General features: G+C 41.7%; 2 protein-coding genes and 1 pseudogene across 3 annotated transcripts; 1 reads left to right on the top strand and 2 right to left on the bottom strand.

Annotated features, from left to right (window-relative positions):
* Positions 1 to 15,136: 15,136 nt before the first annotated feature.
* On the bottom strand, positions 15,137 to 80,958 carry RAB2A (RAB2A, member RAS oncogene family). Of its 2 annotated transcripts, XM_061123364.1 has the most exons (9): positions 80,624 to 80,958; positions 66,708 to 66,763; positions 54,224 to 54,295; positions 44,614 to 44,681; positions 38,299 to 38,381; positions 37,795 to 37,887; positions 32,488 to 32,599; positions 18,481 to 18,549; positions 15,137 to 16,461 (listed from the first exon to the last, which is right to left on the bottom strand). In XM_061123364.1, the coding sequence occupies exons 2-9, from the start codon at positions 66,724 to 66,726 to the stop codon at positions 16,366 to 16,368; spliced, it is 612 nt and encodes a 203-aa protein (XP_060979347.1). In that variant the 5' UTR covers positions 66,727 to 66,763; positions 80,624 to 80,958; the 3' UTR covers positions 15,137 to 16,365. The 2 variants fall into 2 exon arrangements, with proteins under 2 accessions (XP_060979347.1, XP_060979346.1); XM_061123363.1 differs by lacking the exon at positions 66,708 to 66,763 and having other exon boundaries at positions 80,624 to 80,955.
* LOC133042610 (splicing factor 45-like) lies at positions 74,554 to 77,202 on the top strand. Its single transcript, XM_061123362.1, has one exon. The coding sequence runs from the start codon at positions 74,641 to 74,643 to the stop codon at positions 75,784 to 75,786; it is 1,146 nt and encodes a 381-aa protein (XP_060979345.1). The 5' UTR covers positions 74,554 to 74,640; the 3' UTR covers positions 75,787 to 77,202.
* A 6,291-nt stretch (positions 80,959 to 87,249) lies between the features above and the next one.
* On the bottom strand, positions 87,250 to 90,001 carry LOC133042198 (elongation factor 2-like; annotated as a pseudogene).
* Between the last annotated feature and the right edge of the window lie 46,473 nt (positions 90,002 to 136,474).

Raw genomic sequence — 136,474 nt, 5'->3', positions numbered from 1 at the left:
GCTACTCTCTAGTTGCGGTGACTTCTCTTGTTGCAGAGTGTGGGGTCTAGACAGTGTGGGTACAACAGTTCTGGTGCACAGGCTTAGTTGCTCTGTGACATGAAGGGTCTTCCCAGACCAGGGATCAAACCTATGTCCCTTGCATTGCAAGGTGGCTTCTTAACTGTTGGACTACCAGGGAAGCCCCCTGCCCACACTTCTTAAAAGTCTTTCCAAAAAGCCCAAATGAGCGCGCCTCTTCTTTCCTCCATTCTCTCCCACCTCCCACATCCATCAGGACCTGGCCCCGACCCACTCCTCCCGTGTAGCCTGTCCCTGGCCCTTTCTGTATCCTGTCTCTCTTCCACAGCAAACTCCTCCTCTTCCCCACATACTTGGACCCTCGAGTCTACTACTCTTTCTGTCCCAAAGACACTATGAACACATCCTTGGTGCCTTCCACATAAGCTGTCTCTCCTGTTCACTGACCACATCATGCTTGAATTGATGTCCTACCATTCCAAGATGTCGGTTCCCTGAAGTCAAGAGGCCACGTTTTATTCACCTGTATACCTTGGAGCTTAGCACAGTGCAGAACGCATGAAGAACATCAAGAAACCACTGCTAGACCCCAGCTGAAAAGGTTTTGTCTCCTTGATTGATCCATTCAGGAGATCAGCTTTCTAGCTCTTCAAATTTTAATCAACTCAAAATTGAGGAGTCATTTATTTCAAGTATAAGTATGTGTGCATCCGTACTAAGTCGCTTCAGTCGCGTCTGACTCTGTGTGACCCCATGGGCTGTAGCCTGCCAGATTCCTCTCTGTCTGTGAGATTCTCCAGGCAAGAATACTGGAGTGGGTTGCCATGTCTTCCTCCAGGGGATCTTCCCCACCCAGGGACTGATCCCGCATCTCTTTTGTCTCCTACATTGGCAGGTGGGTTCTTTACCACTAGCACCACCTGGGAAGCCCAATTATATCTTGCAATTAATATTCACATGATAACATGCTCACGTGATGGTGTGAACATACAAGCCCACACTGTATACAACAGACATGCTTTCAAAACTTGAGTAAATTAATATTCCTAATTCAAACATTTAAAATTTAAAGATAATTTGATTTCTTTATTAGTGGTGAGGCCTTTTAGTTTTCTTTTGTAGAGCAAATAGTCATACTCTAGGTTATTTATTTTGGAAATACTACTTCTCTTACATCAGATTTACCTTAAGAAAAGTAACTGTATGTTGTACTCTACAACACTACAAGTAGATTAAACTGGGAAGTGTCATTTTACTGTCTTTTGCCTGTAAATGTAAAAGTAAAGGCAACGACGTTAAGAGTTGTATTTTCTCTCAAGACAGCACATCATCTGTGTGTGTTCAGCAGTTGGAGAAGGGCGGGGGCACGTGTTCTTCTGTCCCTCCCAGTGCTTCTCAATCTCCAGCAGAGACGTTTTCTGTAATTGGTTTTCCACATTTGCCAAGAGTCTGTTTCCTCTTAACATTTAACATGTTTAACAGAAGTCTTGTAATAGTTCCAAAAACAATAAAACTGGTCCCAGCCATACAAATGATACACATACACAACACATTGGGTTGTTTTTTTTTTTTTTTTCATCATGGCTTTGGTTTTGTTCTTTTCAATAATTTTCAGTATCAAATCATGCAACAGAAGTAAAAAGGCTTCCTTCACAGTAACAAAAGCCCCGAAAAAAATGCCATCCGAGGGCTGTCTGCACAGAGGCCATCCGGGACAGAAGGGCCTCTCACTGTTCTGCCCTTCTTCGTAATGATGAAGTAGGGTTACGGTTCAATTTAATGCTGTGTCATCAGAAGGAACTAAAACTTATTTGAGATGCATGCTTCTGAGGCATTGGTAAGGCAGTCCTTAATTTGACAAAGTCCATTTCTCACACTGTCAAATGTTAACATAAAAAAGCAACACTGTCTTATATTTGATCCCACCCACCATCACTCCTAAGAAGGGGGTTAAAACATCCCTACAACAAGTAGACGTTGGACAGGTGAAAAGAATGTAGATTTCTTTTTCAATTATGACTTGATTGAAATATTACAAGTTGTATTATTATTAAAGCATCTTTAAGTGCTCCAAGGAGCTGGATTTAGGAAGGACTTTGAAATTCCAGAGAGGAATCAGAGGTACTGACAAGCTGGAAACTGTGGTGCTGATAACAAAATCTTCTCCATCTCGTGCAAGGCATTCTAACCCTGTCTTCATCAGTAAACTAGAATCTAAAAGATAAGACTTTGGCAATAAAAATAAATAACCCAGGAGAAGGGATGTCCCTGTCACTGCAGCAGGGAACGTCCCAGAGCTGGCAGGGTTCTGTATCCTCTGACCCAATGCATGTCAGGGAAGCCTGTTCATACATTCTCCCATCCAGCCTGGCTGTTCTCTCAAGGAGCCCAAAGTTTTCTACCTGACCCCAATGGGCCCTGAACTAAAAGCCCTCTGGTACTTCAAGCCTGTTGGGAATGACCAACAGTGCAGCATCGGGGTGACCAATGACCTCATCGGAAATGCAGAGGCTCAGGTGAACCCCGACCTGTGGAGTCCGAGCCTGCATCTGAACCTGGTCTGTGGGGTACCCCCCACCTCCCAGTTGAAGATCAAGCAAGAGTGTCCAGAGCTGGTGAATTGGGAACCACCCCTTCCCCGCCACCCCCCCCCCCCCCCGCCCCCTTGCCTTGGATCCTGTGGGTGTCATGTGAGCAGCCGTGTCCCAGGAGTGGGAGATTTGAGGGGGAATAATAAAGGGGTACTTACCTCACAGCGCCCCATCAATACATGGAGTTCAAATTATGTCATCACCTGTAAGGTCAAAAACAAGACAAAACAAAGAATTGGTGGGCGTGCTTGTCAGCCAGTGGAGAAATCTTACATTTCAAACCTGCACCCATTTCTTAAGGTTGCTGTTTTAGCAGAGAATTGGGTGACCCTGCAAACCCAGCTTCTTTCATGAAGACAAGGCGCTGGTGGGCGGGGCCGCTCAGCCCTGGGCGCTGGGCGCATGCGCGCGGCCTGGTCCAGCACAGTGGTACCTGCGGTCCTTGGCTCGCTGCCCCAGCGCTCACCGCTCTGTCCTGGGTGGCACGTGGCCTCTCCTGGGGGTGTGCTTCTTCACAGGGTGTTTCCTTCCTCTGGAAAAAAACAGTCGTGTTGGATTAAGCTCCCCTCCCGACCCCCCAACCCTAATGTGACCTCACATGAAAAGATATCATTTCTAAATAAGGTCACGCTCTGCCAGCCTCGGGGATGCGGAGGTGAGAATACAGGGGAGCGGGATGTGGGGGAGAGGGCAGAGCAGCCTGAAAGTCTCGCAGGATGTCTTTCCAGCCGGACTCTATGACACCCTCGCCACCCCCTTTTCAATCCCGTGGCCCTGGCACAAGCCCCAAGCGACCCTGACGCAGACACAGCCTCACTTGCCACCCAGCGCCATGGGCTCCAGGATCCTGGCCGGGGGCCCACCTTGCCAGCCCGCACTGCCCCCCAGCTGGGGAGGTCCCAAGGATGCAGGGGCACCGCCTCGTGGGGAATCATTAGAGTACAGCGACAGCGACAAGGTCCCTTTACCACATCACGACGCACACTTTTATTGTTCTGAGGTCCCTACACCAACCTCAGGAGTTTCAAGCTAGAGGCTGTTCACTCACTCATCAAATATTTTTTTCTTTTTCTTGGCCTCGCCATGTCACATGTGGGCTGTATTTCCCCGACCAGAGATGGAACCCGTGACCCTGCATTGGGATTGCACAGTTTTAACCACTGAACCGCCAGGGAATTCCCACACGTATCTAACATTTGATGCCGAGTTGGTACAAAGCCTTGTATTCAGCGCTGTGGGATTTGAGGGTTTTGCTATTAAAAACAAATATCAAATTAAATAAATTTGGGAAATTAATCCAAGGTTGCAATTTTTAAATCTTGCCAATTATATTTAAAAATTGCCATCATAAAAGCAAGGACTTCAATTACTTTGTTTTTATTTAAAATTTGCATTTCTTTGAACAGGTGATAGGAAAAAGTACTAAGGATGATCATGAAAAATAAATGTACCTCCCACAGGGGCAAACACTATTTCTTGAAAAAAGCCATTTCAACAGCGAAGAGGTAGGAAGAAAATAATCTTAGAGAAAAAGAGATTTTTCAAAAAAAGAAACAGTTGGAAAAAATATATGGATGAATAAAAATATAAGTGGATGAATAAAAAGGAAAAAATATATTTTCAATATATATTTATTTTTGCAATATATTTGTGAATTATTATTTTTACGATATACTTGTATATATACAAAATATATATTTCAATACATGTTTTTACAATATGTATATGTATACATATATATTTTTTTCCTTTTTTCCTTCATCCATTTTTTTTTTACAAATATTTTTTACACGCCTCTTATGAATGAGGCATTGTTTTAGATGCAGGAGATACATCAGTGATCAAAACAGTTAAAATAGCATTCCCTGCCCTCTTGGGCTTTATGTTTTGGTGAAAACTGAATCTGAAATTGAGACACAGGAGTCCAGGTAGGTGAGGCTATAGGAAGAGTGTGCCTCTGTGGCCAAGAGCCACCTGGTGTCCTGCGGGGCACACGTGACACGAGGAGGGTGTGAGTTTAGAAGTAGCCCACCTGCCTTGCCCAGGACTGGTCAGAGCCAGGCCTGGCGGGCCAGCTGAGGGTCTTCATGTGTGGTGCTGAACAGACTCGAGAAAAAGTGTCTGACAATAGAATTGGTCCAGGTGTGAGTGAAGATGCAGGAGATGGGTGTCGAGGTGGAGGTTGGAGTGATATTATGGGGCCAAGAAGAGAGTGATGTTTAATGTTTTGATGGGGTTTCTGCTCATGCAAAGAAACCAGCTAAATCTGTCTGCCATTTGCATGCTTCCTTCTTCCTTCTTCAAGCATCTGGGTGGGGCTCTAACCTAGGGAGCACAGTTCAACAACTGTGATGATTACCAGGCCCTACCTGTGATTCTCCCATGAGATCTGGTGAGAAGCATGCACCTCACTCTCCATGTTTTAAAAAAATTAATAGACTTTAAAAAAATTAATTTACTTTAATTGGAGGCTAATTACTTTACAATATTGTAGTGGTTTTTGCCATACATTCACATGAATCAGCCATGGGTGTACATGTGTTCCCCATCCTGACCCCCCCTCCCACCTCCCTCCCCATCCCATCCCTCAGGGTCATCCCAGTGCTCCAGCCCTGAGCACCCTGTCTCATGCATCCAACCTGGACTGGTGATCTATTTCACATATGATAATATACATGTTTCAATGCTATTCTCTCAAATCATCCCATCCTTGCCTTCTCTCACAGAGTCCAAAAGTCTTTTCTTCACATTTGTGTCTCTTTTGCTGTCTCGCATATAGAGTCATCGTTACCATCTTTCTAAATTCCATATATATATATTAATATACTGTATTGGTGTTTTTCTTTCTGACTTACTTTGCTCTGTATAATGGGCTCCAGTTTCATCCACCTCATTAGAACTGATTCAAATGCATTCTTTTTAATAGCTGAGTAATATTCCATTGTGTGTATGTACCACAGCTTTCTTATCCATTCGTCTCCTGATGGACATCTAGGGTGCTTCCATGTCCTGGCTATTGTAAACAGTGCTGTGGTGAACATTGGGGTACACGTTTCTTTTTCAATTCTGGTTTCAATGGGATTGCTGGGTCGTATGGCAGTTCTATTTCCAGTTTTTTAAGGAAATAGACTTTTAAAAAAAAAATAGAAATTTTAGGTTTATAGAGAGGTTTCTATGTACTTCCTCAGCCATCCCCATATTCCCTATGAGCATCTTGCCTTAGTGTGATAAGTTGTTACAACTGATGAATGCATACTGATATATTTATCATTAACTAAAGTCAGTGTATTGGGGGCTTCCCTGGTGGCTCAGATAGTAAAGAGTCTGCCTGCAATGCGGGAGACACAGGTTCAATCCCTGGGTTGGGAAGATCCCCTGGAGAAGGGAATGGCAATCCACTTCAGTATTCTTGCCTGGAGAATTCCATGGACAGGAGTCTGGCAGGCATTTGTATTTATTTTAATTTCTGCCGCACCGTGCATCATTCAGGATCTTAGTTCCCTGACCAGGGATCGAACCTATGCCCCCTGCAGTGGGAGCATGGAGTCTTAACCACTGGACTGCCGGGGAAGTCCCGGGAGAACTCATCCGTACATTGTCTCTAAGGTAGAAGGGTGGGCTGTCGAGCCAATCAGGGCAATTTGTCTTGTGACGGAACTAAAAGAGCCCACCTGCTGGGCAGGACGCCATGTGGAAAACTCAATTAGGCCGTAAGCAGGGACTTCCATGGTCATTATTTTTCAATGATTTGGAGGCTAAATATGAAAGAATATCTCATTATATTATCTAGTAGCACATTCATATGATTCACTCTATTTACTTGGCAAATACCCAGTATTTGCTGCATGTTCATTTACATTGAATTGAATCAGGTACACACTGAGTGAATATCTGCTGTTTATTCCCGGATGACATTTCATAGCTAAAAAAAAAAATGAAAGGCTGTTTTTTAGGATCATGAACCAAAAGAAGTACAGAAGAGAAAACAAATAGATGAAAAATAAGCATAAATGAGAAATGATTAAAATAAGTGGAAATCATAAAATGCCTAAGATTTGGTCAAATAAAAAGCAAAATGAGCAGAAATTTCCTCCCTAAAATGCACTGAATTTAAAAATGCATAAATCAGATTAATTTTAGATTTTTTAAAACAAACTGAGCTCCTTAAACTTCTGTTTCTGGTATTAATGTCATTATCATAAAAGTCCTTGCTGCACAGACATATCTTCTTCCTAGATGACAGCATTTAATATCATAACAATGTGGATTTCTCCCCAAATTAAACTGTACATTTAAAACAATTAAAAAAAATTAAAAGCCCCCCACAGAATTTTGGAGGTTTTGAGAGATGGTGCAAACACAGAAATGTAGTCACCTGTGACACGATAAAAATGTCAGTAACAAGTCAAATACGCACATAAAAATGTTTGTCTGAAGTCAAAGCAGTTAAATGGAATGAGAGAAAGAAGAACTGCTTAATAAATGACACTGAAACTAGAGATTTTCAAGTTGCCAAAAGTGTATTTTTTAAATGAAAAATCCCACTGTCGGTAACTGAGTACAGGAAACAGAATGCTCTCGTGGTCTGGTGGGAATACGAACTGGTACATTTCTGGAGGGAAATTATTTATATAAAAGCTTTAACAAAATCTGTATTATCATTGAGTCAATGGGCATGAGTTTGAACAAACTCCCAGAGACAGTGAAGGACAAGGAAGTCTGGTGTGCTGCAGTCCATGGGGTCACAAATAGTCGGACACGACTGAGCAACTGAACAACAAGAATTTCTGCCTAAGGGCTAGTGTGCCTCGTCCAGGGCAGGCCTGGGGGCTGAGGTCCTGGGAGCAGTGCTCACCTGTGAAGGAGGGGCCCTGGGCTGGGGCGTATCCTTCTGTTTCTCAGAGGGTCCCCAGTGGGCAACGAGCCTGGGGCACCTGCAGCAGCAACACCTCTGCTAACGCTGCCCATCGCAGGCGTGGTGTCCTCTCCCCTCCGATTCTGCAGGTCTTCACTGTGCCCCTGACATCCTCTTCCTTAAAACTCACTTGTACCCAAATCTCTTCTTTGTGGGGAATCCAAACTTGGAGAACAGTTTCCCAATTTTCTTCTTTTGTTTACATTCTCTGCAGAAAACAGACTGCACTTTATAACAAGTTATAAAGAAAGGCAACATTTTTTGAAAAAAAGGAATTCACTGGGGACTTCCCTGGTGGTCCAGGGCTTAAGGACTTCACCTTCCGATGGAGGGGGTGTGGGTTCGACCCTGAGTTGGGAAGCTGAGATCCCACATACTTCAAGGTCAAAAAGCCAAAACACAACCAGAAGCATGTTGCAACACATTCAATAAAGACTTGGTCCACATCAAAAAAAAAAAAAAAAACTTAATTCAAAAGGAGTTCACTGGACTTCTAGTCAAATGAGATAAATTGAATACATGCATTTACCTCCTCCCCAAGGTCTCAGCAAATGGCATTAAAGAAATAAAATGGACAAGCACACAGGGCAATGAGGAAAGGAGAGGAAGTTGGCTGTGTACAGTACAAGGAATGCCCACAGTACTCTGACTGAGGAGAGGGAAAGCCTGTGAGCAGGGAGCCAGTCACTGGGGAAGGGGAGCTGGAGGCACGAGGCTGGCTCCCATCATCTCCCACAGATGCTGAGCCAGGGTGCCCATCTCCATCCCTCTGAGCACAGGGCCTGGAGATTGACAGGGATGCCAGGCACCACAGAAGCAGGCGAGGAGCAGGGCTGAGAGCTCCAGGGAGGGGATTATCAGAAGGGGACGAGTGGGATGAAGGATGGTTATTTTTACCTTATGCCTTCTAATACTATTCACCGTTCTTTTTAATTAGTTTATTTATTTCTGGCTGTGCTGCGTCTTCATTGCTGCACGGCCTTTTCTCTAGTGGCAGCAAGTGGGGGCTACTGTAGCTGCGGTGCTCAGGCTTCTCATTGCAGTGGCTTCTCTTTTTGCGAAGCACAAGTCCTAGGCACGTGGGCTTCGGTCGCTGCGGCAACATGAGCTCAGTAATTGTGGCTTGCCGGTTCTAGAGCACAGACTCAGTAGCTGTGGTTCACGGGCTTAGTTGCTCTGCAGCATATGGAATCTTCCCGGACCAGGGATCAAGTCGGTGTCCCCTGAATTGGCAGGCGGATTCTTACCCACTGAGCCACCAGGGAAGTCTGACTATTCATCTTTTAAAAAATCTATGTGCAAGCATCATTTTAATACTTAATAAAATGTTGAAGCCATGTTTTTGTTATTTAAATGCAGGAAAATCAGAACCAGGTTGGGCCCTAAGTACTATCAGATCATCAGACTGATTCACACACATACTTGTCCATCGTAGATGTTGTCACAATAGCCACAAGGTGGAAACCAGCCAAATGCCCATCAGTGACTGAATGGACAAGCAAACTGTGGTTGATCCACTCGATGGAACAGTATTCAATCACAACCAGGAATCAAGTACCGATGCATATTACAACATGTGTGAACCTCAAAAAACATGCTTAATGAAAAAATTGGACACAGATGGCCACATATTCATGTGATTCCATTTATGTGAAATGTTTAGAATAGGTAGATCCACAGCCACAGGACACAGATTAAACGGTCACCAGGGGATGGGTGGAGAGGTAAGGGAGAATAACAGATGAATAAGTATAGGGTATCCTTTGGGGATCGTACTGGCTTGTTCATGCCCCATGTGACCGCCAAAGCCTAGCTTCATCATAAACACAGACTAGGATGATTAAACGGCCGATTGGCTCCCTTTCTTACTGTCTAAATCCACAATCCAAAACCACATTGGTTATGGACTGAATAGTGTAGCTCCCCTCCCAAATTCGTGTTGAAATCTTAAACCCCAGTGTTTTAAGATTGAGTGTGACCTCACTGGGAGATACAGTCTTTACAGAAGCCATCCAGTTACAACGAGGTCATTAGGGCAGGCCTCAATCCATAAGACTGGTGTCCTTGTGCAAGCAGGAAGTTTGGATTTGAAGACAAACACAAAGCAATGATGATGCAAAGAGATACAGGGATGACAAGGCCATCTACAAGCCAGGCGAGAGGCCCAGAACAACCTTCCTTCACAATCCTCAAAAGGGGCTAGCCCTGCCGACACCTTGACCTTGGATTTTTAAGCCTCCAGAACTGTGAGATAATAAATTTCTGTCATTTAAGCCCCCCAGTTTATAATACTTTGTTATGGCAGCCCTAGCAAACTAATAAAACATTGTACATAATCCTTTTTACCTTAAAAGGCACATTGGTTGCATAAACATGTTACCTATCATGTAATGGCTGGTTGCATGGAATAAACTAGTGGTCCCCTGAGACAGTAAGTTTCCAGTGGACAGGTCCCATGAACAGGTAGCTTTTTGGCCAAAGCCCCTGACAGAACCATCTCTGACCACAGTCCTTAGCAAAGGCTTTCATAATTCTGATTGCAAAGAGGATGCTGAATTTCAGTGCTTTAACATAAATCAGCACCAGCTTGAAAGCCGGGTATGACATGAGGTCTGGATATTTGTATTGGCCACTCCCAACACACACACAGGTGCATGAAAAGACACAGCCGAGGGCTCACTCTGTGGCCAGTTTTCACGTTCTTATGTGAATTTGGTATAGCAGCTCCTGGGGACTGGAATGTGGCAATTTGAATGCAAAATCGATTGTCAAATATAAGACTGCAACAGTCTTCTCCCTAGTGACCATCTCACCCTCCAGCTAGTTGTCTTCACTCTTGTTCTGGATGCTCTGTACCTTGTTGGCAGTATTCAAATGATCATAAATGATTTCAGGATCTCAAACAACCCCTCTTGATTGGCTTGAGCCTCCCTTTTAATTTGTTCTCCCTTGCTTATTTTCACAACAAGAAGGATGTCATTGCTGAACTTGTTTTATCTCCACTTCCACCGTCAGCATCACAATCGTAAGATCACTCTTATACACATTTGACACCTATTTCAATTTTAAACTGAATTCTGCGCTTAAGTAACATTAAAAACTGTATCTTTAACATCACATCAAGGAAGTCCTGCGTTGTGTCTGGTTTTTCATGCAATCTCTAGGTACAAATGTTTCATATTTTGAATAGCAGCTGGATGCGTAAATTATTCCAAAGCAGGAAAATGTAAAAATAACATCCCTACAGATTAACTTTGCTTCTCTCAGGATGACTTGTACGCGTGCCACACAGTGAAGCAGGTGGTACATTTCCATGAATCCAAAGCTTCAATATGAACTTTCACCTAAGGGACACAGACAACCCGTCAAAAAATGTCTTCGTTCATCGGATATAAGGGACGTATTAATTTCCTAGGGCAGCCATAACAGAGTGCTGCTGAGTGACTTGAAACAGCAGGAACTTATTCCTTCACAATTGTGGAGGCTCAACCCCTGAAGTCAGGAGTTCGACAGGGCTGTAATCCCTCTGAATCCACAGGGGACTCATCTGGGCTGCCAGTGGCTTGGTGGCCATCTCTCGGGCTCCTGGGTTTGAGGCTGCCTCGTTACACGGCCTTCTCCCTGTGTCTTCACATGGCCACAGTCCTGCTTTAGTATGACTTCATGTTAACGCATCAGATCTGCAGCCATCATATTTCCAGAAAAGGACAAATTCTGAGGGACTAGGGGCTAGAACTTCAGCATGTATATTATGGGGGCAGGGACAGGGAGTACGATTCAACCCATTGAAAGGGGATAGGGTAAACTTCACATATGTAACTTTGAGGGCAACTCATAAGGCAGCATTTTTGTTTGATGGAGATAAATTCTTATTTACAAGAAAGTGCATACTGCACACCGTTGTTTAGTCGCTAAGTCGTGTCTGACTCCTTGTGACCCCATGGACTGTAGCCCACCAGGCTCTGTCCATGGGATTCTCCAGGCAAGAATACTGAGTGGGTTGCCATTTCCTTCTCCAGCAGGTCTTTCTGACCCAGGGATCAAACCTGTGTCTCCTTCATTGCAGGTGGATTCTTTACCACTGAGTTACCAGGTTAGCCCATACTGCACACAGGCACAAAGAATTATCAAGCAAGTACCCCTGTAACCCCCCCTTCAGGCTAAGAAACAACACTGCTACACCAGAGATGCCCTGCATACCCCTCCTTCATCAACACCCCGTCTAGGACCCATCCAGCACCCCACATTGCATCTAGTTGTCATGTTTGTCTCCTCCAATCTTTGACTGTTCCTTATCTTTCACAGCCTTGAATTTTTTCTTTGGCTATGCCATATGGCATGTGGGATCTTTCCAGACCAGGGATCGAACCTGCACCCCCTGCAGCAGAAGTATGGAGTCTTATAAATCATTGGACCACAAAGGAAGTCCACAGCCTTGATAGTTTTGAAGCGTACTGGCCACTTACTTTGTAAGGTTTTCCTCAATTTGGGTTTGTCTGAGGTTTCCCCACGGCTAGGTTGAGGTTATACATTTTGGGCAAGAATTCTACAGCATTGTGCCATGTGGTCATGTCACTTTTCCATACTATAGAGAGGTCCAATCATTAGTTTTTATTTCGAGTTCCTGGTACATTATGCTTGATTTTGGTTATTTTCAGAGTATGTAAAATATTACTATAGTTTTGAGTCAAACAAAAATGTATATTGAAAGGTGCTACTTGTCCCCAATACCCCATTCCTGTTCCTCCTTACTTTCTACTCTGAACTCAGCCATTCTCTGTATGTAACCAGTCTTTTGAGTGTCTAGTATTTCTTGTGTTTCTTCTGCACAGATGAGCAGGTACGTATGTATTTTCTTCTACTGCCTTTCTTATTAAATGAAGGATGGCAAACTGTAGACATGCTTGCACGTTGCTTTTCTCACTGAACAATATATCCTGGGAGTGACGACGTCAGCACACTTTATACAGCGGTGGAGGACTGTACCGCGTGATGTTCCAGTTCACTGAAGCATTCTTTGTGTAGACACTTAGGCCATTTTCAATTATCTTGCCATTACAGCCAATGCCGCAGTGAGCAACGTTGTGCACAGGGCTTTTGCACTGCTGGGAAGTATCATCGGGTCTCTTCCGAGAAGTGGGAAGGCCAGGTCAACGGCTAAGCATATCCTGGTTCCATAGGGATTGCAAGTTCCGTTCCAGAAAGGGAACATTAAGTCTGCACTTTCACCAGGAACAGGAGACATTTCACCGACAGAATGTGTTGTCACACTTGTATATTATAAACTTCTTCCAATCTCATAGGAGAGAAATGCTATGTGTTAATTTCCATTTCTCTGAAGTTTATTTTTTGGCAGCACTGTGCAGCATGTGGGACCTTAGTTCTCTGGCCAGGGGTTAAGCCTGTGTCCCCTGCAGTGGAAGCATGGTCTTTTTTCACTTTGGCTACAACACTTGAACACCATTGGTCTTCACTGAGGCATGTGGGATGTATAGTTCCCTGACCAGGGATCAAACCCGGGCCCCTTGTGTTGGGAGCAGAGAGTCTTAACCACCAATCACCAAGGAAGTTATGTTTTGTTTGAATTTTGAAATACTTAGGGACACTTCTGTTATCTTTTTTTGGTGAGCTTTTCTCCTAGCAGGTTTTTGCCTCTTGTCTTTCAGTTTTTAAGAGCTGAACCTGATGATTTTCCAAAGCTAACAAACACTAAGTATATACACTGGCACCTTGAAGTTTCTTATCCTGACTCCAACCAAGTGAGCCCTATTGTCTAGTATATACCAACACGACACGAGAAACTCTACTTCTGGGTTTGAACACCAAAGCGCGTGTGAACTCTTTCTAAGAAACACAGGGAGGTATAGTTCAATTACATATCATGGAAGAGGGTCATTTTTTCCATTATTATGGTTTCCTTTCTGCATTATTTTTTAGCTCACAGTCAAACCCTGGGCTGCCAACCTTAGTACTGTGCTTAGATGAGGTTTCACTAGCTACAAGAGAATGAATGTTTAATGTTTTCCAAAGCCAAACAGAATTTTTGGAGTGATTAGATGTTTTAGTATCATATATGTTCCTACTCTATTAGAAGAAAATTACAGACTATTTCCTGTGAATAGGCTACTTTTAAAAAGTATATATACACATGTATGTATAAGCAAATCATTCTGCTGCACACCTGAAACTAAAACAATATTCTAAATCAACTCTATGTCAATAAAAAATTACTAAGTGTATGAAGATAGAGTTTTGCTTTCACATGTTGTTTGAATTGTATATCTAAGTATATGCTACTCTTTCAAAAATTTGGTCTTAATTCAGTTTTGTTAAATCCAGAAGGCAAATTATAATGCTGTCTTTATGAAGATTACCACTTTGTGATGTTGCATGTTGAGACATTACAAGTTGTATTTTTTTTAGTGATTGATTTTCTAGCTCTTAAAACATGTCCATGGATGCTACAAAAACTGATCAAAGACCACTTAAAGACTCGAAGTTTTAAAAGGTTCGGTTCCAGGCATCACCATAACATTATTTGTGAAACAGGAGAGCAGAAACCAGAGAGTAATGCTGCTTTGTCGACTGAAGTCAAGGATTCACCACACGTTTCTTAATGGCAGGTGAGGTGTGCAGAGTACGGAGAAGCCCCTACATGCCCCTCCTGCCCAAGTCCCGAGGCAGGGAAGGCTGTGTATAGGGGTTGCATTTGAGGGCTCCAGCTCTTCTTAGGGCTTTCCTGGTGGCTCAGGTGGTAAAGAACTTGCATGTAATCCAGCAGACTCAGGGTAGATCCCTGGGTCAGGAAGATCCCCTGGAGAAGGGACTGGCAATCCACTCCAGTATTCTTGCCTGGAAAATCCCATGAACGGAGGAGTCTGGTGGGCTTGTCCATAGGGTCTCCCAGAGTCAGATGTGACTAAGCACACATGCACGCTTTTCTTAGGTTACTAAGATACATGTGTTTTGTTGTTTTTTTTACCATTACTTTCTGTTTTTATACTTGACTTACAGAAGAATTAGAGGAGACAGCATGGAAAAGGAATATGTTAAGCCTCTGGAAAAATTAATGGCAGCTGAAGAATCATCCTCTTCCTGGTTGAGTGGAACAAGTCTTCATTGTCTCACCTTGTCCTGCCCACCACTGATGAGTGAATGGGAAGATTGGGAATTTGGTAAGACCACTTCCAGGGAAAAACAAACATAGTAAAAATACTCAGGAACCTCAATTTCCCCTCACCTTTCCCTATGCCCACAAGGAGCTTGTGAAAACTAAGACAGCGTTAGGTGACTTCTCCCAAGAGCAATGTCAAAGCTTTGACAGAGCATAGCTGAATCTTCAGGGAAGACGGGCAGAAAGGTGAAGTCAGTGAGTAGATTGAAAGTAGTTGCTTTCATTCTTAAAAATACTTGCTTATATATATCATCAATAACAAAGAATTTTAATACTGTTGAAAAGATTACCACATTCTAGCAAAATTTTTAAAAAGGGTAGTGTTAAAACATTCTGACCCTTTTAAAAAATATGCTTAAATACACGCCAAAGCTGTGGATGGACTAAAAAAATTAACTTCTTAAAAAAGGATGTGGTCATAATAAAAAAAGAACATTTTTATACATAGGATTTTATTTTGCACTGCTGTAACAATTTCATTATAGACCAAGGGAGATAAAAGAAAAAGGGTAAAACCACCACACTGAGTAAATTACTAAAGCTTTTCTACTTTTAACAGGATTTTCCATCTGGTAGATTTATTGTCATATCCCCTTCAAAACAGACAAGATGCTTACCATATTTTAAAGATTATAGGTTGCCACTGAAAGAAAAATTTTACACAGTCACTGTACATCAAGGTTGAAAAACTGTCCTGCATGAAAAATATACTTAGAAATCATGTGAATAAAAGGAAAAGAAAACATTATTGTTGAAAGAAAGATTAAAGTCCTCGCAACGTGCCATCTACACATGGACACTCGATCCTCCTGGAGTTGCTCAGGTGGAAGGAGTCCTTGCTTCTGCCCAGTTCACTCATCATACTGTGTTTTTACCCAATGGGATACATTAAGGCAAACAAATCCTTCTCTGAAGAGGTCTTAAAGAAACTGTGGACAAATAGCAAACTTTTGGCATTAAAACAGGTTAACACATACACAGCCTTTAGTAATAATGTACATTTAAGCATATTTCTCTTGGACTAGTGACAAGGAAAAATGAACATGCTTGTTAACAATGTCAAAAAGTTTTAAAATTCAGTGTCCAAGCAATTCCTAATGATGCTTCTGTAGCTTTAAGCTCTAAACAGTATAGAATTTATGCAAATGCATTAAAGAATTCAAGCTTGGCAAATTACACCCAAGCAGGTTATTAAACTATATATACAGAAAGTAAATGATAAATACAGAATTAAGAGTCCTTCTGTTTTCCTTAGAGCCTTGAAAATTGACAAACTTTTGAGGACAGTTCTATAATATTAAACATTAGGTAACCACGCATGTGGGGAAACCTAACTCCACAAACTGATTTAAAATACTCAGGATGACTCTGTAGTGTTTCATACAATTCAGTTCGTAGGTAGGGGCACGAGACAACATTTAACAAAAATAATCACATCAATTGACCTAGAAATCAAATGCAAATAGATATGAATACAATCTCCAAAATCTGTCTTTTTAAGTGAACATTAACCATTTATTCAAAGTTATACAAGAATTTGAAGGATTAAAGTCTTCTGTGACATAAAGCCATTTCCAATAGTTTCATGTCTCAGCTGAGCGGGAGGAGAGGGTGAAAGGATAGGTGAGCAGCCCTTTTTGGGCAGCGAGACCGTACAAACAGACTCAACAGCAGCCTCCCCCGGCCTGCTGTCCTCCCTGACTGCCTGCGTGTGTGGCATTGGTAGCAGCATGCTGAGGGCCAATTTTAATGCCATTTGCCTGCAATAAAAGAGAAAAGGATAATATAAAGGTTGAGTTTAAGAAATCCTTTGGTTTCTTAATGGTACGATATTACCAAACAACTAAAATATATTTTTAAAACACATCTATTAAGCAAATTTTTGGCAACAATTAAGACAGTATCTCTCAGGGAATGTTTCTTCCTTTTAAAGTAATACTGTGGAAATATTCCTGAAGACAATTCCTTATCATGGCCAGGTACTAGGTTAACAGAAACTGGAGAGCTGCTTTTAAGGGAATTCTCACAATGGAGAGACTGTTTAAAACGAAAGCATTAGAGGAAAATGTGCAAATCTTATGCCGCTCTCACACAACAGACAACCTTTCCTCTAGACAGCGTTTCTGCTCCATGTTGAATCAGCTGTACAGGCTAAGGGCATATGAGTGTTCTGTGTCATCAATAATTTCTATGATCCCCAAAGACATGGCAGCTTGCCAGGAACCCACACACAGAGTGGTTCTTTCATTCATCAAACTCACACTTATGTCTTAACCCTCACTCCCTCAAGTGGATTTTACCTAAAAATACAACGCACGGAGAAAAGTAATACAGTAGCTTCAGAAATTAAGCTCTTAAGGAAACTTGACGTCACAGTAAATCTCAGATTTATAGTGCTTGGCAGTTGTTCTGCAACAGTAGTAGCCTTGGGGTTTCTGGCACTGGCTGAGTATTGACAGCAGCTGATGTGGTTTCTTTTCGCTCCTTTGACTCCTCTTTAATAAAAAGCATGCCCTATGGCTCATTGGTTTTGCCCCCTCTGGGTTGGTAGCAACTTCTTGAGGAATCAAGGAGTCAGACTTGGCAGTAGGCCAAATAAATCGCACGGCCTGTTGGCTCCTGACAGCACGTTACAATCAAAGCCACACCAGGCACAGTAAAGCAGTCAGCTACTATATGAAACCAGACAGACACAATGAACGCGCCCTTGTTCATAGAGGCCCAATTACTGTTCCATTGATACGGCATTAGTCTCTGAATGGTATTGCCGCGAAATTAACTCAAGATCTACTGCCATAGAAATTTTATCACTACAGATTACACTTTATCACTACAGATTACAAGAAATCGAAAAATCAAGTACTTTTTGGAAATCTTGGGTGAACTGTTGCTTGTTTTAGCAAAGAATACTGAGGCAAATAAAAAGAGCCTCTTGTGTCCTGGCCAAGAGACACACACACACACATAATGTCCTCCCAACACAGGGCCTTCCTCACTGCACCTCGGGGAGGTAGAAGGGCTTTTCTCTCGGAAGCAAAAAATCCTAACACGGACTGGCAAAAACATTTATGTAAAAGTAAATAATATACCCTGTTCACATAAAAATTCTAAAATAAATAAGGATAAATGCATGGTGGGGATTTAGGTCAAAATGATGGCCTTTGGTAAACACTCTGAATTATTTGCTTCAAATTTTCATATTTTATCCTAATCACGTTGATCAAATCTGGCTCAGAATAATTTTAGAAAAAGAGAGAAAAGAAAAGCTACCCACAAAAACCAAACAACCAGCGCCAACTGCCAATTACATGTATTAACTCGGTCTCCTGAAAACACGCTATGCTGAACTGGGAGTAATTTCCAAATTGGGCATTTCCCTCTTCCGCACCAGACAACAGAGAGAGCATCCTGCACGAGGAACACTTGTGCACACGCACATTTACACACTAGGAAATTATTCCCCAAAGCAGACGACGCCATATGGATGTGTGGATGAAAGTGGATTTTCTTCTCTTTGGAGGATTTCTATTATATTGCACTGCTTGCAATAAATGGATGGGGTCACTTACTTTAATCTGTTTTCATAGATAAACTGATGCTTTACAAAACATAAAGATTCAGCTATTAAACAACATATAACAAACTTTTAATTACATGATTATAAACTAACATTTAACTGACAGCATAGATCCATTTTAGGAATTTTTAAAAATATAAATTGACTCCAAGTAATTAAAATTCAATTCTAGATTAATTATTAGCCAATTGTATGTTTATACCTCATTATTAATGTCAAAGACTCCTTCTTGGATTTTTTCATAAATTTCTTTTGCTGTATTAATAAATGCCTGAAATATAAGATAGAGAAGTTAAATTATTTAAAGCCACATAGTAAAAGAACATTATATAAAAAGGTCTATAAAATATCACAATGTTCAAAGTAAGAAAATCAACCAATGTAACACATCACAATAATAGAATAAAGGACAAAAATTATATGGTTGTTTTAATAGATGCAGAAAAAGCATTTGACAAAATCCAACACCTTTTCACAATAAAAGCATTCAACAAACTAGATATTGAAGGGGACTTCCTCAACCCGATAAGCCACATCTAAGAAAACCCAGAGCCAATATCAGACCCAGTGGTGAAGTGGTTCAACAAGACGAGGATGTGTGGGAACTAACACAATCAGTCATAAAGTAGAAACAACACACCTGTTCACCAGCTGGTGAATGAAAACCAAAATGTGGTGCAACTCATACAATGGAATAATATTCAGCCCTAAAAATATAAAGTACTGATTCATGAGACAAGCTTGATGAACTCTGTGAAGTAAAGTAATACAGATATGAAAGGTCACAGAGTACGATTCCATTTACGTGAAATATGCAGAAGAGGTCAATCCACAAAAGGAAAATAATTATTGGCTGCCAGGGATTACGGGAAGGGAGGAACGGAGTGATGAAAATATTCTGGAAGACAGTGGAGATGGTCACATGACTCTGAACATACTAAAATCCACTGAATTGTACCCTTTAAAAAAGGGTAAATTTTATGATATGTGAATTATATTTCAAAAGAAAAAAAATCATGGCTGGGCAAAGGGGAGACCAAAACATAAGAAGAGCACACATAGAAAAACACATCAGCTAGATAAGCGGCACAGACACCGATGATGTAACCAGCTTATTCTTGGAGGTCACTGTTCCACACAGGATCCTGTCTGGCAGACAACGTGTTACTTAACATACAGTTCAGGGGGGAAAGGGTCAAAGGGTATTTATTATAAAGAGATAAAGGCAGTTCAACTTCTATGTCATGTTGAATCAAGTTTCACCCTTTTCCCACGTAGCATACTAACTGACAAAAAATTAGTTATAGAACATTGTAACCAAATGAAGTCTCCAAATATCAAAATTAATCCAGAAACAGCCTATATTTATGTTAAGATAATAAGATATTTTACACATTATTGCCAATGCTACAGAAGATGTATACAAACTCTGCTTTTAAACCACCAGGTTTGAGAGATAATAGTGTTAATATTATATTCAATTAGCATTTTATGAAAATTCATAAAAGAAGGTTGTTCTCCACTACTACTGATACAGACAATTCAAAATTTAAAAAGTAAACAGGTCCATGGAGCAGAACACATCTTACCTTCCGTCTTTTCTACACTAGAAACAACTGACTGCTGAACTTGCCACCAGAGCTTTTGTTTCCTAATTAACAGGACTGATATGTTTTCACCTTTAAAGGCCTTACAGCTCCCCAGAGTAATCAATCTCCTGCAGCTCAATTACTGCACCAAGAACACCCCAGCCGGTGCCGGGACGTGCGCGGCAGTGGCGGGGGCACAGAGGTATGAATATGCATCAGCTCTAAGTGGCTGATCGAATCATCAGAGAGGGTCATGAGAACTTGCAGCAAAATAATGAGAAGAATTAATCACTGCAGATTCACTAGGCACTCAGGAAGCCAATGTGCTTTTCATGTGTGCGCGTTGGAGTTAAAGTGAAGGAGAAATTGGCTTTCAGCCAACTATGAATTGATTCACATTCCTCAAAATGGAGGTTATCCTTAGAAGTAAGGGAAAACCTAACTCTATTTCCAATAACATGTCAATTACAGTGATGGCTGGGCTAACTAAACACTGAAGTCAACAGATTCATAAATTCACAGGGTTGGAATCCTTTTCAGGGGCACCCATACTGTGTATGTTTCACCAGAACATCAGACAGAACTACAAGGTCGCATAAATGAACTATAACTTCATATAAACAAGCATTTTTATTATGAAGATCATTACACGTGCCGATGGATGTAAAAAAATTGACTTTTTTGCCAATCTGTTGATGAATTAATTTAAAAACTGGCTTAAGAAAGCCACATTTTCTAAATCACTAATTTTATCACTTAAACAGTACTTAAAGCTTTGTTAAGCAAGCACCTTCAAGAATATTTGTACCCAATGGACGTAGGATGTATTTTATATCTGAAAGATATGCAATTAACTCAATTATAATTAAATATAACAGTTATCTTTTATAATTCCCATCATCTCAATGAAATACTATTTGGACATTACTACATTTACTTGTCATCCAACTCTGATTACATGTTAAAGACACTGAAATAAAAATATTTTCCACTTCTTTCAGCACATTATAGAGAGGATACTATATAAATGGATTGTTTCATTTATATCATAGCAAGGATTAATAGTTAATATATATTACTAAGTGATTAATGATCAATTTTAATGATACCTTAAGAGTTTAAAATCAATGTAACAGATGTAGGCAGCAGTATACCTCTTTTATGCACTGAAATTGAGTTCCTAAATATAGTGACACATTAACCAAATACTGTTAAGGTTTAGTAGAGGTAAAATAAAACTTCTAAGAGAAGAGCCTTGCCTGTCACAGATAATAACTGTCCACTAAAGCTTCAAAGCATTTCAAAACTCAGAAAGAGATACATATCTGTTATAATAATTGACTAGAATTTTCTTTCATTGCTCATTTCACTCCAGTCACTAAAAATCAGTCTGCATATATATTCTCCTTTTTGACTGGAGGATAATTGCTTTACACCGTTTCTGTTGTACAGATGTACACACATATCTTCTCCCTCTGGAACCTCTCTCCATCCCCCATCCCATCCCTTCACATATATATTTTAAGAAACAGATGTAATAGTCTGAAATACCTATAGAACACAGAAAAAAAAATCGAAGTAATTAACATTAATAATATTACAAAGCCTTTACACCAGGCTCATGTTTTGCCTTTCATTTTTTTTTTTTTCGGTTGCACTGCATAGCATGCATGATCTTAGTTTCCTGACCAGAGACTGAACCCGGGGCCCCGGCAGTGAACGCGCCAAGTCCTAACTACTGGTCCACCAGGGAATTCCCTAAAGCTTAGGCTTTAATAGGACAGTCTTAAATTGCAATTCCTTCCAATTTTAGACATCATTTTAACTAGTTTTACTTTTTCTATTCCCCAGGCTACCAACGCAAATTATGAAAAGGAGGGGAAAGAAGACGGGAAAGCGAGCGAGTGAGAAGGGTGTGTCTTGAGTGGCCGGTGGGGATGCGCATGCGCAGCATGGGGAACCAAGCCACTCTTCAGATTGGCTGCGGAGCCGTGGGCCAGTGCAGACCGGGCTCACGGCTCCTGATGGAAGAGGGCACATGTTGACCAAGATGGCCCAAGTCAAGAAGGAGAAAGAGGCTCAGGATTTGCTGTTTAGTGTAAAACAAAACACATTTTTGAAATGCCTTCATCATTCTTACAGATTTCAATGTTTACCAGGGAAAGACTGTGTAACAATTAACTTATCTGGAATAGTTATTTCCTTACTCTCAGAAAAGTGAAGCAAGATGACGGCAGAACTCCAGAAAATTTTCAGCACTGGTTAATTAACATAATACTTTGAAAACATGACATCCTAAAGATCCCTGCAGCTTTCTGCAACACATTAAGTCAGAACCACAAATGTTACATTCATCTCTATCCATGTTTCAAATAGTCAAATCTGAATAAATAGGTTATAGGACAGGAAAAAAAAACCTGCTGAGAAGCTGATGTGAAAGGATTTCATTAGGCCTGTGAGACAATCCAGGCACATCCATGGTTGAGAAGTATAAACAGATTTCCTTGTAGCCAACCTACCCTGGCGAGGCCTGACCTCCCATGCAGCGCCCACGCCGGCACCTGAAGCCCAACTCTCTCCATTTCCCATTAGCTCCCCGCTCTGCTCTCCTCTGATTAATTGCCGTGTCCAGTTCCTTACCTTTATTAGCCATTAACTGCCTTCCACTTCAGACACTAATCTTTCAACCCCTAGCAGTAGTTACCTGAGTGATGCTTGATAATACCTTGCCTTACTGAGGTTAAGTTTTCAGGGACTTCTATAGCACAAATTAAAATATACATAACCACAAAGAAATAGAGTGTATATCCCACCTACCACCTGGCCAGTATCCAAGGGCACCTACTCCATTGTTGACTGAACTGGTACTTCTTGGGGCATGGATGAAAGGTTTGTGGATAAGGACAACGTAGATAGATCCTACTGCTGCTGAAATGAACCAGTTTAGTCAAAAGGATCTCAGCACGAGTGCTGACATTTCAGCTGCAGATGCAGGAAACGTAAACCCTCTGCCCTGGCTGACAGAGGGAGGACGTGTGCAGGCCAAGACGGGGGCAGGGCCGACTGTGGACACTGAGCCCAGAGTGCCTGCTCAGCCAACAAGGGGGAGCACAAAGGGGAACATGAAGTCATGGTTTGTTTTTATTAAGGGCTTTACAGTTTTTAAGGCAAAATATTGAAAATAAATGGTCTAGAACAGAGTAACATTTAAATTACTTGTGTAACATGCTGCCACCTGGTGGCTAGATAGAAGTTACAGCATTTGTTAGGTGACAAAAATACATAGAAGTATCTCAGTTTTACTTAGACATCTAGAACAGATGTTAAAGAGCAAAGTGCCCTGTAGAATAAGCGACTCTTCGGTTCTCCCTGAGAACTGGGAAAAAGAGCTAGAATGTTGCTGAATTCTCTTTTCCATTGCTTAATCAATGCCATGGACAATACTGGTGTTCACTTGCCAAAGCTTCTATTAACCCATATTGACCAAGTATTTACTGTATGGGTCGGTCACTATGCTAAGTGATTTACACTGGTTTCATTATTTCTGAAAAGAAGTTCAAAATATGTGTAAAAATGAGGAAGTTACTTTTGTGAGTTGAAGCTGTACATGTAAGCTTGTTAGCAGAACAGAAGGTGGGGCTCTGAACCAGGCTTGGGAGGGGGGTCAAAGGTCAGTGTGGCCTCTTACCACATGCAACCTCTCTGTAAAATGGGGGCCACAATGATGCCCATGCCACAGACTTGTTGGAGGAAGAAGGTTAAGCACTAAGACCAGCGCTTGGCTCGTAGGTAGACCTTGGTGCAGCACCCACCACCAGGTATATGAGGGCAAGGGATAGCTATGGGAACCACAGGAGAAGCAGGTACACGCAAGCAGAACCCCCAGGGAATGAAAACAGCCTGATTAAATAAAACTAAGTATCAAAAGGTAAACTAGCAACACATAATGTGTACAGAGTGAGTTCTCAAGAAGAAAGTGCACTGAGATAAGACTTTGATATTATGCAGAGATAGGACAGTCCTGTGAAAAGGACATCAGACTAGAATTTAAGATGGGGCAGTTTACACATGAAGCTTCTTCAAATTCTGTGACTGACTGTATCTGCTTTAGCTTCAAGGGAGAGGCCTCCCACACACAATGACTTCTTACAGTGTTTCAGGGACACCCTGCAGGGGCCACCCCTGGGGGGATGAGTGAGGAAGGAGGGTGGCCAGTGGCAGGAGAACCAGGGCACAGCCCCTATTCCACAGTAGAGCTGTTCTGCTCTTCTTTCTTTCATCTAGTTTCCTGTGTTCTATTAGGAGAGAGAGCAGCTGCTGAATCTACTGACCTGTAATAATTCTCACTGTACAGGCAGCACAGACTGAGCTGCAAAAAGAGAAAAAACTTGCCCAAGAACAGGCAGGCAACACTGGAGCAGAAGCAGGATGAAGATCCTGCCCACATTTATCCTCTTTTTACTAGGATCTCTTATCTTCAATACAACTCAAAGGAATTTTCATTTATTTTGCTTACATGGCCATTAAAACTGAACATAAAAAGCACACACTTCTCATATCCTTTAAAAAAAACTTCTAGCTAGCTAGAAGTTGTTTTGGATGGCTAAGTTAGTTTTTGTGTTACTTATAACACAGAGATATATTTAATTCTGTGTTAATTTAGTTCTTCCATTCAACAAGCGTAATGAATACCTGATTCATACCAGGCACTGAGCATGCAGTTACATACTCAGGTACATGCATGTTTTGATCTCAAGGATGTGGTAACACAGGACAGATGTAAACCCAAGATTGGAACACAGCACAGAAACTTCCACAACAGTTGTTTAGAAGGGTAATGTGGCATGACTGCTTCTATTGGTAAAACAACCGCCCAGAGAGAAAGTCCTGTGAATGAAGGCCTGAAGGATAAGTAAGCTCCCACTCACTTATTAGGAAAATCAGGGGAGGAAAGACCACCCTGGACAGAGGGCCACATTTTAAGCTTAGTTAACATGGAAGCTGGGGACAGTGAGCCATGGGAGATGAGGATAGAGAGGTGCCCAGTGAACTCTGAAAAGGGAAGAAGTCTGGGGACAAAATCAGAGGGTAGCTTAGAGGAGTTAAGAGGAGGCAAGGCTGGTGACAGGAAGGCCAGTAAGGAGTTTAGGACAATAATCAAGCTAAGAGGTGAAGGCCTGACAAACTGTAACAGTGGCAACCAGAAGAGAAAGCAAAGATTAAACTTAATATTGCCTTTGGAGAAATTAACAGGACTTGATAAAGAACACGGAAAAGATGATAAGATGTTTAAGGATGACTCCATTTTTGGCTTAAGTGACTGAGATGGAAGGTTATGTCATGAATCAGGTTTTAAGGAGAGAATGCAAAGTTTATTTTACACACATGGGAACTCTCCCACCGATGGGAGCCTTGAGAGCTGGTGATCTATAGAGTTGTGTGAGTGTTTAAATGTGTGACATGCACATAGCAGCATTACAGTCTTCAGAAATGTCTAGCTTCCCTGGTTTAGAAGTAGAGAAATTGGATGTAACTTTGAAAAGTTAGTCTGGTTCTGATCATTCCTGAAGTTCCCTAGGATGATGGCCAAACGGGGGTGGGGGAAAGAGGAGAAGCATTCTGATCTTTGGAAGGGAGCAGTAAACATTTATTACACTAACCTCCCCTAGAGGGATGCTGGAAGCTTGCTAAGGTCAGGTCAGATTTACAGTGAAAAGCCCTGTGGAGAGTACATCATTCGAAATGCCAGGCTGGATGAAACACAAGCTGGAATCAAGATTGCTGGGAGAACTATCAATAACCTCAGATATGCAGATGACACCACCCTTATGGCAGAAAGTGAAGAAGAACTAAAGAGCCTCTTGATGAAACTGAAAGTGGAGAGTGAAAAAGTTGGCTTAAAGCTCAACATTCAGAAAACTAAAATCATGGCATCCGGTCCAATCACTTCATGGCAAATAGACGGGGAAACAATGGAAACAGTGAGAGACTTTATTTTGGGGGGCTCCAAAATCACTGCAGATGGTGACTGCAGCCATGAAATTAAAAGACACTTGCTCCTTGGAAGAAAAGCTATGACCAATCTAGACAGCATATTAAAAAGCAAAGATATTACTTTGCCGACAAAGGTCTGTCTAGTCAAAGCTATGGTTTTTCCAGTAGTCATGTATGGATGTGAGAGTTGGACCATAAAGAAAGCTGAGTGCCGAAGAATTGATGCTTTTGAACTGTGGTGTTGGAGAAGACTCTTGACAGTCCCTTGGACTGCAAGGAGATCAAATTTCCTTTAGTCAATCCTAAAGGAAATCAGTCCTGAATATGCACTGGAAGGACTGATGCTGAGCTGAAACTCCAATACTTTGGCTACCTGATATGAAGAGCCAACTCATCAGATAAGAGCTTGATGCTGGGAAAGATTGAGGCAAGAGGAGAAGAGCGCGGCAGAGAATGAGATGGTCAGATGGCATCACTGACTCAATGGACATGAGTCTGAGTAAACTCTGGGAGTTGGTGATGGACAGGGAAGCCTGGCGTGCTGCAGTCCATGGGGTCAAAAAGAGTCGAACATGACTGAGTGACTGAAATGAACTCAACGGCCCTGTGGAGCTCACAACGCTGAGTACAGGGCTAAGGGGACAGCAAACCCCTCAGTTTACACCCACATTCCAGCTCTATGAAACACCTGTTCTACCACTTACAACACAGCCCAAGGCAAGGAAGGTGTCATCTCACTTGGAATTCAGTCTGTAAATCTCCAAGTACCAGGAGAGGACACCAGTATTAACAAGAAGCCTTGAAACTGGTCTTCTTGGTTACTGAATTATCATCGTCACGTGCTTCCCCCCAAGACAGAAATCCATTGATCCTTCAGGTTAGATGGCTTGGCAGATTACTACAATCTGTCTCTGGGTTAGCACACTGTATTTTCAGTTATCATCTTGGCTCTTATCTTTAGTACATTAGCAGCTAAGTCAGGAATTTCCAGCCCTGATTTTTCAATAGTTTAAGATATTTTTAATTATTAAACTTTTCCCTCAATTTTTTTTTTCACATTTATGTATTTATCCTGGTTTCCCACAAATTTCCCATCTTAACTTTAAGCAAAACTGATGAATATAGGGAAAAATCACCCATCAAATGGCTAAGAAACTGGGAAGAATATCTGACACAGTGACAACAGTTTGACAAATAATATTTCATTGACACCACAATCACCTTTGGGTCCTAGAGGGAATGCAATAATGTCAAGTTTTGGTAATTACAACTTTGAGAAAAAGAAATTTTAATGTAGAGAGGAAATACAAAGAGAAAAACAAGGTAGGAATTATAGAAGCAAATATACCACTTTTAGAGTATTTGGACATCTTTAGAAAGTTGGCCTGCTGCTTCTGGGAAGGGGTACTTTCTGTCGCCTGCCATAATCTTTGAGGCAGTTATTCCTGGGTCTAAAAAACCCTTTCAAACCACAAAGACTCCAGGTAGCTACCAGAGAGAGCTCCCAATCAAAGGAGAAGCCAGTCTATTCATCAGTGTTTTCAAGAATCTCACAGGTTTTAGAACACTTAGGGCAAAGAAGGTTTTGGACAGAATTGTACCTACAGATTAACAAGTGGGACCAAAGCAGAAGGTGACTAAAGACTGCAGGGAGAGGAGAAGGGTTAAAGAAATTAAGTAAATACTTAACCATCCACACATTTATCTACTGTGTAGGGAAAAAACTGTGCTAGATATTTGGAGATGCCAAGATAAAAATATGGTCTAGGTTTCCAAGGAATTCTGTCCTTATGTTGAGCCAACGTGAAAACAAGAGTCATGACAGAGTCATGAGAGTGTGAAGATAAAGCCATGACCAGAATGACCCAGGAATGAGTAAGCACAGAGAAACAAGCACAGAAGGGGGACTGTGTGGGTGGTGGAGGGGGCGGTGTGTGTGTGTGTCCCACATCACAGCATTCCATGAGGAGGAAGGAGACTCAACGACATCCTTGAAGGCTCAGGAGGAAACAGGGCATTTCAAGTGCCGAGAACACATTCTGTGGATACACTCCCAGTTTAACATGAAGAGTGAGGAGGGGTGGGCTGGCAAGTGAAGGGCCTGTTTTCCAAGCCAAGGAGTTTGATTCTGAAGCGGTGAGGAACCACTGGAGGGTTTTAATAAAGCTGGAGAGTGACATTCAGTTTTCCTTTTTTAGAAAGGTGTTATAGGCAAGAGTGTGGAGGACTGAAAAATGAAGATGGGGAGTCCAGTTAGGAAGCGATCATAGAAGAGGACAGTGTGGAGAGATACTTAAATTAATAGGCAGAAATAGTAATACACATGTGGAGAGCAACAGATAGTAAATGAGTGTGAAGAGGCAGGGAAGGGGGGTGCCCTGGGATACAGGAAAGGGGACTTCGCAGACGAGGGGAGAGAAGGGCCAGCAGTGGTCAAAGTGGAGATGGACATACAGCCTAAGAAGGGTATTCCTGGATTCAGGTGATAATTTCAACATGGAAATAAAAGACAGTAAAGGAGTCTGGGAGGCACAGATAAAAAGAAGATTATGATATCATGGAGCTAAGAAAAAAGAAAGTTTATAGAAGAGTGAGTGGTCAGAAGTATCACATACCCCCCAGGGACTATTAAAGGTAAGAAGAGAAAAGATTTGTTAGGTGAGGCAACTAGGAGGTCCAGCAAGACCCTGGCTGTGATGGCCAAAGTCAGACTGGGAACCTAGCTCTGAAAAAGAATGAGGAAACAGAGTGTGGCGCGCCGGCTTCTCACTGCAGAGGCTTCTCGTGTAGCAGAGCACAGGGTCTAGGCCTATGGGCGTCGGGAGTTGCAGCTCTCGGGCTCCAGAACACAGGCTCAGTAGTTGGGGTAAACAGACTTAACTGCGCCATGGCATGTGCAATCTTCCCAGACCAGGGATCAAACCCGTGTCCCCTGCATTGGCAGGTGGATTCTTATCCACTGTGCCTCCAGAGAAGTCCCCTTTTTGTGTGATTATAGATGATACTGTATTTTAAATTTTGGTGTTCATTGTAGATACATAGAAATACAGTAGATTTTAAAAATATGCCTTGTATACTATCAACTTGCTGAACTAACTTATTAGCTCTAGTGTATTTTGTAAATCCCTTGGCCAGAGGACTGGAAAAGGTTAGTTTTCATTTCAATCCCAAAGAAGGGCAATGTCAAAGAATGTTCAAACTACCACACAAGTGTACTCATTTCACATGCTAGCAAGGTAGTGCTAAAAATCCTTCAAGCTAGACTTCAACAGTACATTAACTGAGAACTTCTAGATGTACAAGCTGGATTTAGAAAAAGTAGAGGAACCAGAGATACCAGAGATCAAACTGCCAACATCTGTTGGATCAGAGAAAGCAAGAGAATTACAGACAAACATGTATTTCTGCTTCATTGACTATGCTAAAGCCTTTGACTGTGGGAAACTGCTAAAGAGACAGGAATACCAGACCACCTTACCTGTTTCCTGAGAAACCTGTATGCAGGTCAAGAAACAACAGTTAGAACCAGACATGGAACAACAGACAGGTTTAAAATTGGGAAAGGAATATATATCAAGGCTGTATACTGTCACTCTGCTTATTTAACTTATATGCAGAGTACATCATGCAAAATGCTGGGCTGGATGAATCACAAGCTAGAATCAAGGCTGCCAGGAGAAATATCAACAACCTCAGATATACAGATGATATCACCCTAAAGGCAGAAAGCAAAGAGGAACTAAAGAGCCTCTTGAGGAAGGTGAAAGAGGAAAGTGAAAAAGCTGGCTTAAAATGCAACATTCAAAAAACGAAGATCATGGCATCAGGTCCCGTCATTTCATGGCAACTAGATGGGGAAACAATGACGGACTTTTATTTTCTTGGGCTCCAAAATCACTGTGGATGGTGACTGCAGCCATAAAATTAAAAGATGCTTGTTTCTTGGGAGAAAAGCTATGATAAACCCAGACAGCACGTTAAAAAAAAGCAGAGACAACACTCTGCCAACAAAAGTTTGCATAGTCAAAGCTATGGTTTTCCCAGTAGTTATGCACTATGGAAGAATTGGACCATCAAGAATGCTGAGTGCCAACGAATTGATGATTTTGAACTGTGGTGCTGGAGAAGACTGTTTAGAGTCCCTTGGACAGCAAAGAGATCAAACCAGTCAATCCTAAAGGAAATCAACCTTGAATATTCATTGGAAGGACTGATGCTGAAGCTGAAGCTGCAATACTTTGGCCACTTGATGCGAAGAGTCAACTCAATGGAACAGACCCTGATGCTGGAAAAGACTGAAGGCAGGAGAAGGGGATGAGGATGAGATAGTTGGATGGCATCAATGAGTTAATGGACATGAGTTTGAGTAAATTCAGGGAGATAGTGAAGGACAAGGGAGCCTGGCATGCTGTAGTCCAGGGGGTCACAAAGAATCGGACACGACTGAGAGACTGAACAAAAACAAATTCTTGGGATTTCTACAGAGATAATCATATCATCCACAAATACAAACAATTTATTCCTTCCTTTTTGAGCTGTATGCCTTTATTTCATGTCTTTATGCCATGTACTTAAATCTTCTGGAAGGAACAAAACAGAAGAACACAACTTTCTGGATTGCCACTTACTCCTGAACCCAATCTGAGGTAATATGAGGCAAAAATAAACCAAGGGGACCCCTGTTGCATCATTCCTCAGATCCCAGGGTCTCTAGCTGGTGGCCTTCTTCTTGCTCCTTTTCGGTCTTCTTATAACTGTTTTACATATAATGCTCAGAGTTTTAGTTGTACTCAGCAGGAAAAGTAGGTGGAAAGTCAGTCTACTCCATCTTCCCAGATGCAGAAGTCCTTTGGTTATTATTTTCATGTTCAATTAGTTTCTAAGTTGTGTAAAGATTCAAGTTTGATTTCCTTTGGATCATAGAATGGACTTCCATCTTCTTAAAATATTTTATCATGAAACATTTTTAGCCTTTAGGTAAGATCTCACATGTTATATTATGCAATGCTTATCTATGAATCCTTTAAAATGGAATCTAAAAAGATTATCTCCTAATATCCTTGGCTTCTGAGAGGTAAATTAATTTACATGATTAAGAAAAGTGCTGCTCTCTCAAGAGTATGGAAAATTCCTGCCCTGATCAAATTTAAACAATTATTTTCATTATTAACCACAGATACAGAATTTTTGTAATAACGCTGCCAAAACATTAATGAAATATACTTCATTTAAATGTTCAGTCAAATGACAATAGTAATTTTCTACTTATAAATAAACACCTACTGTGACTTGTTAAAAATTAGAAAATGAACACAAAGGCTTCAGAGTTAAAACCAGAAATTCAGAATTACTTTCCGGTAGTGGCTGTCTTGTCATCTGACTTCACAGGAAAGCTCTTTCATAAAATACAGATAGTTCTGGTTTTAAGGTTCTCAAAATCAACACGAAAATCCACTGTTAATAATCAAAGATATGTTTCCTATGTCTTGAAACGACCACAACATACTAGCCCCTCCAGTTTCAAATCCAACCTCTAGGAAAGGAATGCATCACTGAAACAGGCAGTTTTCTGTCTATTTTAAGTTAAACAAGAGGACAGAATGGATTTCTCTCTGGGTTTGCTGTGTAAAGTAAAACATTTTCATATGTCATCAAGTTGCAATTAATTGGCAACACAGGTAAAGCATTAGTTGGAACCTGTAAGAAACATTAAGAACAATCACAGAGCACCTCATTAAGTGGAGATGAACAGGATATCTTACCTAAGAATTCTTCAGTGAAAATACCAATGCTGCTGAACTACTGTAGTCAACTTCCGGGTTCAACAGGTAATTAGACGAGTATTATTCCTAATAAATATGTATTCACTGTTTACTATGTGGAAGGTCCTGCGGCCTAGGACCCTTATCCTTAAAGCAAGTGCTTCTCCAATCATTTCTGCAGCTTTTCTGCAGCTGCTTTTAAAATTCTTACCCAGAAGGTGGAAACTGCAGCATTACTGTGTGCAAACTACATATTTTCTTAAGTCTCATTTCTCCTTTTTATGAACTAGAGTGTAGTCATACATTTACCTTAGAGAGGATTTACTGCCTACTCCTGCATGTGTAGTAAATAAATCCCATATCCCACATACACAAAGCACAGAAAAATATGGTGTGTTCAGAAAACTTCCACAGTTCAGGTTGACAACAGAAATAATTAAGATACCACAAATCTTATTTATTAAATATGGCAGAATTCCCATGTTTAATATAATGTTACATAGCAATAATACTTCCTCTATTTAAGCAGAAGTGGATGCAAACAGCTACAAATGTTTAGCGTCTTGAAACATTTCCAAATTTCACTAGTGTTCTTTTTTTCCCCTCTTCAACCACATTAAAAAAGATTTTAGGCAAAGTATATACAAAGATCTGTTAAATCATTCTGACTTCAAGAGAAGGCTCAGAATGTAATTTAAGAATCTGATATAACATGAATGTTACAAGGTATTTCAAAGGAAAGAAATTTTCTACTTTCAACAACTATCTGTGTCTAAAAAGCCTATGGGGTATAACCAACAAATGATTAACAAATGATTGCTATTACGTAGAAAGATAAACATTTAAAAAAGGCCTTTTATTTACCTCTTCTACATTAGAAGCAGTCTTAGCAGAAGTTTCCATGAAGATAAGTCCGTGTTCTCGTGCAAAAGCTTCACCTTCTTCTTTTTTTACTTCTCTTCTAGATTCTAAATCACTGAACATGGGAAAGAAAGGGCTCAGCTATCAACCAACACAATACAATTAGATTCAAAGTTGTGCTGACCATTTTTCCAATTAATTTTTCACACATAATAATTAACTGCATTATCCTGTGTATTATGAGAGTCAAAGTGCACACTGCTTAGTTTCAAAGAACTAACAATCCAAGCAAAGAAAGATTCTAAGTTAGAGTCCTAGAATGCTAAAACCAGAGAAACTCAAAGGGAACATCAAGCCTCAAATCCCACCTTTGAGTACAGTGGGTTCCGAAAGAAGGGAACTATCTTACTCAACATGATGAGAGAGCAAAATTACACTAGACTCCTCATCCTTCAGCCAGACTCAGAGTCTGAATATGATTAAAAATAAGACACAATCCTCAGAAACTACAGGAAGTTGACTGATAAAATTCAAAGTACTACTGAAACATTAATTATTCATCCTAGTTGGTTTAATTCCCAATAAAACTGTTAATCAAAGAAGAGAGAGAAAAATAGAAGTCTAATTTAGAAATTTTGGACAAAAGTACGGTATCCATTTTTATCATACTGGAATCGTATTAGTTAAGGTAGGGGTAAAAAGTAGCTGTCTCTTCTTCAAGTGTGTTTTATTGTAAAAAAAAAAAAAAAAATTAAACTCAGTCTGCATAACTGGATGAAGATAATCTATCCAACTGAAATCTGGGGCCCTCCTGCGTGCCAAGCCATTTCCAGGATCTGGGGACAGATCACTCATCAAATTAGACATAAAACACCTCGCCGCACCCCCTACCCCCACCGCCCTGGCCATCTCATGGAGCTTATATTCTAGCAGGAATAAAAAAATAAGGGTTGGGGGACACCCTCAACAGTGATATGGCAGTGTGCTACTGAAATTCAGCTCCCTTATCTTATCTCATTCTTAAGAGTTTTGTTATCTGAAATTAGCCTTAAGTTACACAAAATCTTCAAGAAAATACTTTCCCTTAACTGCCCTTCATCCCATTTTATGTGTATGCCACGTTTTATTTAAATAATCCCTTATTTGGGGATATTTCAAGTTAGTCACAAGTTTTCCCTACCAGCACCGCTCATGATGTCTGCATTTGCAAATGTTGTATTAGCAGAGGGTTAAGGGTATGTATATATAAGGAGTTGTTTGAAAAAAAGAAAGTGGCACTTCAGTGTTCACTTCTTCTGTTTTAGCACTCATTTCTTCAGTTTTCCAGGCATAAAATCATATTGTGGTCTTTGACTTTTCACCCCATTAATCCCACTTAAATCACTTTTACTACTTAAGTATCTTTCTTTCCTAAACCATTTTCTTAACTTATGCTTTCTTGTTTAGGGTATTCTAATCCTTTACCTATTAAAAACTTTCATCTTTGTAGACTCTGCTTTCTAATTTCTTGTATAATCAATTCCAAATGCCACAGTTAAGAAAAATCTATGTCATCTGTCATTCTGACTAGGTCACTATCTTTCTCAAATGGTTCCACTGGCTCCCTACAGCTTAATCCACCTAACTCAAAAATGGCTTACTCTCTGTCTCCAGGTTTACCCCAACTCCCGTTATCTGATAATAATCCCATTTATCTCTGTTCATTGCCATTCACTCTTTGAATGTCATACATTTTTTTTTTTTTCTTAGTTTCTTCCCTAAAATGTCTTTCCACAGCTAGTGTATCCTAAAGAACTACCCTTCTACAATCATTAGAAACATGGTTGGTATACACTATAGTTTGCTCTTTCTTTTCACAACTGAATTACAGGCAGCAACCAAATTTAAGCCACCAGTAAGTAGCTTCTCCAGTGGCTCAGGGGTTAAAAACCTGGCGTGTCAATGCAGAGTTTGCTCCCTGGGTTGGGAAGATCCCCTGGAGAAGAAAATGGCAACCCACTCCAGTATTCTTGCCTGGCAAATACCATGGACAAAGTGGTGGGCTATAGTCCATGGGGTCGCAAAAGAGTCGGACATGACTTAGTGACTAAACAACAAGCTGCCCCCGTCTTGTTTTAAACACAAGGAAAACACTGCTAAGATAAAAGTGTGAACTTTTCCTTTATTACTCAAACATTCTCCTCTTACTATTTCACACATCACCACTGAATGGTAGTATGAATACTTCCATATTACTGAATACAAAGACCAAAGCTTCCCTCCAATAGCCTTAATCTTAAAAGAATTTTGGTATTTGAGGGGAATGACAGAATCAATCCCCCATGGATATGGAGGAACAACTGTATGTTCTCTTAACAGCAAACCTCAATTAAAATAACACTAAAAAAATTTAATTTATGCCATTATAATATTTACTTATTATGTTACTTTCTTTTTAACAGCTTTACAGCAATACAACTAACATAAAAATAAAATCACATTTAATAGAAAACTTGATGAGTTTGATATGTGTATACCCGGTAAAGCCACCAGTCTCCTCATTCCCCACTGTAATTCACCCTTTCCTTCCCCTGTGCCCTAGGCAACTAATGATCTGCTTTCTGCTACTAAAGAATAGTCTGCATTTGCTAGGGTTTTATATAAATGGAAAATAGCATGTCTCCTTTTTCATCCTTTTTTCTCGGGTAAATACTTAGGAGTGAAATGGATAAGTGGTATAGCAAATGTGTGTTTATTTTCTAAAGAAACTCCTAAATTGTTTTGCAAAATCATTGTATTATTTTATATTCCCACCAGCAGTATGAGAGTTTCAATTTCCTCTAAATCCTTACCAATATTTGTTAAGTTGATCATTCTCTATGTAAGTAATGTTTGACAAAATCAGAATCCCTAAAATTTTATATGGTTTCTTCTACAGTTTTTTTTTTTAATACCTTTAGCTCTTACGTTGAGGTCTATAATCCATTTCCAGTTAATTTTTGTATATGGTGTGAGGTAAGAATCAACGTTAATTTTTTGCACATGGTTATTCAATTGTTCCAGCACCATTTGAAGAAAAGATTACCCCTTCCCCTACTGAACCATGGCATCTTTATCAAAAAACAAACTACCTGGGTATAGATTGACTTCTTATTTCTCACTTTGTTTCAATGATCTATGTCTATCTATGCCAATATCAGACTTATTACAGTAGCTTTATAATAAATCTTGAAGTCACTTTACTGAAACCAGCAAATCCTCCAATATTAGCTATTCTATGACCTTTGCATTTTCAAATAAATTTTAAAATCAGCTTGTCAATTTCTACCTGCTTAAAAAAGACTGAAGCATTTTGATTGAGATTACAATGAATCTGCAGACCAATTTGTGAAAAGCTGACATCTTAAAAATATTTATTTTCCAATCCATGAACATGGTATATCTCTCCATTTATTTAGATTTATTTTTTGCACTAGAAGATTCTACAGATAAGAAAGCAGTCATCTAATAGAGGAAGTTTATGAAGACTATGGTAACTATAGTTTAGAACTGGTAAATCAAACAGCTGTGAAAAAAATGTTTTTTTAAAATTGTTTAGGGATTATTTATTTTTTGAGATACAGTTGACATGTAACACTGTAAGTTTAAGGAATACAACGTATTGACTTGAAGCATTTATATAACACAATATGACTACCACGGTCGCATCAGCTAGCACTTCCATCACATCATGTATCATTTGATTTCATGGTAAGAACGTTTAAGATCTTGTTTCACAGCACCTGGTACACGGTGCAGTCCTGCTAACTATAATCACAGCGCTGTACATGAGGTACCAGAACTTATTCATCTTCTAACTACAGGTCTGCACTCCTTTGACCAACATCTCCCCAATCCATTTGTTTACACTACTCTCTCATCATCCGCTTAATATCTAAAGGATCTGTGGTGATGTTACTCTTTTATTCCCAATAGTGATAATGTGTGTCTTCTTTTCTCAGTCTTCTCAAGAGCTAGCTTTTAGTTTTACTGGTTTTCTTTTCATTAACCTCCTTATTTATTTTTGTTTACCTTAGGTTTACATTGCTCTTACCTTTCTAGTTTTAATCTTAAGGTGAAAGTTTAGGTTACTGATTTGAAACTCTTCCCTAATAAAAGTGTTTTGTGTTATAATCTCCCTCTAAGCACTGCTTTAACTGCACCCCACAAGTTTTCAAGAATTGTAGATATATTAAAGAGAAACAAACTTATGAAAAACAGATACTAATGCAAGTAATTCTTGTCCATGGAAATGCAAGCTGAGCCCTGGTGGAATATAGCTATCAATCTATGAATTTTGTTCAGTTTTGTATCCATCTGTAAATTCATTTCAGCATTCCTTATTTGATTATAAACGTGTGGTATTCTGAGTTCTCTTTTGAACTAATTGTACCATCTTACTGGTTCCCTCATTAATGGATGAAATAAATAAAAGCTTTGTTATGTTTATTACCATATAAGAGTAATACTTTTACTTTTCTAAAAATATTATCTTTTAATACTATTTTATAAACCTGAAGGATGAATGAATTCTTTATCTAGCAATTTAAAAATACTAGTTTTAATTGTTACCACTGTAATTTTCTACTAAATTAGTGAAAACTTTCCTACACTCTTGAAAGTTTATAGAAACTATGGTCAAGAAACTGTTTTCCTATGTATTATACTATCATTTAAAACAAACACAAGGACATTCACTGCAATTAATATAAGGTAAAATAAGATTGTAAAAATAATATTAAGATGACACTAATATGTAAGTCCTAGAGGTAAGCTTAAAAGTACTAAATATGGTATCTATTAAACAATATTATTAATAAAAGTGCTTTGGCCTTCAAGTAGAAACACACATGATTAATCCATGCATTGCATTAACTCATGTAATACATATTAAATCACTGATAAAGGGAAAAAGTGTTTTTCTGAGTTCTGTATGGATCCTTATTTCTACTGCCAAGTATTTTGGATAATACTGAACAGTGACCTAGCCACCAAACAAATCAGTGGGTTTTATTTTAAATTACTAATCAGATAAAACTCCATAAAAATATTATTTAAAATACAGCTTCCAACAAAAACTATTTCAAATAATAATAAATCCCAATAAAGCTTATGATCTGTATTTTAAAAACCAAAAGAAACTTCTTAATATTAAAAAAATTTCTTAATTTAAGAAATCAATAACTTACATTTTGGACAATGTACAAGACAGGCACTTTAACAGTGACCACATAAACAGCTATCCAGTCTTCACCATTATGCAATAAAGATTTAAAGATATAGTCTTTTTACCTTTTATTTCCAATAAGCATAATGACCATGTTGGAATTGGAATGCTGGCGGGCATCTTCTAACCAGGTTGTCAGGTGGTTGAATGTGTCTCTCCTAAACATAAATGACAATCTGATGGCTATTTTCAAAGTATTTTCCCTAAGTGCTGCACAACGAACAGTACACACCCCATTAAAGGCTGTTTTCAGCCATGTGCAATGACGAGACAAGAAACATTTTAAGCACAGTATCTGGAGTCACACCTCAATGACTACAGTTCAGTTTAGGAATTAAATGTAACCTCACTTCAGGAAAGTCCAACGTGTAAATATCATTACCAAACTGATCAACTTGGGATGCTTATTTATATAAGAGAGCAACTCAGTTACAGATTTCTGTAGGAAATTTAAATTTAATTCAAGATACACAAATTTTAAAGGCAAGTAGTCAGGACATAACGGCAAAGCTATACTTTTACTACTGATACTTAGAAAACACTGAGCAGAACCATCTCCAAGTTCTCACCTTGTAATATCATACACTAGCAAAGCCCCTGCTGCTCCTCTGTAATACGACCGTGTGATGGAACGGAAGGACTCTTGACCTGCCTGTGAGGAGAGAAGAAAAGTTTGAGAGCTCCCTTTAGTAAACAGCCCTCTATGTTTCCTTATTATTCATATGTGGAATATATCGACAGGGAGATAATGAGTACATAAAAGGAAAAGAAGAAATCCTAACTTCACCAGTTTTAGGAAAAAGTCACGCAATACCACTACTGCTCAAGTCAACCAGACGCACATGCAATCCACACCCCGCCACCCCCCAAAACAAGACCTCGAAACCTTTTTTGGCAATCCCTGACAACCCAATTTACTGAATGGCTTCACAATACATGAATCATTATTAGAACACAGAATGGACTCCTAGCAACTAAGCTCTGAAGACAAATTTGAAAGGAAGCAAATAACCCAGAGCCTCACATTTGAATTCAATAACCCACTCCCTGGGGCAGCTGTTGACACTAGAATAAATAAAGTCCATTGTAAATAAATGATGAATGACATCTTTACGCCCACCATCTGCTGGTGTAAAGGTTGTTGGAAGGCCAAGGATGCAGATTTTATCAGTTATATCATAAACTGCAGTGAGCTTTCAACAGTGATCAGATGGAATTCTTTGAGCAATCATTTTATTATGAAAAACAGAAAATGGTTCTGAATTTATGTAATTCTTTTCTCTACACTTAATCAATTTTCTCTGTATTTGATATATAATGCTTGTCAAAAGGCAAGAGGACATAAAGTCATCTTAATACCCACTTGTGAAAACAGACTTCAGAGATACTAGTTAATTTCTCTCTTCTACTAGCGGCATTAATGTTCTGCTTTTTAAGAAAGGGTGGTGTGGGATGTCTTTTGCCTCTGAATTTAAAATTGGGGACAGTTCTTATCGAAAATAACTTTTCATTTTTAATCATTTCAACCTTTGAGAAAAAAAATGGCATGTAAATTAAGTACACAACAAAGTCTGCTTTCACAATTTTTTAATTAAAAATCTACTAGCTCCTTGCATTCTGAGTTCTGATCTTCCAGTGTAAATATTCAGTCCTTCCCACACTCAGAATGCACATGGACAGCTCGGGTTCTGCCCTGTTCTAGTAGTAATACTCAAGTGCTGTCACTGTGGTTCTTCCTATCCTCCGCCTAGCACTGGGTCTGGCAAACACCAGACATGCAGAGAAAGCCTGCTGAGTGAAAGAATGAATTCTAATGTCTCAGGCAAATGCACAAAACGATTATCACTCCATTCTGATGTCACATCCATACTGATGTCCGCCTAAATGAGTGGACATTAGTAGGTCCTGACATACTAAGATTCAGTAAAAAAGAACTTCTCCCAGTGGAAACTAAAGAATGAGACCTTCTTTTGGTAACTTAAAAATAATTCTGGCAGTATGTCTTGTGAAAAATTAGATACTGAGAAAGCCATCACATAAAAGGGCTGTAAAAACAGCCAACTCGTTTCACAGAATTTGAGGTTAAAACACTAGATACTAGCTGGAAGTACGAAACTACTTACAATTATTTTTATATAATTTATTGAGACACAGCTTTCAAAAAAAAATTCAATTCCAAGTTCAAAAGGCAAGCCTTATGGGAATTTCCTCTTCAACTGCTTAGTATGGGAAAACGAAGGACTAGATTTTTAAGAGCTTTATTTCACTGTGAATGATATATACCAAGGAAGGATTATGTGGTAAACAATACAAAAAAGGTAAGTATCTTATGTGTTCAAGACGAAAATCAAGTTTAGAGCTCTTCTATATCCCAAGTCTATACAAAGAGCAAACGTAAAAGTTCTTTAAATCGATCTTGGTGGGATCTTTTGTGGGATGAATTAAAATGAATATAGTTGACCCTTGAACAACATGGTTTTGAACTGTGTGGGTCCACTTATATGTGGAGTTTTTTCAATGGAAAATAGTCTGAGGTTAGTTGAATCCACGAACATGGAAGAACCGGGGATAGGAAGAACCATGGAGAAGAAGGGCCAACTATATAACCAGATTTTTGAGGGTGGAGGGTTGGCAACCCTAACCTCACACTGTTCAAGGGTTAACTGTACATTGCTACAGATCGTACAGAAGAACTATACTGAGATCTAAAACTTCAGGGTTTATAGTCCAAATAACAAATAGTAAAACGGAAACAAACTTAGGAAAAGCACATATTTGCATATCACTTCCAGTCCTCCTGAATTGTTTTACAAAGAAGAAACATATTGCAATATGGAAATAATGTATATTATGCATCAGTTTATACTAAATCCACTGGATCTGGATCCTGCCATAATTACAAAATCAAACAAAAATTCAACCAAAAAAATGACATTCCAAGTGATTGTCATGAATGCAGCTATGCATCTTAAAATCTATGATTACTCTGTAATAAGCAAAGATCAGTATTCAGAAGTTTCTTGAGACCGGACTTGTAGGAACAACATCCCATACTCTGGCCTACTGAACAACTAACTGCAGAAAGCTAGCCCAATGGTTAATTATCTTGATCATATTAAAGTAAAGTAATCTAGTCTTCAAAAAACACTTTAATGTAAACCTGTCCAAAGTGTGATCAACTGATACTATTTTAAGTGAAAAGAAAATCAATATAGGATATATAGATGTTTTTCATCCTCTTCACTATAAGATGGTGGCTTAAAGAGATCTTAGAAGTTTGAAACTGAACAAGATATAGAATTATTTGTAGAAAGGGATTCCTAATAGCAGCTAAGGATATAAAGATTCCCCCAAATTGGCTTCCCTATGTGTCTTTCTGTTGATAACAATTTCTGTAGTAACCAGTTTGGTAATTTAACAACTCCTCCTCTTCTGTTACCTCCATTAATATACAAGTCTACATGCATCAAACTAGTGTTCAAAAATCTTTACCCTGAATGTAAATCCTAACCTCTTGGGCATCTGATTTCTATTCATTTCTCTAGAATTTTATATTATTAGTCAATAAAAGTCTTATTCATACAGCCATTTTTTTCCTACTGGTATTCTATCCATATTCTGAATATTCCTGCTTCTGTGCCTCTATTTTAACTCTTTGTCTGAAAATTTTTCTCCTCTTTCTACTTCCCCAATATCTATTCCCTCTGAGGACCAGTTCAAGCTCTATAATCCTCTCACAAAGCTAGGAAGCTTGTCCACCACAGCCTATACTTAGCCTTTTCCCCTTCATGTGATCATTTGGGTCTAATACTACTGATTAGATAAAATGAACACACTATTAACATGCTTATCTTTTTTCCTCCTTAGATCTCCTTGAGGGATAGCCCAATTCAGAATACTGAAGTTTATTTATAGCAGACACTCAAATATGTCATCTTCAATGATCCCAAACAGCCAATAAAGTTAGAAAATTAAAAGTTGTGAGAATCAATACTACAGTAATACCTTTTAGTTTCATTGTTAGTCATTTATTTAACAACTCCAGTTACATGGAACACAGCTGAGAGCTAAAAAGAAAAAAGGATTTCTAAGTAGCCAACTAAGCTGTCCAGGGCCCAAACAAGGAATCTCAGGTACTTTTCTCAACTTAAAAATCTAGACCTGTGATCAAGGACTGCTGTTATCAAGGAAAAAGATTCTGAGGTTTACATGCAAGGGTAAGACTTCTGGTCTGGATGACTGCAAGATTAACAAGAATCACAGTAATTTTTAGGCTGTCTTAGTGTCAACAGCAAGGATGGAGAAAAAGTCAACCAGGACTATTTAATTCTAGGTTTTTTAAGGGAATTTCATATAGAAACTTAAGAAGATTCTGGGAAGAGAAATAAAGGTTGCAAAGATCTAAGAAAGAAGAGATGCTGAATGCTTTGACAAATTTAAGAATATTTACTTTGAAAAAAGACTTCAGAGGATGTAACTGCTGACTTCAGATTCTTTTAACGCTGTCATGTAAGAAAAGCAGAAGATCATGGGAGGTAGACATTAATGCAGAGCGACTTCAAGTAAAGTATGCAAGGCACAATGTATGAAAAACATATTAAAGAACAGTAAGTAGTTTAGTTCACACTACAGTGAAGGATTTGGGTTGCACAAGAATGTTTTATTAGCTAAGGAAGCAAACTGGTTTCTGTAAAACAATCACTTCTGGAAAAGAAGAGAAACTATTAATATAGAAGTAGAAAAGATTTCCTTTTGGTTAGAGATCATTAATTAAAATCTCTAGGAAAGAAGGGAGTTTGTGTATTTTATTTTTCTCTTTTCTGTGCAGTTTTGAAGTCACATTGTTTGAGAGAACATAAATCCAGAAAGTTATGAGATGCTACAGGTTGGGGGTGGGGGAAACACTAAGAAATGGTGAATGCATAAATTTGCACTGCAGAAAGAGGAAAAAGAAAGCATAAAAACAGAGTCCCATATATGATTCTCAAACAGAGCAAGACAGAGATTTAGGGTTTCCCATTTTGGGATGACTGTGTGGCATATAGGAAAGATGAGGAAACCGAGGTCTCACGACAGCCTTCAGAAATTCGCTCGGCGTTCTTAAGAATCCAGTCTGTGAGACTGAATATTCTTCAAGATAACTTCTTTCAGTAATGGCTATTAAAGGTGACAGGTGAGACACTAAGACTGTAAGATTAGAAAAAAAAAAAAAAGACCAGGGGCATGTGGCAGTAAAATTCCCTGTATTTTCCATTTCATTTACTAGTTTAGAGATATGCTGTTTGTCGTCCTCAACCTTTCGGATTTTCTCAATTGGGGTTCAGCGAAGACTTAAGTCCTAATTGCCCTAAGGCAGTGGTGCTTACAGTGGGATACCTGGACCTCTGGGAGTCCCCGAGACTCCTGAAGGGCCCATGAGGTCCTCCATTCTCCAACTACCTATTTGCGTGAGGCTGTATTCTCTTCATCAGTTCAGTTCGGTTGCTCAGTTGTGTCCGACTCTTTGTGACCCCATGGACTGCAGGATGCCAGGCCTCCCTGTCCATCACCAACTCCTGGAGTTTACTCAGACTCATGTCCATTGAGTCAGTGATGCTGTCCAGTAGCAAACTGGGCACCTATTGACCTGGGGAGTTCATATTTCAGCGTCCTATCTTTTTGCCTTTTCATACTGTTCATGGGGTTCTCAAGGCAAGAATACTGCAGTGGTTTCCATTTCCTTCTCCAGTGAACCATATTTTGCCAGAACTCTCCACCATGACCCATCCGTCTTGGGTGGCCCTACACAGCATGGCTCATAGTTTCCTCGAGTTAGACAAGGCTGTGGTCCATGTGATTAGATTGGTTAGTTTTCTGTGACTGTGGTTTTCAGTCTGTCTGCCCTCTGATGGAAAAGGATAAGAGGCTTATGGAAGCTTCCTGATGGGAGAGACTGACTGAGGAGGAAACTGGGTCTTGTTCTGATGGGCGGGGCCATTCTCTTCATAGACTTCAACAAAACAACACACAAAAGACTTGATGCAGAGGGCGACACAAGAATCCAGCTGTCTTCTACTAAGCAGAGTGTAAAGACAATTTTCAAAATGTAACAAAATGACACTCTTCACACTGGAAAATAGATTTTTGTCTTGGGAAAATGGTCAATTTCCATAAAAATTGCATTTTTTACTCTAATATACAATGAGTTTATCAGGGTTATTCTACAATCAATCAATAATGAACTGTTTAATAAGTTTCTCAGCCTTAAACTCTAGTGATAGTGATAGCTATAAGCCACATAAGCAAAGGCTCTTTGAGGTCTCTACATATCAATTGTATACAATAAAGTACTTCTCTTTTATGCAGAAGATGGGAAAATAAAGAAAATGCTCATGCAAATAACTTTCCGTGGTTCAGATGAGAAACTGCCATTAAAAACTATGTGACAGGATATTGAACTTGCATTCGATGAATGTAAACGACAGGATTGGGAGCAAGGTAGCATCAAGTGCTCAGGACTAAATCATATTTTTAGAATAAACCAATAAACTATCAGATCAAGTGACTCTAAGGTACTGACACTCATATATTTTAATTCACATGTATATTTTAGACAGTATACTGCTTGTTTTTCTTAAAAACACAGTTTCTGAAGCATTTCTATTTGGATCCCATAGCCTGAGCATTTGCTCAAATATGTTCCCCTACACCTGACACCTAGGGCTGTTGAAAATATTGCATGATAAAAATGAATCTTTTCTGTTACCACATTTTATGTCATGGTTGCAGGTATCTAACAAACCATAACAGTCATAAAATAACATTAAAACTGAACAAACACACAACAATGTACTTTTATAAAATGACTTTACTGAGGTCATACAAGGTATCTGCGCTATACTTACCGTATCCCATATCTGAAGTTTTATCTGTTTTCCATCAATAGTTATCATTCGAGCACCAAACTCAACACCTGAATAGAACAGAAAGTGTTTTGTTAGGCAAATTAGTGGGAATATATTTCACATTTAAGAATTTTTTTTTAAAAAGGGTATTTCTAGGACATGCTATGCCAAATGATACACAGATTAACAAATACATCTTCCATCCTTAGAAAATGTATAAGTTAAGGCAGAGGTATTCATAAGACATAGGCTAAGAATATAATTAAACACTAAGATATCTGAGTCTTGTGTAGTCAAGTCACCAACTGTGGCCTTCATGTTTTGCAGGCTCAATAATATTAAAAATAATTGGACATGAGATTCAAGAACCAATTTCTTAAAAGCTATTAATGTGGTTTAACAATCACTAAAATGGATAGATGAATTTCAACAGCATAGTCTTAGTTCCATCACGGGTTATCAACCAGGAAAGAAATCTCCAAGTTCATTCACTAGAGATGACACTGTTTAAACATATTTTCAGACATCGCACCATGAATAAATACACATAGAACCATACAGTTTTATATAATGGGAACACACAAATGCTGTCCTGAAATTTGCTTTTCAGTCACTATGTCATAAACATTATTCCATACCACGAAGTACTTTTACAATAAAAAAATTATATAAAACTATACCATTACTTTTAATGGCTACATAATAGTCCTGTGTGTTATGTATCTTTAGATATACATACATTTTATTAAGTTGGTACTCTATTGCTACAAATTTTGGTTGTTTTCAAATCTTCACTAAGTAGTTAATGCTGAAATGAATTTTTTGCATATATTTTTCAACTTATGATGATGAGTTTTGGCAAATTACAGGAGACAGGACTGCAGGTTAAGGGAATACAAACTTTACACTTATCAGCTTACTACTTTGGCTTTTTTCCTTGCATTTACCATCTTTTGAAAATACGCATTCAATCATCAAAATAGGAGGAGGAGAAAAAGAGGAGCTAATTTCAGAAGAGCAAACAGCTGTGAAGGAGACTCTGCAAGAAGTCTATCACTTACATTACACCAAATCATTACTGCTTGGAGTGTGTTCTTTCAGTATTTAGATCAGAGTCAGGGTGACGGGGAGACACACATGGTCCCCAGAAACCAGATGTCATCCTGGCAGAAAAGCAGCTTTTAGTTGCCCAGGGAAGGGCACGCTGCCCAGTGCCAGAATTTCATTTCAGCATCTCCTATAATTCCCCCAACTGTGATCAGGAAGGTGAGATAGAAAGGTGATTTACCCTTCCAGGATATGTAACTTGATTGAGTTTTTATTCTGTATTTTATTATTTATTCCATATTAAGTGCAAAGTCAATACAAAGAAACTAATGGTATGTTTCTCAGACTCAGAAATACAGGAAAAGCACAGAGAAAAGACCTAAGAGTCAGGATATACTAGAAAGAAAAATGCAAAACTGTACAATTAACCTCATATAAAACCACTACAGTGTTTACACATCTACCTATCTATATGCATATAGTCATATACCATCTATGCCACAGGATGGGGGGATACCCAAAACAACAATCCACCAGCTCACTCAGTGACATGAAAATGAGTGGCTGAGGAAAGAAACTAGTGGCTAAGGATGGTACAAATGCTCTTTGAAATGCCCACTATTTAAAAGGAATGTCCTAAAGCACAAAATTCTACAGATAGCAAGATAGTTGACAAAATGGAAGCCTTTTCATGATCTATTGTAGCCACAGAGAGAAATCCTGTTTTTCCTCCCACTGTCATATAAAGGCTTTTAACCACAATCCAAAAACATCTGCATTGCTCAATGGGATTCAAGATTTCTTAAATCCAATACATAATGTCAAATTTGACGAAAAAAACAATGGCAAATTTGAAACAGACCCTTGACTGACACCATGGATGGGTAGGCAAGGCAATCAAGGACCAGCACCCTGAGCAGAGGGATGAAGGTACTCAAACTGACTGGCAACCATTCTGTCCTTTGACGGGAGGATGGCTGTCATGGTTTCTGCTTTCCAGCCTCTTAGGATGCTTCACTCCTGCCCATTTCCAAGTCCACGTCCCCACCCTCTTGTGGATTCTATATAAAACTCCAGACACTCTAACACATCCCTTTGCTTAACTTAGCCCACAGTTGAGTTTTGGCATATTTAGCCCTTTATTCAAAGTATATATACACAGAGACTACTGACACTTAAAAAGTCTTCAAAGATTTTGCCTATAAAAACACACCTAATTTTATTTTATTTTTTTGCCATTTATTTTTATTAGTTGGAGGCTAATTACTTTACAACATTGTAGTGGTTTTTGTCATACATTGACATGAATCAGCCATGGATTTACATGTATTCCCCATCCTGATCCCCCCTCCCACCTCCCTCTCCACCTGATTCCTCTGGGTCTTCCCAGTGCACCAGGCTTGAGCACTTGTCTCATGCATCCAGCCTGGGCTGGTGATCTGTTTCACCCTAGATAATATACATGTTTCGATGCTGTTCTCTTGAAACATCCCACCCTCACCTTCTCCCACAGAGTCCAAAAGTCTGTTCTGTACATCTGTGTCTCTTTTTCTGTTTTGCATATCGGGTTATCGTTACCATCTTCCTAAATTCCATATATATGCGTTAGTATATTGTATTGGTCTTTATCTTTCTGGCTTACTTCACTCTGTATAATGGGCTCCAGTTTCATCCATCTCATTAGAACTGATTAAAATGAATTCTTTTTAACGGCTGAGTAATATTCCATGGTGTATATGTACCACAGCTTCCTTATCCATTTGTCTGCTGATGGGCATCTAGGTTGCTTCCATGTCCTGGCTATTATAAACAGTGCTGTGATGAACACTGGGGTGCACGTGTCTCTTTCAGATCTGGTTCTCTTGGTGTGTATGCCCAGAAGTGGGATTGCTGGGTCATATGGCAGTTCTAATTCCAGTTTTTTAAGAAATCTCCACACTGTTCTCCATAGCGGCTGTACTAGTCTGCACTCCCACCAACAGTGTAAGAGGGTTCTCTTTTCTCCACACCCTCTCCAGCATTTATTGCTTGTAGACTTCTGGATAGCAGCCATCCTAACTGGCGTGTAATGGTACCTCATTGTGGAAAAACACACCTAATTTTAAAACCATGTTATATGAAAATCATGACTGTTTCTAAAGCAGAAAAATACAGAAAGATTGCCATTTTAACTTCACTTATTAATAGAGTCAGGACAGAAAACAAAAACAAGAGGCCAAGAAACTAGTTTTAAAAGGCTACTACTATATTATCCAGAAATGAGATAAAAAACTGACAAGCACAGTTGATTACTGAAAAACTATGATTTCTGTTTTCCTATCAAGTGAAACAGAAACAAAGAAGTCAATTTTAGCTTCAAAAACATAACTCTTTCCAATTTACCTTCTCATAACTGGGTTCATTCAGTGCAGGCTTTACCTTTGTATTCTACGTGGTAAAAGAAAATGCTGAAAGCTGAAGTGTCCTAGAAGTTTTAGAAACAAGCAAAAACCCAAAACCTTACACATCTCCTCTGGACTGTAAAAATTTTAAATCGTTTTAGTTAAGCATATATTTGTACATGTGTATGGGTATGTATATGCTTAAGAAGCTTATTTAGAAAGTTTTATTTCTTTTTTATGAGATAAACCATCATCCCCTACGCCCCTGAGCCTCTCTTCCCAGATACATTTTCAATTAACAGCCAATTCTGGCTGCCAGAGAAATTATCTGTGGAGCCAAAGGCCAGGCCTCATTTACCTGACACTGTCAGGGAGTGATGCTTATTTTTTCAGATGTTACTCACTTCCAACCTTCCAGGACAAAACACTCTGAGCGTAAATACACACTTTCTAAATTACCTCTGGATCGTGATTATCCTTGTAGAGTAAGTGCTTGCATCCTTGCATAGTAAACATTTATTTAGTATTTAACAATTGATACCAACTAATTGTGTGACCCTGAGCAAGTTACTGTATCTCTTCTGTTTTAGTTTTTATTTGTAAATGGTATTAATGATACCATTAGTCATTAATACCCATCTCATAAAATTTCTTCAAGATTAAGAGTTATTACATATGTGGAATCCAAGAAATGATACAAATGAACTTATTTATAAAAATGAAAATATAGGCACAGAAAACAAACTTTCGGTCATCAAAGGGGATGGGGGCGTAGACATAAATTAGGAGTCTGGGATAAACACAGACACACTACTATATATAATATAGGTAAACAACAAAGACCTACTGTATAGCACAGTACTCAAGATCTTGTAATAACCTATAATGGAAAAGAATCTGAAAAAGAACATATATATGTATATATGTAAAACTGGTTCACTTTGCTGTACATTTGAAACGAACATAACACTGTAAATTAATTTACATCGTTACATTAATTTAATTAATGTTAATTAATTAATGTTAAATTAATTTACATTAATTACATTAATAAACATTGTAAACTTCAATTTAAAATAAAGTTACCACATGCCTTAGTTACCATATACTTATTGCCTGGCACACAGTAAGTATTTTGTATGGATCCATTATTATTTCATACTATACTCCAAGATTTCTAACTAATGATGACACGTCACTCATGAGGTGACTACTGATGACAGCCCCAATGAAACAGGACCCCCTGCCAGAGCCAGGGCACGTGCAGGTGTGGAGGCAGAGTGAGGCTCCTCCCCTGAGATGGTGCTGCCAACCAGACAGCAGGATGGTATCAAGTTAACAGCCATAAGGAGCCCTCCTTAGACCGTCTTGAGAAAAAAAAGGATCTAGATCTACTCCTGGAACTTAGAAACTGCAGAGGTTCAAAACAGAGACTGGTGGGGAAGAAGGCTGATACTCCTAGAAACAACACTATAGATACTAGCAAAAACAAAAGGTATAGATATTAGCTAAGAAAAAATTATGACTTACAGATAAGGCCAAAATGTCTACCTAGAACATGCAAAATAATTAAACAATAGTCATGGTGGGAAAAACCTGTTTGCAATAGCAACGAAATCCACAAAATACAAAAATAATGTAAAAGCACAAGACCTTATGTAAAACTTCACTGAAGAGCATTTTAAAAGCCGGAATAAAAGAAAACATCTTATGTGTATAAATAGCTAATTTTAATACAGTAAAAACATAAACTGTCTCCAAACTAGTCCATAAATTTAATATATTTCCTACCAAATTTTAAAAGCCTCACTAAAAATTTTGCAATTTGGCAAACAGACTAAAGTTCAACTGGAGAACAAATATACAAAAATAATTAAGAAAATTCAGAAAATTTTTTAGAAATTTAGAAAATGTTTAGAAAAGGAAAAACGTCAATCACACATTAAGTATCTAGAAAGTGACTGTAAATGCCAGTATGATACTGCCTCATAAAATAGAAAAAAAAAGGAAGAGAAAGTCTCCAAACAGGCTGACATACATACAGAGATTTAGCAGATAACAAAAGCTAAATCAAATAGGAAAGAAAGAATGGCTGATTTAATTAATGGTGTGGGGCCACAAGTTATGTAGGGATTAAAGAAAATAACCTACATGACCATATACCAGATGAAGTATAAATTTATAGTATGAGAATATTTTAAAGAACATGCATATAATTCATACACGTGAAAGGGCATCCCTTTCTTAGTAAGACTTGAAAGTCATAACAAAAAGCCATCAATGAACTTGACTAAAGAAAACTAGTAGTAGAGAGGGCAAAGATAAAAACACATGATTCAAAGACAAGACACAGAAGTGTTTCTCAAACATATTTTAAAAAGTTCAGCCGCACTAAAAACTAAAGAGTTGAAAAGTCAAATAGCAACTTTTCTCCCTCCAATTCACAAATATTAAAGCCATTCATAAGCTGCAGTCACAGCAAAGAACAGGTACTTTAGGACATCCGTGGAGGAAAAGCAAATGAGAACAGCTTTGTATGTGTGTTTATGATATATTTGAAAACTCTAGAAGGTGATACACATACCAAACTCTTCACAGTGGTTGTGGAGGGCCAAAGGCAAGCTTACATGGGGAATTTAACCTTCTTTGGATTTTTACAGTGTTTTCATAACAATCACAACCTGTCAGGAAAATATCTTTATGTTCTAAGATCAGGAAAATGGTCTTTGTTAGATCTGAACCAGATGTTCACAAGGTCTTTTAAGCTATCTTCCTAATTCTTGGCAATGACATTCTAAATAACTTCATCAGAAAATTGAACCCCAAATAAATGAGGCATAGTTTTAATTGGTCTCTTGTGGGGCACCTGATATGGGAAAGGATACCACCTTTTCCCCAAGAGTATACTTTCACTTTCAGTATTCACTTCTTAGAGGCTGACGGTTTAAAGTGAGGGAGAGAGGAAGCAAGGTGTAATGAACATGTAAATGGCCTAGCTTCTGGATCAGTATTTGTCAAACTGTCCACTAGTAGGTAGTAAAATAAACACAGTGGGAATGAGTGGGCTATAACTAAGAGGAGGGACAAAGCAGCAGAGGGTGTACACAGGAGTAATTATAATGACATAACTATAAGGCTTAGAATTAAAGCTGGGTAAGGGGAGAAGTAAGAAAGCAAGAGGGGTGAGAGTACAAAGATGGCGGAATCAATGGATTTTACATCTGATGGGGTAAATAAACTTTTAGCGTTAAGAACTAGAAGGTGTGTGAGCTGAAAGGACAGCAGGGGTGGTCAGATAGCCAGTCACAAGAATCCAAGACTCTGGAGTAGTTCCAGACGCTGTTGACAGAAAGGTCCTGGGCAAGACTGTGCGGGCAAGGAGCTCAGTGGAAGCAGGATCACAGAAGAAGCGCAAGTAAAGGAAGCGAGGGGCCAGGATGTGTGCGGGCGTGTGCACAGGGTCCACAATATGAAGCCTATTTCCACCTGGGGAACCCACACACATATTCACAAAAGCCATTGGTCCAGTGATTCTCAGCCTTTAATGCTCATGTGAATCACCTAGAGACCCTGTTGAGATGCAGAATGGGAGCCAGTAGATCCTGTAACCGGAGAAGGCAATGGCACCCCACTCCAGTACTCTTGCCTGGAAAATCCCATGGATGGAGGAGCCTGGTGGGCTGCAGTCCATCGGGTCGCTAAGAGTCGGACATGACTGAGCGACTTCACTTTCACTTTTCACTTCCACGCATTGGAGAAGGAAATGGCAATCCACTCCAGCGTTCCTGCCTGGAGAATCCCAGGGATGGGGGAGCCTGGTGGGCTGACGTCTATGGGGTTGCACAGAGTCGGGTACGACTGAAGTGACTTAGCAGCAGCAGCAGATCCTGTAACAACCCTCACACAATGCTGATGCTGCTGGTCCAGAGGAACAGCCCCTGAGCCACCCTCTGCATGGCAAGGCTGGGGTCTGGATCCTCAGTGAAATTGTGCCCAGGAAGTTTTTTACAGATGGCTCTTTGATTCCCAGCATAACAATTCTCACTGAGATAGCAGTCAAAGGGTAAGGAACATTTTATATAGTCTTCCCTTGCCTTTTATTTCCCCTTTGCTATCAGTTAATAATTCTTCATCACGACCCAACCTTAACCTTGTCACCTTTCTCTATTCATCAAGCAAAAGGTAAGTATGCAACAGAATCAAGACACTGCCTCATGCCTACTTTAGCAATCATTCTACACTCCTAGAAAAAGTATGTACTAAGGACCTTCTAAATTATTTCTATGTCAGAAAAATAAATTCTTGTGATGGGTGTCATGAGTATAGTAGTTGGTGTCCAACCAGAAAAACAGAAACCATACTTAAGTATTGAAAACAGAGGGGATTTAAAGTAGGGAACTGGTTATGTTGAAGGCAGGGCTGAGAAACCCAAGGAGCAGAAGGTAAGGCAACCCAGAGATCAGGAACAGCCGGAAGCTGCTGCTGTCCCCAAACTGGGGGGCAGAGAGAGAAACCAGGATTTCCAGAGCCCAGGAACCAGACCACCAGTGACCCTGACATGCAGGGACTTGTACTGAAGCCATGGAGGACACACAGTAAACCCTGGCAGAAAGGGGAGAAGACCCTCAGCTTCTTTCTGCTTTTCTCCTCCGAACTCCCAGGGCCTCCCATCAGCGAACCCAGAGGAAAGCCGGCCGGTGCAGTTACATGAGGTAAGGTTTGCTGAGAACTCCCTCTGATCTACTTCCCCATCTCTCTTCACAGCAGAGCCTGTCCTCTGACAGCAGCGAGGCTCAGGCCTATCCTCCCTACTGGGTGTGCTTCAACGAAAAGGAAGACACTTTTGACAGTACCCTATAAAAAAAACAATATGTCTCGGGACCGAGTCATGCCTAAGAGGTGGCCTCAAGGTGCAGACCTATTAAAGAGCAGATCCCTACAAAAAAGGAGCTCCCCCAAGTTAAAATGCATCATGAGAACCAGCATGAAAGAGCAGCACCTGTCTTACCCATCATCAGCAGACATAATTAAAACTACCAAGATGAAAATGGAATCTGCATGTTCTTACTGTAAGTAGCCAGTGAGGAAAGATGTTTATTACATGCACAAATACATTAGGCTTGGCTGAATACCATCAACTGATCTAATAATCTGATTTATAAACTCTATCTTCGATTTGGTACTTTAAAAATACACAGGACATGAGAATCAACTTGTTAGGAATAGTGAGTTAATGATACCTATAGAAAATAAGCAGTCACTGGCTGAAAATACACATTAAGCTATTAGTTGTTAAGTTTAACTAGATTTCCAATTACCTTATTTATACATGGTTGACTAATCTCTATTGCAGCCATAGAAGAAGAAATCTAGATTCTTTAGCTTTTGGGGTGTAATTTTTTAAAACAGATTAAGAACCCTGAAATAGCACACTTACTTAAAGGTTTTTAGTTTTTCACTTAATTTTATACTTGTGCATATTAATGAATAATATCACTAAAAACAACCAGTAGAGCTAACAGTAATAATAGCTAAACTTTGTTGACCATCTCTTACCAGGAACTCTCATTTATTCTTCACAATTGAGGAAACTACAAAATGCTTGATGGTAGTTTTTCTGGATTAATAATTACAGGCTGGCCTGGAGCACTTACCACACTGTGAGGCACTGTTTCGATGCCTCACATTTACTTACTCACTTACTGTTCCTAACGCTTTTGTGAGGTGGTCCTACTTCTCTCATTTTACAGACAAAGAAACTGAGGCATGGATGGGGAAGGGGTATGTCCGGCGAGTGGCAGAGCCCTGACCCGAACTCCAACAAAACGGCCCACAGTCTCTGCTCTTACCCACCCCTGTCTTGAGCTACAGTGAGATATACTATCTCTCAATTTTCTGTTTCATCGTTAAATACAATCAAGATCAAGTATGACTGTCTGCTGCATTCCAACCACTCTTACAGAGTTGTGTAGTATCATTTTTACTGTAGATATAGATATTTTATTTTTATTTTTTTTTTGATATAGATATTTTAAACCCAGTTATGGAGACTAAACTACAGTACAGCAACAGATCTAGTTTCACTGACTTCTGACTCCTCACTAGCGCAATGAGCCCTCTAGCATATTCCATGTCCACTACCCCAAACTTGTGAATGTGGCTCATCTCTTTGTAACACTTACCAATAGTAAGGTCATGCACTGGCTGAAACCTCTTGTCTGTAAACTGTAGCAATAAGCATGATTTACCAACACCTGAAAGTTAAAAGAAAAAAAAAATTAAGAGGAAAATTCACAGAAATTAAGAAACACTTCATAAAAGCACTTAGAAGAGAGACATTCAGGGTTCCCAGTGCTCTGAGAGCAACGTGCCATGCTTTCTCAGTGCTATACCACTGATGTGAGTGAAAGGTGGTGACCAATCCAAAACCTCCTTTTCATCCTTCATGCTCATTCCAGCATTTCAGCCTGGAAGATGGGAGTGGCAGGAACCTCCAGCAGACAACCAAGCAGCCTCCACCACAGGGCTCATGCGGTCAAGGGTTCCTGCACTCCTGCTTTTTCTGCAGTAGTGAAAACATTTAAAAAACACAGCACTTTCCTCTTTTTATAGTCTTTTTTAACTTGGTCTCAAAAAACAAATAAAGAAACAAGAAATAAGTGTCTGGGATCTACTTTAGTGGGAAAAACTGCTTGTTTTATCTTCTGGCTGATTCACTTTGAAAGTGAAAGTCGCTCAGTTGGGTCCAACTCTTGACGACCCCATGGACTATACAGTCCATGGAATTCTCCAGGCCAGAATAATGGAGTGAGTGGCCTTTCCCTTCTCCAGGGGATCTTCCCAATCCAGGTCTCCCGCATTACAGGTGGATAGATTCTTTACCAGCTGAGCCACTAGGGAAGCACTGATTCACTTTGGAATCGACTTTAATCTGAATGGCATTCCTTCACTCTTATCATTGAAGTCTTGAATAACTTCCCAATTTTCAAGTTAAAGGCAAAATTTCTATATACATCCTACTTGCCCTCTGAGGAGAAGTGAATATTGAATACCACACCACTTCCTACTCATTTTCAGGCCCATAACCTTCAGTTCAGTTCAGTTCAGTCACTCAGTCATGTCCAATTCTTTGCAACCCCATGAATCACAGCACGCCAGGCCTCCCTGTCCATCACCAACTCCCAGAGTTTACTCAAACTCATGTCCATCGAGTTGGTGATGCCATCCAGCCATCTCATCCTCTGTCGTCCCCTTCTCCTCCTGCCCCCAGTTCCTCCCCATAACCTTACAGGAGACCAAATCTGCTTACTTGGTAGCATCGTGCACTTATGAAACACAAAGGCAGTCATCATTCATTTATCCATTCACTTATTCAAAAAGTCTCTGCTGAATGCTATCACATGGAAAATGATACGCTTGCTTCCTTACAATCTAGCACAGGGAGAGAAATTAAGCAGAACAAATGCCCAAATAATCTGTATGAACTGTAACTTAAAATAATTGTAAGTGCCATCTGAAGCAAGAAAATAAAGTACTATGAAGAGTAACAGAACAGACTTCGTTTAGACTGAAGGGCTGAAGAAGGTCTTTCCTAAGTGACACAAACTGAACAGTTCAATGTCTTCTAGGTTATTCACTCAAATGAGAGAAGGACAATGAATACCTTGTCACTTGCTACCTGTCTTAAGGCAGAGAGAAGTCACTCAATAATTTTGCTGAATGACTGGCCCTAGTGTCAAGTGTCAAAATGAACAGTAACAAATCAAAGACAAATTCTGTGTGTGTGTGTATATATATAGTGCTTTTTTTTTTTTTTTTAACTTTTGTTTCTTTTTTAAAAAGTTTTGGCCTTATGGGGCAGCATATGAGATACCAGTTCCCCTTGCGGTGGAAGCATGAATTCTTAACCACTGGACCACCAGAGAAGTTCCCCACATGGCTGTGTTTTAGGAAGTATTTTATTTGTTCAAAGTTTTTTGAACATTTTAAGATTCTAGTTAACTGAAAATAAGTTGGAATTTCAAAACATTTGACTTTTTTTCTCTTGTATTCTCTTTTACATTACAAAAGGCACAAACCCATTAGATTTCTAATACCCCTTCAACAGCCTTGCAGGTCTACGAGAGAAAGGAAAATTATTATTTATTAAGTGTGAAAGTACAAAATAGGTGAGCAACTGAGATATGAATCTTCCGTTCTGCTTTTAAAAAGAGACTTTAAAAGTAGTTTTAGGTTCACAGTGAAACTGAGCAGGAAGTACACCAAGTCCTCATAGCCTCCCTCCCCATGGGACACAGCCCCCTTCACTACCAGCCTCCTGCACCAGAGCTGTAACACTTGTCACAACTGATGAACCTGCCCTGACCTACGATCACTCAAAGTCCACAGTTCATATCTAGGTTCATTCTCGGTGTTCTCCATCCTATGGGTTTTACAAATGTATCATGTATCCACTGTTACAGTGTCACACAGAGTACTTTCACTGCCCTAAAAATCCCCAATGCTCCATCAGTCCTGCCCCCTCACCACTCATCTTTTTACTGCTCCGTAGTTCTGCCTCTCTCTGACTGTCACGCAGCTGGAATCATAGGGCATGTAGCTTTTCCAGATTGGCCTCTTTCACTTAGCAATATGCACTTAAGATTCTTCTTTTTTCTTCATTTCTATTTTTAGCATTCAAAATTTCCCCATATGGTAGAGAAAAAAGTTATAATTAGAAATTACAGATCTTATTACTGAGGGACCTCAAGAATCATCTCACAGTCTGGTAATTACTTCAGTGATACAAGAACCTGAAACCCTCTTCTTATCTCACAACAGAGTATGGATTGCTCTGGTAATAGCAATACCACTTACTCTGACGAAGTACTGACTTCATTTTCAAGATACCATATTCTTTCTTCAGATAATCAAAGTATCTTTCAAAGCAGAGAATATATCCAAGTGCCACTATGGTGTTTCCCAGGTCTCCTTAGTCACTTACCTATTGATCATTTGTCAGGATCAGTTAAGTTTACAGATAGCTTATTTTATTCAATATATGTTGACTTATACTATTTTAATTCTGGATAAAATACTTGGGGTTTCTGGCTCACAATCACGAACACTTTTCCAAATTGCCAAATTGAATTGGTTAGGCTTTTTCTCAGTCCTCAATTTATTTGACCCAGAAACATGATCTGTTTGTGCCATCAAATATTTCTATATAATTTATCTACCTACAACCTCCTTGAAAATGACGATTTCTGGCTTTTTCAGGCTATAATCATCTCCTTGGTCCCTTAATTCTGTGACAACTGCTCCTCTTCTTAAATACTGGAGGTTTCACCACCATTTCATCTTTGGTTATCTTTTCTCTTCAGCTGACAGAACTAACTCAGTCCTCTAGCCCCAACATACATCTATAAATTAGTGATTACCAAACCCATCTCTCTAGCCACCATCTTAATTAATTTCATTCTCATTATATCCAACTGCCTTCTGAACATGTCCACTTTAACTCTTTCAGGTTGGGAATGCAAACTTGTAAAACCTAATCCATTCCGTTTCATGTTCCTGCCTACCATTCTTCCAACAACTCAAGAGTCACCTTCAGTATTTCTTTATCTCTGGAGTTGGTTCCCAATGGATCACATCAACAAGAAAATCACTTAATTCCTTTTCTTCCTACAGCTAATGGCTCACCAATCTCATCAGTTCTCTCAGAAATACCTTGAATTCCATGCTTTCCCCTCTTAATCCTCAGTGCTCCAATAAGGCTCCAATAAGGCTCCAATGGCTCTCAATAAGACATGGTCTTTCTGCCTTCCACCTTTGCCTCAAATCTATTTGTATAAACCTCTGAAAATTTTTGGTAAAATGCACATATATAAAATTTAAGCCCTCCAAAATACTAACAACATTCTTTGAGAAATTGTTATCCCAACAGATCATATTCTCACACCACGGTCTAGAAAGCCTGTGGTTAAGCACAACACATCACCTTCTGTCCTCTGAGGTGACACCACATTCTTTCTCTAGCATCTCGCACCAAGGAACTTGTCACTCCTTGGCAACTCTAAACTCATGCTTAGAGATTCCAAAGCTTTCTTCACTAAAGCACTCCTGTTCCAAAGATGCTATCAATCCCCATGCATAATTAATATGGGGATTGGTTCCTTGGGTTTCCACAGTATTTCCTTTATGTCTCAAAAGCCTGGTTAGAATCCTAACTCTGTCACTTACTAGCTGTAACATGGGGCAAGGAAACTGAACTTTCTGAACTTCAAAATTCTATCTATAAAATTAGGGAAATTCCTATACTTTCTCTGGTGCACTGTTGTAAGAATCAGATGAAATAAATATAAAAGGGCTCCTGAACAGTAAGAGTTACCTGGGTCCAGTTTATAAACCTTCTCTGAGCTATATATTTAGGACATGTGCCTTTTTCTATAAGCACAATATACATCAATAAAAATGAAAACACTGTGATGGTCTTTTCTGTTGCATCAACTTGACTAGGCCCCTTCCAATTCCTGGGTGCTGCTGTGAAGCCATTTGGTAAGATGTAATTAAATTATAAGTCCACCCTCAGTTTCATAATGGTTAAGTTTCATTCTTTTGTATGTGGCTGTCCAGTCTTCCCAACATCATTTAATGAAGACTGTCCTTTCCCCACCGTATACTCTGGGCTCTCTTGTCGTAAATTAACTGACCACATATGTATGGGTTTACCTCTGGGTTCTTTACTCTGTTCCATTGATCTATGTCTACGTTGATACTAATACCATACTGTTTTGAGTACAACAGCTTTCTAAGATAGCTTGAACTCAGGGAGCATGGTGCCTCCAAATTTGTTCTTCTGTCTAAAGATTGCGGTAGCTTCTCAACCACTCTTTAACAGATCCTGCTGCACTTAACAGTTGTTAAGAGTTTCTACTGTGAAGTCCCCTTACCTTCTTCCTTTACTCAGGGTCCAATACACCGTCCTCAGCAGGCCTAAGTGCTGTGGTGAGAACTGACTACCTGATTACCATATCAATACCAAACAATTACAAGTGACACTCATTAAAAATGTAGATTCCTAAAACCTCGCTCCAGAGATTCTGATTCAGTCTTTGGTTAGGCCCAAGAATCTAATTCATAAACCTCCAGTGATGTTTTTGGGCAATGGAACCTTCTCCACAAGGAGTATTGGTATAAGTGCTAGGGTATTCTACTGAAGTTTATTTTTCTAGTCCTAAACCAACTTCCACCAATTTCAAGACAATTTTAAAAAACTGATGATTGCTCCATTTTAAAAATCATAAGACAGTTTAAAATATGTGGGGAAAGCAAAGATCCAAAGTTTCATCCAACTTTTATCCTGAAATCATAGCTACACACTGTCATCTACAATGTTGGGTCCTCAAAAGCACAATGAACCAGATGGTCTATCAATGAACGACCTGTCTTCATGACTGAAAGTAATGCATTGAAGAACTCTATGTTTTAAAGTCATAGCAAAGAACTGACAGACCTCAAACACAGATGATGCAGAGAGGTGGCAATTTGGTGTAAATATTTGTGGCTTATTTTGCAAAGAGAAAATTTTATTCTTCATGCTCACATTCCAAACCAAGAAACCCATGAAACATGAAAAAAACAATGAGGTCTGCTCCTTTCAATAGAAAATTAATAAACTCAGCAAGATACATTAAAAAGAATACAAGGTTTATAGTTGTGACACCAGTGTTCATCTGCATTATTTCATAACTTGTAACCTCAGACAAAATTCATTATAGAAACTAAGCTCCATTTCCACATCTGTAAAATAGGAAAAAGAAAAACATGGCATTTCTACTTCAAAGGAATATCATAAGGTTCAAATTCAAAAATTTTGAGTTTTGCATATTCAAAATTTTTAATGAATACATTAAAGGATTCTTCAAGATGAACACAGTTGAGGAGCAAAATCTCCAACCAAACTGATCTGACCTTCAGTTCACATTTTTAACTATCTAGTTCCTACAACTTAAGAAAATATTCACAATCTATAATTGTCTTTTAAATAAAATGACTTCAGAGTTGTTTTCACGCTGCTGGTTTCCCACACATCATCCCCCTTGCATCTGAGACAGCAATCCTCTCATTTACTGTGATTAGATACTGATCTGGTGCTGACTGGAGTGGGTTAAAGAGACACGTCCAAGTTCCAACTCCTGGAACTTCTGAATGTGACCTAACTTGGAAAAAGATCTTTGCAGGTATAATTAAGGATTCTGAGATGTGATCAGCCTGGATTCAGGTTGGGCCTAATTCCAGTGATAAATGGATACACAGGGGAGAAGGCTGTCTGAAGACAAAGGAGGAGACTGGACTTGTGCTGCCACAGACCCAGGAGCCCCCAGAGCCACCAGAAGCTGGAAGAGCAGCAAGGATCTTCCTTGGAGCCTTCAGAGGAAGCACAGCCCTGCCCATCCCTGGATTTTGGACTGCTGGCCTCCAGAACTGAGAGAGAATAGGTTTTTGTTGTTCTGAGCCCTAAGACAAGTTCCTTAAAATTATTAAGCAGCCCAAGAAAACCTACAAAAAAGCACTTGTGAGGAACAATTTTCCTCCCTCCCTTTCCTTGGACTTATTGGTCTCTCAGTCTTGTTGACTCTGTCTCTAATAATTCCTATAGTAGTCAGTAAAAAATAAAGAGACTCAAACACCAGAAATATTAAAATAAGCGAAGAGGAAACAGGGAAGACAGCATTTATTTGAGAAACCTCTCAGTGAAGGCTGAGGGCAGGGAGGAAGGCACTCTGGACCGTTCTATGAAATGGCCAAGCTTTCTCCATCTCCAGAGCACCGATGGATTCTACCAGCACTGCCAGACCAGCAACCCCTAAGGACAGAAACAATTCTAATTCACTTTTGAAATTCTTCTCAGAACTGTGCTTTACATTTGGTAAACTTTTACCATTGCAGCCTCCTGTATTTCAATGTACACCACCAATTTAAGAGAGAAACACTGGACTATATTTGGATCCCATGTGTGACAATGGTAGAAAAAGTTGTTTCAGGTTTCAAGGCCTTGTTTGCTTATTGTATCACGGTAATCATACATTCACTTTACTCAGAAGGCTACTGCAAGGAATAAAAGAAATGGCACGTAGAGAATAAAAGGTTAACAAACACATCTATGCTTCCTTCCCATCCCTGGCACAAAGTCAGACTAACACTTCATTGCACGCTGCGGCCATAGTGCTCTCTACATACCTCATTAAGCACCTCTTGTATCATACTTCTATTATCAATTCACACGTCTACCTGCCTCCCTTAGGAGCAATAACATTTTGCATTTAGAAAGCCATTCTGCTGTGGCCTGGCTTAGAATTAATAGATGCTCAGTGGATGGAGGATTTATGTATTAAATGCTCGCTGAAAAGATCAAACAGTGACATACTCGCATTTTCTATATAATGACAAACTTAAGTCTACATTTTAAAAAGTCAATTTCTCAAAAAATTTTTATTCCCAACAATTTTTATTTATCTACCAACAAAAAACCACTGTTGGTAGAAAATGATGTTGGAGAATGAAATCATGACCACGTGACATTAAGAACTGCATCTCTGACACTATCCGCCCCTGAATTAAGTGTAATTTCCCTCTGAAAACCTGAGATCCCCAGGGATCTGCCTCTGTCTTAGGGGCAGTGGCTGGGCCCTCCACCTGCTGTTCTGTATTCTTTAGAATTCTCTTAGTCCACTTGCCCATTACTCTAACCACACATTAGAGTCAGTGGTTCTTTACACCAGACTTTCCCTGTTCAAACTTCTGTGTAATTTCCATCTCCTAACTGGACTCTTAGAACTAATATGATTAATACATCCTTCATTAGAAGAAAAATTTAATTTGGTGAAGCTGAGGGTTTTTTAATATAAGCTGAGTTTAGATATTCTTAGGAAAGACCTAGCTTGTGCAATATTTTCAAGAAAACAAAGCTAGGTGCAATTTATAACTTTTTAAAATTTAAAAAATTAAATGGAGCACTAGCTAATTTACATAGAGAATAAATGAAAGAATATTAAATTTAATAGCAAGTAACATAGCAGAAATGTGGTTAAAAATAGCATCCCTTTCCTTTTTCTCCTCCCACTCTTGGGATTTTCTCAAACTAGTTTGTTTTAACGGTGGAAAATGGCTTAGAGTGAGAAGAATCAGAATGAAGGAAACTGAAGTATACCTCTCGGAATCTTAGAAAGTCACAGTATGTCAGAAGCAAAGGGGTCATCTGTGCAATGTTCTCTAAACAGTAGGCTGTAACCAGTGAAATCAATTTACTGGATTACAACTAGCATTGAAAAAATGAACTAGAACAAAATAGCAAATACTAGACTACAGGTAGTCAATAAAGATAGGACAGGTGCTATATGCAAGCTACTGTCTCACACACACACACACACACACACACACACACACACACACCCCCGCCCCGCGCACTTTTTAAACCCTGGGCTGCAATGTAAGATGAACCTGTTACTGTGCTGATAAGACACAAATTTGGAAATTATTCTCCAGCATCTCATCCAATCACACACCCAGTGAAAGAACCCATCCACAACATTTATGCTATGATTCACGGCAAACAAATCAGCTAAAGAATCTAGAACACTTCTGTTTCTCTTTTAATGAATATTTACAAGGACAGGGATCAAGGAAAAAACCAAACTGAATCATCACAGCTGGGAATTTAACATAAACCAATAAACCAACCAACCAACCAACCTTGGGTACCATCTACTAGGTGACAATTCTATTGCATAACCCTCTTTGTAAAAAGATTTTTCAAACAGGTAAAATGAGGATGACTCTGTATCCTGGTTTGCCAGGGACAGGCTTAGTTACCCCTGGTGTCCTGATGGATTAGGGATCAGCCTGGATGATGAATTACATGCCTTCACTAAAGCGCTGATTCTCTAGTGTGCTCTCCAGAACAGCAACATCAGCAGTACCTGGAAACTTTTAGAATGCAAATTACCAGCTCCACCCCGAACTTAGTGAGTCAGAAACTCTGGGGTGGAGTCCTTAAATCAGTGTTTCACCAAGCTCTTCTGGTGATTCTGATGTGCCCTGAAGTCTGAGACTCACTGGCCTAGCTATGCTGCTGCTAAGTGGCTTCAGTCCTGTCCGACTCTGTGTGACCCCATAGACGCCAGCCCCCCAGGCTCCGCCGTCCCTGGGATTCTCCAGGCAAGAACACTGGAGTGGGCTGCCATTTCCTTCTCCAGTGCATGAAAGTGAAGTCGCTCAGTTGTGTCCGACTCTTAGTGACCCCATGGACTGCAGCCTACCAGGCTCCTCCGTCCATGGGATTTTCCAGGCAAGAGTACTGGAGTGGGGTGCCATTGCCTTCTCCAAAATAGCCAACTAAAATGCTGGTCTCAATGTCCAATCCTCTTTAGTTTTCCAGCTACAACTAACATGACACCATTACCTGCTCGGTACAACAGATAAGTAACAGAAAATAGTGAAGATATGCTGCACCTCAGTACAGGTTAAGTTCAAAACAGGGTTATCCTGGTTTCCACTTAGAATCTCTGGCAATTACTCAGCTTAGAATAGTGAGACTACCTGATACCTGCCTAATACCCAAAGGACCCACTTCAATATGAACAAGTAGTTTTTATTGCAGCTATGGACTTCTATAATTGAGTTCAAGCTAACACACTCGTCTTATGTAAAATATATGCATGACTTTTGACATTTTGAAGGTGAAAACAAGCTCCCTCTTCACACACAATCTTATTTGACTGTAACAGTAAGCCTATGACATCAGTAAAGCAGGAATGATAATCTCATTTTTTTTTTTGCCAAGCTACACAGCTTGTGGGATCTTAGTTCCAACAACAAGGGATTGAACCCAGACCACGGCAGTGAAAGTGCTGAGTCCTAATCATGGACTGCCAGGGAATCCCTGATAACTTTATTTTAAAGAAGAAAGAACTGAGGCTTAAATGACATGCCTCAAGTTAAAACACAGTAAGAAGCAGAATTGAAACTCAAAATAAGGTTTTAAAATTTACAATATAAGTCATATTTTCCCACTGTACCACCCAACCTCCTGAGTTTGTTCTTCTCAGATACATATTACTACTTGCAAACAATACCACCCCTAACTAAAAAGAAGCTATCTCACTTACCATGTATTAGCATCAACAGTAAGATAAAGAAAGGAAATATTCTATAAGCTTAAAGACTCTGACTGACCAGAAATTTAATGAAGGAAGAAGGCTTTAAAAAAATAATAGATCAGGTGTGTCAACATACTTTAACCTGACCATTTTACTAATCGTTTCATAAAGTAAAGATTCCAAATAAGAACTTAGCATCTCACAAATAAATTTCAATGAAGGAGCATGAAGAGGATACTTTCTCATGATGCTTTGAAAGGAAGGTGTCTGGATATAAACATACAATATAATCACCATACAGTAAGTTTACTGCACATGATGTCTAAGCAGTATGTTATGATGTAAATGAGTATCAAAATCAAAGACTGTAAGCAGAACGATCCATTTCTCACAGTGCTAGGTTAATAAGAAGTACATGATAACAGTAATTAAATCAAGCTCCTTAAATCCCTGCAGACTTGATATCAGTCAACACAGACAATGTTGAAACTAGCTTGTTGAATTTAAGTACTGATACATGAATACTTAAATTCACAATTAAATACTAATATTCTTTCTAAATTCCTATTCTTAATGGAAGATGATTTATGACCTTCCATTGTGGTCACATTTGACCTAGGCTGAGCCAATCAGGTGTTCCTGTTCAGAATTTGGAATCTTGAAGGAATGCGTCAATATCAGGAACCAGAAAGAAAGAATCCACAGTGGCTACAGGGGAGATGCCGGACAATTGGCATGCATCAGCATCTGCTTCAGCAGGCTGTATTGACAGCAGGAGTCTGGCTGTGTCTTGCCTTCCGTGGTTTTGCCATTTTTCAAGCTTGATTATACTGCCTTCCCATCAATTCTATGGAGCATCCTATCTTTCCAATAAAATGCTGCTCTGCTTAAGTTAACCACAGCAGGATTCTGCTGTCTGCTAGCACAGACCAGGACTAAGAAAAGTGAGGACTGACTGAAGTAATAATGATTCAGCTATGCAGGTTTTTAAAAAGAATGAGATAGATTTATTCGTGATATGTTAAGACACGCAAGATTTATCCTTACGTGAAAAAAAGGTGAAGAACAGCACAATTTGTATAATCATATTGGTGGGACTGGGACGGATGGACACACACACACACACACACACACAGACATGTTTTAAAGATGCACAGAAAATTTCTAGGATACACAAATCATTACTATACTATGCAAAATGGTGGAGTATTTAAATTTTCATTTTTCACCATAAACATTTTTTTATTATAATTTTAAAAAGATCTGAGTTTTTCAAAGGATCTATTTTAACATCAAACACTATATAAGCAATACTTTCACTAGCCCCATCCAACAACCTCCAGTGTGATGTGGCATTTAAATAACTAGCAAAACTTCTAGTGTGACCATAAATAGTCACATTAAATACTGGTCTGCTAAGAAAATTAGAAGCCTGAAAGTAAAATAATGTCTTGTGAAACTGAAGATTTTGATTTTTTTTTTTATTTCCTTTTTTAACTCCTAAAAGCCACTAAAGAATAACTAATCAGTAGTACTTTTAACAAGACTTACTTTATGACTAAGGCTCAACACTGACAGATTCACATTCAAATCCAATACGATTTTTCCATTTCTTGGGTAAATTCTCCAAGTAAGGAAACTGTAAGCCAAAATGGATGGGGGGGTGGGGGTGGGGGAGATCAAGAAAGAAAAAAAAGTTAAATGGTGGAAAGGCCTCAATAACTCCTGTCAGAAGTCTGAGTGAAGAGTTAGTTATCCCATTCAGAGATGGGGAATAAAGCTTCTTTTATGAAGCTGTACCCAGAGCATATGAAACCAACTCTTTATACCACACAATGCTCTTCATAGTGTGGTCCCAAGATTCCTGTATTCCTGAGCCTCCACAAATCCCGACAAAACTCCACAGGACCACACTCTGCAGAACATTCCTGGTATAAAGTCATCCCACCTTCTTGGCAAAACAAAAGACTGAGTAGCTCAGTTCTATTCTCTGTTCTCCATAAACAACAAATACACAAATGGAGGCAAAAGCACAAACTGATTCTACAGGATTATCAGGTGGGGAAGTTCTCAAAGTGTCTGATCGTGTCATATCTGATCTATCATTTGTAAAACGGGGTTAGGAGCTATGAGGATTACTGCGAGAAATGTATGAAAGCTACAGCACAGTCTTCAGCATACAGTGGGTCCTCAGTAAATGTTTACTGAAAGTCTGAATGTCATGAGCTGTTCACTCCAGGTAGAATGAATGAGTCTTCTCCATGCTCCTTCAGTACCCTGCATAGACAAGTTTCTATTACACCATCTTGTCATTGTGGCAAACTGGTCTCCTCCTTAGGGTAGGGCACTCCTGCTCCTTTTCTTAACTCCAGCACCGGGAATGCCCACATAATACCTTAATTTTCTTTAAAAAGAAAAAAATATTCAAATCCAATCCCCTACTGGTTGCATAAATTTCATCTTCCATAGCCTAATGTGTCAATCAAACCTCTGCCTCAACAGCCCCAGTAACCGACCTACTCACCACTTAACACTCTTTCCATTTCACAGCGAGTCGTCTACTTGTAGTCCTGATTCTGTCTGCAAAAAGCCACAAAGGGTAAGTTGAAGCCCCTTCTTAATATGACAGTCACCTAAGTATTTGAAGTCATTGTTATATTCTCCTTTAAGTCTTTTTTTGTTAAAATGTTTCAGTTATTCTTCCTTTCCTAAATATGTTGGGAAATATGGTTGACACACCTCTGTACCACCCTGACTGGTCTCTGAGTACAGATTCCAATGAGCAGATGTCCCTCTGAACCAAGTTTTCATAAGTGAACTGCAGTTGAGTCCTGACTGAGCACAACTACTACCTGCCTTGTTTGTACATTACACTTTTACTGAGAGTCACATTTCTTCCTTTGTGGACTCCTACTGAACTGAACTGGACTTAGTTATGTAAAACTTCTAAGTTTTTAGACATATGTTGCTATTTAACCAGCTACCTCCATCTTATTTAATAATTTTTTTTAAGAAAAAAGTAAATATAGTGCTTTCACTTCATTTTTATTAAACTCCACTTTGTTAAATTTAGTCAGCCATTCTGGATTCTGTCTGGTGTAATCCACACATTAATTCTTTCAACCAAAGTGGAGTTTATCCAAGTTGTTGCCAATATAAAATGTAAAAATCTAGGACTGAATATAGCAGCATGCTCTCTTCAGGTGGCCTACATGAACAGTACTTAAGGATAGTTATTCAACCAGTTAAAAATCCACTTAGCTGCAAAATCAGAAGAAATTCTTCACCCCATACCAAAGATCAACCTGGAAAAGTGTTAACAAATATTTTTGTTAAAGGATTGGTCAATTATCTCACCAGGCAAACAACTACTACTGCTTCAGTTTATAACCTAATAACGAATTTCCCTATTTATTAATATTTGTATCAAGTAGAGCTTTGAACGTAAGTGGTTGTGGATAAATCTACTTTTACTTTGTCCTTTGAAATAGTTAAAACTGAACCAACAATACTTGGGCCAAACAGAGAAGATAACCTTTGACCAATAGATTCATTTATACTGAAGACTCCTGCAGATATATAGAACCGCCTCTTTCCAAAAAGTTCAAAATTAAGAGAAACCTTGGCAAGGAACCTCAAGACACCATGAGTGAGTATAGGAAACAACTCTCCATCTTAAAACCTCTTTTCTGGAGACCAGTGAAAAAGAGCACCTCCTACCCAATATTCTTCTCATCCAAGTCTGGAAAAGACTTTTTCTTTTATAGAGTACAGAGAGAATTTCAAGATCAAAGAACTGCCATTTTGCAGGTTAACATGTTGTTTTGCTTCTTTCAACTCAAGTAATTATAGTTTAAAGTCAGCATAGTGAATACCTTTTTCCATAGGCAAGACACCCCCCCTCCCCAAACACACAACTTAATTTTAGAATACTCAACATGTAAGAAAAAATATCTCTAAAATACTACCATTAATAAAGCACCCTGCAGCTTCAAAGCATCTGTGTACAATGTTTATTTCAAGCTAACAAAAATCCTGTGAGGTAGGTAAGTTAGCCAGTACTACTGACATTTTCTAGATGAGAAAACTGAAGATAAAGATGTCTGAACTTTACCAAAGCAATGAGTAAGCAGGAGCCACCACCCAATCCAGATATTTTTCTAATCACAAACAGCAGGCTCTAAGGAAATTTTCAAGAGTGCAGTCTAAGCTAAAATACCCAAGAGGACTTAGAATAATGTATTATTTGCCTCCTAGAAGCATAGTAGTTACTGCTAAAGGTGAACAAATGTTAAGGGGGAGCTATCCATCAACGTTAATAATGCCAAAGGCTGCAGAGCAGGCATAAATGCACCCCACTTCCACTGGTTTATCAACTGTAAATAAATGAAGAGAAACTACTGACATTTGAGTTTCAAAGACAGCTACAAAGTTAGAGGAAAAAAACCCAAAACTTAGAACACTGGGGGACAACCCTATAGAGCACACTAAGCCAGTAGTACTACACACATTTTACAAAGAGAAAACTCAGGAATTTAAATGAATTGTTCATTTGCACAAGTAAGTTATGGGCAGGTATCCTCTTTCCAGATTGTCCTACAAGGACACTAGACAAGCCTGGGAGATCTGGCCACCATACTGTTTCCTGTGTGGGACAAGTGCGCCTCCCCAGGAAGTTCAAAGAGGCAACCTGGGACCCAGGCCTTGACACCTGCTTGTGACTGAACCAGGCTGGTGCCGGATGGCAGGAAAAAATTCAAATTCACTAATGATTACATTCTCCTGGTAAAAGACAGCCTCTCAGATTGAATTTTTTAAAAAAATAAGAGCACTGGGCTACACAAAAAATAGACTTTAAAGAAAGTGACATAGTAGGGCTGAAACAAAGATGAGAGTTGCCAGATAACCACTCTGGAGAGTGACTGAGATTAGTTGGTGGAGCTGAAGGGGACACCCCTCCACCTGCGGTTCCACCTGGAGGTGTATCTTCAGAGCTCTGGCACCTGCGCTCAAGGAGCCAGAATGATCCATGCAGAGCTGTCTTTTACACTGCAGCAGAATGATGAAAATTTGACTGATCAAGCAATAAATATCAATAAAATAGAACAAAATATATTAATATAGATAAATCCCTCAAAATAATGAACAAAACAGTTTCGGAGCAAGTACAGTAAATTCCATTAATATGAAGCTGAAAAAATACATAAAATACTGTGCATCATTTACAGATAAATACATATGTATTAGTAATCATTTGGAAACTTTCATAGGAAGATTAAATACCAAATTCAGGAGATTGGTTTCCTCTAGGGACAGAGGTGAAGTGTGTGCAATAGGTTTCAATTGTATCTGTAATGTTTATTTCCTAAACAAAATGAAAAAATCTGATTCCAAAGGAAAATGAAATGTATATACTATGCAAATATGAACAAAAAGTTTATATTTAATATTAATATCAAATACTCAAATACCAAAAACTACACTACTAAATACATAACACGTAAAAAGTGCAGGGGAACTTAACAAAGGAAGAATGAACTCTTCAGCAAGATGTAAAGGCCATACGCACCTTACAAATTAGTCCTCAAGTTTACTGGGGTGGGAAGGAAAATCAATTTGACAAAACTACAAAACAAACAAAAAAATCCCCCAAACCCATCCAATTATCATAACACAGGATATTTACATCTCACTCCCAAACTCAAAAGACTGAAGAATATAGAAGATATGACTCATACAAATAGCAAGACTGATCTAACTGATGAGAATGGAACCCTGACTCCACCACACTTTTCAAGCATACATGTAACATATAAAAACAGTGACCAAGTACTTGGCTTGAAAATTAGTCTCAAATACTGAAGAACCAATACACAGAATCTAAATATATTAAGTGAAATAAAGTAAAAAACTAAGAGTGAAAAGGTTGTTTTAAAAAAGAGAGAAAGGAAAGAACACCTTTAAAACAAGAAAAACACATTTCTAATTATCTTAAGAGTCAAAAGAGCAGCCATTAAGAACAAAACAAAGATTTCAGAGTGTCCAGTTCCCCCAGACTTGTTTAGTTTTTCTTGGATTCCTGAACATTCTAAATTCTCATCAAAACCTCTCTTCTTCAGCCAGTTGGAGCAGCCTTCTGTTCTTCTTAATCAAATGGGTTCTTTCCTAGAACGAAGTCAGTCTTTCTATATCATTACTGGACTTGGATGGTCATACAGACTACATTAGGCAAAGCCGATAAAAACAGATACCTGGAATAAAATGAATCCTGCTGAACAATTCTGAATCTTGCTAAAACAATGTTGATAAAGTAAGGAACCTTCCATAAAACATCAACCTGCAGACAAATATGGTAAGTACAAAAAAACACCAACAGAGGCTAGTGAAGTGAAACTCGCTCAGTTGTTTCCAACTCTTTGCAACCCCATGGACTATAAAGTCCATGGAATTCTCCAGGCCAGAATACTGGAACGGGTAGGCTTTCCCTTCTCCAGGGAATCCTCCCAACCCAGGGATCAAACCCAGGTCTCCTGCACAGGCTAGGAAAGCAACCATGAGAGTCAAAGATGGCAGACTCTTTCAAGTTATCAGCTGGCCATAAATAAGCAAGCTACGCAAGGAAGTGGAAAAAAAAAAAATCAACATAGTCACTATTATGTGAACATATTAGTTCACATGGAGGGTGAAAGAAATTATTTTTGCTATGAACAGCATTATTCAAACACTATATAGCATTGGTCAAGTTTGGTTTAGTTTTTCAAATGCATATGGGGAAATTCTTGAAAACATTCAAAGAAGTATAAAAATGATAAAAAAAAAAGATAAAAAACGAAGATGAACTATTAACCATTTATTTAGTCAGGGTCACACATAAAATCTCACTTATTTATTCCATTTTATAGATGAAGACACTGAGATTTGGAGACTGAAGAGGCTGCCCAAGCTTACAGAGCTGCTGAGAAGCAGTGAACAAACTTTATCCTTGTTTTATTGATAGAATATTTCTGCCTGGTTTTGCAGAGTGGAGGTAGTTTCTGTTTTAGTATAAAAGTGAACTGAGGGACTGTGTACTTCCACATCAACTCAACAGACTAAGCAGCTGATAAGCCAACACAAGAGGTATGATATGGAATAAGTGGGAATTAAAAAATGTGTACGACATGGGAGAGAGAGCATGGACTTTGGAGTCAGAAAGATCTGGGCTCAAATTCCAGCTTGGTCAGTTACTGGCTGTGTGATGTGACAATCAGTCAACCTTTCTTCACTGTAAAGTAGAGCCTTCCTCATGGATATAATTGTTCAGATTCAATGAGTTATACCCCTAGAAAAGGCCCCATATGTTCAAATATGCATGTGTGCTTGCTAAATCACTTCAGTCATGTCTGACTCTGTGAGACACTATGGACGGTAGCCCGCCAGGCTCCTGTGTTCATGGGGATTCTCCAGGCAAGAAGACTGGAGTGAGTTCCATGCCCTCCTCCAGGGGATCGTCCCAACCCAAGGATCCAACCAGCATCTATCCACGTTTCTTGCATTGGGAGGCAGTTCTTTAACCCTAGCGCTACCTGGGAAGCCCATGTTCAAATATACTATTTGTATATTTACATTTTTCACTACACTGTATTCTTTTTAAGGGAACCAGAAGAAAATGTCTTTCAAGACTCAATTAAAGAATAAGTATATGAGTACACATACTTTTAAAAATTGATGATTACTATAAATAAGTAGATGAGAGGAGGGTTCTCTGCAGTGCAGTCAGTTTAGCTGCCCAGTTGTGTCCAATTCTTTGACCCTGTGGACTGGAGCACGCCAGGCCTCCCTGTCCCTCACCCATCTCCCGTAGTTTGCCCAAGTTCACGTCTATTGCATCGGTGATGCTGTCCAACCATCTCATCCTCTGACATCTCCTCTTCTCCTTCTGCAGTGGTGCTAAATAGTGTCCACTTCAAAAAAGTGTACACAGCATGGATATTAATGTTATTTCTGGCTTCAATTTATTGTTTCTACCTACTGCTTCTCCTCAGCCTGCTGTGGTAGGAAGGATAAAACCCCTCACTCCCCCCACTCCAAAATACACACACTCTAATCAATCCCCAGAACCTATGGGTATGGTACCCCACAAGGCAAGGGGACCCATACAGATGTGATTAAGATTACAGACCTCAAGATGAGGAGATTATCCTTGATTATCCAGGTAAACCCAATCTAATTATGTAAGTCTTTAAAAGCAGAAAACCTTTCCTGGCTTCGATCAGAGTTTGGACGACTCAAGAAGAGTCAGAAACACTGACACAGAAGGACCTGACCCACTGTTGCTTTGAAGATGAAGCAAGGGGGCCCTGGGTCAAATCATGTGACTAGGTGGGTAGACTTGGGAAGCCGGGAGCTGATGACACCAGCAAGAAAATGGAGACCTCAGCACAGAACTATTCCGCCAACAACCTGAATGAGCACAGACCCTCCAGAAGGGAACCCAACCTGCCAAGAACTTGATGACAGCGCAGTGAGACACACATCGGACTTCTGACATGTACTGCCATGTACATGAACTTACGCAGAACTTCAAAACTCTAAGATAATCGATTTGCATTGTTGCAGCTGCTAAGAATATGGTGGTTTGTTATGTTGGCAACATAAGCTAATACACTCTCTCTTACTTGCATCTAAAACTGTAGAAAATTTGTATGTAAGTGCCCTTAAATCCTTTTTGAAAGAAGAAATAAACTGGTCAATGTGTGCAGCCTAACCAGCAGAGGCTACCTAGCACACATTCATCATATTCTGAGGCACTAACTCTGTGCCTTCAAGAACTTCACTCATCATCCATCAACATTCATTTTCTTCTTTTTTCCCTCAGATTGGACCAGAAACACAGTAACAGTCAGCTACCCCTGAAAACGGCAACATTTTCAAGAAAGAACTAGAGAAACTTAGAGCTACATCATAGCTATGAACAGTAGAAGAGCTTGTGGGAGAGAAGAAATAGTTTGCCCCAAAGGACACAGCTCAGTTTCTTCATCTATGAAATGGTTACTTCACACAGCCAGTTAAAGGATTAAAAGCTTTGGAAGCTGTGCATGGACTACAAAAAGTGGGGAGAAGTCCTCCCAAGAGTCCAGCAGGTAGACAGAGTGCCAAACACTAATGTAGCGGAGAATTCTGTGTCAATTCACCCAGGATGTGCCTTAGGAGTAGTAGTGTTAGTCGCTGAGTCATGGCTGACTCTCTGTGACCCCACAGACTGGAGCCCACCAGGCTCCTCTGTCCATGCTCCAGCTAAGAGTATCAGAGTGCGTTCCATTCCCTTCTCCGGGGGATCTTACCAACCCAGGGATTGAACCTGGATATGCCTTAGCAATTACTTAAAATCCCAGAGAGCAGAAAACCTGACAGTAGAAAAGAATTAATCTTAGAAAAAGTCAGGCAAAAAGGCTCATAACTGACAAGGAGAGGAGTGTCACAGTACCACTACAAAGACTGTTTTTTAAAAAATACACATGTCCAGGACTCGCTGCAGATCCACTAAAACAGTATCTCCAAGGGTGAGACCCAAGTCGTCTGAGTTGAGGAACACGGTAGGCATTAAAAAGGGTGACTCTGAGTGTTTGACAGCAGATGGTACTTTGCATCTCTTTGCTGGGTGTTCTTTACTTTCAAGTGAGGAATAACAGTGAGAATGTGGAGTATTTTAAAACCTGCAAATGAACGAGGCTGATGAAAAAAAATGGGGAAGTGTCACAGAAAACGAAAAGTCAGAGAGAGGGACGGGGGCAGTCAGTACGTGGTTCTATCTTCTGTGGCAAAGGACACAGCCTCCCAGACTGAGGATGAGCAGAGAAGAACAAAATGGAGCAACACAGCTGGGCAGAGAGAGGGGAAAACAGCTGAGCTGGCAAAAGTAGGATATGCTCAAGTCAACCAGTAGAACGACAGGCTATGAGGAGGAGAGCTGTCAGATAACACGGGGAGGGGGAGCAGGGGGAGAGATAAAGGAGGACATTAATTTGACGCTGGAGCGGGAGCAGCAATGGAGTGGGGACAGAAAGGACACAAGCACAAGACAGAAAGGACACAAGCACAAGACAGAAGAGTGGGGCATGACTGGAGATGAGGGGCAGGCTCACCGGGAGAGAAGAAAGGAGGAAAGGGATGAGGAACCCAGGGCCGTGGCCTCTGTGGCTCAAAAGGAAGTCTCAGGAGCAATATAAATATTAGGGGAAGCAGGCAGCAAATACACTGGCTGGGATGGAAAGGGAAAGGGGAGTCAAAATCCTGAAGGATAGTAAATAACATGCAGAAAGCAAAAACTTCAAGTAAATTCTGGGTGACGTTAAAAGGTATGTTTCAGAAACATAACTGGCCGAGCGCCCAGCCCGCGGTGTCGGCGGCGCGTTGGCGTCGGTGCGCCGCCGCGGCCCGGGAGCGTCGGCCGGGCGCGCTGGCACTGAACTGAGAAGATGTCCCTGTACGATGACCTGGGAGTGGAGACCAGCGACTCAAAAACAGAAGGCTGGTCCAAAAACTTCAAACTCCTGCAGTCTCAGCTCCAGGTGAAGAAGGCAGCTCTCACTCAGGCCAAGAGCCAGAGGACAAAACAAAGTACAGTCCTTGCTCCAGTAATCGACCTAAAGCGAGGCGGCTCTTCAGATGAGCGGCAGATCGTGGACACTCCGCCGCACGTGGCCGCAGGCCTCAAGGACCCTGTTCCCATCGGGTTTTCTGCAGGAGAAGTTTTGATCCCCTTAGCTGATGAATATGATCCCATGTTTCCTAACGATTATGAGAAAGTAGTGAAGCGCCAAAGAGAGGAGCGACAGAGGCAGTGGAAGCTGGAAAGGCAGAAGGAAATAGAAGAGAGAGAAAAGAGGCGTAAAGACAGACATGAAGCTAGTGGGTTTTCCAGGCGACCCGATCCAGATTCTGATGACGATGAAGATTATGAGCGAGAGAGGAGGAAAAGAAGTATGGGCGGAGCTGCCATTGCACCTCCCACGTCTCTTGTGGAGAAGGACAAAGAGTTACCCCGAGACTTCCCTTATGAAGAGGATTCACGACCTCGCTCACAGTCTTCCAAAGCTGCTATCCCTCCCCCAGTGTATGAGGAACAAGACAGACCCCGATCCCCGACCGGCCCAGGCAACTCCTTCCTCGCCAACATGGGGGGCACGGTAGCACATAAAATCATGCAGAAGTACGGCTTCCGGGAAGGCCAGGGTCTCGGGAAGCATGAGCAGGGCCTGAGCACAGCGCTGTCGGTGGAGAAGACCAGCAAGCGGGGCGGCAAGATCATCGTGGGCGACGCCACCGAGAAAGACGCAGCCAAGAAGTCGGATTCGAATCCATTAACTGAAATACTTAAGTGTCCTACCAAAGTGGTCCTACTCAGGAACATGGTTGGTGCAGGAGAGGTGGATGAAGACTTGGAAGTAGAAACCAAGGAAGAGTGTGAAAAATATGGCAAAGTTGGAAAATGTGTGATATTTGAAATTCCTGGTGCCCCTGATGATGAAGCAGTACGAATATTTTTAGAATTCGAGAGGGTTGAGTCAGCAATTAAAGCTGTTGTTGATCTGAACGGGAGGTATTTTGGTGGACGGTGGTGAAAGCATGTTTCTACAATTTGGATAAATTCAGGGTCCTGGATTTGGCAGAACAAGTTTGATTTTAAAAACTAGAGCCTGAGTCATCTCCAGAGATCCTTCGGCAAGCTGCAGAGTGAGCAGAGGAGAACAAGGCATCAGGGGGGCCTTTCCTGGCTGTGGGTGCAGAGACTCTGTGAGGACTTCTAAGATATGTTGACTGATCCCTTTTTTATTTTGTGGTTTTTTAATATAGTATAAAAATCCTTTTAAAAAAACAAAAAAAAAAAAAGAAAAAAAGAAACATAACTCTCTCATTTAATAAAACAACCGAACACATCCAAAAACAGGCAGAACTAGACACTATAGTTTAGGGATGTGTTAAGTGAGACGTCTATGAAGAAAAGCTAGGGAAGGACTAATACAGAATTCAGGTGAGAGGAAGCCTTGTGGAGACTCAAGTGATGAGGCTCTGTATTTCTCTCGCATGGGTGCTTGATTCAACTCTATTCTTTAAACTGTGTTAACATAGAATATGAATTTGTTTTACATGCATGATATATAATTTTTTAAAAGTTAATGGAAGTTTTCTGCCTCCCAACTTCCCAGTTTGTTTTCTGAAACAGTCTAACAAACTTGCTCATATAATTATATAAAATGATTAGTGTTTCTGGCCTTAGGTTTTGCAACATGAACCTCCACTTCAGATCAAGTAACTCAAAATCACTGAGGGTTAGGCCACTGAATCCTTAAAAGAAGAAAAAAAAAAAAAAAAAAAACCACCAAAAAACCAATACACCAGGTGACTCATAAGGATCTAAAGAAACTCAAATGAGAGTGTCCCAGAGAAAGCGGTCTTCCTGCTGTTACAGTTCCAAACCTAGAGAATCAAATACTGTTCTTTCCCGGAATCCTCTGGGATTTAGCCTCTACCCTTTCTCTAGTAATTTCAAACTTTCAACCTCAAGTCTCCCCTGTCCTCATACACACACACCAGCCAACTTGATCTTGCAATCAACTCTAAACTTCTCACTCTTGCCTTCTCTTTCACATGCAAAGTCTTCAATAAAATGGCCCATGGTACAGCTCTGTTTTCAGCTTCCCAGTATCACAGGGAGGTCTGGCGTGCTGCAGTCCATGGAGATGCAAAGAGTCAGACAACAATGAATATCACTATGTTTTAAAAACATCAATGACTGAGCTACAAACATGCACTTGCAATTATCTACTAGATACTTCCCCTTTGCCCACCTGGCAAATCAAGTATTATCTTCCAGGTAGAGCCCTGCAGCACCTTCCCCAAAAGCCCATCCACTTATCTATTAAACATGTCTGATACTGAATGCCTACCCTCACTTTTAAAACAAAGTCAAAAACATTCCAAACCAACAAAAAGATTATTTAAGACGCTGCAGTAAAGGTGATCAAAAAGTACAAACTTCTAGCTACAAGTCCTGGGGATGTACTGTACAGCATGATGAATAGTCATCAACACTGTATAGAACAGCTGAAAGTTAGGAGAGTATATCTTAAAAGGTCTCATCACAAGGAAAAAACAACTTTCTAGCTATGTGTGGTGATGGATGTTAATGAAACTTATTGTGGTAATCATTCTGCAACATATTTACTTACCAAATCATTATGCTGTGTGTCTGAAACTAAAAGTGTTATAGCCAATCATATCTCAAATAAAAAAACACATTCAGATGTTAGGATAATGTGTTCACGCTTGTTTATTTCGACTCCACTGACTGTACCCACCAGGCTCCTGTGTCCATGGAATTATCCAGGCAGGAATACTGGAGTGGGTTGTCATTCCCTTCTCCTGGGGATCTTCCTGACCCAGGAACTGAACCCAGGTCTCCTGCATTGCAGGCAGATTCTTTAATGACTAAGCTACGAGGGAATCCCTTCTTATACAACACTTGTCCTTAAAAGTTTTTAAGAAAAAACAGGCAAACCAAACTGTGGGGGTGGTTAAATAAAGAAGAGAGGGTAGTACAGGGAGCTAGGGAAGGGTGGGGTTTGTTATCACCCTGAAAGAATGAATGAATAGGAGCTGCTAAGGTAATAAAAAACTCTGACCCGACCTTCACTTTGGCTGGAGTGGGGTTTTGGAGAGTGGAGCCCAGAAGAAAGGGTATTTCAGATAGAACACAACTAGGTTTGTGCTTCTGTGTACCAAGATTATAGGTTTATTACAATTTTTCGATTCTTCTGCATTTGATAATTATCTGCTTATGATATTAGTCCAGGCTTGTTAAAAACCAATTTCCACTTTATATCTAGGTTTAAATGACACATTTTCCTAAATGATTTTTCAGGAATGAGACACTACCCATGAAAAAATTTAAAGCTGTATTTTAACTGCACTTGGCCATATAGTAAGAAAAGGAACACTTGAGCAGCATCACGATCACGTGCAGTGTTTCATATCTGCCCTTACTTTATCTCACTATGGGGGGGGTGGGGCACACAAATAATGATTGTTTCAATAGGCAGGAAAACTGAAAATCAGGAAAAGGAGCGATTTTCTTCGATTTAAAAATGCATGTTTTCCACACTATGACGTCAAAAAAAATTAGGATGGATCTCCCATTATTGATTTACTGTCATTCTTGTGTGTGGGGGGGGTCACATTAAGTGGGTCTACTTTGAATTAAGAAAACACGGTAAATGGGTCTGGTCAAAGTTGATATAAATAGAAAATGGCAGAACTCGGCTAAAAAATTCTTCTGTTAAGTTATCAATGTATACTAATAGGAACATTATGGCCTGTTTGGCTATTCTTTCATTAATGTAATTAAGTATCTGGGGCCTACCTTCTACTAAGCTCTTCCTGGCATACAAAACCACGCAAAAACACCTTTTCTGCCCTCCAGAGGTATGTAATCAAACACAAATGCCCACCCAAGTATCTACAAAACAGTCAGGAATTAATACAAAGGGGGATACATCCAGATAAGGAGGTGTAGTCATTTCCAGTTGGGATACCAGGAATGCCTAACACATCAAAAGAACTTAATAAATGTTGACTGTGAAACCACTATGGAAGACTCTAGTCAAACTTTGAGGGCAGACAAATTTGACAGAGAGGCACTCCAAACAGAGGGAGCAGCAGTGACCAGGTAAACGCACAGGACCTCACGGCAGGAAGAAGACGGGGACTAGTGGACACTGGGAAAGAAGGCTGACGTGGGGAATAATGCTTAGATGTGGAGGTCCCTGAAGGTCAAACAAACGAATGTAAATGGAGGAATGGGCTCCTAAGAGACCCACTTGCGGAAGATTAATCTGACAGTTACTGGAGCGGGGAGAAAGTGACGCAGTGGACAGTCTACTGTCAAGTGTACTTGAACCAGGTGGGTAACAGTAGCGATGCAAGAATGAATGTCTTCCCTCTGAACTGCCTGGACATTGTTTTGGCATGAGGGCAAATTCCAAAAGAACCCAGCACCAACTTGCTAACATTTGTAGCCCCACTACTCCCAGCACAACTCTTCACCCACAGTAGATGTTTGGTAGGTAAGCTGAAAGAGAGAAACCTGCAAAGGCTAATTTCAACTGTCACTACTGCTGATGTCCATAATAACTCTTCTACTTCCCAAACCCATTCGTATTATAGTTATTGTGAATTTCCTCTTCCAATCTCACTGTTAACAACCTAAATTAAAACATACCAGTAGGCTTCGAAACCCCACTTCCTTCAGTATTTTAAAGAGTATATAAATTTGCTACTGAACATGTGCAAAACATTGCTTTATCCAGGATTTTGCAAAGAGAAACATCAAGTTTCAACGCGCACGCCAAAAAACATTGCTGAAACGCTGTATTTACAGCAGAAAATCTTTCTTTTAGGTAGCAATCAACAGGTCTCTTGTGTTACTTATTCAACGTGACATATTGCTAGTACAACCACAAGCCTCCGCTTACATTTCCAAAGTTGTGCAAAGGGTCCAAAGTTGTGCAAGAGTCATCACTGAAATCAGACTCTGGTATATTAATAGTTGTAACACCTGAACACGTCTTAGCTTTATTATTAGATTCACAGTAATGCCAAAAAAATCCATAAATAATTTAAAAAATATATTTTCAATGAGTTTGACTACTTTATCTGTATAATACACTGGGATGTAATTTTAAGTGAAAAATAGCTGTATGCCTTTCTGCTTCAAATGGACATTAGGTCATCTGATTAATCGGCAGTTGTGGGCCTGGATTTCATGTATCGGAAAAAAAGCCAGTGTCCCCAACACGCACACGCACCCGAGAGCACTGAAGGGCCTTGCATTACTATCAAATAACGCCAGTTTACACGTGGCAAAAGTCGACAGAGACAGAACTCTTCCGTGCTTTAATGACCTCGAAAGGCATTCCCCAGGCGTCAAGTAATGCTGTTCCACGCCGGGGAGCGCTTTGCTCAGGCCGTGGCAGATGTGAACGGGTCGGAGAAGGTGGGATGTGTCAGGGAAGCCAAGACCCTCCTTCCATCCCCTTCTGCTCTCCCCGGGCCCCCCTTTTCCTTTCTCGGGGGCGGCGGCGAGGCCCAAGGTGAGGGGCTCCGGGCAGGGCGTGCAACCCTCAGAGCCAGGCCGGCTCCCCTGTCATCTACTCCCCAGACCGGGCGGTGAAACGGCTGTCACGGCCCCCGGCTGCAGGCCCGGCCGGGGCCGGGGCGGCGGGCCAGGCCGCGGCCGCTCGCAGTGCCCACGTCACCAGCTCCAGCACTGCGGAAATGGAGCGGCGGGGAGGCGCCCGGCGGCGACCAAACCCGCGCCGCGGCCCGATGCCGTTTGCCCCTCGGCCCCGGCCTCCGGGCCGCCGCCTCCCGACCGGTCGGCCGCCGCGTACCGGGCCTCACCTGTGTCGCCGATGATGATGTACTTGAAGAGATAGGCGTACGCCATGGCCGCGGCCGCTCGGTGCCAGGGCACACGGCTCCTCCTCCTACTGCTGCTCCTCCTCCTCCGCGCCCCTCACCCCGGCGCCACTCGGCCTCGAAAAGCCAGGCCCCGCCTGCCGCAGCCGCCGTCGCCGCCGCCTTCAGCCGCCGGGAGTGAGAGGCCTAGGGGAAGCTGGGCAAACTGACACCGACCGAGCCGAGGGAAACACCGCCGGCCGAGCACACTCGAACAATAACAGCCGCCGCGGCTCCTCCGCCCCGCCTCCGCGCCGACCCGGAAGTGCTGCGACCTCCGGCGCCGCCGGAGGAAAGGGGAGGAGCCCTGCACGCTGGCCGCGCCCCGCCCCGCTTGCCGGAGCCCCGCCCAGCCAGAGCCCCGCCCCGCCCGCGCCGGAGCTCCGCCCAGCGCCGCGCCTAGCCGGCCACGCCCGTCCTGCCGGTCTACCCAGAGCCAGGCGAGGCCCGGCGCCGGTCGTTCCGGCCCCTCTGAGCCGGCGACGCGGGCGGCCGGGAGACGCTAGGGGAGGGGAGGGGCCGTGTGGCTCCGTCGCCGCGACGCGCGCGGGGCCGCGTCTTTCCGCTCTGCGGAGGGGACGCGGGGTTACGTGGTGGAAGGCAGAGGTCGCGTTTGGCGCTGGGCCTGCCGTGGGCTCGTGACCAGGGGTTTGAAAATGATGGAACCGCTGGGACGGCGGGCGGGGGCGAGGGGTAGGAGGGTGAGGGTGTTTCTGCGCTGGAGGACGGGGCTTTGACAGTGAAAATAATGGAAGCATAAATCTAAAACCCTAAATCAGGGAATGTGAGGGAAACCTTGGCGTAACCCTGCGGTGGAATACTGCGTGGTCTTAATTAAAAGGGAAAAAAAGCCTGACTTCTGCCAAGTAAAAAGGCACAGGACTTAGTCTATAAATATATCCTTAATGCTATATATATTTACAGATACAGCGACTATATGTAATAAGTGATATATATATAATATATATTTGTGTATAAGCTGTATTGTTATGCAAATAAAAATAACTTTTTTTTTTTTTTTTTTACTATTGTGTAGAAAAATGACAGGAATACACTTAAATACCCTTATGTATATAGTCTGAAAGGACACAACTGAGACCAAGGGTCGGAGGGGATATAGTTGGGGGAAGATCTACTTTTCACTGAATTTTTCGAGTGCAGTTTGGATTTTATCATTGCTCATGAATTACCTATTGAAAAATGCACTCAAAAGATCACAGTGACTTCTTCATTCATTCAACGGACACCAAGTACATACTATATTTCCTGCACTGCTGGGCATTGGAACTAAAAGCAGAGTCTGTTCTAAAAGAACACAGCTTTTGGAAGAGGAGATGGAGGACAGGATAGTGTCAGAATAGGTTATCTAAAGTAGATGGTCTCTGAACCAGACATACGAAGGATGAGTAAGAGTTTGTCAAAAGGACAAAAGGTCAGGAAGGGAACTGAAATTTAGGCACAAGAAACAATGTATAGAGGTCCCGAATCTGGTTCAGGGAATTCAAAGTTGCCTAAGGGAGCTCATTTGCTAACCCATGGCCTCTGACCTTGGCAGTGGAAGAAGAGTCGTTGTTAGGGGAGAAGTGACTGGGTGACCGTGGCCCTGGTTCCTGTTGCCTAATACTTCCCTCTCCCTTTTGAAACCTGTCATTCTACTGCCACCTTCATGCGGGGATGACAGTGGTTGGCTGGTATGTAGTTGAATGGCCTTTGATTTGACATGAAAAATTACCAGGCATTTCATAACCTGGTTCACTTTGGTTTGGGAGGTGGGAGAGACAGTCCCTGCCCAAGTCCTCCAAAATTTCAAAGGTCATTTTGTCCCTCCCATCTAAGTGCCTTCACTCAAATCTTTCCTGATGACAGACACCTAGAAAGTCCCCTCCTTCCAGAAGAGACTCAGTTCCCTGCTGTTCACAAAACTATGTTCTTTATCCATAGTCTGCACAAGACCACTCTGTGAGGATGTTACCCAAAGGACTAGCATCCTTACAATCAAAAGCATTCCCATGCAGTTACAGGAAGTGAGCAGTGGGAAAAGTCACTGGTGTCAGGTCATGCAGGGGCTACCAGGGGCTGGTAGCCGGGCAGTTGGCATGCAGCAGTTTACTCAGTGAACACAAGAGGAACTGGGGAAAGAAAGGTCAGAATTGCGTCTGTAAAAAAAAATATAGAAAGGGTATGTATGGAGCTATAGAGACAATGAAGTGTAGAGAAGGATTCAGGAAACCTGCCTTTGACCCTGGCCCTACCACAAATGGATAGAATGATTGTGACAAATCTTTTGGCTTACTAGAGAGTTTTGATGCACTCATCAATAAAGAGATCAAAGACCTTACCTGAAAGGTCTATTCCAAGTCTGAAGTCCTTCAATTTTATGTCTGTCCATCGCCAGATCTAAAGCACCTGTAAAGAGGTAGTAATCCTCTCATGAAGATGTCGTGGCCACAGAATCAAGTGTTTTATTGTTCTTCCAGAGAACTGAGAGGCATCAGTTATCCATTCCCAGGAACTGTAACAATCAGTGGCGTTGAAAAGAACAAGGACTAGATTTTCCAAGTCCCTCCCTGAGCCTCGGTTTTCTTTTCTGGAAAATATAGAGAATAATTCAATAATAATTCAATTTAGGATTAAATGAGATAATGTATGTGAAGGTATTTTGTGAATTCTGAAAAATATATACTTAATATGAGAAACCCTTAGTGCTGCATAATTTTTAAAAATTACCTTGAGGAAGTAGAGGCCTTATCAGTATACAAATTCATGTTATAAAATCAGCTCCACTCCTGTCTCCCTAGTTTATGTCTCTGTTTATTTTTTTCTATGTCTAATTCATATTTTATTATATTTTCTCTAAGCCTATACACTATCTTAAATTCTCTTTGAAATAATACAGAGTATAAATAAAAACCACACAAACTTCATCCAAGCATTTTATTTAGCCCCCAAAACCCAAAGACATTTTTTAAGAAAAATTTCATAGGCAAAAATGATAGAAATAAACCTTTCTTCCTTTAAATCGTAGGATACTTCCTAGGATTTTCCATTCAGTTTATTTTCAGCTATTTCACTCCCCTGAGGATGAATTCTGAGCAGGATGAATTCTGAACCTCATCTCTCAGTCTTACGTCACATGTGGTCTGGAGATCATGACTGAAATTTAAAGATAGTCTACATTCTCCAAGGTCTCCTTGTTCAAATTTTCCATGACAGTTTTAAGTAGAGCATTATATCAGAATTTTAAATTTGCTCTTCCCAATCAAACTTTTCATGTGTTTAAACTTTCTCTGGTTTTGATGGCTCTCAGACTGTGGGAAGAGAGGTGGGGGTAATGGGATAGGAGAAGAGTGGTTTGGAATACTGTCATCATAGGGTCTTACTTTGGTTTCCATGGTTTCCTTGGCTAGCCCTTGATGCGCTCTGGGAGCCCTGTGATCCCTGAGAAATGGTATGCACAGTGCTGTATGTATTTGCATATATATAATTTTATGGGAGAGATCCCTGCATGAGTTCATGACCCAGAAATAATTAAGAATCATGTGAAATGCTTTCAGCCATTTCTAAACACCATGCCAGAACTAATTTTCCTGCAAATACTAATAAGCTCAGTACCAGTTTTGGAGGAAGAAAGAATTAGGTTCAAATCCTGAATTTACCTCCTATCAGTTGAGTGATCTTGGATAAATTACTAAACTTTCTAAGCCTTAGATTCCTCATGAGATGACAAAAGTGCAGTGTCTAGCAAAGTGTCAAGATCGAAGGAGTAACTAAGTCAACACTGAAGTCATTTCTGCCTTCCCTTCATCCTCTGCCTGTCCTCCACCTCCAACTTGTCACTAAGAATTGTAGGAGTTAAATAAGCCCAACAAAGACACTGCCTGGAAGAAGATTAGAGTCTCTTTGTGCTAAGTCATGGGTAGTTTTGGCTTGATGAAGGCTAATGGGAGAGGGACAGTGTTATCTTAGAGGACAGAATTTTGTTCTGGGAAATAAGGGTAGATTTTACAGGAGGGCCATCTAAACTGAGCCTCAAAGGACATTATCTTTCATGGTTACTGCTTTAAACCTAATCATTCTAAATGCTTCAACAGCCCTCTCCACTGTACATCAATCACCTTACCCATCTCATCAGCCATTTATATTCTTGCCAGGTAACACACTTAGTACTCCCTATCTTACTTTTCTACTTGTGACCTATTTCTGACCACTTGTCAAAGACAGAGGTGACTGTTTTCTCTCTTCCATTCCATTCTGCTCCCCCTTCAAAGGTTTACTTGAAGAGTCAAAATGGAATGATTGCAAATTCACATCCTTAACCAAAGTGTGTGCAGGTGAGTGAACAAACTTTCTTTTATATGTTGTTGTTCAGTTGCTCAGTTGTACCTGACTCTTTGCGACCCCATGGACTGCAGCACGCCCAGCTTCCCTGTCCTTCACCATCTCCTGGAGCTTGCTCAAACTTTGTATGTAGCTTAGTTTTTTTAATCAGTGGACTTAACAATGATAGAACAGGATCTATGTAAGTGCGTGAATGAGAGAAACAGTGAATATTATAACAATAAGCTCATTTTATAAAATCATGGATTAAAAATATAAACTATTTTGAATTAATACAAAATTTAAAAGCAAATTAAAAACCAAAATTGTGTTCTTAAATTACCCACTTTTCTAAGCCCTTAACAGTGGCCTGGGGAAAGGCCCTATATTGGATTCCAGGAGGTCTAATTTATAGTCTTTCTTGCCACCAACAAGCTGACCCTGAGAATTTTTGTCATATACTCAGTAGAAATAATAATTCCAGTTGCTAATAGAATTGCTGGGAGGTACATGTGAGGGAACTCTGAAAAGTACGTTATTCCTGGTAGAAAGTCTATATACCAAATCTCAGTTGAATGATTTTCTGAAAATGTATCTAAGTACATTAGAAGACTGACCCTTACAGAACCGCATTAACATCAGCAATATTTTATTCTTTGCATTGCTGGGTTTTGTCAGCAGGGACTAGACCATGCAGTTACTTCAAACCCTTCCCTCCACTTATCCTTGCTGTGTTTATTGGTAGGGGCCCTTATTTTGGAAAAGTCAGAATCATTATAAGAATGAGGAACCATAAGGCATATACCTCATGTTGTGCGAAGAGAGAACCAATTACCACTCCCATGAGTACTTCAATTTATTTTAATCATTACCATAAAGGTCTTTAAATTTTGATAAAGGGAAAACCATTTCTCTCCATTTTTGAGGACATGATAAGCTAGCTATGTCCCAATGGGAGGTGTGGACACAGAAAACCTTCTGTCACTGGTATCTTTTGTTAGAGATGGGTGCCAGGAACTATGAGATCACATTTCAACCTTCTTCCACCTCCCCTTCCTCCCGTATCAAGAAGATCCCCTGGAGAAAGGAATGACAACCCACTCCGGTATTTTGCCTGGAGAATTCCATGGACTGAGGAGCCTGGCATGCTGCAGTCCGTGGGGTCTCAAAGAGTTGGACATGATTAAGTGACTAACACTATCCTCCTGTATACTCTGTCTCTGCATCTAGCGATCTCATTATCAGAATTTTCAACACATGGAGTGAGAGAGGAAAACGACTATCAAAGAATCACATTTTCACTTCTAAAATGTAGAAAATAGAAGTCTATTTTTTCCAGTTTTTTTGATTTAAAAAAGTTATTAAAAGAATAAGTCTTTTCTTCCAAAATTGAGATTACCTCTAAAGACTCACATTTAAAAATCTGCAAGGTGAATTTAGATTTGCCTAAGAATCATTGCTGCACTTCTACTCTTGTAAATTTCTCAATTTAAGGAATCTGGGGATCAATTCTCAACAATTTCTTCAAATAAATAGATTATTAAAAACTACAGTATAACCTTAAAACAGCAATAAACATTTATTCTCACCCAAGGTTTGTGCATCAGAAATCTAGGAGCAGCTTAGCTCAGTGGCCCCAGCTTGGAGGTCTCTCATGGGGTTGCAGTTAATCTCTGAGCCAGAGCTGTAGCCGGCAGACACATGAAGGCTTGACTGGGGCTGGATGGTTTATTTCCAAGGTGGTTCATGCACATGACTGAGGCCTTAGTTCTTTACAACCTCCCAGAGAACTGCTTAGTATCTTCGTGACTTGGAATCTGATTTCTCCCAGTGGGAGAGGGGTGAGAGAGTGAGCAGGAGGCCCAAACCTCAGTATCTTTTATGACCTATCCTTGGAAATCACTTCTGCTGTATCTTAGTTGCTCAAATGAACAGCTGGACATTTGGGTCTGGAGCTTGGGGGAGTGGTCTGAGCTCCAGGCAGAAATACCATATAGCTAGTATGGTTATTGGGGCCAAATATTTTTTCAAGTGTCTGATAGACACTTGTGGTTCTTCTATTTTTTTTTAAAACCTCTTAATGCATTTATCTTTAACATATTTTTGGACATTAAGTTTCCCTCTCTATAAAAAAGTGTTGGTGGTTCCATCCCCTCCCCCATCCCCACCGGCCAGATCAGTCCCTGCTGCAAGGGCACTTTTGTTGCCCCTGAAATCTGGAAATAAATATCTAAAGAAATGACATCAAGTCTTCATGTTGAGCGATGGCACGAAGTGGGCCCCAGAAACCTGTCAGGCAGAGCATTACTGGGTCTGGACAACCTCAAGGTGTCGTGGAGAATGTGGGGGCTTGTTGCTGTTGTCACTGTCCCTGGGTGCAGGGACCGCGCCGAGGCTGCCTGCAACCTGTCCAGGCAGTTGTCCAGGGGTGGGATGCCTTCCTTCAGGCCTTTGCGCTTGTGCTTCTCCACCACCACTTGACTGGGGCGGCTGGTGTTGTTGAAGGGGTCACCAGGCAGGATCTGCCTATGATCGAACACACACTGGGGGAAGGCCTGGCCACCCGTTTTGGACCTCAGGTCAGCGGAGAAGCCAAAGGACTCATTGACAGGCAGGTAGGCCTTCATGACAAATATGGGGGTGCCAGCCAGCTGGGTCTCCTCGAAGACATGGCCCCGCTTCCTCTTCAGGACACCATAGATGCCACCAGCCACTTGTTCTGGACACTGGGTCTCCACAAGGTAGATGGGCTCCGTGAGCCAGTGCTGGGCGGTCAGCACACTGGCGTACAGGCAACGCCAGGCCATGGGGATGATCTGGCCGCCCCCACAGTGGATGACATCGGTGTGCAGCGTCACATCATGAACGTCAAAGCACACGCCCCGCATGTTCTTCTTGCACAGCGCCCCATCCTTGGTGGCCCACTGGAAGCCAGCCACCACACTGTCTGTGATTTCATTGAGGTACTGCATGCCCTTGGTGATGTCTCTGAGGATGCTGGGGCCCATGCTGTCAGGGCCGAAGCACCAGATCTTGCGGGCCTCAGCCACATCCCACTTATACTTCTCGGCCAGGTAGCGGGCCCGCTGCTTGAGCTCGTGGAGCAGGTACCTTGCCCTTGTCGATGCCCTTGGCCAGGCCGTCGGGGAAGGGCCGTGCCTTCATGTAAAACCCATTGTGCTTGTTGGGGGACTTGGACAGGCAGAGCATGTTCGACTCCTCGCTGACAGTCTCCTGGTACCAGACAACTGGGTCAGATTTCTCTTGATGGGGATGCAGGCATGGTCCTCCTCCACATCCTTGAGGCAGATCTCCAAGTGCAGCTCCCCAGTCCCCCATGATGATGGGCCCCTCGGACTCCTTGATGATGCACTGCACCATGGGGTCCGACTTTGGCCAGCTACTTCAGGCCCTCCACCAGTTTGGGCAGGTTGGCTGGGTTCTTGGCCTCCACAGCGACCCTGACAACAGGATTCACACCGAAATTCATCACCCGCGTGTTGTGGGCATGCTCAAAGGTGGTGATAGTGTCGGTCTTCACCAGGAACTGGTCCATGCCCACCAGGCCCATGATGTTGCCACAATGCATATCCTCGATGGGCTCCACATAATGGCCCATCATCAGGATTGTCCTCTGGATCAGCTTAAGGTACAGGTTCTCGTTCTCCCCGGGAGTATAGTTGGGCCCCATGATGTAGACCTTCCGGCCGGTGGACACCAGCCCTGAGACGACCTGGCTGAAGGCATAGAACCGACCTTTGTCAGAGGTTGGCACCATTTTGGAAGTGTATGTCATGAGAGGGCCTTTGGGATCACAACTTTTAATGCTCACGGCTGCTTCATCATCTGGGGGCTCCTCGTACAGGAGCTCACAGCGGTGTTTCTGAACCATCACAGGGGAGGGCAGGTGGATGGTGATCATCTGCAGCAGGGTGTCCCCAGCAGGCAGCCAGCGGCACATCACAACCTTCAGAAGTTATTTGCCCTCCTTATCCTTACCTTCACTGTCCAACTTGATGTCCAGTTTTTCAATTAGTTTTGCTGTCTCCTCTTTCTTGAAGTTCATGATTGGATCAAACACCTTGAAGATGGGGTCCAGGATGAGCTGGCAGAATGTCCACGGCAGCTTCTTGTCATTGGGGCTGTTGACTAACTTGCTGAACTTGCTGGTGGGTGGATCAAAGTACTGGTCTCCCCACAGCTTTTTCATTATGTCCTCCACCTTCTTGGCTTGCTCAGCAGACCCCAGCTGGCCTTCGCCCTTGGCAACAAACTTGGCCACATACAACTCTGGAAACGGCTTCAGGGTAAAGGCCCAACTGTGGAGACCAGACCTGAAGCCAACAATACTGAGGACAGGGTTGATTATGATATTGCTCATGGGGCCGCTCTCGCCCTCGCCATAGGTGGAGATGATGCTGCTGACGTTCCCACGATGCAATGGAAGGTCTGGTAGAGCTCCTCAGGTTCCTGCTGCAGCTCAAGCAGGGCCCAGTCCATCTTGTTCATCATCAGCACCAGCTTGATGCCCTTGGCGATGGCCTGGTGCAGCACCGTCTCTGCACACACACACACACACACACACACACACACACACACACATGACATGCAGTCCACCACCACCAAGGTGCCGTCAGTGACATGGAGCGCAGTTGTCACCTCTGAGGAGAAGTCCACGTGACCAGGGGAGTCGATGAGGTTGATGAGGAAGCCAGAGCCATCCTTGCTCTGCTTGATGAAATTCAAGTTGTTGTTCTCTGAAGGCTTGTAGAAAAGGGAGATGGCCGTTGACTTGATTTTGATGCAACACTCCTGCTCATCCTTCCGGGTGTCAGTGAAGCAGGTCTCCCCAGCCTGGGCAGAGGTGATGATACCTGCCTTGCACACCAGGAAGTCCATCAGAGTGGACTTGACCTGGTCCACGTGGGCGATGACGGACATGTTCCTGATGTTGGCCTTCTTGCCCGTGATAGACCGGATCTGGTCTACTGTGATGTTCACCATGGTGGTGGATGGTGGTGGATTCTCCTAGGCAGATCCAAGTGAGCTAGTTTGTGCCGAGGATGGCGATGATGATGCTGGAAGAGAACCGGATCTTCTATTATGTAGCATCTAGGTGAATGCTCTACCTGTGTATCTATTAAGTATCTGACAGTTATTGTTAAACTTCACACACATTTAATACAATTGAAAATGTGTAACAAACCGCCCAAATAATCCAATCTTAACAAATCTAATAGTTTTTTAATTAATTTATGTATTTTTTGCATTTTACCCTGAGAGTTTTATTTTAAATTGGAGTATAATTGACTTTCAATGTTGTGTTAGTTCCAGGTGTGCCGCAAAGTGGTTCAGTTATACATACATATGTTCTTTTTCAGATTCTTTTTCCTTACAAATTATTACAAAATATTAATATAGTTCCCTGTTCTATGTGGTAGGTCCTTGTTGGTTATCTATTTTACATATAGTAGTATATATATGTTAATCCCACTGATAGTATTTTTTAATTTAAAATATTTGAAGAAAAACAATAATAATCAGAAGTGAAAAAAATGTGAGAAAGTGAGAATTCTTTTATAAAACTTGAAAAGGCAAATTGAATCAATTTTTGAAAAGATAGTGAAATGAGTATCATAATGCTTTAATATATGCAAACTCTTTAACCTGAATTTCCAAATTCTGTTAATATAGCTAAAAAAATACAAAATAAATATACAGAGAAAAAAATTTTTTTTGATAGAAAAAGAAACTGAGGTTTAAAGAGATTAAATAATTTCTCATATCATGATAGTAAGTGACAGTGCTGGAAGCTGGTTGTGTGGGTCTGATGAGAGTTCTGACCTCCGCATACAAATTTAGAAGTCATTAGCATATAACACGTAAGAAAAACATATTTGTCCTCCACAAGGAATTGATGAAAGCTTTATGTCCATGAAAAAGGGTTATATTCACTGTCCCAAGAGAACTCACAGGATGGTATATATAGTAAATCAGGCTTAGAAACCTGATTTCTCTGCACATCAAGAGTGAATCCATCTTTCAGAAATGGCTCACGTTAACCTAGTTTATGAATCTGATTTTTAAAAGTAGAATGTCAATTGCAACGAGAAATCACTCTCCCAGAGATGGGAATACATAAAATTAATGCCACTAATTTTTTCTTATCCTAGACAAAGAGTAAAATGTATGGAAATATTTGATGACTTTAAGCAGAGGGAACATGAAACATTCATCTTATGTTTGGGATGGCCTTTCTGGGGAGAAGAATCTGTGACTCCTAGTGCCTTTCATTTTCTCACTCGTTTCGTCAGCCCGACTACACCCTGATGTCTCATTCTGATCTGCAAGCTGTATCTGTTTGGCCTCCAAAAGCATTTGTAAACCTGGCTCAATGGCCTTATGCCTGTGTGCTCAGTCTCTCAGTTGTTTCCGACTCTTTTCGACCCTAATGGCCTTACTCAAGTACCAAATACTTTGATGAGTCAAAAACTCCCCTAAGTAATGTTTCAGTTAAAGTGAAAGTGTAGTTGCTCAGTCTTGTCTGACTATGTCACCCCATGGACTGTAGCCCACCAGGCTCCTCTGTCCATGGAATTCTCCAGGCAAGAATGCTGGAGTGCATCGACATTCCCTTCTCCAGGGTATCTTCTCAACTGAGGGATTGAACCTGGGTCTCCTGCACTGAAGGCAGATTCTTTACCTTCTGAGCCACCAGGGAAGCTATAATATTTCAATAGAGAATATAAATTTTTATCTCCAAGATTTTTGTTTTTGAGCCTCTAAGACTGACTAAGCCTCCTTCTGATGGACTTAGCTGATTCAATCAAATTACCATCAAGTTCTGTCCCCAGGACTCAACCTGTATCTTTAAGTCTCTCCTGTAACTTCATTTTGCAGTATATTAAGCCCCCAACTCATTAATTACCTGCCATCTGATCTACCAAAGACATTGATCCCATCTGCACTTGAGTTCCTTAGTCTGTAGAATGGAAAAAATAGTATCAGAATCATAGGATGACCGTGCAGCACCTTGGGCTCTCCGTGTGTTATCTGTTATTTTCACCACATGATTGTCATCATTGTTAACATGTTGAATTGTCAACATTAATTCTCAGGGGACAAACTTACACCTAAGTTCTTGGGCGAATGCTTGCTGTAAAACCCGATGACTGTAATGTCAGTCATATGTAGTTCTTATGCTAAGAAAAAAAATGGCACAGTGGGCTCTGTAACATGAGCTTCAAAACTGAACTGAAAAGCAGTAATCAGAAAGATTTTAAAAATTAGGAAACATGGTGTTTTGGTGTTCTCATTTTTCTTTTAGCAGTAGATCCCATTAGTATTCTAACCCTTATGGCAGAAAGTGAAGAGGAACTAGAAAGCCTCTTGATGAAAGTGAAAGAGGAGAGTGAAAAAGTTGACTTAAAGCTCAACATTCAGAAAACTAAGATCATGGCATCTGGATCCATCACTTCATGGCCAATAGATGGGGAGACAGTGGAAACAGTGTCAGACTTTATTTTTTTGGGCTCCAAAATCACTGCAGATGGTGAATGCAGCCATGAAATTAAAAGACATTTACTCCTTGGAAGGAAAGTTATGACCAACCTAGATATCATATTGAAAAGCAGAGACATTACTTTGCCAACAAAGGTCTGTCTAGTCAAGGCTATGGTTTTCCGGTGGTCACGTATGGATGTAAGAATTGGACTGTGAAGAAAGCTGAGCACTGAAGAATTGATGCTTTTGAACTATAGTGTTGGAGAAGACTCTTGAGAGTCCCTTGGACTGCAAGGAGATCCAACCAGTCCATCCTAAAGGAGATCAGTCCTGGGTGTTCATTGGAAGGACTGATGTTGAAGCTGAAACTCCAATACTTTGGCCACCTCATGCGAAGAGTTGACTCATTGGAAGAGACCCTGATGCTGGGAGGGATTGGGGGCAGGAGGAGAAGGGGACGACAGAGGATGAGATGGCTGGATGGCATCACCGACTCGATGGACATGGGTTTGAGTAAACTCCAGGAGCTGATGATGGACAGGGAGGCCTGGTGTGCTGCAATTCATGGAGTCACAAAGAGTCGGACATGACTGAGTGACTGAACTGAACTGAACTGAAAGTTCATGGATAGCTGCTCAGAATAAAGCTTTAAAAGTGACAAAAAATAAGAATTACAGAAAAAAAATTATATTAGAACTGTATTAAATATTCCCCAAATAAATTTCTGTTAGAGAAATATGTGCACTTCTTTATGAATATATTAAAAACCAAGATCTAAGAAGAGATCTAATAATGATCATAATTTAGCAGTTGGGACGTGTGTAAATGATATAGGTTATTTGTATCAATTGTATTGTTAGATGACAACATCCATATTCCTGTTAGTGACAAAGCCATAGATACTGCTAATATACCATAGTGTTGGCAACAATCATCACTGAATAAAATATTAAATTTCAACTAGAGTTAATACAAATAAAGATCCCCTCATCCAAGGGGCATGTTCTTTACAGAGAGACAGCAGGACCTAAGAGCCTAAGAAAGATATTAAATCAGGTAGGTTACTTGCTGTGGTAAACAATAGAAAATCCAACATTTTGAGATTTATTATTGACTTAAGGAATACAGGTGATTTATTGCCCTTGCTCAACAGAAGAACTCTAGAGAGGAGCAAAAAGTTTTACAAGAAAATTTCCAGGGTAAAAAAAATCTATTTCTTCCAGATGTACTCTCTCCAGAGAGCTCCCTAGCAAACCTCTGTTTACACTTCATTGACCCAAACTGCATACTTATTCCTGGACCATGCCCTGTGGCAGAGAAATTCCATTCCATTGGCTTACCAACCACTGGGTGAGTTCCTGAACAGTCATTTGCAGGAAGCATCGTGCTCCCTCTGGACCAGCTGCTCAAGCAGAGCATTGGCATTCAGGTGTGTGTTGGGCATTTTAGGTTGCTAGAAAAATTGCAAGAGGAAGTTAGGGGTGCAGAATATCCCAAGATGCATGGGAATGAGTTGCCCAGCCCCAAATACCATTGTGCCTGCTGCTAAGAAATATTGCTGTAGACACCACCCTTGAATGTCACTGGCTTCATAAAGAGCTGTGGTATAATAAGAAATACATTTGGTTTGTTTCTATTCTTGGCACATAGCTCCTAAAACCCTTGGAATTTCCTGAGTGATCAGTCTTTTGTTACTCGTGTGTGTGTGTGTCTGTGCGTGCGCGTGCATGCTTAGTTGCTCAGTTGTGTCTGACTCTTTGCGACCCGATGGACTGTATAGCCTGCCAGGCTCTTTTGTCCATGGGGATTCTCCAGGCAAGAATGCTGGAGTGGGTTGCCATGTCCTCCTCCAGGGGATCTTCCCAACCCAGGGATTGAACCCAGGTCTCCTGCATTGCAGGCAGATTCTTTACCATCAGAGCCACCAAGGAAGCCATTGTTATTTATGAGGAACTCCTTTTTTTTTTTTTTTCATTTATTTTTATTAGTTGGAGGCTAATTACTTTACAATATTGTAGTGGGTTTGTCATACATTGACGTGAATCAGCCATGGATTTACATGTATTCCCCATCCTGATCCCCCCTCCCACCTCCCTCTCTACCCAATCCCTCTGAGTCTTCCCAGTGCACCAGGCCCAAGCACTTGTCTCATGCATCCAACCTGGGCTGGTGATCTGTTTCACTATAGATAATATACATGTTTCGATGCTGTTGTCTCGAAACATCCCACCCTCGCCTTCTCCCACAGAGTCCAAAAGTCTGTTCTGTACATCTGTGTCTCTTTTTCTGTTTTGCGTATAGGGTTATCATTACCATCTTTCTAAATTCCATATATATGCGTTAGTATGCTGTAATGTTCTTTATCTTTCTGGCTTACTTCACTCTGTATAATAGGCTCCAGTTTCATCCATCTCATTAGAACTGGTTCAAATGAATTCTTTTTAATGGCTGAGTAATATTCCATGGTGTATATGTACCACAGCTTCCTTATCCATTCATCTGCTGATGGGCATCTAGGTTGCTTCCATGTCCTGGCTATTATAAACAGTTCTGTGATGAACATTGGGGTGCACGTGTCTCTTTCAGATCTGGTTTCCTCGGTGTGTATGCTCAGAAGTGGGATTGCTGGGTCATTTGGCAGTTCTAATTCCAGTTTTTTAAGAAATCTCCACACTGTTCTCCATAGCGGCTGTACTAGTTTGCATTCCCACCAACAGTGTAAGAGGGTTCCCTTTTCTCCACACCCTCTCCAGCATTTATTGCTTGTAGACTTTTGGATAGCAGCCATCCTGACTGGCATGTAATGGTACCTCATTGTGGTTTTGATTTGCATTTCTCTGATGATGAGTGATGTTGAGCATCTTTTCATGTGTTTGTTAGCCATCTGTATGTCTTCTTTGGAGAAATGTCTGTTTAGTTCTTTGGCCCATTTTTTGATTGGGTCATTTATTTTTCTGGAATTGAGCTGCAGGAGTTGCTTGTATATTTTTGAGATTAGTCCTTTGTCTGTTTCTTCATTTGCTATTATTTTCTCCCAATCTGAGAGCTGTCTTTTCACCTTGCTTATAGTTTCCTTTGTTGTGCAAAAACTTTTAAGTTTCATTAGGTCCCATTTGTTTAGTTTTGCTTTTATTTCCAATATTCTGGGAGGTGGGTCATAGAGGATCCTGCTGTGATTTATGTCAGAGAGTGTTCTGCCTATGTTCTCCTCTAGGAGTTTTATAGTTTCTGGTCTTACATTTAGATCTTTAATCCATTTTGAGTTTATTTTTGTGTATGGTGTTAGAAAGTGTTCTAGTTTCATTCTTTTACAAGTGGTTGACCAGTTTTCCCAACACCACTTTTTAAAGAGGTTGACTTTTTTCCATTGTATATCCTTGCCTCCTTTGTTGAAGATAAGGTGTCCATAGGTTCATGGATTTATCTCTGGGCTTTCTATTCTATTCCATTGATCTATATTTCTGTCTTTGTGCCAGTACCATACTGTCTTGATGACTGTGGCTTTATAAGTAGAGCCTGAAGTCAGGCAGGTTGATTCTTCCAGTTCGATTCTTCTTTCTCAAGATTACTTTGGCTATTTGAGGTTTTTTGTATTTCCATACAAATTGAGAAATTATTTGTTCTAGTTCTGTGAAAAATACCGTTGGTAGCTTAATAGGGATTGCATTGAATCTATAGATTGCTTTGGGTAGAATAGCCATTTTGACAATATTGATTCTTCCAACCCATGAACACAGTATGTTTCTCCATCTGTTTGTGTCCTCTTTGATTTCTTTCATCAATGTTTTATAGTTTTCTATGTATAGGTCTTTTGTTTCTTTAGGTAGATATACTCCTAAATATTTTATTCTTTTTGTTGCAATGGTGAATGGTATTGTTTTTGATCATCCAGGAGTTTAAGCTAATGGGATGACTTAAAACTGTGTCCTTACATAGCCTCAGGATGGGGCTGGTCACCAGAACGGCTGAGTGATTAGAATGGTTGGAACTTTCAGGACCACCCACAAATCTCCAGGAAAGGGAGGGGGTGCTGCAGATCAAACTCTATATGAATTTTTTTTGTTGCTAATTTTCTTTGGAATAAAAATTGCTTTACAATACTGTATTGGTTTCCGCTGTGCAGCAAATTGAATCAGCTGTATGGACACATGTATGTGTGCATGCACTCAGTCGCTCAGTCTTTGCAACCCCATGGACTGTAGCCCTCCCATGGGATCTCCCAGGCAAGCATACTGGAGTGGGTTGCCATTTCCTTCTCCAGGGGATCTTCCCAACCCAGGGATTGAACCCATTTCTCTTGCATTCCCTGCACTGGCAGGTGCATTCTTTACCACTGCACCACCTGGGAAGCATACATATATCCACTCTTTTTTGAATTTCTTTCCCACTTAGGTAACTACAGAGCACTGAGTAGAGATCACTGTGCTATATAGTAGGCTCTCATTAGTCATCTATTTTATACATGAAATGAAGTGAAAGTCACTCAGTCGTGTCCGACTCTTTGTGACCTCATGGACTATACAGTTCATGGAATTCTCCAGGCCAGAATACTGGAGCAAGTAGCCTTTCCCTTCTTCAGGGGATCTTGCCAACCGAGGGATCAAACCCAGGTCTCCTGCATTGCAGGCAGATTCTTTACCAGCTGAGCCACAAGGGAAGATTTTTATACATAGTAGTATATATATGTCAATCCCAATCATTAGAACAATGAGACGTTGATCAGCTTCTGGGTCTGTGAACACCTGGAGGTCCTGGGAGGGTGGGACACCCAGAGAGTGCAGCTCTTTCGTCTGGCCGTTCCTGAGTAGTATCCTTTTGAAAAAACCAGGTAAATGTTAAGTAAATGTTTCTCTGAGTTTTGTGAGTCATTCTAAAATTTATCAGACCCAAGGACTGCTTGGCTTTCTGGGAACTCATTTATGATTGGTGGGTCGGCAGGAGGCCCCTGGACTTGAGATTGGTGGTAATACAAGTGGGGGAATCTGAGCTGTTAACCTTGGGATGTAATGCTGTCTCCAAGTTCAGTTCAGTCGCTCAGTTGTGTCCAATTCTTTTCGACCGTATGGACTGCAGAATACCAGGCTTCCCTCTCCATCAAGTAGAGAGGATCAAAAGTGTAAGTGCTATTCCTCAGCCTTTTCTGACTCTTTGCGACCCCATAGACTGTAGCCTGCCAGGGTTTTCTGTCCACGGAATTTTCGAGGCAAGATAGAGTCAGAATTGAATTAAATGTGCAGGACACCCAGTTGATTGCCCACTGCACCTTGTAGAGTTGCTTGAAGGTGATGGAGAACACTTTGGGGGGGGGGGTATGGATATCTGAGCAAAAGTGTGGAAAGAATGGGAAATGGGTTCAGGGAAGACAACCGACTATAGCTGCTATAGATATTATAGATCTCAGAAGCAGAGAGCCTGCGGTTTAAATCCTGGTTCTGCTTCTTCAGCGCTGTGTGATCTTGAGCAAGTTAATGAATGTTTAAAAGCCTTATTTTCTTTAATAAGTAAAAATGGAATAATAAAACCTACCTCTGAGATTTCTGAGAGGATTGATAAGAGAATGTATGCAAGCCTGTTAAATGTCCTGGTCCCTAGGAGGGATGCCATAGAGTGTCAGTTTCCTTTCTTCCTGCTCTTTTATGCCTGAATTTCCAGGATAGCTATCTGATAGGATCCAAAGGGATCAGTACCTTGCTGTTTGCAGCAAATGTTTTTGAGGTGCTAAGATCTTCTAATGAGAGCACGAGCCGTCATTTAAACCATTAGATTAGGAACATTACAGATGGTCCCAGAATAATGTGTTCAGTGTCACAGATGGCTCATAACAGCAAGTCAGTAGTAATAAGCAAGAAGACACATATCAGTTTTAGCTCTGGGCTTTCAACCGCTTCTTAGATATACTAGTACTGTATAAAATAAACAAAACATGTGTGCACACACATGTCTGACTTTCTGTATACTTCATTTTTAATTATTTTATTATTATTACTACTATTTTTTGGCCGGGCTATGCGGCTTGCGGGATCTAAGTTCTCCAAGCAGGGGTTGAAGCCAGGCCACAGCAGTGAAAGCGCTGAGTATAACTATTGGAACGCCAGGGAATTCCCTTTATATGTTCCAGAATCAGGTGAAGAAGATGCGTAGGAAAATGACCCTGGTTCCATTTTATTTTTAATTGGAGGATAATTGCTTTACAATGTTATGCTGGTTTCTGTTGTACAATAACATGAATCAGCTGTAAGTATACATATATCCCCTCCCTCTTGAGCATTCCAGGTTTGAAGGCATCTTCTTTCCTTCAAACAGAGGCCTTTGTGCACCCTGCATCCTGCCTTCCCTGTCTCGAAGAGAACACTTATTTTTCTTTCAGAGTCTACATGAATGATCAATTCCTCTGGAAAGTCCTTCTGATTTTCCAGACTAGGTAGGAGCTTCTGTTTTTGTTCTCATAGCCTCTCATTTTTGTTATCTATTGATGTATTACAAACCATGACTACATTCAGTGATTTAAATACTCATAGGCTATTATTTTTCATGATTCTTTGGGTTGATCTGGTGGTTCTTCTGCTTCATGACACTTTGACTGTGGTGCAGAGATAGCTGGAAGGTCCTGAGGCCGACCTATCACACTGGACGCCAGCTGGGAGCTCAGTTGGAGTTGTTGTTGATCAAGGCCCTTGGTGATCCTCTGTAGGGACCATGCATTTCCAGAATGGCAACTGGATTCTAAGAAAGTGCATTCTAAGAGGCCCAGTCCCATTGAGCAAGTATTCATCAAACCTCTGCTGGTTCTGTGTACATAATGTCCCAACAGTTACAGTTAATTATGTGGCCAAACCAGTGTCAACATGGAATAAGGCTGCACAAGGCTTGGTTCAATGGGGGCCGAAGTCTGCCATATCCAGCGAACCTTTCCTTCATAGGACTCATCATTGTTTGCAATCATGTATTTGTATGTGTAATTATTTTTCCCTCTCAGTAGGTTCAAAAACTCATGAAACAGGATGTATATATATATATATGTATATATGTATATATATATATATATATATATATATATATATATATATATGTATGTATGTATATGCTAATTATCGTGGAACAGAACCTTAAATGCAATTGAAGTGTTTTGCTGAAGCCCATGCGTGCATGGATGCTCAGTCACTTCAGTCATGTCCCACTCTTTTTGACTCTATGGCCTAGACTACCAAGCTCCTCTGTCCATGGGATTCTCCAGGCAAGAATACTGGAGTGGGTTGCCATTTGCTCCTCCAGGGGATCTTCCTGATCCAGGGATAGAACTCATGTCTGCTGTGTTTCCTGCACTGTAGGCAGAGTCTTTACCGCTGAGCCATCAGGGAAGCCCTGCAGAAGTCCAAGTGACTGAGAACCTAGCAGGAGGCGCCATGTGCAGGTCTTACAAAAGGGATTGGTCCTGTCCACTGTTAGTTGATCACCTACCGCCACATTATTTCAAGGATAATTGTAGGTATTCTGTGTTCCCTCTCATCTCAAGCTGAGGAAGAAGGATTTCAAAATTTATTTGGAGAACTTGACATGTGATCCTTGAATTTTGATGCACCATTCCTGTGAGCATCCCAGTGCTTGCACGCACCAGGGTTGTTTGTGGGCATCAGACCCTACAAGGGGATTGGCTCAGGATTGTCCTGTCAGGCAGCCCCTCTGAAAAATAAAGGAATCTGTACACGTCCTTGACAGACACCCAATGACGTTTTCTACCAAAAGACATTAGCTGCATTTATCAAGTGCCTCTCATTCCAGGATGTCACATAAATTTTTTCTAATGTGTAGGACAACCCTGCAAGGTATGTAGATTTTATTCATGTTTTACAGATGAGAAAGCAAATTGAGATTAAAATACATGCCACCATCATAGAGCTGATAAATACCAGAGCTGTGTTTCCACCCTAGGTCTGTCTGTCTTCAAAATTCCAGTCCTTTCACCAGCGCCCCCACTGTCACAGTTCAGGCGGACATGGAGAAGACAGCCATGTGCAGCAATGAAGACCCAGTGCTCTGGGCCTTCTCTAGTTGTGGTGAGCAGGGGATACTCTCTAGTTGTGATGCATGGGCTTTTCATTACGATGGCTTCTCTTATTGCAGAGCACGGGCTTTACGTGTGTGGGCTCAGTAGTTGCAGCTTTCGGGCTTAGTTGCCCCAAGGCATGAGGGATCTTCCCGGACCAGGGACCAAACCTGTATCCTTGCATTGGCAGGCTGATTCTTCACCACTGGGTCATCAGGGAAGTCCAATGCATGTCTTCAAAGGCTGATATGGAGAACAAGTTTGGGATATATTTGATAGGGATCAGTGCCTATAAAAAGAAGGGGGTGGAAGCAGCGTTGGGCAGATGGAGAAACTGCAGTGCAGGCATCAGGAACCATGTAGCAGCTCTGGGACACGTAGTGTCCACTGTGTGTCACCCTTCTGGCTGGAAGACTGAACCTGATACCTCTGCTTTACGCAGGCACAGGATGTGCGTTGCCCCCATGTGATAGTTAATTTTGTCAACTTGATGGGGACATGGGGAGCTCGCATACTTGGCTAACTGTTATTTCTGGATGTGTCTGTGGGGGTGTTTCTGGATGACATTAGCGTTTGAACTGGTAGAGTAAGTGAAGCAGATTGCCTTCCCCATGTGGGTGGGCATCATCCTATCAGTTGAGGACCCGAATAGAGCAAAGGTGTGGGGGAGGGCTGGATTTGAGGTCTCTGCCTGGTGGTGGAGCTGGGTCTCGTGTACTTGGACTGGGACTTACACCATCACCTCCCCTGGTTCCCAGACCTTGTGATTTGGACTAGAATTGACACTCCTGTTTTTCCTGCTTGCAGATGGCAGATCACGGGGTTCTCATCATGTGAGCCAGTATCTTGTAACAAGTCAATCTCTCTCTGTGTGATTTCTATCTTTTTCAGGGCTTTCCTGGTGGCTCAGTGGTAAAGAATCTGCCTGCCAATGCAGGAGATGCAGGTTTGATCCCTGGTCTGGGAAGATCCCCTGAAGAAGGAAATGGCAACCCACTCTAGTATTCTTCCCTGGAGAATCCCCATGGACAGAGGAGGGTCCCAAAAGAGTCAGACACAACTTAGAGACTGAACAACAACAACAATCTTTTTCTATCTCTGTATCTGATTGACTCTGTTTCTCTAGAGAACTCTAATACACCCAGGAAGCATCTGTCCTCAGGCCGGGTTCTCTCAGCAGCTGAGACCAGCCCCACAGTGGCTGACAGGTGGGGTTATCTGCTATCTGCACATCCCAGCTGGTAGCTCGTCCTTTCTGCACTTGGCAGCACATCTCCACATCTCCTGCACGTCTGAGCTATTCATTTGTGGCATTTTTATTTTTTGACTTAAATTATACCTTATTAGCATTTATGTTTTAACAAAAATTATCTTGATGTTCATTTACTATTTTATCAGATTTGAGCATGTGATTTAAAATCTGACTGCTGCAAAAAATAAAAAATTAAAAAAATAAAATAAAATCTGACTGCTGGTTAAAATGATAACTTTCATGTTATGTATATTTTATAACAGTAAAATAATCTATGACTCTTACACATTACCTATATGAGAATCTAAATTCCTAAATTATCCGAGAATCCTAAATTCACGGATAGGTCCGTGAAACCTATCCAAGTCAGACCTGAAACTATATTTACAAGCTTCTACTGTTGATCAGTCTTGCCCCATTCTCAGCCTCCCATCCCTGACTGCTCCTGCTTCTGGACAATGCTTCAGTGATATTCAACTTGTCACTGATCCCCAAACAGTCCATCTTAGTGTCCATCTAATTAGCATTTTTGCACAGCCTAGATTATTTGCATTATGCTTCCCTGACTTCTCTGCCTGATGATATCCTACTAATACCATTCAAGACAAAACATAAAGGGGGCTTCCCTGGTGGCTCAGAGGTAGAGAGTCTGCCTGCCAATGCAGGAGACATGGGTTTGATCCCTGGTCTGGGAAGATCCCACATGCTGACGGGCAACTAAGCCTGTGTGCCCAAACCAGTGAGCCCGGGAACTGCAACCACTAAGCCCATACTCCCCAGCTACTGAAGCCGGCGTCCTGGAGCCCGTGCTATGCAACAGGAGAAGCCTCCTCAATGAGAAGCCCGTGCACCACCCCTGGGGAGAGGCTCACCACAGCTGGGGAAAAGCCTGCACAGCGATGAAGACCCAGCACAGGTAAAAATAAAATAAATAAATAAAATTACATTGATAAGACAAAATATAAGTTTTATTTGACTCTTGGCAAATTTTCTATATCCTTGGTTTTCCTGTTATGTGGCTTCTAAGGATTCTTGATTTACATATAATGCAGGTGTATGATTGCTTTACACATACATGTCACGTCATTGTATTGTGTCAGGATGGTTTTGGCTGCAAGCAGCAGAAAAATAGAGAGGTTTTGCCTCTCTCATGGTTCCATCCCTTCTAACCAATAATTCTATTTAATGTAAACACTGGATATATAGTGGCTACGTGACACAATTTGGCACCCTCCGTCTAAGGTCATCTTCAGTGAGATCTGGCAAACATCGGTGAGGCACCATGTTCCAGCCTGTGTATCATATGAAGAGCCTAGGAAGTCAAGATGAAAGAGGGAGGGAGGAGTCCAGACAACCGAGCAGTGAGCAAGGTGACTGTGTCACAGAGATACCGGATTGCTGCCCTATGCAGGGAATTAACTGCTGCTTCTCATCTGAGAAGCCAGAGGGATGGGGGAGGATTCCAGGTGGAAGGAACACAAGTGAGGCATGGAACAGGAGTTCAGGCTGCGGTTGGGGATGATGAAACCCTTGGCTAGAGCACAGAGCATATGCAGATGGGCACCAAGGCAAACAACTCCACAGAAATCTGGGGCGGCACCATGGAAAGCATTGTTCAGAGAGAGCTGAGTCATCGAGGCTTTTGAACAGAACTGAGGCTTGCTCCTAGTCCTGCTCCATGACTGTCTCCCGGGGAGCATCATGTCAGCCCTTGACTGCATGAACGTCTTATTCTCATTCTTTCTTGACAGTGAAGGCTCCTTTTAAAATAAAAAACAAAACAAATAAACCAAAAAAGCCCTGTCCTTGAACTGGGTCTCTTTCTAATAACTTTCTCCTAAACAACCAAGCTCATGAGAATAGGCTAGAATCTCTGTGTTGGACTCCCTTACTTCTTTTTGTGTTTTTTCTGGGGGGGGGGGTTGCTCAGCTGGTGGCTTGGGGGTTCCCAGGTGGCCCTAGTGTTAAAGAACCTGCCTGCCAATGCAGGAGATGTAAGAGATGTGGGTTCAGTCCCTGGGTCAGGACGATCCCTTGGAGGAGGGCTTGGCAACCCACTCCAGTATTCCTGCCTGGAGAATCTCAAGGACAGAGAAGCTTGGCAAGCTATAGTCCATAGGGTCACAAAGAGTCGGACACGACTAAAGTGACTTAGCACGCATACACTATGGCTTGTGGAGGTTTTACTTGCCCCACAAAAGATTGAGCCAGAGCCCTCGGCAATAAAAGCCTAGAGTTCTGACCACTAGACCACCAGGCGGTTCCCACCCTCACTTCTGTCATAGTTATACCTCTATAGATTATCTATCCATGTGTGGTTAGTCACTCAGTCATGTCTGACTCTTTTTGACCCCATGGACTGCAGCCCACCAGGCTCCTTTGTCCATGGAATTTTCCAAGCAAGAATGCTAGAGTGGGTTGCCATGCCCTTCTCCAGGGGATCTTCCCAACCCAGAGACTGAACCCAGGTATCCTGCATTGCAGGTGGATTCTTTGCGGTCTGAGCCAACAGGGAAGGTGGCAGATTATCTATCTTTCTAACCACACACGCAAACACACACACACACACACCCTACTGGTTCCGTTTTCTCTTGCTATTTCCTTCTTCAGGGGATTTTCCCTTTCTCTGGACAGCCTGAACCAACAGCAGGGGATCTCAAATTCCAGGTGCGTTAGACTCACGGAAGCTGTCTCTCTCGTAATACCAAAGATGCAGTGAGTCCCTTTCTCACAGTTTGGTTTCATTAAGTCTGGGATGGGCCTGAAAATGTGCATTTTCAGTCTCCTCAGTTGATTCTTATACATGTGGAGAGAGAGTCACATTTGAGAAACACTGCTCTGCATACTCTTTCTGGAGGATCTCATCAATTCTCCTGTCTCTAATGTTGTCTATGAGATGATTACTTTCAGATCTATAGCTCTTGGGCAGAACTCCCCTGATTCCAGGTTTCTATAACTGTTTCACATTCAACTACTTGTTCTTTAAGCAACTAATCTCTCTATTTCCCCTATAACATCTTTTTATTTTTTCAATTGATAATTTCACTTTATTTTTAATATTTATTTTTATTTATTTGTGTATTTGTCCACACTAGGTCTTAGTTGCAGCACAGGTAATCTTTCATCTTTGTTGCTGCATGTGAGATCTAGTTACCTGATCAAGGATCGAACATGGGCCCTCTGCATTGAGAGCATGGAGTCTTAGCCACAGGACCAGCAGGGAGGTCCTTGTAACATTATTTCAGTGAAGGACACCAACATGTATCTGTTCATTTAAAGGAAGAACCTGGGAGCCCTACTGAAACCCTTCCTCCCGCTTCTGCACTTCCTTAGTATCTTTTGTATCTTCCCCATCTTTCCACCCCACTGCCATTGCCATGGTCTAAACCCTCAAACCTCTGAAGCCTGGGCAGTTGTAATTAACTCTACCCCCTAGTCATCCGCTACCCTCCCCATCCAATCTCCCCTGTTTTGCCAGATCCATTTTCTAAAATCAAATCTGACCACAGTTAAACCCTATAATTGCTTCTACAGCCCACAGGATAAAGCCTCAATTCCCAGGATGACGTAAAATCTGCCCTCTTCGTTTAGCCCTGCTCCACTTTAGGGTAATGCCTCCCTTCCCTCTCAGGCTTGTGCTGTACCCAGCTGTTTGCGGCTACCAAAACGCACGAGGCTGTTCTTGGCATTTTTGTGATACTGTTAAACTGATTCATCCACCTAGAATGTGCTCTCTGTTCACGCAAAATACTTTACACTCATCTCACAAGACTCCCGAGTCATCTTTGCCATCAAGCCTTTTCTGATATTTTCAGGTAAAATCAAATGTTTCCAGCCTTACTTTGATAATATCACCTGAAATACTTTTTTGCTCATATTCATTCACATTTGTGGTGGTGGTGGTGGTTTAGTCGCTCAGTTGTGTCCAACTCTTTGTGACCCCATGGACTATAGCCTGCCAGGCTCCTCTGTCCATGGGATTTACATGGGTAGCAGGAAAAAAATGGCAATAATTTCCTATCGGATTGGGAATTAATTGTTCACTTTTATATCCTGGGCACCCAGTACAGAGTCAGACATAAGGTACAGATTATGTGTATGCCTGTTGAATAAATATATGAATTAAGTATAGTGGAAAGTACATTGTTCTAAATAAGGTCTGAGGGTCTAACATATATCATCATGACTATGGTTGATAATACCATATTGTATAACTGAACTTTGCTACAGAGTAGATCTTAAATGTTCATACTCCCCTCCAGAAAAAGAAAAAAAAGGATATGTATATGAGGTGATGGGTATGTTCATTAATTAGGTGGGAGAAATCTTTTCACAATGTAAATACATCACATCTCGATGTACACTTAAAATATCTTACAATTTTATTTGTCAATAAAACTGGAGAATAATTATAAAAAGAAAGAACAATGTTCCAGAAGTTCAATTATGTGAGTCTACTCCTGGCTCAACACGAATGAACTTACTGCCTAGGACCAGTGATTAATTCTCATGCACTCCAGGTAGCTTTGTGGTTTGCTGGAAAGGAAGTAGTAAAAACAGCAAAACGATGACAGAATGGACATGTGATCCTGCTGAGACTGTCATGAGCGCCTATAAAAATTATTATCGATACTGGTTTATGTACCAATAATCCATGTTCTGTGATGTCATAATGTTTTTAGTGCTAAAAGGATTGGGGCAAAGAGTGACTCATGGTGCAGAAATAATGCAGATCTCCTTCTGATCAATCCAGAGGGTATAAAAAGAGAGACACGGGGGTAATCAGAAGTCAGGTGGGGGTGTTCAGCCCACAGAGGGATGGAGGGGACCTCTGCATCACACAACATGCAACTGGTATAGTTGTGGGGAGGGGCTGCCCCTTGTCTCCCATGCAGGGCACATGCCCACGAACCGCTCCATCACTGATCATGTCCCCCTTGTCTCCCATGCAAGGCACATGACCACGAACTGCTCCATCACTGATCATGAATTAGAAGCCCTGGGTGGCCCTTGGGTTATCTGATTCTATGCCAGGTTTAGGGTGGATCTATTGTTTGAAAAGAACCATGTGTCCATGCTTCCTTTTGCTCAACCACTGGAGGAAAAGCAAATAAAAAGGAGAACTGGGATTCTCAACTAATCATTTTTTCGATTTCTTTTCCTTGATTCAGGCACAATCCCTCTGAAAAGTTAAAAAATGCCTTTTACTTGAAGCATGAGTAGGAATGTCCCCCTTTCTTTGGGAGGGGGCAGGGAAAGGTGGTTTAGAATTAGCCGTTAATATAACAACAACACAATGCAACAATAGTAGCAGCTACTGTTTGCAGGACAGATACTAGAAGGGCTTGGTACTAACCACGTGGCACACATTACTTACTTAATATCTGTGATAATCCTATGTGATAAGGTCACTTGTTACCTCCCTTTACAGATGAGTAAATAGGCTCAGATGGATTAAGGAACCTACCCGAAGCCTTACAGCGAGTTAAGAGGCAGAGCTGAGAAACAACCCAGGTCTGTCTAACTCCAAATTCCTCCTAACTACAGTCTTCTCTGAAAGTATCCCAATTCCATAGCATATGCTCAAAAATTTATATTGAGGATTCTATCAATATATTCTTTGAATTTCATCGTTGAATTGACTGAGCAGTTATATGCATAGACATGTTCATGACATATAAGAAAACATATGACAACTGGAAAATGTGGGTCCTTGGATTTTTCTGATTAAAAAACCCCCCAAATGTGGGACCTCCCCAGTGACTCAGAGGATAGAACTCTGTCTTCCAATGTAGGCTGCATGGGTTTGATCCCTGCTTGGGGAACTAAGTTTCCACATGCCGCAAGGTTCAGCCAAAAAACCCCCAAAACTACCACCAACAAAAACCAACCAACAAACAAAAAACCCCCCAAACAACCAGCTAACCAATCAACCAACAAAGATTTCTTATGATAGAAACTTTCTCTATACTGGTGAAGCCACAGGTTCATGGACTTGTGAGTCATCTGTTGGATCATTTTTACCCTCTAAGGTACACTCCATTTGCAAACACTTTATCAGTGGGAGATTAATGCATGAACTCTAAAATTCTTAAGAATTATTTACTGTACATTTTACTTGCTCATCAGCTATTTTCCCCACTTATGGGTCTGACCAATCATTGCTTCAGATATGTTATATTTCCAGTGATAATGTTGTTCACTCACTACTCATACAAGTGCATTTCTTCTGAGCCCTGTCTTCCACTGAGTGCTTCTTCTAAACATTGTTCTTGTGATTAATAATTTTTCACTGCCGACTGCTGTGATTCATGGGTAATAAGCCTAGTAGTTGAAGACATTCTGTTTTTTTTTTTTTTTTTTTTTTAATATTTATTTGTGGGCTTCCCCTCTGGCTCAGTGGTTAAGAATCCACCTGCAATGCAGGGGACACAGGAGACATGGGTTCAATCCCTGGGTCAGGAAGATCCCCTGGAGGAGAAGTGACAACCCAGTCCAGCATTCTTGCCTGGAGAATCCGATGGACAGAGGAGCCTGGTGGGCTACAGTCAAAATATGTATTTGTATTTACTTATTTATTTGTTTGACTTCCCTGTGTCTTTCTTGTGGCATGCAAACTAAAATTAGTTGAGTCATGTGGGATCTAGTTTCCTGACCAGGGATTGAACCCAAGGCCCCTGCATTGGGAGCACTGAGTCTTAGCCACTGGACCATGAGGGAAGTCCCAGGAAGATATTCCTATTTTCCCCTTAACGTGGCTATTCCAACACTGCCTTCTGGTTCACCCCTCTCACCCCCTTCCTCTGAGAACACCTGATTGTTGTTAAAATCTAAGCTCTGTGAGTTATAGAGAAATAACATTCCCTGTCTAAACACTGCCTCCATCCAGACGCAGATGATTCATCCAGAAGCACTGGCTATACCCATCACCCCCCAGGACCAGCTATTACTCCCTAGCCTTGGGGAATCAACACCTCCAGGCTTCAGATATCTGTGGCTCATCTTTATCCTCTTGAAATTAGGAAGCCAGGTTCCACGCTGCTGCCATTCATGACAGACCCTAAATTCCCACGGGACACCAGCATAAAAATTGTTTCCAGGCAGAGACCTAGGCTTGCCTGGTGGCTCAGTGGTAAAGAATCCACGTGCAAGGCAGGGATTCGGGTTCGAACCCGTGTCTCTTAGGTCTCCTGCATTGGCAGGTGGGCTGTTTACCTCTGAGCCACCTGGGTGTGTGTGTGAGTGTATTCATAATGTGTTTCTTATTATATTTTGTAGTAATAAATGGGGGTTCTCTACTTGCAGGTGAAGATTATGATTTGGTGGATCATATTTGGAAAATATCGAGTCCCTTGAACTGCAAGGAGATCTAACCAGTCAATCCTAAAGGAAATCCTGAATATTCATTGGAAGGACTGATGCTGAAGCTGAAACTCCAATACTTTGGTCACCTGATGTGAAGATCTGACTCATTAGAAAAGACCCTGATGCTGGGAAAGATTGAGGGCAGGAGGAGAAGGGGATGACAGAGGATGAGATGGTTGGATGGCATCACTGACTCAATGGACATGAGTTTGAGCAAGCTCCAGGAATTGGTGATGGATAGGGAAGCCTGGCATGCTGCAGTCCATGGGGCCGCAAAGAATTGGACATGACTGAGAGACTCAACTGAACTAAAAGGCATATCAGTCTCTGGAGGGATCAGGGTAGGTATGTGCGTTTGTTTTATCTTATATAGTTGATTACACAGTTGTGTTAATTCTGCTCACAGCAAATTGATGCAGTTATACAAATATATACATTCTTTTTCATATTCTTTTCCATTACAGTTGATCACAGGATATTGAATATAGTTCCCTGTACTACACAGTAGGACCTTGTTGTTTTATGTGTAAAACAACTTTGTTGTTGTATGTGTAAAGTTCCTGATTATAACATAGTTCTCTTGCTACTTCCCCAGCTCTGGCACTGGTGTACATGCACACACACACACACACACACACACACACACACACTCTGCTGTTGTTGAGAACAATCATGTCTTATGCATCTGAATAGCCCCCTATTCCTGAAACAGTGCCTGGCACTTGGGGGTACCCAATCAATGCTTATAACTGTCAAATGGCAAAGCTTTGAAGGTTAAAAGGTGGAATCTATGTTGTTTTCTTTCACCATGCCTGGCACACACTTGGGACTTGATAAATCACTGGGTGTGATTGTGATGACTTAGTGAAAACAAAAATATAGCCATGAGAAGCTATATGAATCAAGGGCACAGGTGTAATGAACAGCCGCAGAGCGGGGCCGGCCCTCACAGCAGAACAAAGCTCTCTTTCCCCCTCAATGCACTTCAACAAACCCATCCAAAGCAGGAAACCTCAGGGACAGAGTGGCTGTCATCTCCCTAAGTAATAGAGCCTATCTCCTCTTAACCTTTGTGACCCTCAAAAACCAGTAAATTCCTTCTTTTATCTATCCCAAATCCTTTATATTACCCTGTAAGCCAATTTTCTGTTGTACTGTATTCAATGGGAATTGAAAACAGCTGGTCACCATCTGCTGTAGATTAATTCTTCATGTACTTGAAGCCTCTAATTAGGTCATTGCTCAGCCTTCTCTTCTCCAGGCTAAATATCTTATTTCCTTTAGCCCTTCCCCAAAGGTTTTATTTTCCAATTATTCAATTGTCTTCCTAGTGTTACTCTCAACATCAGGCTTTGTGTTCTCCGCACACCTCAAGTGGAGGAGGGCTGATCAGTGTGAAGGGTTATAGGTGTTGAAGGTCACCACTGCCACTTCTGAGGAGTTTTTTTTTTTCCCTGTGAGTTGTTTACTTTCAGAGGGCCATTTAGAAATGAACAGCAGCCTTTGACTGCCATGCTGAAATTAGAAACAGAGGAATCAGATGGTTGTGCTTTGCTTCTACACTAACTTCAGACATGCTAGCCCATCACCTTGACTGCACACCCCGAACTATGAGATGGTCATTGCAAATCTACAAGCAGTAACTTCACTCCTGATTACAGATGCATCACTAGAATGGCACTGTGGAAGTGCCTTGGGAGCCTGGAAGGTCAGTGACAGCTGCAGCAAGAGTTTTAGCTTGACCAAGCTCAGGAAACAAGAGTCTGGTAGAGAGAAGTGTCCTCCCTCTTAAGTTCAGGAAATAGCCCGCACAAGGAATGACCCAGGTGTCCAAGCACCATTCTCCAAGGCAGCGGTTCTATTACCTATCTCCCTTCCGGAATTACGTATATACAAGCCATTCTGTAGTGTCCAGATTTTTTATGAAATACAGAAATATTTCATGGATCGATTGATTTTCAAAATGATTGCAATCATATCTTCACTTCTGGAGCTTTCTTGCTCTGTCTCTCAAAAGTGTGTTGAGGGACTTTTCCTGGTGGTCCAGTGATTAAGACCCTGCCTTCCAATGCGGGGGCTGTGGGTTCAATCCCCGGTCAGGGAACTAAGATCCCTGTGCCTTGAGATAGAAAAATGGAAACACAAAGCAGAAACAATATTGTAACAAATTCAATAAAGGTTTAAAAAATGGTCCACATCAAAAACTAAAGTGTGTTGGACTTTTGGTTGGAAGAAGTTATCCCCTGTTTATCTGTCCTTTAAAGAACCCATCATTACTCAGAAATGATGACCAGGCTAGATAGTGTACTTTGCTTAACACTATAGACCCTCCCTGCCAGCTGAGAGCATCAGGGCTGGGTCAGAAACAGCCCCGAATGCGTAGATTCTGTGATGGAATGTGCACAATCCCTTCAAGAGGTGGACAGCATCACTCTCGTCTTTACGGATGACACAGACACAGAGAAATTGTCTTTAAATGTGTTTACAATCCCTTAGCTTCCCAGGTGGCTCAATGGTAAAGAATCTGTCTGTAGTGGAGGAGATGCGGGTTTTATCCCTGGACCCAGACGACCCCCTGGAGAATGAAATGGCAACCCACTCCAGTATTCTTGCCTGGAATATCCCATGGACAGAGGAGCCTGGCGGGCTGTAGTCCACAGGGTTGCAAAGATCTGGACATGACTGAGCCACTAAGCATGTACACTTGATTGCTTAGGTGGCAGAAGTGAGACTTGGTTTCTGGTCTGTTTGGTCTCTAGTGTCATTATAACCTCCTCTGCATGCTTGTTAAACTTCAGACCTCAGGATCCCATGCTCAGATTCTTAGTCAGGAAACGGGGCCCAGGAATCTGTATTTTCAATCCAGTATTCCAGCAGAGCTGATGCAGGAAACCCAGGTCCCATGTGTAAAAAGACACTGTCTAACTTGGTCCCCAGATGAGGTAATCTAGGTCACTCTTCTTCAGACTCTGTTGTACATCTGCCCGGGAGCTGGTTGAGAAGAGGCTTGGATTCCACTTCACAGCTACTGAGTCAGAAGCAAGGAAGGGTTGAGTCCAGATGCTCTATTGTTACTGTGCAACCTGCGGTCTATTCTGTTGTCGTTCAGTCTCTCAGCTGTGTCCGACTCTTTGTGACCCCATGGACTGCAGCACGCCAGGCCTCCCTGTCCATCACCAACTCCTGGAGCTTGCTTAAACTCATGTCTATCGAGTCGGTGATGCCATCCAACCATCTCATCCTCTGTCGTCTCCTTCTCCTCCTGCCTCCAATTTTCCCAGCATCAGGATCTTTTCCAAAGAGTCGGGGTCTATTCTGAGTCATGCTGAGTATTGAAAACTGCTTCTGTCAGTCTTCCTGCCAGAGATTTCCTATCCCCAGCACTTCTAGATGCCTTTGTGGGAGATGGAGTCTGGTAGGGTAAAAGACAGGAGGCTGTGGGCTTAGGGGTCTTGGCTTCCTGATTGTGGAAGGAGCTCATGACTAAGAGAACAGTTGAGGTAACCCCTGAGAATGCCTGTTGCCTCACCTCCCATGGAAGAAACCTTTACCCTAAGGATGAAAAGCCATGGTTTTGAAAGTCAAGTGTTGCATTTGCTATCAGAAGTCCAGCAAAGAGATAGCCATTCCTTGAGGTGTTGTAGCAGGTAGTGTTACCTTGGCAACATAGCAGGGGACTTACCAAGAAGACAGATGACAGATGGACAGATGGGCAGGTGTCATTTCTTGGAGAACACAGGGGTGACAAAGAGGTTTACTAAAATGAGCAACTTGAAAAAAGACTCGGCACCCTCAGAAATCCAGTCATCGAAGATGAAAACTCAGAAGTTTTGGTTCTATGAATACATTTTAAATCTACAAAATATGTTTTAACAGCAGGGGCAAAAGTGTCATCACAGACGTCTGAGAAATCTTCATTCTACGGACCTCCTTTGCAAGTAGCTTTCTAGTAAGTCACGTTTTGTACCATATGCTGGTAATATACTGTGTGTGGGGAGAATGAGTGGAGTGTTTGCACTTAAAAACCAAAGCTATGCCAAGATAATTAAACCGTCACTGGATGACCTGGAGAGAATTGATTGGATTCAGCAAAGCAGTTTCTTGAATCAGTATTTATCAGGTAGGTAGGTGGTAATAAGTTTGAAGGTTTGTGTACACTTGTATTTAAATATCAGTTTTATAACATTCTGTTTAAAAACAAATCTAATTTTAATTCCCTCGATGAATTCTGACTCCTATTTATTTAATTCATTCTTACTTTGAACTAACGGAAGGTTATTACTTGACACTTCAACATATATACTCCATCAATTTCCCAAATACATGATAACCAAATCAAGATTATTGGGGTGAGGGGACCCTCTGGACGTCAATAATTCAGCTTCACTAGTTGTTAAAGTACCACATTTAAATTATTTAAAGAGGAAACATATGCATTCTATACAAATGTTTATCTCATCACTTGATAAAGATCAAGCAGTGTTTTCTGCTAAGTTAGGCAGTAAACAGATGCCGACCTTATCAGCTAGGGCAGGGGAATTCCTTACATTTTTCTTGTTTGAACTGGTCCCTGAGCTCTAAGGATGGGAAAAAGAATGACACTTTACACACGCCTCTGAACACTCCTTGGGATACATGGAGAGAATGCTTCCTGTAGAGAGGTGTGTTGAGCTGCTCCTCAATCCTGTACAATTGTACTCTTCTTCCTCCTGACTCGCTGTAATTTACCTGTTCAAAGTCTCCCTTTGCTTCAGAGCCTGGTAAACCTTCCAATCAGAGCATCTCTCTGTGTTGTGTGTCTTTGGAGGCATCTGGTAATTCCTTTTCCCTCTTTGTCTCAATACTACCCTGGGTCCATGCGTTCCATGCTGCCTCAGAGATCACATCTTCAGCTTTCAAGGATGACTCTCCCTCACTGCTTCTTCCTGTGAGATGTGGAGCTCTTCAAATCCAATTCTGAGGCAGGCAGACTTGCTCAGGATATCAACGAAGAGCGGAAGTAGGCTCATGACTGTGTGGGACCCACGCTATCTATTCCTGGTCACCACCTCTCCCCCCCCCCACCCCAAATCCCACCCTTTCTTTATGTCAGCACTGAGGAGGGTAGTCGTGGTGAAAACTGAGACCAGCCTTTAAGGTGTGACCAAGTGAGGCAATTGTAATTCCATGACAGAAACAGGTTGGGATAAAGATGGTCAGAGTGAGATTATGACCTAATTAATGATCTAACATGCTCCACCTGTCTTTTTAGTGAGTCTGTGTTTCTAATCATGCTAAGTATCTTCAGTCATGTGTGACTCCTTGTGACCCCATGGACTGTAGCCTGTCAGGCTTCTCTGTCCCTGGAATTCTCCAGGCGAGAATACTGGAGTGGGTTGCCATTTCCTTCTCCAGGGGATCTTACTAACCCAGGGATACAACCCAGGTCTCCTGCACTGCAGATGGATTTTTTTTAACCACTGAGCTACCAGAGAAGCCCTTCTAATCATTCCTGTAGGCTAAAAGTCTCAAAATGGAGCTTGTTTCTACAAAAAAAGCAATGTCTCAAATTCTGGAATGAAGCTCTTTGTTACTTAGGACTCTACTGCTTACAAATCACAAAAACTGATTTGAGCTAGCCTGAGCAACAGGGGAGACTTTGTTTTCAGGGTGACAGAAATCAAAGGGCAGGGCTGCAACCTGGGACTTGGATGGGTGCTAGAGAATGGAGTCCATCGAAGGTCAGTCTATGCTGGCCCTTGCTGGTCTCTACATTCTTGCTCATCCCTTTCTCTGTTGACTGGTTTATGCTGCTCTTCATTCTCCATATTGGAAGTGTGGGCATGGCCACAGTCAAATCGTCCGGTTTTGTTTCGTCCATCCAGGAGGGAGCCTGGCTGAAGTGTGCACATATCTGGTACAAAATGGTGGAGGGAAGATTGGACTTCATTGTTGTTGTTTCATTGCTAAGTCGTATCTGACTCTTTGTGACTCTATGGACCATAGCCCTCCAGGCTTCTCTGTCCACGGGATTTCCCAGACAAGAGTACGGGAGTGGGTTGCCATTTCCTTCACTAAGGGGTCTTCTGGACCCAGGCATCAAACCCACATCTCCCGTGTTGGCTGGCAGATTCCTTACCACTTTACTAGGGAAGCACCAAGATGGGAATAGCTGCAATAAAAAACCTCCCACTTAGAACACAGAAAAAGAAGAGTGGTAAGAGTCCACTGGTGAAGAGTCCAGAGCCTGTGTCTTCTGTCTCTGATAAATAACAGGATCCCAGAGTCTCAGGAACATCAGTGCCGCCTCACTGCTGGTGGTGCTGTGAGTTCTCTGCTCAGTGGATCTGGAGGTCCTGAGCAGGTCCTGCCTGCTGGGTGCCCGTGTCCAGCGCCTTTCCAACCCTATCGTGGGGGCATGGGATGATGTGTGTGTTCAAAGCAGTCCGCTTTCTGTTGGTGCAAATACTTGGGCTTTGGGAGTAGTTTAGAACATGAGAAATTGTGGGGCCCCCACTTTTTTTTCATTCAGTCGCTCAGTCATGTCAGACTCTTTCTGACCCCATGGACTGCAGCACACCAGGCTTCCCTGTCCTTCACCATCTCCTGGAGTGCACACAAACTCTGTCCACTGAATTGCTGATGCCATCCAACCATCTCATCCTCTGTCAAGCCCTTCTCCTCCTGCCCTCAATCTTTCCCAGCATCAGGGTCTTATCCTGTGAGTCAGCTCTTCCCATCAGGTGGCCAAAGTATTGGAGCTTCATCTTCAGCATCAGTCCTTCCCTAGGACTGAGTATTCCTGGTTTTTGTTTTTCTTTCCTGTCTCTAATGCAACTCCCTTAAATCATTCTTTAAAATTCTGGGGGCTCCATTTGCTAATAACACTGGAAGAAATCCTATGTGTCTGTCTCCTAGCACAGGGGCAAGGCACGCTCTCCCTTGCCCCTGGCTTTCACCTGGAGTGATGAGTTTCCTTCTTAATCTGCCCTGGAATGTTGCCCCAGCCTCATCTGTGAGCTGCATCACCTGTGTCTGCCAGGTGAGAGTTGGGTCTAATCCTCCGTTCCTCAAAGGCTGTCTTCTAAAGAGTCTATCCAGGTCTCGGGAATGAAGGGTTGAACAAAGAGCAGTGATTATTCATTCACTCCACTTCCCAGCCCTGGAAACTGGACAGACTCGCCACATACCACACGTGGGCTGCCTTTCCAAAGCAGGATGCAAATGGTGCTGGTGGAAGCAGTTGCATATTCTAAACAATATAACAATTTCCACCATTAAATACAGTTTAATAGGATTTAAGGTCCATCTAGTCAAAGCTATAGTTTTTTTCCAGTAGTCATGTACGGATGTGAGAGATGAACCATAAAGAAGGTTGAGTGCCAAAAAACTGATGCTTTTGAACTGTGTGTTGGAGAAGACTCTTAAGAGTCCCTTGGATAGTAAGAAGATCAAATCAGTCATTTCTAAAGGAAATCAACCGTGAATATTCATTGGAAGGACTGATCTTGAAGCTGAAGCTCCAATACTTTGGCCACCTGTTGTGAAGAGCCGACTTATTGGAAAAGACCCCGATGCTGGAAGAGATTGAGGGCAGGAGGAGAAGAGGCGGCAGAGAATGAGGTGGTTGGATGGCATCAATGACTCAATGGACATGAGTTTGAGCAAACTCCAGAAGATGATGAAGGACAGGGAAGTCTGGCATGCTACAGTCCATGGGGTCACAGACAGCTGGACATGACTTGCTGACTGAACAATAACAACAATGACAACAATAAGATTTAGAGACACTTCCTTGGTGATCCAGTGCCCAAGACTTTGCCTTCCAATGCAAGGGGTGGGGCTTTGATCCCTGGTCTGGGAGCTGAGATCCCACATGCCTCACGGTAAAAATAAAATCAGAACATAAGCAACAGAAGCAATATTGTAACAAATTCAACAAAGACTTAAAATAATAATATTTAAATAATGTGCTCTCTTCCTCCTCCCAAAAGTCTGCTCACACTAACTGTCTGGTCTTCTGGGCTGAACTCTTAGCCCTGGAGTCAGGATTCATCCTCTGTCCCCTGTTACTCTGGGCTCCTTTCCCAGCCGTGTGAATGGTGGCATCACTATTGTTTCTATGTTTGTCTGTTGCTCCAGTCTTGGCCCATTTTCCGCATGATCTCTGATCTCACTCCAGCCTTATAACCCAAGAGATTTTGTGCATCCCCAGGCTTGGGGTGGGGGCAGGGAAACACACAGTGGGGAGACACTTCTTTGCCTTCATTTTTGCCAAGTCTGTACTCAGCACTTGGGTATTGGATCCTCCCTACTGTGATCAACCTAACTGTGCTGTCCATTAAAAAAAAATTATATATATATATATATTTATTTTTGACTGTGCTTGGTGTTTGTTATAGCACAAGGGCACATAGGATCTTAGTTCTCTGACCAGGTATTGAATCCACTTCCCCTGTGTTGGAAGGCAGATTTTTTAACCACTGAACCACCAGACAAGTGCCTGGGTTATCCGATTTTAAAAAAAGACAAGGGTGTCATGGTTTGGTTGTTGTCTCCCTCCTTCCCTCTTCAACTTGTTTCTTCTTCTAAAGATTTATGCTAAGTCACTTCAGTCATGTCCAACTCTTTGCAACCCCATGGACTGTAGCCCGCCAGGCTTCTCTGTCCATGGGATTCTCCAGGCAAGAACACTGGAGTGGGTTGCCATTCCCTTCTCCAAGGGACCTTCCTGACCCAGGGATAGAACCTAGGTCTCCTGCAATGCAGGCAGATTCTTTACCAACAGAGCCACCAGGAAAGCCCATCCCCATTTTACTGTTAAGGAAACGAAGGCTTAAAGAGTTTAAGTGGGGACTTCCCTGGAGGTCCAGTGATTAAGAGTCCTCCTTCCAATGCAGGAGATGTAGGTTCAATCCCTGATCAGGGAACTAGGACCCCACATGTCATGGGGCAACTAAACACATGCACCTCAACTAAAATGAGATACAGTCAAATCAATAAATATTTTAAAAAATTAAAAATGGGATAAACTGAGAGAATAGCATTGACCTATATACACTACCAGAGAAGGCAATGGCACCCCACTCGAGTATTCTTGCCTGGAAAATCCCATGAACGGAGGAGCCTGGTAGGCTGCAGTCCATGGGGTCACGAAGAGTCAGACATGACTGAATGACTTCACTTTCACTTTTCACTTTTATGCATTGGAGAAGGAAATGGCAACCAACTCCAGTGTTCTTGCCTGGAGAATCCCAGGGATGGGGTCACACAGAGTCGGACACAACTGAAGTGACTTAGCATTAGCATAGCATATACACTACCATGTGTAAAATAGATAGCTAGTGAGACGCTGCTCTATGGCACATGGAGCTTAGCTCAGTGCTCTGTGATGACCTAGAGGGGTGGGCTGAGGGGGTGGGAGGGAGGCGATATGTGTGTACTTACAGCTGATTCACGTTGTTGTATAGCAGAAATGAATACAACATTGTAAAGCAATTTTACCCCAGTTAGAAAAAAAGAGCTTAAGAAACTTAAGGTCACTCAGCTAGCAAATGATGACGGTAGCCACTCTTGCAGCCATCCTTGGAATCTTTATAGGAGAACAGTCACGGTTACAAAGCCATGTTCTGTGTTTCTTGGCTTTCATTAAAAAATAGGTCAGGCGTGTGCTTTTTGGACAGTGGTTAACTGTGTCATTCGTACTATGACATAGTCTGTGACCAAAAATATGTGCATTAGTTGAAAAAAATGGGAGAATATCTTCAAATCTGTAATAAAAGTCACTCAGAAAATATATTTGAAAAGTCAGCTCTCTTTTCAGAAATTGTTTAGCATTATATATGAATATAGCTAGGGACTTCCCAGGCCCTCTACTGGTTAAGATTCCCCCTTTCAAGGCAGGGGGCATGGGTTCGACCTCTGGTTGGGAAACTAAGGTCTCGCAGGCTGCTAGTGCAGCCAAAAAAAAAAAAAAAAAGCTAGAGAGTAAGGCACACTTGCAACAGTTGAACTGTGTTCTGTTTCAATTTCCTAAAGGATTTCACAGTTGCATTTATGGATATGATTTCACATTGAAGTATTTGCATAAGAAAAAGCTTGTGATTAATTACATAAGGCCTGAGTGTTTGTCTGTGAACTTGAAGAATCGCTGTTTTTACTTATTCCTTGCTTCTCAGTAAAACAATCAAAATCAACTATATTTGGGGACTACATGCACACATTTCTGCATTAGTACTTCTTTCCCTTCCTACCGCCAAAGAGATAACTCAGAAATCACTCCAATTAAACTTTTCCAAAGTGTTATCTGTGAACTGTGATTCAGAATGCTTCACATACTCCTGTAGCACTCTGCTTTTCCATGTCTAAAAGTATGGAATTGAAATGCAAGATTTTAACGGTTTAATGGGAAGAAGGCGAGATTTATAATCAGAAAACTAGTGTTCGCATTTTGGCTCCAATATCTATCAGCTTTGTGACTTTCCAGCATCAGGTTCCTTTTCTGTCAGATGGGGACATATTTTTTTTTTGTTAGTATAAAAATATGGAGTCTAGGGAAATAAGGAGTTGATAGAAGCAGGGGGAAGGGAGTGGGCGAAATTGGAAAAGGCGGTCAAAAGGTAAAACTTCCTGTTATAAAATAAATAAGTCCGGGACATTAATGTACAACTTGGTGGTAATAGTAAATGACACTGTATTTATATTTAAAAGTTGCTAAGAGAGAAGATCTTAAAAGTCCTCAGTACAAGAAAAAAATATTTTTAACTATGTGAGGTGACAGATGTTAACTAGACACTGTGGTGATCCTTCAGCAATATATACAAATATCTAATCATTATGTTGTACACTTGAAACTAATATAATATTTTCTGTGAATTACAGCTCAATAAAAATCCCACTATATATATATAACAATAAAACCTATTGTCACATCACTTTTGGTGGATTAGATACCTGGAGAGTTTCCTAACCACAAAAATTCTTCATAAAAATACAGTGTATCTAACCAACAAACTCAGCAGTGGCCACAGGACTGGAAAAGGTCAGTTTTCATTCCAATCCCTAAGAAAGGCAATCCCAAAGAATGCTCAAACTACTGCACAATTGCACTCACCTCACATGCTAGTAAAGTAATGCTCAAAATTCTTCAAGCCAGGCTTCAGTGATATGTGAACCGTGAACTTCCAGATATTCAAGCTGGTTTTAGAAAAGGAAAAGGAACCAGAGACCAAATTGCCAACATCCGCTGGATCCTCTAAAAAGCAAGAGAATTTCAGAAAAATATCTATTTCTGCTTTATTGAAAAGCCTTTGACTGTGTGGATCACAATAAACTGTGGAAAATTCTGAAAGAGATGGGAATACCAGATCACCTGACCTGCCTCTTGAGAAACCTGTATGCAAGTCAGGAAGCAACAGTTAAAACTGAACATGGACCAACAGACTGGTTCCAAATAGGAAAAGGAGTACGTCAAGGCTGTATATTGTCACCCTGCTTATTTAACTTATATGCAGAGTACATCATGAGAAATGCTGGGCTGGAAGAAGCACAGGCTGGAATCAAGATTTCTGGGAGAAACATCAATAACCTCAGATATGCAGATGACACCACCCTTATGGCAGAAAGTGAAGAGGAACTAAAGAGCCTCTTGATGAAAGTGAAAGAGGAGAGTAAAAAAGTTGACTTAAAGCTTAACATTCAGAAAAATAAGATCATGGGGATCTGGTCCCATCACTTCATGGCAAATAGATGGGGAGACAGTGGAAACAGTGTCAGACTTTATTTTTTTGGGCTCCAAAATCACTGCAGATGGTGACTGCAGCCATGAAATTAAAAGATGCTTACTCCTTGGAAGGAAAGTTATGACCAACTTAGACAGCATATTAAAAAGCAGAGACATTCCTTTGCCAACAAAGGTCCGTCTAGACAAGGCTATGGTTTTTCCAGTGGTCATGTATGGATGTGAGAGTTGGACTATAAAGAAAGCTGAGTGCTGAAGAATTGATGCTTTTGAACTGTGGTGTTGGAGAAGTCTCTTGAGAGTCCCTTGGACTGCAAGGAGATCCAACCAGTCCATCCTAAAGGAGATCAGTCCTGGGTGTTCATTGGAAGGAGTGATGCTGAAGCTGAAACTCTAGTACTTTGGCCACCTCATGCGAAGAGTTGACTCATTGGAAAAGATCCTGATGCTGGGAGGGATTGGGGGGCAGGAGGAGAACGGGACGACAGAGGATGAGATGGTTGGATGGCATCACCGACCGACTTGACAAACATGGGTTTGAGTAGACTCTGGGAGTTGGTGATGGACAGGGAGGCCTGGCATGCTGAGATTCATGGGGTCTCAGAGTTGGACACGACTGAGCATCTGATCTGAACTGAACCAACAAGGACCTGCTGGATAACACAGGGAACTCTGCTCAATGTCAAGGGGAAGTGTGGAGGGGAGAGGAGTTTGAAAGAGAACTGATGCATGTATAGGCTTGGCTGAATCCCTTCACTGTTCACCTGAAACTATCACAACATTGTTAATTGGCTGTAAGTTCAGTTCAGTTCAGTCGCTCAGTTTTCATGTCTCCTTGCAAACCCATGGACTGCAGCACGCCAGGCTTCCCTGTCCATCACCAACTCCCAGAGCTTGCTCAAACCCATGTCCATTAAGTCGGTGATGCCATCCAACCATCTCATCCTCTGTCATCCCCTTCTCCTGCCTTCAGTCTTTTCCAGCATCAGGGTCTTTTCCAATGAGTCAGTTTTTCACATCAGGGGGCCAAAGTATTGAAGCTTCAGCTTCAACATCAGTTGGCTACACTCCAATTTTTAAATTGGTTATACTCCAATACAAAATAAAAGGTAGAAAAAAATATAGTGTAACAATATTTCCTAAAGAAATAGTATTTCCTAAATACTATTTAGGAACAAGTATTTCCTAAAGGCCCATGTCAGAAACATCCCCTGTTAAGTCCTTCACATCTGCAATGACATTAAATCCCCATGACGCTCCTCCATGGTGAATAACGTTATCCTTTACTTATAGACGAAGAGGCAAAGGCTAGGGACTTCCAGACATGCATGTACTTATTAACAGGTAGAATCAACGGTGAAGAGCATCCAGACAACTTCTTGGCAGGAAAAGGAAGCTCACACAGCTGAACTTTGTTGTGAAATCTTGTGTTCCCTAGATCTTCTTTGACCAAATTTGTCTTCAGCACACAGCCCAGGACAGTGTCCGGCAAAGGCTTCCGTCCTGTCCTGGTTCTGAGTCGTCCTCCTCTGGGGTTGCAGATAAAGGCAGGCCCCTCTGCTAAACCCCTTCCAGTTCTTGTTGGCCCAGGTTTGTTATCTCTCAGTCCACACTTGGGGTTGTATGTTTGCATCCCTTTCCTCCTGAGTCCCATCCTCAGGCCGATTTCCTTCTTGTCTGGGACTTCTTCCTTTATTCTGAGGTATCCATTCAGGATCACTATCATCTTACAACATTGTCTGAAAAACAGACACACATACATATGAAAACACCCCCTCTTTCTTTGTGTAAATAGAAAACTGTTCTCTTCTGCCTAAGTTTGTGAATTTATCTTCCCAGCTCTTTACTTGACCTGGCTTTAGAAAGTGGGCTTCCCTGGCGGCTCAGTGGTAAAGAATCCGCCTGCCAATGCAGGAGGCACAGGAGACGCAGGTTCGATCCCCTGGAGAAGGAAATGGCAACCCACTCCAATATTCTTGCCTGGGAAATCCCTTGGACAGAGAAGCGACATTGGGTTTCAAGTCCAGCTGTAGTGCTGGGTTCTGTGGGTTGCTTTATCCACACCCTTCATGAGAGTTTGTGTGATGCACACCATCCCTCTGTGCATCTTCACGTTTCCTTATTCTGTGTGTGAAGTTTGCTGTGCTTTCAAGCTCACTATTTCTCCAGATAGGGTTCAATATAATCGACTGATTCTCCTGATTGCCTAATTACAGTCACACCCCAAGTGGGCCTCCTGTGATACTCCTTGGGTCCTCTTGGATTGACGTTTTGGGTGTTTCTGATCACATTTCAACAGTCTCTTGGATTAACCGAATGACTAACCTCTTACATGAAACATTGACTTGCCAGCAGAGCACTTTGGGGACAACTTTTTCCCATGTTCTGGGAGGGCGCCCCTCCATGTTGCCCCCCCAGCTCTATACACTGTGGTCCAGGGAAAATGAGGGGTTTTGGTCTCTTTGTCCTTCAAGCCCCAGCATTTTCTTGCTGCCCCTCTTGGGAATTTTCCTCCTTCAGACAGCTGGCCTTCACCTTTCTTGACAAATGTCAAGCAGTGCAAATTTAGGTCTTGGTTTCCTTCCTTCAAAAGTCACCCATGAGGGAATTCCCTGGCGGTCCAGAGGTTAGGGCTCTGCGCTTCCACCGCAGAAGGTGTGAGTTCGATCCCTGGTTGGGGAACTAAGATCCTCTATGCTGTGCAACATGGCCAAAAAAAAAAAAAAACAAAAAACCAAAAGTCCCAGATGAGCCCTCCTGAGCTAACCTGAGTGGCCCAGACGGACCTGTGGGGCTACCTGGGCCTCCAGCGGCTTCATCTCAGCGGGGTTTCCTGACTGTCCCCACACCTGTCCTCTGCTGCTCCCCTCCTCCGGGCCACCCTGCCTGCCTGCTCTCTTGCTAGGTCGGATCCTGGCCTCGTGCCGGGCTCCCCGACCCCAGAAAAGGTCTGCCAGCTGCTCTCTGATGGATGATACTCAAGGACACGCTGGCAGGTTGGCCCCATCCCAGGATCGTCTTTGTTAAAGCCAACGGAATGAGATGTGCCTGAGTAGACAATGAGTTACTTTGGGGAAAAAAGTTCAAGATGTTTAAAAGTATGTTAAGAATAGTACATTGCACAGTATTTTACAATGCCCGGCACAGTGCCCTGGGCTAACAAATAAAGAAACAGAAGAGCAGGAGTGAATTGTTTTTCACTGTAAAGACATATCAACTATAGTTAACTCTTCACAAACATCATGCTGAGCTTCCCCTCTGGCTCTTCACAAACATCATGCTGAGCTTCCCCTCTGGCTCAGTGGTAAAGAATCTGCCTGCAATGTAGGAGACACAGGAGATGCTGGTTTGATCCCTGGGTTGGGAAGATCTCCTGGAAGAGGAAATGGCAACCCATTCCAGTATTCTTGCCTGGAGAATCCCGTGGACAGAGGAGCCTGATGGTCTACCATACACAGGGTCCCAAAGAGTGGGACACAACTGAGTGACTGAACACACACACACAAACATCCTGCAAAATAATAGCATTTTTGTTATCAGAACTCTGTGAATTAATCAGGAATTTATAAAACTTATCAAATGTTGCAGCTATAAAGTTCATCTTCTGATTCTATTATTTTGTTAGTGAGAACACAGCAGTGGCCAGAGCCAGGTCATCTAGAATGCAGATCTTCTTGTTCTGAGTTCAAGGCTCTTTCTGTTACAACTGATGACACAGAATCACTTCCTTCAGTGATCAGCGCCTCAAAGGCAAGTGTGTGGGGAGGCAGAGGTGAGCAATTAATTGGCTTAGAACTCAACCCAATCTGAGATCAAACCCTGGTTTTACTGGTGCCAAGCTGAGGGAACTTGTTAACTCATGAGCAAGTTAATTCACCACTCTGAGTATAAATGATTTTTCAGCTGAGATGTCGAAATAATAATAACAAATAATGAGAATTATTACTATGTAATAAATTAAATGGTGATAATGCACATGAAGTACACAGAGATTGGTCAAATAATAGCTTTTATTACATATATATTTATTATATCATCATATATCCACTGTTCCATCAGCCTAATCAGTGGAGACAGCAAAACTAGATGGTTGGTCAAGGCTTGTGAGGATGAATAAGAATTCTGTCTCTCTCTCTCTCCTTTTTTTTTTTTTGCCTCACTGCACAGCATGTGGGATGTTAGTTACTCCACCAGGGATCGAACCCACACCCCCTGCATTGGAAGCACAGAGTCTTAACCACTGGATCACCAGGGAAGTCCCAGAATTCTCTCATAGAACAGGGTGTCATCACATTAGCTGGTGGTTTTCAGGAAAGCTTTTGGCTGGAACCTCACTCTAGTGATACTGATCTATATATTTCGTGGTATTGGCTCCAATCAGGTGTCTATCTGAATTCCTGAAAAGTAAACAATGAACTTGCAAAATAAGTTGGAAAAAAATAATTAGATTGAATGTAGGTCACGGTGAATCTGACATCTGTTTTTTTTGAAAATGTCTCTTTTTTTGAGAATATAAACAAATCCTATATTTGTATAGGACTTTGAGTGTATAGTGGAGAAGGCAATGGCACCCCACTCCAGTACTCTTGCCTGGGAAATCCCATGGACGGAGGAGCCTGGTGGGTTGCAGTCCATGGGGTTGCTATGAGTCGGACACAACTGAGCGACTTCACTTCACTTTGAGTATATAAGGGGTTTCCTTGGTGGCTCAGATGGTAAAGAATCTGCCTGCAATGTGGGAGACTCAGGTTCAATCCCTGGGTTGGGACAATCCCCTGGAGAAGGGAATGGGAACCCACTCCAGTATTCTTGCCTGGAGAATCCCATGAACAGAGAAGCCTGGCAGGCTACAGTCCACGGGGTCACAAGGAGTCAGACATGACTGAATGACTAACATTTTCACACTTTTCACTTGAGCGTATGAAGTATTTTCATACTTATGGTCTTGTTACATCTTTATGACACCTTATGAAATAAGTGTGTTAGTTACATCTCCATACGTGAAGCAATCGAGCTTCAATTTATTTTTATTAGATTCCCATCTAGGATGCTAATTTCAGGGCTTTCCCTCCACATGGTGACCAGCCCTGGAGAAACGATGCCTGTGTGTGACTAATAAAAGGCAGGCTTCTTACAGACACATACTTTTCTTGCCAAGAGCCTTTTTATTGGGCTGTTATGTTTCATGGCCAACAATTACAATGACACACTTGAATAGAACACCTCCAGTTTGTCTGAGACAGTGTCAGTGTTTTCATGTGTGTGTGCCGGGCATTGTCCGTTTGCTCTTAGACCCAGTGTCACCCTTGTTCTCTGCTCTGTTATTTCCAGAAACCACCCTTCCCAGGCCACTCTGTCTTCTGACTTCTCTCTCCTCCAGACAGCGGAGGGGAGGGGGAGGAAGCTTCCTCTCTGCTCTCTTCCTTGTGTGGACTCTGTCTCCATCTCTAGCTAGTTCTTCTCGGTGGTGTTAGTTCTCCTGTCCCACTGCAGTCCTAGCTCCTGCTAATAACCCTGACTCCTGGGCTCTATACAATCCCCACCTTCCTCTGACCTGCCAGCAGCCAGTCTCAGGATGACCTCTTGATTCTATTTGGCTCTTTAGCTCTTCCATCTCCTGTGAAACCAAATCCCCTCCTTGAATCCCAGCTATTTTGTTTCATGACCAGCTCATGCAGCTACAGCATGATATTATTACCTCTTACTTTTACAACATTCCAGGGAGGAGGTAATACCATCATCTCCATATACAGTTAAGGAAATTGAAGCTCGAAAGAGACAAATGGTGTGCCCAACCTCATATGATCCATAAACAGAAGCTCTGGGGCTTGAAGACAGCATCTCCAGCTGACAAGTGACGCCGACTGAGTGAATTCCAGCATCAGTTCCTGGGACCCAAGTGTGCCTGTACACATCACAGCGCTCACAGCATCTCCCCAGATACAGATGAGGATGCAGAGCACAGAAACATTAGCTCCGCAAAGGCGTGAAGCTAGTAAGTAGCAGAGATGGAATTCAGACCAGATCTGACTCCAAACTTGTTTTTTTCTACCACCGCAAGTGCTTCCCCCAAAGTTAGGGTATATCACGACTGTGGAGGTGTAGGTTGGTTGAAATCTAAACTCCTAATCCCCACCCCCAGAAGTTCCAGTTCAGTAGCTTTGGGAAGGGGCCCTGGGAACAAGCATTTTGCACACCTGCCCTAAGAGATGCTGAGGCCAGGGAGTGTGGAAACCTTAGGAGCCCAACCCTGGCTATCCTACATGCCTCTCCCCACACCTATGACACCTCATGTAGCCTCTGTGTGCCACTCCCGCCTGCCTCGTTTCCTCATCTGTAAAATGAAAAGTTGGACTGGATAATCTCCAAGATCTCTAAGTCTATGCTGGGTCCCCTACACTTGTGAGCTGGAGGAGTACAAGACACGTGCTGTCATCCTTCCAAGGGGACCACTGCCGTGCCACTGAGCCCTCCAAGTTCACCACTGAGCACCGGGGGTCCAGGGTTTCTCAGGGATCCCCCAGACTGTGAGATCTGATAGGAACCCTGTGGCTTGAGAGTAAAGGAGAGCCCTGTTTATCTGTTTGCAGTGGTTGGCAAACTGGCATTTTAAAAAGGAAGTGAATTGTGTGGGGTGGGGGTTTCAATTCAGGGAGATATTCGAAGACTTCAGTGTTTGCTCTGAGAGGTCATTAAATAAGTTTTGTTCCCACACCCTCTGGAAAAATGATGCTTCATTAAAATGGCAACATGAGGTGTAGAGAAAACGGTGAAACTGGGAACGCTGAAAAGACACATTCACCAGATTCCACTTAAAATGTAAAAGGAGTGTAAAGAAAACAAATGGACATTTTCTTGAGGCAGCTGAGCGATACAAAACACAGGCATCTTTGTCTCCTTCTTGAAAACTTCCACAATGTGCTCTCCTTTCTTCCTCTTGACTAATCTCTGCTTCTAAGAGGTGTTGAGTTTCGGCCAAACTTTCTGCTCCGCTCGCATCAAAGGCTGCCATCCAGTGAATGGCCAGCTCTCACCTACCTATCCTCTTACTCACTCCTGCCCAGCAGACGCAGGCCCTTCCCCATAATTAGCTCACAGACAGAATTTCCAGGCGGGGTCCGGGAGCATCAATCACAGGATGAATGGGACATCGGTGCGTGGGAACCGCGGGAGGAGCTGGGCGCAGAGCGCGCAGTGGTCCCTCCGACGGTCTCCGTGAGATGCTGAGATGTTGCCACAGTTCCCCTCGGGCTACATCTGCGCTCGACAGACAGATTGTGCTAGTTTCCACACAGACTCAGAGGTGCAGAATACCCCACAGGAGGGAGGCAGGAGAAGTTTCTGTTTTTGCTGTATCATGATGTGTGTGCGGTGCTCAGGCGTGTCCAACTCTTTGCGACCTCATGGACTGTAGCCCACCAGGCTCCTCTGTCCATGGGGTTCTTCAGGCACGAATACTGCAGTGGGTTGCCATGCCCTCCTCCAGGGGATCTTCCGGGCCTAGGGACTGAACCCACGACTCTTATGTCTCCTGCATCCGCAGGGGGTTCTTTACTACTAGTGCACCTGGGGAGGCCGCCTGGGAGACTGGGCTTCTGTTTTGTCCTTGTTGCCTTCTGCTTAATGCTCTGATTTTTCAGGCTTCAATTTTCCATCTATAATAGGAAGGTGATGGTTCAGAATTATTAGCTATAATGAATAAGAGCGAGGACAAAACACTTTGAAAATACAAAATAACGTCAAGTATGACATCCTCGTTTGCTCTTTACTAACATCCTCTGGGTGGTCTTGCCAAGGCAAGTGCCCCAGGCTGCCTCTTCCTCCAAAAGCTGGCTCCTGCTCACCGGATCTTCAGAAGGAACCAGGGCCTGGGAAACGATGATTCAGCGCCAACCTCAATTTGGTCGGTTCTGATGCCTGGTGTACATGGTGCATTGGTCCGTGCGCCTGACATCTTACTCACGCCTGTTCTCGGGGACCACCTCTCCACCTCTCGCCATCACCTGGTTCAAAGGTGCAGTCCTCTGCTCTGTGTAGGGCCGGAGGAGGGGCTGGACCCCTGCCCAGGGCAGCTCCCAGGGGCTGTGGGCCGAGGTGTCTGGGGCACTTCCTGAAAGGCTTTCCTGGGGGAAGGGAGGGTGCTTTGACACTAGAGAAAAGCAAGGGCAAAAACCCGGGGAAGTCTAACGCAGCATCAGGTCTATGCTGCCCCCTGGTGGTCACGTGTTGTGCTACAGTCGGTTCCCAGAATCGTAAAATTACAATACTCTTCTATCTCTGTCCTGCAATGTGGAAGTCTAGAGCTGAGAGGAGTCAGTCAAGATAGCTTAAGGGCAGTGCAAGCATAGATCTAATCTTCTCGTAGGACTGAAGACAGAACTTTTACTGTGGGAGCCATTTAGTCTTCACCTGGTAATGCGTATAAACTAGTCAACAAGGCCAGAATAAAAATCATGCATTGAATGGATTTAAATTGTTTTTGACGGTTAAAAATTAAAATTATATTATTTCATCTATTTTGATTGTTACCAATTTGTTTTCGAGTTCCATCTCATTTTTACCGTTTACAATAGTTTGGGGAGAAGAGAGTAATGTAGATTTTTTTTTTCTAGCTGTTTATATTAGAGTATAGCCAATTAACAATGTTGCGATAAATTTTCGGTGGACAATGAAAGAACTCAGCCACACATGTACCTGTATCCATTCTCCCCCAAACTCCCCTCCCATCCAGGCTGCTGATAACATTGAGAAGAGAGGACAGTATAGCTTTCTTAAAAAGATAAAACAATTTCCTTCATTCTAACTTATAACAAGGCCCTTACAAAGTTGTACCATGATGATTGTTTTAATTTTCACATTTTTTAACTTTTTATTTTATATTGGAGTATATTAAAAGTGTTGTGAGAGTTTCAGTGAAGGGACCAGCCATTCATATACATGTATCCATTCTCCTCCAAATCCCCCTCCCATCCAGGCAGGCACATAACAGTGAGCAGAGTTCCTTGTGCTGTACAGTGGGTCCTCGTTGGTTACCCATTTTAAATATAGCAGTGTGTAAGAGAATAGTATAGTTTTAATACCTGTTTCGCTGACATGGAAGCAGAGCCAGGGCCCTAAAATCTCTGCAGAGTGAGGGCTGTGGGTGTCTGGGCCCTAGGTCAGAAGTCAGACGTGGGGCAGGGCCATCAGTGCAGACGCAGGGGGCTCTGCTCTCAGATCCCACCCCACCCCCTTCACTTCTGCTCACTCCTGTCACTTGCACCAGGAGCATTTCTAGTCAGCTGTGTACGCTATGTTAGGCATTTCAAATATGTTTCTGGAAGTTGTCAGGGCTGTTCTCTATGAGGCCTGAAGGCAAAATTCAATGTTTGTAGTAAATAAGTACTAAAATTATACCAGCTCTTGAGAGAATGGACTATTTCCAGGTTGCTTAGCCATATTGGCTGAGTGTTGAATTCGGCAGTGGTGCCAACATGTTATGCACAAGAATCTTGTATTCCTGGACTCTGAGGATCACACTGAAGGTGATGGTGAAGAATCTGCTCAAGGTGTGGTCAGCAGGGTTCAAGAAAGAGTTTATGGAGATACAAGAGAAGGTTCCGGAAACTTTGCTGGGATGGCTCAGCCCTTGGGCTAGTTGCAGCATCAGAAGCTAGATGGTGTTTTACGAACAGTGGGCTCCAAGGAATGTTTGTTCCTGGAATCGAAGCCACCTCTATATGGGATTCTCTCTTCCCATCTCTCAGGGTCTCTGTTATGGACTGAATTGTGTGCCTCCGAAGTTCCTATGTTGATATCCTACAGTATCTGAGAATGTGATTTCATTTGGAGAAAGGGCATTTGAAAAGGTAATTAAGTTAAAACGAGGTCATTAGCGTGGGCCCTTATCCACTGTGGAGGACTACTGTCCTTATAAGGAGGGAAATTAGGATGGAGACACGCACAGAGGCGGGACCATATGAGGACACGGTGACAAGATGGCCAAGCAAGCCAAGGAGAGAGACTTCTGAGCAAACTTTGATTTCAGACATCCTGTGTCCACAACCATAAGGAAATGAATGAATGTTGTCTGAGCCAGTTGGCCTGTGGTACTTTGTGATGGCATCCTGAGCAACTAAAATAGTCTCTATTTGAATTTAGGGAACATGGAGTGACTGGCCCATCCACTGAGCATCCACACCAACCAAGTGGAAACCATCAAAGCCACTCAGTAAGGAACTAAAACATCTTGAAAAACAGCAAAGTGACTTGTGAAATAACATCTGGTTGGAATGGCATCCTGTATGTTCTACTAGACAAGATATATTAGCCTGATTTCTGGAGAAAAGCCCAAATACATGCCACAAATATGTACGCCACGGCAATGATTGAATATAAATCTTCCCCTCCCACCCCCAGCTTTCTGGTGTCCTATGAAAGGAATCCAAATAGTATGAAAAATATCTTCAAGTCTAAGTGAATCATACAGCCAAGTTTAATGGAACCAAGCTACAAAGTTATTACAAGAAAAAAAAATTCACCTATGTTACCCTTAATTTTTCTATAGGCTGTTCTGAGATATCTGATGTTTAATGTATAGGTTACATTATTTTTAAAAATAATTATTTATTTTTGGCTAGACAGGGTCTTCGTTGCTTTATGCCTGGGCTTTCTCTTGTTGTGGAGCACAGGCTTTAGGTGCAGGGGCTCAATAGTCGTGGCTCCTGGGCTCTAGGGCACAGGCTTAATAGTCGTGGTGCACCAGTTTAGTTACTTTGAGACATATGGGATCTTCCCGGACCAGGGATTGAACTTGTGTTCCCTGCGTTGGCAGGGAGAGTCTTAACCACTGGACCACCAGGGAAGTCCATCGGTTACATTATTTGATGGAATTCTACAAAAGACTTAGTACAAAAAAGGAACCTGAGAACCCAAGGCTTGGAATCCAAGGAATGCAGGCGTTCTGCAGAGTATCATCAATGATGGCCATGAGGTTGACATTGGAGATGAGCTAACTTTTCCTGAGTGTTCCTCATGATAAAGGCACTAAGTGAAGTGCTTGGAATAGGTCACTTAGGTCTCACAGAAATACTAGTAGAAAAGATGTGGTGGATAAGACGTGCTATAAAGCTAGCCGTTCAGTCTTGGTCACTGCTACTCTTCAGCCTTGGCATCTTGAGCAAACTAGTTTACTCTCCTTGACTCAACCTTTTCATTTCAAAAGGTTGTTACTGATGTGGCTGAAAGTGCTTGAAACAGTACCTGGCACCAAGTAAGGTTTTGGTAAGTGTATGTTGCAGGTGTTTTTGTTTTTATTTTTATATTCTATTGTAGTATAGTTGATTTACAATGTTGTGTTAGTTTCAGGTTATACAGCTAATTGATTCAGTTATCCATATACATATGTCAATTCTTCTTCAGATTCTTCCTAATGTTCTTATATGAGGAAACAAAGGACAATAGAGATGTGAAGCTCTTTGCTCAGCACCTCGGGTACCATTGTGCGGAGGACGTCCAGGCTGCCACACTGCACCAGCACATCACATTTGGTGATGTTGTCCTTTGCAGATGTTGTTGTTGTTGTTCATCAATAAGTCATATCCTCTTTTGCAACCCTATGGACTATACCCTGCCAGGCTCCTCTGTCCATGGGATTTCCCAGACAAGAATACTGGAGTGGGTTGCCATTTCCTTCTCCTTTTCCTGAGCTAGGAATCGAGCCTGAGTCTCCTGCTTGGCAGGCTGATCCTTTCTTTACCACTGAACCATCAGGGGTAATTGTGACCTTATTCTTGACCTTATTTGTGCTGGGACACACAAGAGGGTGTTCTTAATATGTGTGACATATGCTCCTTTAACCCTAAGTACTAAATCAGTGTGCATTTTCTAAAAATAAGGACATTCTTTTCAAGAACCACAATACATCGGCCAAAATCAGGAAATTAACACTGACTTGATAATGTCAATCTATAAACTTTAATCAAAATTTGCTGGGACTTCCCTTGTGGTCCAGTGGTTAAGACTCCGAGCTTCAACTGCAGGGAGCAAGTGTTTAATTCCTGGTTGAGGAATTAGGATCCCACATGCTGAGTGGGGTGTGGCCAAAAACGATTGTCAACTGTTTCATTTATCTCCTTTATAGGAAAATCTAGTAACCTCAGCTTAAAAAAATTTTTTTTAAATTTTTTGCTTTTCATCACTTTTGACACTTTCAGAGCACAAGGTTTTTGTTTTGAAGATGACTCTTCAATTTGAAAACAGATTTATTTTTAATGTGCATTTCTTAGAAACACAAACTTACCTAAAGGAATGAAAAATTAGTGGGACTATATGGACATCACAACAGACACCAGATGGGAATATGTGGAGGTAGGTGGATCTTCTGACAACACTTAAATTGAAATAATTGGTGGATATCATGGTTGACACTGGTACAAAAGTTGTTCACTCTTAGCCTTAATAAGTCAGTCACTTCATACCTAACATTCAGTTCAGTTCAGTTGCTCAGTCGTGTCCAACTCTTTGTGACCCCATGGACCACAGCATGCCAGGCCTCCCTGATCATCACCAACTCCCGTAATTTACCCAAACTCATGTCCATAGAGTTGGTGATGCCATCCGACCATCTCATCCTCTGTAGTCCCTTTCTCCTCCTGCCCTCAATCTTTCCCAGCATCAGGGTCTTTTCAAATGAGTCAGCTCTTCACATCAGGTGGCCAAAGTATTGGAGTTTCAGCTTCAAGATCAGTCCTTCCAGTGAACACCCAGGACTGATCTGCTTTAGGATGGACTGGTTGAATCTCCTTGCAGTCCAAGGGACTCTCAAGAGTCTTCTCCAACACCACAGTTCAAAAGCGTCAATTCTTCGGCGCTCAGCTTTCTTCACAGTCCAACTCTCACATCCATACATGACTACTGGAAAAACCATAGCTTTGACTAGATGGACCTTTGTTGGCAAAGTAATGTCTCTGCTTTTTAATATGCTGTCTAGGTTGGTCATAACTTTTCTTCCAAGGAGTAAGCGTCTTTTAATTTCATGGCTGCAATCACCATCTACAGTGATTTATGGGTTTGATTTCTATGGTCTCTAGTATTGCCTCTGGCTCTGGAATTCTTGTAATACTTTAAGACTGTGAGATTTGTGCCTGTTAATGGTGCTATTTACATACTTCCTTTCTGTGTTCCCTCACTGATTTCCCCTGGGAAAGGAATATCCTGGTTAATATCACTGATCTCCAACCCATTCAATTCTCTCTTCCTCTAACCTTTACAATTTTTATTCCATTTTCTTCAAGCACTCAAATGCCTTATTTGGACTATGCTTCTGCCGTGTGGCTGCTCTTGGAGTGTAGAAATGCCTCAGGTGCTAGGACTGCGATTCAAAAACATTTCCTCCATGGAGGAGACAATCGGCTCCCAAGGAAGATCTGAGATCATAGCTGAGATCTCAGCTCTGAGACCACCGCTGAGATCTCAGCTCTGAGACCACCCCTGAGATCTCAGCTCACCACCACTGTCCTGGCTGCTGGTGGCTTGTTCTTCCCAAGAAACCACTTGCTGCATATACACGCCTGGCAGGAACAGAACTGGGCCTTCCAGGTGGCACAGTGGCAAAGAATCTGCCTGCCAAAGCAGGAGACATAAGAGAGGCAGGTTTGATCCCTGTGTCAGGAAGATCCCCTGGAGGAGGAAATGGTAACACGCTCCAGTATTCTTGCCTGGAAAATTCCATGGACAGAGGAACCTGGTGAGCTACACTCCACGGGGTCGCAAAGTCAGACATGACTGAACACACACACACACACACACACACACACACACACACACACGCAGGAACACAACTACATGATGAATGGCAGTGTAGACAAGGAATGGTTGCAATGTTATTGTTCCCTGGGTGGTGGATTTCAGGCACACTTTCTAGATGTTATTTCCAAGGGCTCTATTTGCTCCATTTGGGGTAAAAGAAAGACAAAAAGGGCTTATTGGAATGTTAGACTTTGGAAGTGCGTCAGAGAATAATGATGGCTAAAAAGAAAGATATTTCGCTAACAATGACACAGTGAAGGTGTAGGGTTTCTAGTTGCTGTTGAAATTTGAAAGAATTGGCTATTCACTTAAAAGGTAAGAAGAAGAATGGGTGTCTACAGCAAAAGGGACTTGTGAGTTCCAAAGAGCCATCTGTGTGTTGGTTACAGAACAAATGGAAACAGAACCATTTGTACATTATGAAGCACTTGTAAGCTGCTCATGCAACCAAGCACTTGTCCGTTCGTTTTTTTAAATTATTCAGCGTGTCCCAGTTTCCATCCTAGGCTCCGAGGATGCAGAGGTAGAAAGAGGAGAGCCTCAGTCTGTTCACGGGGGCAGGCATTGAAAAGGGTAATTACAATGTGGTAGGAGCTGCTAAGTCAGGAAGATCCTCTGGAGGAGGGCATGGCAATTCATTCCATTATTCTTGCCTGGAGAATCCCATGGACAGAGGAGCCTGGAGGGCCTCAGTCCATGAGGTCGCAAAAGAGTCGTATGCAACTGAATCGACTTAGCAAGTACGCATGCAGGAGCTGTAAAGGCGCCATGGATGGGATGTTGTGGGGCACAGAAGGACTAAGTCAGGAAATGTATAGGAGTGGGAACATTTAGGAAGGATCTTGTAGTATGTGTAGGAGTTTGCTGTGTAGATGAAAGATTGCACTTCAGGTATATGAAAAGGCCTGGAGTTACAGACAAAAAGGAAATTATTTTTGTGAGATCAGGGGAGGCAGAGCCCTTGCTTTTGACTGACTCCGTGGGTACGTTCAGCCAAGCAGCATCTGATTAGGCATAATCAGCCCAGATAATATCAGGAAGGGGAGACACTCCCTGAAGCATCTCTGTGCACCCTCCTGTGTCTGCCTGGATCTTCCTCCTTTGATCTGTTGCAGGGAAAGGGCTCTGAAGGATCTGATTAATGAAAGAGAAAAATGGATAACAATTTAAGAGAGCTGTTCTTACCTGGATCACACTTGAGGATCTCCTTGGGAAATTTTTGAGATTTTCATGGCCATGAAGCTCCAACTCAGGGACATCCCTGATGGTCCAGTGGCTAAGACTTTGTGGGCTCCCAGTGCAGGGAGCCCAGATTCGACTCCTGGTCAGGGAACTAGATCCCCCATGCAGCGACTAGGACATGGAGCAGCTAAATACATAGATAAAATAATAATAATAAAGAAAGTCCAACTCAGAGGCCTGGTCCCCTCAACAGAGCTTCTCAGGTGCATCCTTGGTGGAGACCATCTTTTGTAAGCATCTCCTCAACATGGAGTATCTGCCCACGGGAAGAAAGGACACTGGGTGCTGTACATCCACCTTCTCAAACAGGACCTGTGGACTCTCCTGGATGAACCACATTCTTTATCCTTCTGGGCTGGGAGTAAACTCTCAGGACAGGAATGTCACCCAGCCTCCCCACCAAGTGTGGCTCAATTTTGGGAGAGGCTTCCAAATGAGATTTTCTAATCTCCTCTAGAGTCTCAGACTCTATTTGCATCATACTTCCTGTTAATTTTTATCATCCGGTTTTATCATCAAGTTTGAAGCTGGGAGGGGGCACATCCAGGGCTTCTGTGCTGCTCT

Source organism: Dama dama, chromosome 21 (assembly GCF_033118175.1).
Source record: "Dama dama isolate Ldn47 chromosome 21, ASM3311817v1, whole genome shotgun sequence".
Taxonomy (NCBI): domain Eukaryota; kingdom Metazoa; phylum Chordata; class Mammalia; order Artiodactyla; family Cervidae; genus Dama; species Dama dama.
This window is presented reverse-complemented; position numbering and strand designations above follow the sequence as displayed.

What these genes read in the sequence shown, in the direction of transcription:
- RAB2A (XM_061123363.1), bottom strand. Translation starts at nt 80,669, where the DNA reads ATGGCGTACGCCTATCTCTTCAAGTACATCATCATCGGCGACACAG. An exon ending in CTGCTTCTAATGTAGAAGAG is followed by an intron (nt 18,550 to 32,487) that starts GTAAATAAAAGG and finishes CTTATATTTCAG; the next exon opens with GCATTTATTAATACAGCAAA. An exon ending in TCTTTGACATTAATAATGAG is followed by an intron (nt 16,462 to 18,480) that starts GTATAAACATAC and finishes CTTTTATTGCAG; the next exon opens with GCAAATGGCATTAAAATTGG.
- LOC133042610 (XM_061123362.1), top strand. Translation starts at nt 74,641, where the DNA reads ATGTCCCTGTACGATGACCTGGGAGTGGAGACCAGCGACTCAAAAACA.